We start from the raw sequence: 141612 nt of genomic DNA on the forward strand, positions 1-141612 counted from the left end.
ACGGATGTATTGATGCACTGCCCATTTGGAGCACTTCCACAGATTTAAAGTCCCTTTTTTTCACCCACAAAGCACTTGTTATATTCCTACAGGAAAGCTGGGGAGGGATTCTGGATCAGGGAGTGGAGTGATAGGTCGAGGGATAACAGTTTTAAACTGGAAGAGGGGAGATTTAGGTTAGTTATTAGGAAGAAATTTTTCCCTCTGAGGGTGGTGAGCCCCTGGCCCAGGTTGCCCAGAGAAGCTGTGGCTGCCCCATCCCTGGAGGGGTTCAAGGCCAGGTTGGATGGGGCTTGGAGCAACCTGGGCTGGTGGGAGGTGTCCCTGCCCAGGGCAGGGGGTGGCACTGGGTGGGCTTTAAGGTCCCTTCCCACCCAAACCGTTCTGTGATTCTGTGATTATCGTTTAGAAAATTATTCTCTCACCCAATGACACCTCCCCCCCGAGGAAGGAGAATTGGGAAAAAACAAAGAAACCTGAGGGTTGAAATATAATCAGGTTTCATAGAATAAGGCTAGATAATTAACCTTAGTAACACCAAAGAACCAATACTGATGCCGATACCGATATAAAATAAACAAGGGTTATACTCAGCCCATTCCATCCCAGGAAGCCGTGCGCTCCCAGCAGTGACAGCCAATGTGGGGCTTCGGGAGGAGGGGAAGGGCTCGTGGCTCCTGCGTTCTCTGGATCCCAGCCACCAAGGGGGAGAGAGAACTCCTCAGCAGACATCCTAATCTATACTGTGACGGTCATGCTACAAAATAACCCTGTTGGCAGCTTGGGGCAAGTGCCCAGGCCAGCTCCTCCACAGCCCTCCACCTGGAAGGCTTGAAAACACCGAGACCTTGAAAGCCACATGCCAGAGCTGGCTGTAAAGTAAATATTTTCACACATTCAGACACTAGAGCCTTCTAAGAGCGCGGTTTTCCCACGCATTAGAAGAGACCTTACTGAAAAGTAAATTGCTGACAGAGGAATCAGCCCCGTGCGGCTCAAGCCAGGGCAGCACCGCAAACCCGCTCACCGGAGGCTGTGCGGGGGCCCGGCGGCGTGAGGGTCTCCCGGCCCTGAGGGGCCCGTGCTGCTGGCAGGGCCCTGCCCAGGGCTCGTCCCCGCGCCCCGCTCACACCGCGGGGCTCAGCCCCGGCCTCCGCCCCTTCCCTCAGGGCAAACCCCGGCCCGCCCAGCCCGAGGCCGGTGCCCTCACGGCGCTACCAGAGGCCGGGATCGCCCCATCCGCAGCTCCCACCCGCCGTGAGGAGAACCGCGGCTCCGCCCACACCGCCCCGCGCGCCGCCCCACCGGCCAATCCCAATGCGCTCCCCGCTGACGTACCGCAGAACGCCCTCCCCCCCCGCTGCCAGGCCAATGGGCGGGCAGTGCCGGGAGGCGGTCGTCAGTGCCTGGGCGCGGTGAGCGGAACGGCCAATCCGGGGGCACCGGCCGTGCAGGGGGCAGGACCGCCCCGCCCCTCAGGGACCCGCTCCGCCCCTCCGCGGCGCCTGCGCTGCACCGCCCCCTGGCGGCGGCGGGGCGGGACCGTGGCTGCGGCGCGGCTGTCGGGCGGCGCGGCGCTGCGGGCCGGGTGCAGCGGCAAGATGGCGGGGCGGGTAAGTGGGAGGGGGGGACGGGGACCCGGACCCTTCCCGCCCTGCCGCTACCTCCCCCTCCGCTTCGGCTCCTCGCTGGGCGCTGGGGCGCTTCGGTGGCTTCTCGCAGCCCCGCTGACGGGGTGGTCGTTCAGCCCTGGGGGGGTGGGGGGTCCCCCCGTGGGTGCTGTGAGGCTGTGGCGACCCCCTCAGCGGTGTGGGGTCCCCTGAGGGTGCTGTGAGGCCGGGGAGGCCCCTCTCCCTGTGAGGCAGGAGTGTCGGGTCCCCCAGGGGTGGCGTGGGGCTGAGGTGATGTGGCGCATGGGGCAGGACTGCGGGGCTCCCTCAGGAGCACTATGAGGCCAGGGTGACCCCTCTCCCTCTGGGGCAGGATTTTAGGGTCCCCCAGGGATGCTGTGGGGCCGGGGTGGCCTCTTGGTGACGTGGGGTGTGGGGCAGGGCTGTGGGGTTCCCTCAGGAGCGCTGTGAGGCCGGGGTGAGCCCTCTCCCTGTGAGCGCGGGGCAGGATTAAGCGCTCACTAAGGGTGCTGTGAGGTTGCAGTGCCCCTGTGGGATGCAGGGCAGGATTTTAGGGTGCCCTAGGGGTGCTGCGAGCCTGGGGTCACCCCTCAGTGCTGTGGGGTGAGCTTCTAGGGCGCCCTCAGGAGCACCATGCGGCTGGGGTGACCCCTCTCCCCATGGGGTGTGGGGCAGGACCCTGGGGTCCCCTAAGGCTGCTATGAAGCCCTAGTGATCTTTGGGTGCTGCTGTGAGGATTTAGGGTGCCATAGGGGTGCTGTGAGGCTGTGGTGACCCCTCTCCCTGGGGGATGTGGAGCAGGGTCTTCTAAGGATGCTGTGAGAGTGGGGTGACCCCTTGGCGCTCTGGGATGTGGGGCAGGATTGTGGGATTCCCCGAGGGCCTCCATGAGGCTGGGGTGACTCCTGTCCCTGTGGGGTGTCTGTCAGGATTTGAGAGTCCCCTAAGGGTGCTATGAGGCTGTGGTGACCCCTCAGTGCTGTGGGATACGGGGCAGGTTTGTAGGGTTCTCTGAGGCCCTAGAGACTCCTCTGCCCCGTGGGCACCAGCCAGCCACCCTGCTGTGGTGTGGGTCCAAATGGTGTTGAGTTCAAACACACCTTAAGGGTTGTGCAGCGATTTTATTCTGTTATTTATTTAACAAATAAAAAAATCCCTTATCGGTGATTGCTTAGATAATATCAGCAAGTGTCCTAAAAGGCCTTAAACTGTGAAGGAACAGTCTTGTCTGTCAAATCACTTTTTGTAGTGCCTTGTATGTCTCCTCTGTTTTCAGGTGTCCATCTCCGAGTGCTGCAAGGTGCAGTTAAGATTGCTCTTCTCTTTGCCATCAGCTCAGTCATGCTTAGCTGGATAACAGCTTGTGAAAGTCACATTTTTCATTAATCTCTGCTTCAGGCTGAAATTTCTGTCTTGGTCAAACAATCCAGCGATTGAGATCTTGGGGACTGGATTCTTTTTTTCATAGTTTTTTGTGCTGTGGTTTGTCTGGTGGATGCATCGACAGATGGTGCAGTGGTGTGATGCAGAGCAGTGGAGGTTAGAGCAGTGGTGAGAAATTTGGCCCAGTGATAAGCTGTGTGTCACAGGTGAGCAGATCTGCTCGAGTGCCACCTCTAAAATGTGGCTGATTAATTGAGGAAAAAAAAAAATCACGTTTTGCAGTCTCTCTCTTGTTAAGAGCTTTTCTTTTGTCCCTGATCCAGATATGTGGTCTCTCTTTCTTTCTTGCACCTTTTTTTCTTCATCGCACCCTTTGCAGCCAACCCAGGAGAAATCTGTGTGTTTTGACTAGCTTTTTTGCAGCTTCCTGTTGCCAGAAACAGGAGCCCAGTGCTTTCATCAGTGGTAAGATCATTTTAGCCACAATCAACATCGTGCTGAGACTCCTTGTAGCCTAAACCAGTCTGGCTGCAGTGGTCTTGTCTTACACCCTGATCACTTGCTCCGCTGAGCCTTTTCAGCGTCGACAGAGAAAACTGTGTAGTTCCATGAGTTAATTTTCAGCTGCCCTCGTGTACTGGAAAGGCTCAGCAAAGGGCCTGAATGCTGGAGGTGGTGACAGGGGGTGTGGGGAGGAAGGAGAGGGGTGAGCCCGAACTTTTTCCTGCTGCTGGGAGCTTTTGTGCTACTAAACACCTGAAAAAATCTCCCTTTATTTGGCCAACTTGGAAGCCTGGCGGAGGAAAGAGGGGATTTATACAAATTTAAGAGAAAGACTGGAGCTTAATTGCCTCGTAATCTGGCAATTTGAGTGGGTGATGCTTTCCTTGGGTTATGAGGAAGCTTCCAGTGTTTTCATGATTTATCTACAAATATAATTATTGCAGAATTATCAGATTATTTAATACTGTGAAGAGAGTTCTTAAGCAAAGTGTTTAATACCGTTTTTCTGAGCTTGATCCAGTCTTGCAGTGTGTTGAATGCTGTTCACGTAAATTAACAAACGAGCTGCCTGCTCCCTCCAGCTTGCATGTGGGATAGCAGCAGCTCTGAAGAGGGCGCGGAGGTCAGGGTGAGCCAGCAGCAGCAGGCGTTCCGGATGTGACATTGGATCTATTGTGATCCTTGTCTGTATAAATAAGGAACAGTAGGTAGGAGGATGGAGGTGTGTGATATCGCTGGGTACAACAGGTGAGTCTGATCCTGGAACACTGATGCTGTTCTGTTGTCAGCATTTTTAAAAGGTGGTTAAAACTGGCGAATGGGTAGAGGAAGCTTCGGTGACTGTTTCTGGCCTGAAAAAATGTCCTGCAATGCAATTTGGAGCTTAGCCTTTTTATTAGACCCATGTGATTTGATTTGCGTATGTATTCTTTTACCGAGAGAAATGAATCACTTTTCTGATGTAGAAGAGAGACAAAACTTTTATACCTCTAGTTATGTTTTAAATAATTTAGACAAACGATAAGCCAAATCTTATTAATTGTCTAGTGCTGTTTCAGGTATATTACTCTGCTCCCTTTATTGCACTGGGGTTTCTCAATTGCAAGGAAGAGACAGTGATTAAAGGTGATTGAAATTTATAGGAAAAATATTTTATGATGATTAGAAATAATGGTTGTTTCTGTTATAATTTATTCTGCGTCTCTCTCTGCGCGGTAATCATTAGGCACGCAAACAGCGCTCTGAGTCTTGCCAAGACATCAGCCAGTATTTACTGCAGAAGCAGGAATGGCGTAAAGCTGTCTAGCTGTGTCCGTAGTTGGTTGTGGATCCCTTGTACTAAAACTGGACTTCTGGAAGTTAACTGGTGCTGTCTGTAGCTTCGAACCTCATTAGGAATTAGTTCTCAAAGGGATGTAGAAAGGCCAGATGATTTCTCTGCCTTGTTCCAGCCAGTGTCAAGCTGTTGATCCGGAACGGGCTGTGCCTGTACCAGATTGAAGAGCTACATAGAGAAATGGTGCAGGAGATGAAGCAGGTCTGTGTGACTGCAGCTTTTCTCTTGCAAGCTGGCAGGAGGTCTGTCTGTCTGTCTTCAGAGAGGAAATCGTGTGCTGAGTGGTGATTTGGTAACGTGGATGTTCGTGTCTCTCAGAGACACCAGTGTTTGTTTTTTTTTTTCTTTAAGGAATATTAAAGTCTTGTAATAGCTGCAGCTTGTATAACAGTTCATGATGATTAGAAATATTGGCTGGTTTATGTAGTGTGAATGGTATAACAACCTTAATTTTTCTTTATTTGCTATTTGGGACTCATTTGGAGTGGTATTGCCATTAGCCCAGTGGTCGGAGACACTCACCTGTTTGCTTCTTGGGAGAGATTCACATCTGTATTGGGTTGGAAATGGTATTGGTTTCACTCGGGCACCAGCCGATGTTGGTTTGCCTTACAGAACTGTGCCATAACTCATCCAGAAGAGCTTGTGCCTTGAGCAGAAGATGTATTGCTCTTGAAATCAACCGTCAAATTGAGAAGTGTAGCCATAATGGGAAGGGTGGTGAAGGACAGGCTGCATCACTCCGTGTTTTGTGATGCTGAAGGTATTGCTGGACTAACGTGTGCTCTCGTGTACTCCTTCCAGTCAATGCCGGGGCAGTTTTAGGTTGGATAGTTTGGTGGAAACTTTGAAATAATGGGGGCTGGATTTTATGTTTATGGGTTAAAGCTTTGAAGTCTGATTTCTGCTAACATATGGAAGCAGCCTTCATAGATGCAGGTGTCATCAGGCAACTAAAGAAACATTTATGAATCAACTTACTTCCTTCTTGCAGTGTGGTACTGATCCTTCTATCATCACTTATCTTTTTTTAGTGTTTCCTAATATGTAGTATGACGAAATAGGGTTTTAGCAATGTTTTAGGGAAATGGGGGAAAACTAAATCTGAATCTCTGAGATCACTTCTGCAGCTGCATACCTGTCGTGTGAAATCATCGCCAATAGACTCGTGCCCTTCTTGCAGGGCTTCTGCATTATAAAATCCGACGCTAAATTATCGAGAATAAAATTCTGACAACCCTGTGACCACGTGAGTGTGTTTGAGCATGGGATATCTGACCTTGTCATCTTTGATTAGTTTGTTGCTTGCCTTAGTTTTGCAGCAGCAGTGTGCCCAAAGCCATACGTAAAAAGACAACGCAATGGGGAGATGTCAGTGCTGCCACTCCATCTCCCGTTCTGGGGGTGCTGGTATGTCACACCTCTTATAGTGGACAGGCCAGAATGACTATGTTTTGTTATGAATTTTTCTTAGTAGGAAAAATCTGTAAAAATCGAAGAATCCTTTTAAGGATCATTTCAAGTGTGAATTTCTTAAATGTTACTTTTTTGAAAAATTTTATTCCCATAGCACAGCAAGGTCTTCTCTCTTCCTGTCCTCTGTTCTGTGTCCTGAACCTTAGAGCCCAGAGGTCATTCAGGAGAAGGCCTTGTGGTTTAGGAGATGTCTTCCCTGTAAATTTGGAGGGTGTTCTGTCATAAAATCAGCTCTGCTTGAGTCAGCAGAAAACCTGTCCTTAGAAAATAGTCGTACTTCTATTTTGCTAAATTGCTCCTCAGGCAGGACATACTTCTCAGTGAAATAAAGTTATGATTGATTTCTGACTTTACATGAAAATGTACCAAAAAATCTGAGAACTAAAAATAAGATCTTTGAGGCATGATTTGATCTTTTTTTTTTTGATCCAGGTGGGAGTTGGTGGATACTGCCCAAATGCATCCAGAAGCGTAAGAGAGGGGACAGGCTTTAGGAAGCCCCGGTGCAGTGACTGCTAGCAGACCCCCGAGCAGCATGACAGATAGCGATGATCTTAGTAACTGCGTTTTTTTTTGGAGGGACAAGGTTCAGAGCGTGGTCTCCACATGACACAGTCGTTCATATACCTGTCAGGATGCTGTCAAATCAGGGAAGTTCCCTGGCAGAGACCAGAGTTTTGTGACTCGATATCCATATTGGCCATCGTCAGAAGTTTGTTGGCCTCCAGGAATTGGAGAATTGTGTTGGAGAAGAGAAAAATTCAAGCAAGGAACACAATTGCTACAATTAATAGAAAAGCTTTCAACGCAGTATCCTATTACTCCATCTTTGCGCCAACTGAGGATACTACTGCTTGTTAAATCAAGGCTGAATATATAGTTCTTCGGGCGCTCTCTTGTCCTGCGCTTGCACTGGTGTGCTCTTCCCTGCCTATGTGTGTCAGATGCTCAGTTCAGGAAGGTCAAATGTTTGCAGTGTAAAAAGATTTAACGCGTTCGTCTAGTCTCCTGGGATGCAATAAAGCAGTGACCGTCTGTCAAGACGTCTGGAGTAATTTATGCCCTAGAGTTGTGTCAACTTGCGTGCTTTTTGTGTAGAAAATACAGAAATACTTGCATCTTAGACACAAACTGCTTATGACTGGGCAGCGTTTGGTACATTAGTGTTCTGGAGGAGTTTAGTGCCAGAACGCAGTGGGGTAAGCTGCAAGTATACAGGGATAGCAGCATCTCAGGCTTTCACGAGGGAAATCCCAAGTTTAAGGGGATATTTTTAGTCTTGTTCCTGTTGTTATTGGGTAACTTTTCAAAATAAATGGGAAGAAATTTGCGTCCATTGGGTGTCCTCACAGCTAATGTGTCAAAATCCCATGACTCGCATCCTAGGCTGGCAGCTTAGACCTGGTTGTGTGATGTTTCATTCCTTTAAGCGCTTTTAAAACAGGTTTAGATGAAACATGACAAGTAGCAATTCCCTGTAATTAAATTGTTGATCATCTTGACTTGCGGAAGAAACGTGAGGCAACATCCACTCCAAAAATGGATGTGTTAATTACAAATGCACCTATTCTGGGTCGTTATTGCTTAATTGGAAGGTGGAGCTGATGTTTGTGCTAAATTGTCAGGAAACAGCTTCCCAGTTTATGGCACAGCAGCCCAGGTACAGATGTATTCTCTGAAATCACTTTACTGATCACATTGTAAGGAACTGGTACGGAGAATGACATCTTTGGGCACAGCGACCTGTTCCAGTGGATTATAGATGCTGTGTGATATTAGTAGCTTGTAGAAGTTCTCCTTTAGCACCTTTCTTTCTCTTGCTCTTTTAGATCAGGCAAACCGTTCCGTCTTGGAACTGTAAATTGTATTTCTGACAACATTGCAAAATAATGGAAACTGTACGGCCAAATTCCCAAAGTTACATATGTCTTAACTGCCCTGGGTAAAGGAGTGTTGGAGTTACAAAGCTCCCGTTGCAGAATGGAATTCATTTGGCTGTAAACTTTGCAAACAAAGGGTAAGCAGCAGTCGCCACCCTCAAAACCAATATCCTCTCATTGCTAAGATAGGCACTTCCGCGCTAATAAAGTGGATTTCGTCTGCTAAGACGGAAGTAATTTCCAGATTACTGCCCAGGCCCACGGGGGGAGCGCATGTCTGCTATGAGATAAGGAAAACAGAAAATGTGTTAAGTGTATATTGCATATAAAGACCTGCCAGCGAAGACTAGTTGGTGTCTGTATTGCTGACCCCGCTGAGGGTTGGGCTTGACCTCCCTTGCTGGTGTAGGTAACTCTGTTATCAGATGAGGAGGAGAAAGCTACCTGTGGCGCAGGCATGGAACAGTGCAGGGGAAAACATTCCCTGTTTCCTTCCTGTCCCTGGGTGATTCAGGGGGTGATGCGAACTCTTCCCTCGCCCCTATTTTAAGCCGTTTGGGGTTCCGTGTCAGCAGCTGGTGTGTGTGGCACAGCCGTGGTGCCGCCGGAGCCAGCGCAGGGAGAGGATTCCTAGTGCTGGGGGTGCGGGAAGGAGGGTGCCGTCTCATCCCTTGCTCCTGTCCGGACGCCATGCTGAGGCTGTCTTGGTGTTGGTTGGCTCAGAGTTCCCTGGCTTTGGTGAAAATTTGAATGTTAATTCTGAGATTTTAACTTTCCTAATGTGCTCCTCTTTTAGTAGGAGAAGAAAATCAGAATTTGTGAGCGTGTTATCAAGAGAGAACGCAGGAGATAAAAGCTTCCAGGAAAGTAACCTAGAGGTCAGTTGGAGCAGATGGAAAGGCCGGTCCTGAGCAGCCAGGCAGGGCTGCCTGTCCCGGGGGACAGCGAGCTTAACCTGCCGGGCACAGCAGGGCGCTCTGACTCACTGGAGATCTGGAAAGGAAACCTGTCTTGCCACTCCTGCTGTTCCAAAAAGTTATTTGTAGGTGTTTGATCTCTTCTTGTAGCTGCAGAACTCTGGAAGCTTTATTCAAGTAATTTTTTTTTTTTTGAGGTGTCCAGAAAAACCTTCTGCAAACTTCCTTAACTTCCTTTTTGTCTCTCTTTGTTTTTTTGTTGTTTTTTTTGCTAATTTTAGAAACACAGCATTTGGGACATCTCCTGTTGCCGAGTCTGGTTCCTGTTGTAGGCATCATGTTGTTATTCCTTTCATAAATATTACTGAATGCCTTCTTCAGAGGAGTTTTGGTGTTGTCTTAACTGTTTCCCGCTATAGGCCATTACGGTGCCAGCTTCCTCTTCTGGTCAGGAACCCTGTCTTCACTGCTAGGCAGTAGCTGTGATAGCGTTGCTATTGTTTTATACCAATTTCTCCTGTCCTTTAGTGTGGAATTGTTTTTCCTCTCCATTTTCAGCTCCATGGTGTATGTGTATGTAGAGAGACAGTAGTCATAATCCTCCTCGGGCATTTCTTGCTGGGAGACCTTGATTTGTCTCCTTCTCCCAGGCTATTGCTGACCCAGCTCTGCTGCAGCTCATCTTTCTGCGTGCCAGTGTTTGTCATCTGTGTGCAGCTGGCTCCTGATGTTTGCGGTTTTAATGTTCATCTTGGATCCTGTTGTTACTTGGTCCATTGGATTTTTATATCGGGCAATGCTTCATGCATGTCTGCTTTCCGTCAGCAGCACAGTCCTGGACAGTGTAGGGTCTACATATCATCACCTCTGTTCCTTGTTTATCTTCAGAGCTCCTTTAGTATCATAATTCTTCCTTTCAGTATTCAAACTTAATTTTATTTGCAGCCTTTTAGTGGTGAATGAGTGTGTGACTTCAAACACCTTCGAGTCAGCCGTGCTGCCACGCAGCCACCAGGCAGGCACACGTCTGCTCGGTCCTCAGTAAATATGGACTAAACTTTCTTCCTAAGAATATCCGCTGTACAGGTTCCTTGTTGTCCTCTTGTCTGTGCGATGAAGCTCTGGGCTCGGAGGCGCTGTGGTGCCTCAGAGCTGTTACCAGAGAGGTTTTTGGAGTGGGGGATCCCCATTTCTGCGCAGCTGGCAATGGGCTCTCCAGAGGAAACAGAAATTTCAAGTATCCAGAGTTGTCGTGTTTCTTAACGCTTGTCTGCCAACATCAGCATGACAGAAATTATGTATCTGTACAGATGCATATACATGCATGCATATATTTATGTCTATATGTTTTACACAAAAGAAAATTTTAAACGTACAACACTAACTATTTGTCTTACAAACCCCGTAGAAACAGTGGACAGAACAAAACCTGCCTCGGCTTTAGAAGCTGTTCCATAATCTCGTGGGTGGGATCAGGAGATGAAAGGAGTTAAGCTGTTTCAAATGAAGAGCATCTCTGCCTTAGCATGTAATATTTTAGCTCTTCTATTCAGTAGCAGCTGACAGGTAGTAGTGCGCTTCTATTATCTACCACCAACTTATCTCCTGTGGGGTCTGAGTAATGGGAAACATGTTTTTCTTTAGCTTCCTCTATCATCAGCCTTAACAATTCCCAAATATTAGCTGCATTTTTGTACTATGTGCTCGCCCACGTAACAATGTAATACAGCGTACCAGCTGTAATATTCCAGAGATTTTTATTATTCATTCTTTTTCCCAGTCACATTTTAAACCAGCAGTTCTTTGCTTTTGCTTCAGGTGCTTGTTTTGAAATTTGGAAGGAGAAAAGGTGCGTTTCGTGTACGTATGCAAGTATCCAGATAACTTCGCATTGCTTTCTGGGCTGAGCTCTTATGAAATGCAAGGAAAACTCAGTTCTGTATTTTTGTGGAGGAAAACTGGAATCTCTGCAATCCATGCAAAAAAAAAAAAGATCTCCGAAAGATCCAATCTTATGGTGATTTTTCTATTATGAAGCTGTTTGCTCTTTGGGGCAACTTTAACTTTGCAAAAGTAAAATATGTCAGCATCAGTGAGCCTCCTGGCGCTGGGGTTTCACGGTTAGCATCAGCTCAGTGGCAGAGGAGTAGAGGCAACGTTACTGCTTTGTCATAAATCCAAAGGTGAGGTCCTTCACGTTTGCCTTTCAGTGTAAGATTTATCAGTGCATCATGTTGTCTCATTTTTTCTCTTGGTAAACAGAAGGAATATTGGAGTAGACCTCCGAGTAGACATGGATTTAATAGTGAATGCTGCATGACCGATGATGGATGCCTCTCGCTGAGGGTGCTTTAGAAAGAAGGTGCTGCCTCCCGTGTGGAGTCACCTCCCTACAACTTCGGTGTCCTTGGAGTCTCCTCCTTGCATGTTTATGTTTTTATGTTTATATGTAGGGGAAGGACTGGAGGCAGAGAAGACTTCTTCTATTTTAGGCCTAATCATGGAATGGTTTAGGTTTGAAGGGACCTTCAAGCCCACCCAGTGCCACCCCCTGCCCTGGGCAGGGACACCTCCCACCAGCCCAGGTTGCTCCAAGCCCCGTCCAACCTGGCCTTGAACCCCTCCAGGGATGGAGCAGCCACAGCTTCTCTGGGCAACCTGGGCCAGGGGCTCACCACCCTCAGAGTGAAACATTTCTTCCTGAGATCTAATCTAAATCTCCCCTCTTTCAGTTTGAAGCCATTCCCCCTCGTCCTATCACTATGTGCCCTTGTAAAAAGTCCCTCTCCAGCTTTTTCTTGTAGGCCCCCTTCAGATACTGGAAGGGGCTCTGAGGTCTCCGCAGAGCCTTCTCTTCCCCAGGCTGAACCCCCCCAGCTCTCTCAGCCTGTCCCCACAGCAGAGGGGCTCCAGCCCTCCCAGCATCTCCGGGGCCTCCTCTGGCCCCGCTCCAACAGCTCCGTGTCCTTCTGCTGTTGGTGCCCCAGAGCTGGAGGCAGCGCTGCAGGGGGGTCTCACAACACTTATAATATGTCTGTTGTGGACATGGGCATAACCGCAACCTGTGAAGATGTATATGGGTCACCTTCAAACTCGTCCCGACGGCAGTGTGACTGCAGCAGATGGCATTCCCTGTCACCTGCAAGATCTGCTCTGGTGGTTTGCTAGAGCTGAGCTTCCTGTTGCCGTGCCTAGTTGCCAGCAGTAACCTGCTAGTTAGCTTAAAATTAGCTTGTGTAAATATACTTGAAGATTCCTTAGAAACGCCCTTAACGGTTTTGCTTCCCCGGTTCTCCGACGCGTGCTGTGCCAGTGCAGGCAGTGAGCGGTGGGCGGCAGAGAGGGGAGAGGGTGCAGCGTTCCAGGAGTCCTTGTGCTGGTGTCCTGGGAAGCTGGAACCTGAAGTGCAAGTGTTCCTTGACAGTACTACCTCTGGGGTACGATGGCCCTCCGGCCGTAGCTCAGGTTACGGCTTTGGACTGCTGCATTTATGCCAGAAAAGCTTGCTCAGGAGCAGCCAATGCCAACGTCCTTGCTGCGACAGCAGCGAGGGGATCCCTGACAAGGATCCTCGTGAGCCGTCGTCTGGGGGTCGGAACACTGGGGTGAGGGGAGGCAAGAGAAAGCACCTGCAGTTCACTGCAGGGGTGTTCCTCCTTCTTGTCTGGGTGCTTTCCAGTTTCTTCATCTCTTCAGTGACCAGACTTCCTCAAATTGTCCTTTGTACGCTGGTGAAAACCTGCACCCATTGAGTGACGCCCGTGTCTTGCATGAGCTGTATTATGTTAAAAACACTTGTGTATATTGATGATGTATCGAAGTTCTGCAAAATGGTCTTGGAGCATGAGGAGGGCATATACCAGAGAGCTGAGAGTATGGCAGAGATTAGAGAAGCGGTCTGAAATGGTGGGCATTGCCAAGGGAGAAACGGGCTTCTGCCAGACTCCCTGGAAGCGGGATGTGCCAGGCTCTGGGGTGGCTGGCGGAGTCAGTCCTGGTGCTGCTGGTACGTTATTTCTTGTGTCGGGTACTCAAGGATGTTTTGCCACACGTCTATCGTGTTGTGGAGCTTGCATAAGGAGCACTCAGTGCTGGATTTCAAATGCATTCCTTTATATTTATGCATTTCCTTAAAGCAAAGCGTGCATGTTCCCAAAGGCAGACAGGAATAATGCAGAAGAACGGCAGCTTTGCCAGGCGCTTGCTGTCAACGAGTAGGAAGCAGTTTGTCAGCAAGGATTAAAAATGCAGTTGAGGACTAGTGCTGTAAAAAGGCTTAATCCAGGAGCTCTGTGTTCGGTTTTCTCCAGAAATATCCTACCTAATGCGTTTTATCGGGGCATGCCCTTCACAAAGTAGTCCCCTCGCAAATGGAAGGAGAAATGAGAAAATGGTGAATGCTTTTTTGTGCCAAGTGCCCAAAGATGGTGAGCCTTAACATGCAGGTTGTCAGAAGTCCACTGATATTCATGTATTTTTTTATTACAAGAATATTTGAGTCTCTTATTACGCTTGAGATTTATGTAGATAAATCTATTTCAAGGCTGAAAATGGAACCCTTTTCTGTTGTCACATCGGTCAAGGGCAGTTGAGCACTATTCAATAAAAATAATGAATTAGTTCTTCTCCAAATAGCAAGCACTTGAGAAGAGTGAAGTTCTGACATATAAAGTTGATTAGAGCTGTAGGGCAGGCTTGCTCCGGTCCACGTGGAGGTGAATTTTCTCTGATTCTTCTCTCAAATTGCCCAAAGGGGTTGGGGGAGAAAGGCTGAGCAGGACGGTAACTCAAGGGAAATTATCTGGATGTGTGCGTTAGGATCAGTGCGTTTGTGCTCTCGTTGCTGGGATTTAAGGATGCCTTACGAGAAAATCCGTTCTGAATTGCTTTTAGCAGTAGGTTGACACGGGCAGTTTCTGTTGCACTGCCTGCAAATTTGTATCTGACAAAGAAAATCGTGATTTGATTCTAAAAGTAACGTCCTGGGGGTCAAGTTTAGCTTTTCTCCAAGTTATTTTTTCAGTCTATAGCCAGTGTTAGAGACATCTTGCCTTCCCGTCCCTTTATCCACTTCTAGAGGCATTCTGAGCCCAATTTTCATCTTTCAGCCACTCTTTTGTGGAATAATTCTGCTGAAGCAGGTGAGGTTTTTAGGGATGTAGGAAAGGGCTGAGGTTTCTCTTTGGTTCTCCCCTGCTGCGCCCCCCCCGGATGCTGCCGTGGGATGGGATGGGGCAGCCCGGGCTGAGAGTGGTGGTGTTTGGTTATTTTAGCTTCTGATTCGTGAGTAATAGCAGAGGGGGGGGAAAAACTCAACAGATGCACTTGAAATAGGATCGCTCCTTTGACTTTAGAAAAAGGATGGGGGGACACCCCCACAAAATTTGTTGCAGGGATTTTTTTTTTTTTCTTTTTAATAGTGATAGGCTGAAACTGCCTGTTTAACTTAATTTTACTATCTGTGATGTTTTCTGTGGAGTAAGAAATACTGTTTGCATCGTGATGGTTTTTTGAGAAGTTTTATAGAGAGATTCTGTGGAGGTGGAGAGCAGCTGGCTGAGAGCGACACCTTCCCGCGGACTCTTGGTGCTGCCCTGTCCTGCCTTGTTTGAGTGTGTGTATCCGGAATGGATGTGCTCAAATCTCAGTTTTCTGAGTAAAGGGAGGGAAGAAGCAAGGTAATATCTTTATTCCACCCTCTTTTCCTCACATATTCTCTATAACTGGGAGATTGTCGGTCTCTTCTCCTGAGGAACAGGTGATAGGACAAGAGGAAACGGCCTCAAATTGCACCAGGGGAGGTTTGGGATGGATATTAGGAAGAATTTTTACACCGGAAGGGTTGTCAAGCATTGGAAGAGGTTGCCCAGGGCAGTGGTGGAGTCACCATCCCTGGAGGTCTCTAAAAGCCGGGCAGACGTGGTGCTGAGGGACATGGGTCAGTGGGGGTTTGGCAGTGTTGGGCTGATGGTGGGACTCCATGATCTGAAAGGTCCCGCCCAACCTGGATGATTCTCTGGTTGTAACCCAGCACAGCGTTACGGGATGGGGGTACCCAGGGTTGTAGTGGAACTGGTCCCTCTCTAGGCTGCTTTGCCGTACCAGCTTTCAAAATGTCCCAATGTCTTGTTCCTTGGCAAGAAATGCCTCCCAGTGAATGCTTTGGTTCCTGCTGGCAGGGTGCAGGGATCAGGGAGGTGACATGAACTCCAGGGTTCACTAGCAGGTTAACAGCATTGGCCTTGAAGGCTTTTTCTAGGTCATTTTTAGGTACTCTCCTAGGTATGATAGGAAATATAAGGTATATTAGACTCGCACAACATAGAGGTTTTGGCTACAAACATCTGTATTAAACAGAAGCATTTGGAGAAACCATGATGAGAGAGAGGAGTTCGTCAGGGCCAGTGGACGATGCTCAGAGTGTGTTAATACTCATGAGACCTATTTGTGTTTTATGGATTTCCAGAAGTTCTGAGGCTCGGCTTAGTAAAGGAAAAGTAAAATTTTATTTGATAGTTGTTTTTTTTTCCTCTCCCTCTTTCTCTCTTTTAGCCTATGCAAGCAGCAAGATGTCCCACCGACGAGCTGTCATTAACCAACTGTGCTGTGGTGAATGAGAAGGACTTCCAGTCTGGGCAGTAAGTGTGTGCTCTTGCTCTTTCAACTTCTAACCGAAAAGGAATTGTTTTCAAAATTTGGATGGAGGTGGAATGGAATTTCAGCTTTGTGAAGGTGAATACAGTAGGTTAATTAACAAAACCTCTGCGTCTTTAGAGACCAAAACTTCAAATGTTCGTCCTTCTCAGAACTGGAGATACTAAAAAAAGGATAAGTTTTTCTCTGAAGCATTTATTGCTAAGAAACTGGATCTGCTTAACTAATTATAATCACTATTTTAATGAAAGGCTTCAGGCCTTTTTTGATCTCTTCTTTTTTTTTTTTTTTTTTTGCTGTTGTTTCTGTTGCGTAGTTAGAATATTTGAGCTGTTTCAAGTAGGTTTTTATCATTTAATTGTGTTCCTAGGAGCATCTACTGGAGCGCTGAGCAGAGTCAGTAGCAGCTCTCTCCTGTTCTAGGGGTTTTCACGCACAAGACCAAAAGGGGAAGACAACCAGGGTGCGGGCACAACAACTGGGACTCTTTAATTACGGTTGTGTAGTGGCTGAGAGGAGCTGACTCTGGATTTTACTTTTGTGAGAAAGGGAGAAAACACGTTAATTTCTCAGTGCAACCCACACGGAAAGGATCTGTATTAAAAGAAGCCAATTTGGATAATTAGTTTCCCTGCTTTGCTGCAACTGTACTCTGCTCTCTGAAAGATTCCAATGTGTAGATTATAGACAGAAGTAATTAATTTCAGCAGAGAGAGCGTCACGTGCAGCAGAAGGCGGAAGAGCTTGGCTTTGAAAAACGGGAAGAAATGTTGAAAAAGATCCTGAATGATCCACGTAGGGCTTTGGCATAAAATACCTGGCCCAGCTCAATTCTGCTAAGGCTGGGGAGAATGGAGTGGCTCCGAACTGCGGGGAACAAGGGAGCGAGGTGATTTGAGGTCTGCCTCTTTTCGTGCTGTGAGTCTGCTGTGCCGCGGCCCCGCAGAGCTGTCCTGGCCCTTTAGCGATTGAGCTGTGATTTCATAAGCCCAACTTCAGTATAAAATGCCACAAACAAACAACGCGCCCCCCCCCCCCCCCCCCCCCCCAAAAAAAAAAAACAAACCCAAAACAACCCCACAAGCCAAACGAGCACAACGTTTAGAGTCAGAAGCAGGCAAAAGTATCTGCTGGGACAGGGCAGTGTCCTGGTCTCTTCAAATGATGGTTTTTCCCCCAGGTAGATTTTTTTTTTTCAAAGTAATTGACTTACAAAAATACCTGAACTGAGCATCGTACCTCATGCATTATAAAAATGTTAATTTCCTTAAATCGGAACGTCCCGGGGGGACCCAGCTTCCACACCTGCAGCAGCAGCTGCTTTCCTTTCACTCGCGGAACCCTCTTCCATCGCTTTTACGGAAGCGTGCGGGAAACAGTGTCCTGAGACTTGCCTGGTGAGCGCTGGCCGTGATTCTCGCTGTACTGATTCTCCCCGAGAGAGCTGTGTATTTCTAGAAATCGGGGCTCACAAAGAAAGCAGCATATGTTTGGTTGTGAGCAGATGCTATAAATCGCTTTGAAAAGCGTAAGGCTGGAGTGCAGAGAAGCATCACGATACTCAGCTGCTGCTGAAGGAGGTAGTCATTCTGCTGCATTGCAGATACACTGAGCACGGCCATCCCTACGATCTGCTGCAGTAGGTTGCACGCAGTCAGCAGGTTTGGGTTGTACCGTCCTATCCGTGACTGGCTGCACAGAATAATTTTGGTAACAGGGCCACGAAGGGCTTTGCTTTAACACTTCCATTTGGTGCTCCTGGTCTAGAGCTGGGAGTTTGACCTTGGATCACTGAGAGGATTTATCCCCAAGATGCTGCTGTAGATCTTTTTCATGCTTCATTTTCTGCATCCTGCGAGTTGGACAAGTGTGAGTCACCGCTCTGTGACGCAGGAGTTCATGGGATGCAATGCATTATTATAGCACTGTGTTGGTTTGATAACTTCTGCTGTCTTAAGTTCCGTTGACATACGTTGGGAGTCCTCAAGATGGAAGCATTTTGGAGAGAGAAACAAGTGCTGCAAACAGCTAGGCAGTGAAGGGGACAACAGTCTGGGAGGAAGCCGGGGCAGGTTATCTCAAGGGCAATTATTTTTTTTTTTAGGTTGAGAACGGACTAATTCTTACCTTTTAGTCCTGCCTTTGACATGGGAAGACCATCCCTCTTATCTCATGCCAGGTTAGTTATCTGAAGAGCCCTTGAGGAGCCCTGCTGAATGATTGACGTGGGTTTCCAAATGCGCACCAGAGGAATGTCTGCCCATACGGTTCAGACGCTTACTGGCACCTTTGCGTAGATGTGGAAATTAGCCTCTCTCTCAAAAAGAGCTATGCTCTTTCTTCACGAACGTAAAAACTAACAGACACACAGGTTAATATTATCTGTTACAGTTTCTGCTGGTTTGCCCAGCCCGGCCAGCAGCCATCCCAACCGCCAGGGTCCTGGGCCCGGTCTGGAGCCCTTCTTAAGAACCATCATCACAGCCATGGCTTGGTTCTGCTGGGTTCAGGCCAGGCGTTACCCGTGAGTGAGAGCAGCAGCTTCATCCGTTAGAGCTCTCGGGAGGTATCTGGGCCTGGTGATTCGTTGTTCCTTTTGTTCATTTACAAGCAGAAGCTGTTACGGAGGTTGAGATTTCCCCCGTGTGTCTCCATGAGCTCCCCAAGCTCCTTCCTGGTGAACATCAGTGTGGGGATATGCATTTAGTTTTCCCTGCTGTTGCCTTATTTTCAACGTTCTGAATACTTAGGTCGCTTACAGCCTGTTGGAAACTGCCTGCTCCTGCTGTCCTTGAGAAGAAACATGGTTGTTCTTGTGCCTTTTGCAGATTTTTCTCCAAGAACCTGTCAGGATTTGACCTTTCCTAATCTCACTTGGATGGAGATTTCTTTCAGGAAGCCAATCTCTTTTTTTTTTTTTTCTTTTTTTCCTTCCTTCCTTCCTGGCATCCCTTTGCCTGCTGGCAGGCTCTGCTATCTTTCTGGGGTGCTGGAAATGTTTTTGGGGGATGGTATGCTCCAATGTAGTAATTCTAATTTGTATCAAATCTTTGCAGATAAGCCCACCCCCCTGCAGTATTTTTCCTGTGTATCCTCATTTTCTTGCATTTCACTTCTTTGAAGTGAAACCCAACAGTGGTGGAGTTTGTTTCTTCCTGCAGAGATGCCGAGTCCATACACATTACAGTCACTGCTGTGTTTCGAGCCAAACTTAGTGCACTGCTCAGGATCCATCTCACTTTTAAGAAGCTTTAATCTTGCATCTTTTACTGTCTGATGAGCTGCTTCTGGTAGGGTGCTATTTGTCGTCAAGTGTATTTCTAGGTGAGGTATTCCGGTAGCATAGCTGGAACTTGTATTTTGCCTACCGGCATGTTTGTCTAACGCTCTGCAACATAATACCTTGCTTTCCAGTTGGTTGTGTATTGATATTGATTCGAATTACTCAGGCTGATACACTCTGTGCTGGAAACCTCCTGATTTCAGTCCTGTCTTCCTGGACAACTTCTCTCTTTTATCTACTACTCAATTTAAAATTAAACGCTCCTCGGAGCAACATTCAGTCTGGAAACATCATCTCCCTTGGCCTGATGTCAACGTTTTCCTAATACAGCCAGAGACGCTGTTGCCCATCTTTGCTGCAAGGGCACGTTGCTGACTCACGTTCAACTCGTTGTACACCAGGTCGTCTTCTGCAAAGCCAGTTTCCAGCCAGTTGGCCCCCAGCCTGTACCGGCGCGTGGGATTATTCCTTCCCAGGTGGAGGACTTTGCATTTTCCTTTATTGAACTTGGTGGGGTTTGTGTCAGCCCATACCTCCACCCTGTCGAAGTCCCTCTGAATGGCAGCACGCTCAGCAGGTGTGTCATCTGCAGACTGGCTAAGTGCGTGCTCTGTCCCATCACCCCGCTCAGGAATGCAGAGTTCAATTAGTTTTGGCCGTGTATGGACACCTGGGGTAGGTACCCCTCTGGTGAGCTGCCTGAAGCTGGACTTGGTGCTGCTCGTCACAGCCCGCGGAGCCCAGCGGCTCCGGCAGTTTTCAGTCCACCTGATTGTATTGGTCAGGCCTGATTTTCCTTTGTAAATCCATGCTGTCTGCTCCCAGTCACTGTCTTCTCCTGTAATATGTTTGGCTTCCAGGATTAGTTGCTCCATCGCTTTCCCAGGGACTGAAGTGGGTCTGAGCAGCCTGTGGTTCCTTGGATCCTCCTTCTTGCCCTTCCTGAAGATAGGAGTGACATCTGCTTTCTCCCAGTCCTTGGAAACCTTCCCCGATGACCATGAAGCACCTTTAAATGTCTTGCTCTCCCTCTGTAAGATTTATAGTGAAGAAAACCACCTGTAACAGGTTTATCCAGAAACCTGGGGCAGGAGGAGATGGGAAAGGAAGGGTGTGTGTCCCTACAGCTGGGCTTTTAGGCAGCTAAGGGGTGATTTAGGGCCAGAACCAGAGAAGAGTCGAATCCCTGGTCCACCTGCCAGAGAAGGTATGTATCGCTGTGTGGTAAGTTTAAAGTGTTTTCTTACCCTGCTGTGCCATCAAGCACTCCCAGTTCCTGGAAGGGTTTCGCAAGCTTCCCTGTCTGTCTGGGCTAAAGCTGGTGATAGTTTGGGTTAAAGTCTAGTGGTTTTGGGTGGGCAGGGCCCACATTTCCTCTGCTGTCAAAGGGCCATATGTTCTGTCCTACCGTGTGGCTGAAGCTGTTATACATACATGATGTAACCAACGTATACGTGTGCAGCAGATCTGCTTTTGGATGGCGCTGGATTCTCTGGGCATGTGCAAATGAAAATATACGGAGCGTATGTGGGTGGAACGCGTGCGCTGCCAGGGAGCGCGGATGGCCGGGAGCGCGGATGGCCGGGAGCGCGGATGGCCGGGAGCGCGGATGGCCGGGAGCGCGGATGGCCGGGAGCGCGGATGGCCGGGAGCGCGGATGGCCGGGAGCGCGGGCCTCGGCTGTTAGTTCATCTAGCCCTTAGTTTCGGGCCATGGATGAGAGGGTTGGTGAGAGGGGAACACCGTGAGTTGGTGGCCTCATGTACCCTGTGGGGGGTTAAAGTACAGGCCGTTGTGAAGGAGGTGATGAAGTGGAACCTGATTCCACCATCGCCCCTGCCACTGTTGCGCGCAAATCCCATCTTCCTTTTGTTTTGCTGTCTTATGCCAAAAAGGAGTCTGCCTGTCACACGATAAGAGCTACCAGGTGTAGCCTGGGGATAACTGTAAGCAGCTTTTGGCTGTCTTTGTTGCTGACAGCTTAGCTTCTGAGAGTGAGCGAGAGGCACATGCCACTGCTGCTGCGTCTGCTCCTGCCCGTTAGAATTGTTCTGTTTCTGTAACTGTTCCTGCTCTTCAGGTGCTCTCTGAGTTCAAGATCTGTTGGTCACCAGCAAACAGGAGCACCAGCCTCAGCCCCTGTGCGGTTTTACTCTTTGTGCAGGAATTCCTTCTGTTTTTTTTCTGCCATCAAACTTCTAAACGATGTACCAAGATCCTCATAGAGGCTTTGCGTCTAATCTTGTTGAAATCACAGCTTGTATGGGGGCAAAATATCGATGCTTTGGTGGTAGAGGCTCGAGACGTGAAACCGGTGTCGATTCTTAGATGTAGCAGCCTTGGTCTTTGTGGTTATGGTTTGGTTCTCTTGCATCTGGATAGTGCAGTTCCTGGAGTAAAGGGCTATTGGTGGGGGAGTGGAAGTAGTAATTATTAGTACGATGTCTTGCAGTTGGGCTTTGAGATCACCTGACGTCGCTGGAGGTGCTGGACTCCTGTGAGAGGCTGCTGCGTGCCTGCATCGCGGGGCAGCTCGCAAGCCTCGGTTTTCTCCTTTATAGGACCAGAGATAAGCTGGCTTGTTTCTTCTCAATTCTCACAGCACTGGGAGCAAGACAGAATCCTCCTGGGTATATGCTGGAGTAAAACACCGTTTCTTTTCTCTCTTCTAGACACGTTGTTGTGAAGACTTCTCCCAACCACAAATACATTTTCACGCTGAGAACCCATTCCTCAGTTGTTCCTGGCAGCATCGCGTTCAGCTTGCCCCAGGTACTGTATGGTTTGACTTAACCGCTCTGCGGTAGGGTAAGGAAAACCTCCTTTGAGAGCGGGACTGAAGATAACTGTTCTAATTGGAGGGAGACGTCTGCAGAAACGTGTGCTGCAAATTTGATTTCTGATAGCAAAAATTCAAGGAGGCTTTTGCTATAGCTGAAGCAAACTTGTTTAGATTACCTTGATCTATTCTTAGTGCACGGTGGAGTAAAAATACTAGAAAAGGTGTAATTTATCCTTGTAAAAAACCAGCAGAAACAAGCTATTTAAAAAAGAAAAGCTTAAGCAATGTCTGCTGTTCTTTGTGAATTTTTATTGTTCCCTGGTTTCTCTTGACTTTAAAGAGTTTTCCGTGCTGTGTTGCTCTTTTAAAGACCCGCAGAAAGTTTTATTGATTGTAGTCACTCAGTGTTTCTAGATGAAAAATGCAATGTAATGCATACAATAGATTTAACTTGTCTCTTCTTTCTTAATTAAGATCACATGTTAAATGATAGTTAGGATAAATAATTGATACAATTAACTTCTAAATAGGAAAAATGAATCTTGTAGCCTTTAACTGGCGTATACGGGGAGTCGCGTAACATGGAACTGCAACAACCGTGGTCACCGATTTAATGTTATCGTGTTTTCCTGGTCTAGAAGCTCAGTCTCTGTGCTGCAAACGCAAGATTATTTTTTTCCTCAACAGATGATTTGGCAGAGGCCCCAACGCTTCTTTTTGTGTTTTGATGTCTTGTTCAAATTCAGATTTGTCCGTGTGAGTGGGTGAAGAGGGCGTTATGTTAACCCTATGCCTAGTTATGATTTGTGATGCCCAAACTGAAGAACGGTTATCGGTGGAAGATATTTGTATTGCAGGGTTAAAGTAGATGCGTTCATGGTCCAGGGTTCGTTTTTGTAGATTCCAGTAGTTTCTGTAAAGCTGGGAGAGCTGCTCCTCTGCTAAGGAATGAGGTAGGTTGCTTAACCCTAAAAAGTGACTATGGTAGCAAGTGTAACGGCTGCTGGTAGAGGGATGTTTCATTTGAGCATTCCTGGTACTAGGATTTAATTTCCAGTATTTCCTGAAGCCTTGGATAACTGCAACCAGCGTTACGCAAAGTGTGTGTTTATCTCATGTATTCCCAGAGGGTCACGTAACGTGCACTTAAGCTCTGAGACCTCCGAGAAAGTCTCTTGTGCATTCGTTACACACATAAAGTTCTTGACCACCTTGATTCTGGAATAATCTGAACTCGGGCCTAAATACCGAAAGCCAGGAAAAATTTTGTGTACTGCAGAGCCCGAAAGAGGAAGGGCTGTGCAGCCACGACAGACTTCTTAGCACAAAGTACCCAAATGAACGTAGGAATTGAGCTACATCTCTTGTCACAGAGAAAATCGCAACTGATCTTTCTGGCTGAACTTGGGCAAAAATCTGGTGAGAGGCGTAACCTGGAGGGTTTCAGCAAAGCCCGGAGTTCGCAGGAGTACCAGCGTGCCTGCCTGCCGTTCTGGTACTGGTGGCCATCAGAGCCTGGTGCTGCGGGGGGAGGCGAGTTTAGGGCTTCTCTTGCAGAAGGATTGGAGTGTCAAGGGGAAGGGGGCGAATTCTTCCTGGCCTTGCATGTAGGCAGTGGAAGCTGTAAAGCATGAGGTGAAATATGGAAGCACGGTTTGTTTTCACCGTCTCGGGACTACCAGTAAGTACACATAAGACTTCCTGCTCTGAGCTTTGATTTATATCAGATTGATCCCTGTTGTGCCAAGGGGATTCTTTCCTTAAGCCTAACTTCTGTCTTGAACCACAAACATATTGGAGAGGGAGTATAGGGGGGGAATTTTCATTTTTTAAAAAAAGGTCATTGTATTCCTTCTCCCAGACTTGTTCCTTCCAGATAAAAAGCCAAACATAAATGACCATAAAGTACAACATTTCAAATGCGATCATACCAGAGCCTTGGGTAACGATACTTATATATTTTTTGTGATTCATGCCTCTCTGAGGCCTGGGTATTTGAGAGAGGGTGGATACTGCATCGCCTGAGATGTGGACTGTAAATACACACTAACCAGTCTGTAGCACAGAAGCCATTGGAAAAATACCATTTTTTGCAATTATCAAGCCAGAACTTTAGGCGTAGTTAAAGGTCATAGATTTTCGCGTCGCGTAATTATTGAACCGTTTCCCACCTCTGGTACAGTTCCGTGCTGCACAAATCTTTTAGAGGAATTTGAAGGGACCTAAAGGCTTTGTCGCTAGTTCTCTGAACTAGTTTTGTTTTAGGTAATTTTATAACTTAAGGCATGTTACAACAATTTCCTGCAACTGCTATATACGTGTAAGCTTTTAAAGTGATCGTGGGGTGTATGGCAGCCTTTCTTGCCTGCTGCACTACCTCCTGCCTGATCAGCACCCGAGCTTTGGTGGGAAATGAGCAGAATGACGACATCCCCACCCAGTACGGCCGCTTCTGCCTCTGTGACGGCGGGGGGGCGAGCAGTGGCATGAAGGAGGTTGGGCAGAACAACCTCCTGAGGTCAGAAAATAGAATTAGTAATAGAAATGATTCCGTGTTTTTGATTTGTTTCCTTTTAATTTGGGAGTCTTTGTAAGAACCCATTGTGCCGTTTTTTGCTGCTGCTTAAGGCTCTCACAGGGGAGCTGCGTTTCTGAAGGTGCTGGCTTTGAGTGAGCATTTGTTCTACTGAAGGACAGGCTTTCTGACGGCTTTGTCTTGTTTTTACAGAGAAAATGGGCTGGACTTTCCATCGGACAAGAAATAGACGGTAAGTCAGGTGGCAGTGTGATCACCACAAATGTTTATAAAAGCCGAAGTCCGTGTTTCCCTACTGAAGTGAAACCGAATTTGAAAATTTCAGATCTTCAGCCCTTCTTCAGGTAATGTGAGGCCCTCATTAGTGAAAGGGAGTTGCTCTCCTGTCTGCAGGCTTTCTGTCTCTTAATGTTTTCAAAACCTGGAGGACTGTTCTGACTGTTACCTTCAGAGCTCTGCTTGTCTGTCAGCATAGCTGTGTACGGGACATCCGTGTCCACGTGCAGGTGTGGACATTTAACGTGTCCTGGATACTCTGTTCTCATGGCTTTGGAGAACACTTCCCAGCTAACAGAAAACAGCTCTTGCCGTTGAGGGTATTCTTGGCATCTAAATTTGAGTATCGAGAATGGGGACGTTTTAGTGCCGAGAGTTGCCAAAGCCCAGCAGTGTGCTCTGGAGAGCTGGAGCGAAGAGCTTTGTGAGTGGCACCGATGTTTTCCCCAATAACTGACTAGAATATTCTGCAGTGCGATGAAGAGAAAGGGTTGCCATCTCGAGTTTCTGCAAATTGAAGATTTGTATTCCAATTTCGAGACTTAATTGAGCCTGACGAGCCTTTGCCAATGTTGAAAGAGGAGAATGACTTGCATCTCTCAGCTTGCACGCTCTGTCTGTCACTTATTCATGCTGGCTGTCACCGTCACCTCTGGTTTGTGAACGATCGGCGTCTCTGTCGGTTAAAGATGCTGCTGTTTAATCTCTCTGTAGCTTCTGGAGTATTGAGCAAACTCCTGGCAGCAGCTTGTTACAGGAGGGTCTCCGTGTTCTTCGCAAGAGCAGATCCAGGTAATGGATCACGTCTGTTCTTCTGGCCACCAGGGATTACCTGTGTGCTCCGGGGGCAGCTGTCTCATCCTTTTCTTTGGGAAGGCTGCTGTGATGAAGCCTGCTCTGATGGCTGGCTGGCTGACGGTCGTTGAGGCGGAGCAGACTGCGTTAAGTTTTGCCGTTTGAGGTGTTCACCGTGATTCCAGGGAATTCTCCTCGCGTTTGAGGGTTGTGGGCAGAGCTGATGACTCCATCCTGTGTCAAAAAGTGGGGAGGACCTAGAGGGAGAAGCAGTGCCGCTGTGGATGTGAGGTGCTGTGAGGGGACCTCGCTCCTTGGCCGTTTGTTTGCCCGGTCTCAGCAGGTCCCCGGGCGTGGATCGGTACTCGCATGTGAAGTCTGAGGCCTTTGTGGATCTCTCTGTCGTGACAAAGTGGGTCTGTGCCCCTCTGCACAACCGGGTGCCTCACAGATCTTGCTTGGAAGCCATTTCTTTTTGCTAGCTGATTTTGTTTGGTTTTTTAAACTGCACGATATCCTATAATGAGGGGGGGAGACCTATAAATTGTTTCTCACCCTTGTTTGGTTGCTGATCATGTGCCAGCTGGCTTACAGGTAAACGCTTTTTAGCACTAGAGTTATTTGGGGAAAAAACCACTAATATTCAGCATGATTAGCTGTTAGAGCAGATTTGCGATTGCACTTGTGCTAGACCTTGCTATAAACTTACCGACTACGTGGGAACATGGATTAAGAAAAATCATGCAGTAATTTTATGCAGAATGACTCAATGTCATCTGACTCCCCGCTGAATGCAAAGGATTTGTAACGCTATTCTACAGGCAGGGAGAAGTATTCATAAACCGAGTGATTTACCAGGGCGCTCTCTTTGTCTTGTTCCCTTAATAACGTGAAAACTATGATTTAAATGTCAGTTTTAAATGCAGTCCACTGCTTAGTGGCCCAGTGGAGCCGAGTGCTGTCAAGCCCCTAATGCAATGGTGGAGGCTTTCCCGGTGAGTGAATCCTGTGAGTTTGGGGAACGGCTGAGTGCCGTGAGTGGACACGGTGTTGTCTTGCCTTCAGCGTGGTTCAGCTTCCTCAGCGCCCGTGTTACCGCTGGAGATGCGAACCTGGAGCCGGGGGCTGCCTGCTTCAGCTGCACCCTCGACTCCGGGAGGTCGCTGCTCCCTCCTCAGCTGCCCCCTGTTCCTAGGACGTTGCAGGCTTTTGAAGCTGGTGCTGTGTGTTGCTCACTGGACTGTGTCCCCAGCGGTGTTTTACTCTTCTCCTCCTCCTCTCGTCCCCAGCATTCAGTCCTTGGTGCAAGGGCTACTCGTATTCAGTTGACACCTCGGTTCTGTGATGTGACCAGGGACCGATGCTGTCTCTGGAAGCTTTTGTTTGACAAAGCCCTGGGATAGGCAGGTAAAGGGAAATGGCTGCCCTGAAGTGGCCTGTAAGGTAAGAAGAACTCCTGTTGTGCCCTTGCAGGACCAAAGTCCCTCCTTCATTAGCCCTGACTTGTGATAACCCTGCGGCCATTCCCTTTCTGAAAGAGCTAGTTGATACAGTAGATGTGCCTCAGTTCAGGAATTGGCTTAGTGTTCCTTCTTTATCCTGATTTCCCGCAAGATCTTCCTTTGACAGCTCAGTTCCAGGTGGCTGTCATATTGTCATATATATTCCAAGAATATATATTCTTATACCAGGAAGGACGTTAAATGCGCATGCTGTGGTGACCCACGTGTTGTCTGGTAACAACTTACGCAGGAGGCAGGCTCTCTTTATTCCCTGAACTGGAGCGAATCCTGTGTCACATAGCATGCTGCGTGCTTGTTTAGACGTCGCATCTTCCCGGAGTCTGCAGGTTTGTTCTGGAACCATTCTGCTGCCGAGAGGCTCGATAGGAAATAGGAGGTTATGGGTGAAGTACGTTTCCCGTATTCACCTCCTGCTTCATCCTTAGCTGTGACCTCTGTGTCGGATGAGACTTCCTTCTCTAGCCTCAAAGCAAACCTCTAATGTTCCTCAGTCTTCTGCAGGCACATCCGCTTCTCTCCTTTGCAGTCCGGCTTGGGAATTATTAGGGCTATCTGCTTTGTGAGATCCCGTCCTTTGAGCAGTTGTGCTGAGGCAGTATCTCGTGGACCGTATTCTTTCCTTTCTGTCCTGTTTCCTCCAGCAGCAGCAGCCCTAAGTGGCCCCTTGCTATACCTGTGGGGTGTAGGGGCGGTTGACAGTGACTGTGAAGTACCTTCTGTGCCACTCTGCTTTCTGCCACCTTTCAAGTGCTATTCAGTTGATTCTGTATTACTGAAGGTAGCCCAGGGCACGTCAGGACGGGCCCACGTGCACCTTGGGGTCGGGGCTATTTCCCTGTGTCAGAGAGGAAGGGTGGGCGATGCTTCATTCTGGGCTGTAGAAGCCTGAGAGATTAAATCACTGAGCTTGAATGTGCAGGTAATCCAACTTTCTGCCACCCAGTCTGGAGAAGAACTGGTCAGTCTCTTGCTGCAGAAAACAAGTGATGACCTCTTGTCACTGCTTTTTTGGGCAAGACCACTCTCAATGTTTGCTTTTGGGCTTTCTCAAGACGTGTCCTCCAAACCCTTAGATATAGGTACAGCTATCGTGGAGCTACAGCACGTGTGAAGTTGCTGTCACTGTCCTCAGCCCCCAAAGCTCGTAAGGTGTTTGAGCTGTTTTAAAGGAGACTATTAGAGATTTTAAAGAAATGCAGGGATTTTCGGTGCAGTGGAGATACGTTTGCTGGGTTTTTGATCTTGTAGTAGAACATGGATGTAAGAGAAATAAGGGTCTCTATCAGAAATAATATATTCAGTTTTATTAAGTACTCATTCTGAATGGAAGAACACGTATTGCCAAAGTTACAGGAGGTTTAATATATTGTGGGAAGATCTTGCTGTTCTGAAATACGATCTTTCTCTTTTTTTTTTTTTTACCAGTTTCCTTATACACTTTCGACAAGGCTAAGCAGTGCATTGGCACAATGACAATTGAGATAGATTTTCTGCAGAAGAAGAACATCGACTCCAACCCCTACGACACAGACAAGATGGCTGCGGAATTCATCCAGCAGTTCAACAGCCAGGCCTTCTCAGTAGGCCAGCAGGTGCGGGGTTTGGTTTCTTTTTTAAAGCTAAAATGTTCTTAAGTCACATGCTCTTGCTCGTACTACAGTGATGTGAAATACTGAAGAGCGCCAGGGTGCTGGCTCTGTGCGCCGAAGGACAGCGGACAGGCAGAAAGCGTTTGTTGCGTCAATGGTCTCTTTGGGACAAGTTGAACCATCGTGACTTGCACTGAGGGAGTGGTTTAAAATCTGCCTCTTCCTTGTCCGAAGAAATCTATCTTTGTGAGGAAAATCCCAGGGCTTGGGAGAGCTGGGTTCTCTCTCTGTTGTGGCCTGCTCGGATGTAAGCTCCTGGAGTCTTTTGAGAAGTAACTTTTGTCTTTCGTCTGTGTAAGATCAAGTTTTAATTCATTGTCGGTGGCACCTTTCAAGTGCAGTGTATTGGAACGTTTATCGCTACTCTGCAGACTCCAGCAGTGAAATAGGTACGAAGCGTTTGACTTGGGGGTTTCTGGAAGCTGCTGTCCCTGTAACTGAGCCTCCTCAGCTCTGCAGCAGGTGGGCGTCTGCCCCGCCAACATCAGTGGTGGCCTCTGCTTTGCCACATTCTCAGGCCAGGGCGAGGTCTGTCTCCTAGTAGTTTGCGGCTTGCAGGGTCTGAATCTTGAGTCAGTTGCAAATGTAATCTTGGAGGAGAGGAATTGTGCAGAGACAACCCGCTGTGCTGTGGGCTCGACCCTACTTCTGATATTCATTCTGTCTCTCATTGGTGCTGGTTTTGGGGTATCCTTGTAAAACTGAAACGCGAAAGAACAAAAAGGTTTGGGCTGAATTGTTCTCCTTGCCTTGCGCCGGTATTTAAAGTGAGAGGAAGATTTCAAGAGGTGATACAGAACACTTAGCCAGGGAGAAAAGAGAGGGGAAAGAAAGTTTTCTTGGAAAGAGAATTTTTCTTTGAATTGTTCCATTTGACTTCATGTCCTGCTGCTTCTGATCTGTTACACTGAAGTGTGGGACGCGGAAAGGACACATCCAGTCCGCCAGACCTTTACAGGGTAAAAAACTACATGGGATTTGTTGGGTGGTAAGCTTAGTCTTTTAGCTTTTTAATGAGTTAAAATTCTCTTCTGTTTGTTTTTTTTTCCTTCCACAGCTTGTGTTCAGCTTTAATGACAAACTTTTTGGCCTGTTGGTAAAGGACATGGAAGCTATGGACCCCAGCATTCTCAAAGGAGAGTCTGGAGCAAGCAAAAAGCAGAAGGTAGGCTGGCAGGAATTTGCGTTCAGAGATTCGGGTACCGATCGGATCTTGCTGCAAGGAGGGATTTGTTACTTGCACTTGGAGAAGTTGCACATTTATTTCATTTGGCTGCGTCTCTCGCCTCAGAGAAGACAAGGAGCGTTGTTTTCAGTTTAATGCAGTCTCTCCTGTGCTTGTGTGGCTGGAGCTTGGAGCTGCACCCATTGAAGTGCACAGCTGGGGAAGGTACAAGGAATATCTTTTGGTCTTTATGTACTAATTCATGGAAAAATCCTCTTTTGAGCCTTTTTGTCTTTCAGATATGTCCGGTTTTGATTTTTAGTTTTCTTCCTTCTGTAGAAAGAACATGGTTTTATTTTCTTCTTTACTTGCTAGATCTTGCTGAAATAGAATAGTTGGTTTTGAATTAAAGAAATAGCTTTAAAAAGCTGACTTACTGTACCTGATGAGCTTCTGCATTCAATGATAGTTTTAGAGGAGGTGTTGGTATTTCGCGTTCTTCCAATGACTTTTCTAGTGGACCTTTTCCTGCTGTTTCTTGCCCTCTGAGATGCGCTTGGAGAGATGCCGAAGGAGCAATCTGTGGTTGAGCCTAATAGCTTAATGTAATTATTTGTTTCCTTCCCTTTTGCAGATTGAGGTTGGTTTGGTTCTTGGAAACAGTCAGGTTGCCTTTGAAAAAGCTGAGAACTCCTCCCTCAATCTGATCGGTAAGTCCCACTGTATCCAAAGAGATAAATAATGCTTGGAAGTTTGCTGCTTTTCAGGCCTCCGAGACTTGTGTGTCTCAAAGTTTGTTTTGCTGGTTACATCCCTTGACCTAATCCGTTGAAAGCCGCATCTCAAAATGTCTCCGAGGTGTCATTTAAACCAGCAGATGACTGGATTTGGTCCCTTAGGAACCTGTCACACCCTTTAGAAAGCCGTTTGTAGATGCTCAGGTGTCTCTGAAACCCACCGCACCGAGAGGACACTGTCCCTCCAGCAGACGTTGCTGCTTCTAAACAGGGGCTGTGTAAAAGTTACTGTCCCCCCCCCATATGGAGCTCCGCAACTGGGTGAGGTACTGGAGCAGTTCTGCGCATCTCTGTTACGTGCTTATTAGCACGGTGTGTCTAAAATACACAGACACAGAGCTAGGAGGAGAAGAGGTGAGTGTCCGACAGCAGCAAACGGGGTTAGATGTGTGGAGAAGTTATCCTCAGCGCTCCAGGCTCCTAGGCCGGGATTAGAAAGGCACCGTGGAACAGTAGCTTCAGCAAAAGTCAGCAACTATTTTAACTCTTTAAACATCAGAGTGTGATATTTTTCAGGGACACTAACAAGCCAACACCTCTTTAATTGAATTTAATTACAACAGCAGGGAAATAGGGAATTGAGAACTTTTTTGACTGTGTAGCCAAAATTTCGAAGCGAGTGCAAAACTTCGGAAAATCCCATCTCTAATGAGACCTCTTCTTCAAGCAGAGAGGTTGGCTTCTGAAGAGCACTTCAGGTTCCTTGGCTTCTGAAAGTCCTGCTCTTCAGAAGCTGGTGGCAGCTGCAAAACACAGCACAGAGGGCTGATTCCGTCTGTCTGTTTAACGGTTTGCACAGCGAGATCATTAACAAAACTGTGAACTTTTTAAAAAAGAGACAGTTCCTAAAACCTCAAGGAAACAAATCTTTCTGTACAGTTTCAGAGTTTACTGGCAAAGTAATTGGGGGATGATTGACGTGTCCTCCACACATCCATTTACAAAGAAACTGGTGTAGGGCTGGGGAGGAGTCTGGCGTGTTCCCACAGAGCCACCAGCTCGAGCGATGGGGACCTGGACCACAAAGCGGGTGGTGAGGGCCCTTCCCTGCCGTTGTGCCTGTGCCCTGGGACCGTGGTGGGTGTCCTGCAGAACAGATACACGCTCTGTCAGCCTGGCTGTTCCTTTCTCACCAGCATTACAAAGTGGACAAAGCTTCGCAAGCCTACGGTTGCAAGTACCTCCCTTGCTGGTAATACAGCTCTAGGCTTTCTTTTCTGGGTGTGATTCAAGTCCTGGACTCGGACACTCTTATTTTTCTTTTTTCTTCTTTTCCTTCCCTATTTTTTCCCTCTTCCACAAGCTAAGAAAACCGGTGCTTTTGCTGCTGCTGTTCCACAGATAAGAAGTGGCCGGTGGAGGCCACTGTGAGCCTGGCCAGCTCAGATGAGCATCAGTCGAGTGCTCAGTTGAGCTTTAATACTCATTATTTTTGCGGTAGGCTTCAAAGCACAGCTCTGCTTGACTGTGAACGCTCGGTAATTTGAGTATTTGGTACAGAAATAAAACATATGAGGGTAGTAGCCACTTGGGAACGAAGAATTCAACTCATTCGGCGTTGCAGAAGCTCGTGGCAGAGGCTGACTTTGATGCTGCCCTGAAACGTCTTCCCTCAGACGCGAGGCTGTGACTTCTTGTTCTGTAGTTGTCTGCTTCCCGTGCTGCCGTCACCCCAAAAATGGGGAGACGTGAGGCCGTTGTGTGACCACACGCCTCGCATCGTACCTGGACGTTTTTGTCTGAACGTACAGCCAGCCCTCTGTACCGAAAAGCACCCCAGCAGAGGTCCGTGGGCTGAGTTGGAGCTGACTGTAATTAAGCATATTAACAAGGATACAGGCTTTAAGAGCACCGAATAAAATTTGCATGGGCAATTAGTTCATAGCTGTGATTATGTGATTACAGCCTGTTTAGTTTTTACTGTGTTTTGATAGGACCCAGCTTGAGGTGAGTATTAACAAAAGGCAATTTATTGCTTTGGAGCAAGCAGTGATATTTTACCTGGTTAACATTCAGAGCTGCGTGATGACCTGTGCTCTCCCTGCTGGCACGCGGAGGGGTGAAGAGGGGTCCTGGGGGAGAGCGGATGGGTTGGAAATAGGGATCTTCCACTGTGACTCAATTTCATTACCTGCAGACAAGACAAAAGAGTTGCTTATGCCTCAATTTCCTTCTGTCAGATTGGTGCTTTATTTAATCTCCTCATTGATCTGAGGTAGAGCTACTTAATGTGCTTTGTTAGTCTCTGGAGAGTTGTAAAGTTGTGAATAATTAAATTCTGAGAGAGGAGATTAAAGTAAGTGTCACTGCGCACTGCCTTCAATAAAGGGCCTTTATTTTTTTCAATAGAAAAAATTGTGATCATTAAAAAAAAAAGCCAATTCTATTTCTTCTAGTTAGCATAAAATCGTGTGTTATAAAACTACTGGATGATGTTTCAATTCAATCTGCAGGATGCAGCCAGAAGGGGGGGGTGTAGGCTCAGCGCTGCAGGAGGAGCAGCCCTGGCTGAGCCGGCGGATCTGAGAGCAGTGGTGGGGCAGGGAGATGGGAAATGCGGAGGGATGGCAGGTCTGAGGACGGTGGTGGGGCAGGGAGACGAGAAATGCAGAGGGATGCCAGGTCTGAGAGCGGTGGTGGGGCAGGGAGATGGGAAATGCGGAGGGATGTCAGGTCTGAGAGCGGTGGTGGGGCAGGGAGACGGGAAATGCGGAGGGATGGCAGGTCTGAGGACGGTGGTGGGGCAGGGAGACGGGAAATGCGGAGGGATGGCAGCTCTGAGGACGGTGGTGGGGCGGGGAGACGGGAAATGCAGAGGGATGTCAGGTCTGAGGACGGTGGTGGGGCGGGGAGACGGGAAATGCGGAGGGATGTCAGGTCTGAGGACGGTGGTGGGGTGGGGAGACGGGAAATGCGGAGGGATGTCAGGTCTGAGGACGGTGGTGGGGTGGGGAGATGGGAAATGCAGCGGGATCAGTGAATGTGCTGCTCCCTGCTGCCCTCCCTGGCGCTGTGTGCTAGTCCTGCGTCTTACATATTCTACCATGTTGTCCCTCACCTGTCAGTTAGGGACATGTTCTTGTTTGGGTATTTTTTTTGCTGCTCTTGGAACTGAAGTGTTGATCCCAGCTGTGTTCAGGCCAAGATGAATAGCAGTCTCATTCAGCTAGCGCAGAACCTTTATTTAGTGTGTTCACTGGACATCGAGATGCTAACTCATCACCCGACTCAATTTCAAGTATCTCTAGAAGAGGTTATGGAGCGAATCGGCAAATGGCATGATTGCAGTTTGCCAGGGCTGGCTTTTTGGGGGGCTAGTGGTCCCCAGGGCCAATCCTGTAAATGTAAGAGAATACAAGACGTCCAGTTTCTGCATGAATGAAGGATAATCTTCAGTCTTTGCTTTCTCCCTGGGTTTGTGTATTACTGTTGGTTTCTCTGTAGCCGGGCAAAGGGATGTTGCGCAAAGCTATTTGGAAGCGTCGATCTAACTGGTGAGAGTGTCAGTGCTTGGCTCTAAATGCCCTCGGATAGAGTTAAGGTGAGGCTGCGTGGGTTTGACAGCATCTCAGCAGCGTTCTCCTGGGAGCGTTGGTGCTTACTGCCTACCTCCTGAACGCCCTGCGTACTTTAAGGCTTCTTTGGAAAGGGAGTAAGGAGCTCCGTAAGACTGAAACTCGTGTGGTTTGCCCAGAAAAGGGAAAGGAGAGCGGTTACGCCGTTGATGGAGACTGCAAAACCTGTGCCTGCGGGATCTGGCGGAGCTTGAAGTACCTCTAGAAAAGGTTGTGGAACCGACAGATAAAATGAACCCGGGTGGTTTGCCAAGACTGGCATTTATTCTTCTGAGATGTAAAGGCACTAGCTGACCTCCTAATTGTTCCGCGTAACCTTGCTTAAAATTGCTCTGGTGTCTGAGGACTGGAGGTGGCGAATGTGCTGTCTGGTTTTAAAAGGATCCCGGAGAACGTCTGGAGAGCTGCAGGTCTTTGAACCTGAAACCTGTGCAGGAAAAAATCAACAGAAACAGTAATAAAGAATCAAATTAGCGGGTACCTCTTTCGAGACGATGTGCTGGGCAGGGTCAGCCTGTCTTCCGTAAGGCAGCCCTGCTTCCCCCTCCCGCGGGAGCTGATCACGGCCGTCAAAATGCAGTGGGACAAGGGCGGGCAGAGCCTGCTGCTGCTGCAGAGCTCTTGCAGCAAAGTTCCTGATCGGAACGTCTTTAAAAGGGAACTAAAGAGAGCTCTGTGGAAGAGAGGGTCCTTGATGAGCAGACGAGTGACGAAAGGGTAGAAGTAAATAGCCGGTGGAGTTCAGCATGAATCTCTGTGGGGGCCTTGGCTTTTCATTATAATTATTGAATAAACTGGAAAAAAGACGGAGTAGTGAGGAGACGAAGCTTGCTCTTTGGGAGCTTGGTGATTAAGAAATAAAATGGCTGAGGAAATTCGATATAAATGAATATAAAATGATGCGTGGGAGGAAGAACGCTTCTAACTTTGGTTGAAACAGCGTTTTGGGCTGAGATCCCAGGAACGACAGCTTCAAGGAAATGCTGGACCCCTGCCGAGTAGCAGCCTGAGCCCTGTGAAGAATTATTAATCATGGTTGTTAAGAATTCTTACACATTATTAATAAAGGAATAGGAATGAAGCGGAGCATAATTTTGTACCTGTGTTTAAGATACAAACAAACGGCGGTTCTAGCCTGCCCGTCTGTTGAAGGAGGTAATAGCAACAGAGAGTACTGGGAGGAGAACAGGGGTGTGCGAGGGAGCAGCTGCTGCGAAAGGGAGGAAGGATGAGGGAGAGCTGCTCTGCCTGGAAGGGCACGGCTGAGGATACGGGAGAAGCCCAACATCACCCCAGGAAGCCTGGAAGAGAATGGACACTGATACTCGTTACTGTCTCTTCAGATATGACACCTGGGGGACATGGAGATGATCCGAGGGCTGGAGCCCCTCTGCTGTGGGGACAGGCTGAGAGAGCTGGGGGGGGTTCAGCCTGGGGAAGAGAAGGCTCCGGGGAGACCTTGGAGCCCCTTCCAGTCCCTAAAGGGGCTCCAGGAAAGCTGGGGAGGGACTCTGGATCAGGGAGGGGAGCCATGGGACGAGGGGGAAGGGTTTAAACTAGAGCAGGACAGGTTTAGATCAGCCATTAGGAAGAAGTTCTTGGCTGTGAGGGTGGTGAGACACTGGCCCAGGTTGCCCAGAGAGGGGGTGGAGGCCCCATCCCTGGAGACATTCAAGGCCAGGCTGGATGAGGCTCTGAGCGACCTGATCTAGTTGAAGATGTCCCTGCTCACTGCAGGGGGTTGGACGAGATGGCCTTTAGAGGTCCCTTCCAACCCAACACGTTCTGTGATTCCATGGAGTGCAGCAGGAGCTGGCTCGGGCAGAGGGACGGAGGCGCGTGGCTGTGCAGTGGCAGCAGACGTGCTGGGCTGAGTGCTGTAGGGTGCTCTGGGTCCAAGGGGGCTCAGGTACGTTTGTGGCAGAGAAATCTACTGAGGATTCTTAAACCCATAAGAGCAACACTTGGCCTGAGAAATCCCTGAACTGGATGGTTGGAAAGCTGGGAAAACATTTTCCCAAGTAAGCCGAGTCTCTGACTGCGCTTGTATCCTTGTCGTAGTGCGTCCTCCAGGCTGATGTTCGAAACCAAAAGTCGAATTGGTGGGACGTGGGTCTGACCTGGCAGAACCGTTCTGGTGTTTGTACTTCTGTTCGCTGTCATTCTGTTGGGCTGTGTGTTTGAAACGATTTTTTTTTTTTTTTCCCCCAGGTAAATCAAAGACCAAGGAGAACCGCCAGTCAATCATCAACCCGGACTGGAATTTTGAGAAAATGGGCATCGGGGGTCTTGACAAAGAATTCTCAGATATTTTCCGACGAGCTTTTGCTTCTCGAGTTTTTCCACCTGAAATTGTGGAGCAAATGGGTAAGTGTGATCCGGAGAAGTATGGCCGGGGTACAGGCCTGTTGCTGGTCTGCAAAGCCTGGACGTCAGCTCACGACCTTGTGGTGCTGTCACAGGGCCGTTGCTTCGGGACCTAATAGACTAACGAAGCCTTTTCTTCCCCTGTTGCTCCCAAATGTATTTTGTACTCTTGGTACTTGACTGGAGAGAGGGACAAATAAACAACAGGAATACTCAGCACTGTACGCGAAACGAATGAGATACGTGGTTTAGCTCAGTACTTTGCTGTTGCAGCTGAAACGCTCCCTGTTCTTTTGAATGTGTTGTTTATTCACCGTAGTGAGGCTAAATGCTCCTATTCCCGGCTTAAGAGTCCTGGCTAAACGTTCCTGTTCCTGACTTACTGGCAATGGGCTGTCCCTGTAGGTCAGAGGAAATTCTGTCTTAATCATCCGGCCTTACAGATTAAACGTCTGTCGTCCTGGCAGTTGCGCTATAAACCTGTGTCCCTCTCCCAGCGTTACCCCAAAAAACACAGTCTCTTGTGTCGTCTGTGCTTGGTCAGATTTGAAATGCTGGAGAGGATGCACAGGCCGTGGCACGCCTTGGAGTCTGTGAAATAAAAGCACAGATTCTAAATATAAATTTTGGGGGGGGTCCCATTACTTTGTAAACATGTGCTGGCAGGCGGATAAATGGTGCCGGTTTTAAGTTTTAGTAAGCAGTACGCAGCTGCAGGTGTCTTGTTTTGTCACGTAAAGTGGCTGCGGATGTTATAGCTGGTCCTCGTTCCCTGAATATAATCCCTGTGGGTTCATATTTAAACCTGGAATCCATAGCTGTGTAATTTCTGTGTATGTTTGTATTTCTTGATCCACCTTCCCTCTCCCCACAAAGGAAGCAATCAAGATTTTGATTACAAAACAGGTTTTCAGCAGAAGATACGTCCTCTTTGCGTGCGGCTGGGTGAAGCGTGTCCATTTCCAGCGCTTGTGGAATTGATGTTAAAGTAAACTTCCCACGAGGTGCGTTAGGTTTTTTTTCTTAGCGATTTGAACACTTAACGGAGAAACACTGAAGAAACGCTGTAGGCTAAATCCAATTAGTGCGTGATTTTTCTCTCTCTCCTGCCTTTTTGCTCCGTATCGATCTGATAGCCGAGGCCTTCTGGGGGCTGATCTTGGTTCTCTTGGCTTTTGTGGCTGTGAGCGACTCATAACTTCTCTGCCTGAGAATATCAGGTGCTTAAATTTGTTAAATATTTAGCTGCTCTGCCGAGAGAGGAAATGAGAGAAATGGCGTTGGCTGTGGAAAGAAAAGCGTTTACCCAGACACTCCGTTGTGCCCGGTTCAGAAGCGCTGCTGACAGCTGGCCTTTGGATGGACTGACATCCCTTAATTGAAGTATTTTTACCTTTTGAAGCAACTACGATATGTATTCATGGCTGCGGTGCAGAGTCCTTAGCTGCGGCCATATGCGAAGGTAGAAGATTTAGACTTTGCGAGTTCTCACGAGCGTCGCTGGGCTGTGATGAGAAATACGTTAGCAGGCTGGAGATAATTAGAGCTTGTTTTCATTTTGCTGTAGCTTCACCTGTCCGACTTCCCCGGCCGCCTGCAGCCTGGCAGCATGTTCAGCAGTCCTGGGTCACAGGATTACATTCCCTTGGTGTTATCGTTAGCTGAATTAACCTGGTGCCTGGGCGCTCTGTGGTAACGAAGGGCAGCAGGTAACTTTGCCATGGAGGACCCACGTATCCGTCACGTCCCCATCGGGAAGCTCTGGAGAAGGTCGGGGGCCTTGCTGGCTGCGGGCTGAGGTCGTGGAGCCGCTTTGCGGGGCGTGCTGCTCGGGTGGCTCCTCTTGCTAATTGCTATTGCTTAATGCAGGAAGAAGAAGCTTCTCTGAAGGACCACTAGTATTTTGATTACCCTGGGCAATGAATTAAAGGTGTGCCATATTATTTATATAAATACATATACCCTTACTTGTGCGTGTTTACACACATACTACACAAAGAAACGTTTTTCTGGTAAGAAGTTAGTCTCCAAACAGAGCTCTCGAGCTCTGATCAACCCTAGGGCTAAAGAGCTTATCTGAAATTTGAAAAAACAAAACTTTCTGACATTCATTTTCTTTGCCTTAGTTATAACTTGCTCTTAACTATATTTCAGATCTGAAATGTCAGTGTGACAGCTGTTCACCTTTGTGTATAATTTATTGGGAAAGGAAAAGAAAGAATTTGCTTGCTATCTGGTGCTCCGGTGCTCACCCGTTTCTGTGTTTTGCCCAGTGCTCACAGGCTGCAACTTCCATGCCAAATGCAATAAATATTTCTGTCCCGTAACTACAGAGAGGGTGTATAGACCCTTCAAAAATCGCTCGCAATTTGTGTGTGGTTTACCTAACTTCCAAGGAATGTTCTGCGCTTGGAGCATATAAATCAATATGAGTTAACCATATCATCCAAGGGTGTAAATACTTCTCTGATGCTACGGTCTTTGGTTTATCCAAGAAAGGAAATCTTGGATCAGCTTCAGCTGGTCATTAGACCTTGCTGTAGCTCCCTGCTGCCCTGGGAAGGGGCAGTTTGCTTTTCCCGTACGCGTACCTGCCACCTCTGTGGTAGCTTTGGGCTTGTATGGCTCTGTAGAGAGCTAATACAATTGGAAGTAAAAAAAAAAATACAAGTACTAAAGATAAATGTATAGGGTTAGCATTGAAGTGGATCAGCTCGCTGTTGGCTTGATGTGACGTCGCTACACGATGCCAGGGCAGCGGGCGGAAGGCAGTGGGCAGCGGGGGTAATGTCACTTCGGAACCACAATGGGGCCTTCATTAACATAAGCTGATTGCTTTTATGGCTACAGTTCACTGGAGATGGTTTAGCATTCCAAACATTGGTGATGCCGTTGTCTGTCACCTAATGCTTGATGCTCCATCCCTGGAGGGGTTCAAGGCCAGGTTGGACGGGGCTTGGAGCAACCTGGGCTGGTGGGAGGTGTCCCTGCCCAGGGCAGGGGGTGGCACTGGGTGGGCTTGAAGGTCCCTTCCCACCCAAACCAGTCTGTGATTCTGTGACTGCCAAACGGAAATAAATCCTCATCTGGATGAGGATTGAGGAAGGTGTCCTGAAACAAAAAGGGCGCTCCTTTAGTGCCGTCCGTGTCCATGAGGCCTCACTGTCCTGCCAACGGTACTGCCAGGGAAGGAACTTTGCCCTCCCAGGGCGCTGCCGGAGGTAAGGTAGCAGTCGCTTTCTGAAGGACAGCCCTACAAAAGCCATGTTTCTAGGGAATCGCCTTCCTTCGTAAGCCCTTTCTGATCTCCTGATGTCCAGCTCGTAATAAAGCTGTGCAGCTTCGTGCTGAACTGCAGGCTGGGTTTGGTGACTCTCTGTTGCAGTTCAAAGCGTCCTCTTGCTCAAGCTAAAGCACCTCCTTTTATTTGATAAATATTATATTTTTCTAAACCGTTCCTGCAGATAAGCCTTTTCTTCACATCCGTGGTCAATGCTGTTTTTTCTGCTGAGACTTTAAATTCAGCTCATTCGATGGCTCGTGTCATGGGAGCTGTGAACTTCAACAAAACTGAAAAGCGTTTTTTCAGACCTGGAAAGAAAACGCTGGTACTGACTCTTGTCTTTCTAAAGAACACTCTAGTGTCTCCGTGCATCGAAACGCAGTCTCGGCTTTCAGCAGGGAAGTGATTTTTCTGACTTAATGTGGCACATGAGTCCTTGTGGAGGCTGCTGAAAAAGCAGATTCTGTATGTACATGTTGGTGTTATGGTTTAATAACAGGTATAGAAATGTTTGTTGTTACAGATCGTGTTCCTTTTAAGGGACCGAAATGGAACCCAAATTTCCCATCTTCTCCTGTTACTGCCCATAAGTGCCTTAAATAGGACTTTTCCAAGGTGATTTCTATTTCCTGGTGACCATCTTAACTTGGCCTCTTGGAGTCGGTTGGTTTCAGAGCTCTGTGTTTTTGAAATACAGCTCACTGTATAAAAGCGAAATATTAACAAAACACGAGATGAATGTTCAAATTAGGAGATACTCGAATATTATCTTCTGTCTTGGATTCTGCCTGTGAAGTGGAGGCTTGTCTTTTAAGCTGTCTTAAAAATTAATACATGAATGTTCTTGAAGTACTCAGATACGGGAAGAGAAGAATAATAATGGAAAGGATCTCATCGACTCTGTTCTTAAAATAGGATAATTTAATGAAAAATCAGGGTCAGACATGTCTAACGTGTAACTGAGGTGTCAGCAGTGCCAGAACATCCCAAGGCAGCTCATTCTCCTGCTTAGAGCATCTTCACTGTCAGAATTTTTTGAGTGTTTATTCTCCGACTTGCAGCAGTTCATCGTATATTGTTCATGTCTTTTATGTTCTCGGATGAGGCTTTTACATACTTGTCTGTTCGTGTTTCTCTCCGGCGTTCTCAAGGCTGGATCTCAGATTCTTAAACCATTTCTCATAACCTCTAGATCTCTCCGATTGTCATCGTTTCTCTTCCCTCGGTCATTCTTCAGTGCTTAGGAGTGGGGTGACCACAACGGGGCACGGTAACGAAGGCGCTAGTCAGTTCCAGGGTGGTTGGCAGGTTTTGGCTGTGCCGGGGTGTACGTGCCTCTTCATAATCCTCAACACCATGATTTTTTTTATTTTGCAACATGCAGTTGATTATTCCTACCCCAATTTAGAAACCTGTGCCTCACGTTACATTGGTTTTGAATGAATTGAATCCTGCCCGTCGGTGTATTTGTAGATCTTGGCTTTGTAATGTGCAGATTGAGTAGGTGCGTTCTGTTCCATCTTCCAGGCTGTTAATAAAAGCACCGTATACCAGTAAATTCAGGAACTGTTCTCATGTGCTTTAAAGTTTGTGGGCTTTTTTTCCATCCACTTTTCATCTACCTTTAACTTTATCAGCCTGTGTTTTTCCTACATGTTTATGAAGATGTGTAAGATCTTACACATAAGATCTTAAGATCTTACAAAAAGCTTGGGGCAGAGTGGCTGGAAAGCTGCCCGGCAGAAAAGGACCTGGGGGCGCTGGTGGACGGCCAGCTTCACATGAGCCAGCAGTGTGCCCAGGTGGCCAAGAAGGCCAACAGCATTCTGGCTTGTATCAGGAATAGCGTGGCCAGCAGGAGCAGGGAAGTGATGGTGCCTCTGTACTGGGCACTGGTGAGGCCTCACCTCGAGTGCTGTGTTCAGTTCTGGGCCCCTCTGTACAAGAGGGACATTGAGGTGCTGGAGCGTGTCCAGAGGAGAGCTACCAGGCTGGTGAGGGCTCTGGAGACCAGGGCATATGAGGAGAGGCTGAGGGAGCTGGGCATGTTTAGCTTGGAGAAGAGGAGGCTGAGGGGAGACCTCATTGCCCTCTACAACTCCCTGAAAGGAGGGTGGAGAGAGGTGGGTGTTGGCCTCTTCTCCCAGGTGAAGAATGACAGGACCAGAGGAAATGGTCTGAAGCTGCAGCAGGGGAGGTTTAGGTTAGATATTAGGAAGAATGACTTTACTGAAAGAGTGGTCAGGCACTGGACCAGCCTGCGCAGGGCGGTGGTGGAGTCACCATCCCTAGAGGTGTTTAAGAAACGTCTAGATGTGGCACTTCAGGGCATGCACTAGTGGCAGAGATTGTAGGGTTTTTTTGGGGGGGGGGATTTGGGGTGTTTTTTTGGTTTTTGGTGTGTGTATGGTTGGACTCGATGATCTCAAAGGGTGCTTTCCAACCATGAAGATTCTGTGATTCTGAGATCTGTTTATATCTTTATGAATGTCTAAATCTCCTCTATTGCTGTATTTGTTTTTTCAAGCCCTCTGTGTGTGACCTGCCACCCTGTCCTAGAGGGAAGTTGTCTCAGGCTGATCTAATAAATTCCTTTTGGCTCTTTCTTGTATCCTTGTTCTCTTCTACGTACTTCAAAAGACATTGTGCCAGAATTTTCCAGGAATTAAGTTAGTGATAGGTCTATACCACACAATCAGAAAACAGTTGAGGTGGAGAGGGATCTCTGGAGATTTAGTCCAACCCTGTGGCTCCCTTCCATTTCCTGTTACAACCTTCACGTTTTCCCCCCCGGTGTCTCACCCACCCTGTCCAAGTTCTCTGTGACTCTGAGATGATTCCACCCGCTCTGAGCGCTCTTGGGTGAAGTTCATGTCCAGGTGGTCTGCAAATACCTAATACTCTCGTGGGTCGTCTCTTTGTTCTTTTCCTACTCCTATTTCCTATTCTTGCCCTTTTGTCACTGATATTAATATTAGCTGCCACGTTACACATGTAGTCTTCATTTATGTGTAAAAAAAAAAAAGTATTTACTAGTTTGAACTTGACATTTTCTGTTGTTAGCTTTTCTTCTTTATTGAGAAATGGACCAATGCTTTGCTGTGTCTTCTCCTGCTGTGACTAGAACATGAAGTGCTCTACTCACCCTGAAGCACATGGTTCTCTGTGGCCAGTGAGGCTCAATCTGGTCACTTAGCTCTTCCTCCACATATCTAAAAAGACCTCTGTGTGCACTTTCTTTGGGGAGGACGGTTCTTAAGAACTCCCTTGACTCCCTCTCTGGGCAATCTGATCTAGTTGAAGATGTCCCTGCTCACTGCAGGGGGTTGGACTAGATGGCCTTTAGAGGTCCCTTCCAACCCAACACATTCTATGATTCTATATCTGTCTTTTCCCTCACCTTCTTAAAACCACAGAGATTGACTTCAGACCACCCAAGCTTCCCCCTTATAATAGAAACTCGAAGGAAGAGAAGAAGCTAGTAACGTGAGGAGCGGTTCATGTGTGACTGGGTAAATGGTTGATAAACAATTGTAGGAATAGCGGGTCCGCAGTCACGGTGAAGGAGAGTTGCAGAGTTCTCCACTGTTTTGCATGTTCATGGGTGACTTGGGAAAGGAGGCTGTTGAAACGAATCTAAACTGAAGACTGAATTGCAGTTGGGGTCTGATGGGTGCACCCACGAGTGCTGTGGAAGCTGGCCCATGTCATTGCAAGGCCACTCTCAATTTTCTTTGAAAGATTATTGCAACTGGGAGATGTTCTTGAGGACTGGAAGAAAGCAAGTGTCACTATCTCCAAGCAGGGCAAGAAGGATGAGCTGGGTCCTACAGGCCTGTCTGCCTCAGCCTCTGAGAACGTGATGGAGCAGCTGAGTATGGAGACCATTTTCAGACAAACGAAGGATGAGAAGGTGATCATGAGTGGTCAGCACGGTTTTATGAAGTAGATGTTGTGTTTAATGAACATGGTAGCGTTCTACAAGGAAATGACCAGCTCGTGGGATGAGGGGAGAGCCGTGGATGTTGGTCTCAAATGTATTAAGGCTCTCAACACTGTCTCGCATAACAGCCTTGTAGAAGATCTGGTGGAAGACGCACTAGGTAAGTGGGCAGCACAGTGGACTGAAAACTGGCTCATCTGCTGGACTCGAAGAGTTGTGATCAGCAGCGCAAAGCCCATATGGAGGCCAGTCACTACTGGTGCATGCCGTGTATTCATACTGGGACCAGTGGTGTTTAACCTCTTCATTAATGACCTGGGTGATTTGATGGAGTGCACCCTTAGCAAGGCTGCAGATGACACAAAACTGGGAAGACTGGCTGTAGGAGGCCTGCTGTAGCTGAACCCGCTCTGCACAGCGGGGTTGGACAAGATGATCTTCAGAGGTCCCTTCCAATCCCTTCCAACCTCAACTGTTCTGTGGTTCTGCAGAAGGACTTGCCAAGACTGAGTGACTCGGCAATAAAACAACAAATGAAGCCTGATGTTGAGCAGTGAAAAATGATGTGCATGAAAATCACAACTTGTAAGACGCTGGCTGTGCTGATTTTCCCCTCAACCAAAATTTTGCGGCTATTGTAGATCTACAAAAACAATTGCTGAAAGGCGCGGTAGAGGTCAGTCAATTCCTACTTGAATTTGGTAATTATTAAGAAGAATTAAATAAAACCCCACAAAATAGAACATAATTATGCCACTGTATAAACTGTATTTTCTTCACATATTGAATTGCTGGATACAGTCTTGGTCTTTGTATCAGAAAGGATGCAGTAAAGCTGGAAAAACTTTGGAGGAGGGCACCAGGATGTTCGGATCAGAAGAGCTGCCGTACACGGAGTGAATTGGTTTGAAGATCTTCAGCCTTGGAAAGAGACCAGTGGGAGGGGTGTGAGACAGAGGGCTTAAAAAATTCTCCATGGCCAGGAGAGAAAAATGTTCTGTCTTTCAATGCAGGAACGTGGAAATGTGAAGTGAAGGTCGCAGGTGGCTTGAAAGGAAGGGAAGGAAGGGGCCTTACACCAAAAGTGTGCTGCAAGGGATTTCTGCATTTCTGTGTTGATGGCCATAGTCCTCACCAGATACGGAGAGGACTTTTGCTCTCGCTTGACGTGGCTGTGGGTGAGATGTTGGTTAGGAGCCATCGCCACCACGGCTTGGCAACCACGGTTTCTCTCTAGCTGGAAACCAGGTCTTGAGACATCCCGGTGACCCCGTTATGTCGATACTTGTTGACTCTCTAATGCTCTGCGGGGAAGTGTTCCATAAGGCGTCTACAAATTACATCATGTTGACTTTCTAAGTAGACAGAAATGATCCAGCTTTAGTCCAAAAAGTAGAAAATGCTGATGAGATTTATGGCTATTACCAGCCAGGTGGGATAAGGCTGAACATCAGCTGCTGTGTTCAGCAATCCCTCCAACCGCTCTGCATAATCTCCGGCTTAAATTAGCTACATTTTTGTAGCTCCTCTATTAAGAGCAGAGGCATTTACTTTTTTTTTTCTTTTTTTTTTTTTTTTTTTTTTTTGCTGAAGTGATGACTTCTTTTAAAGAGTGGTTTGTTTTGTATATACTCTTATCAAAATCCGTATTTTTTTCAGTCATGGCTGTGTTTGTGTAGCCAAAGGCATTCCGTTGGAAGCTTCCCTAAAGCTGATTTATTTTCATTTTTATCACATTCCATCAGAAATTGATAAATGTCCTGCCATTGCCGTAAATCTAGTTATTCCCTCCGTATGCGTGCATGCATTAAACCTCTCACCGGCAAACAAGGTACGATGAGAAAGCTGTTTTCAAAGGTCTGGGAAGAACTTAGTGATGTGGTTGTCCTCTCTTCACCGGTGACCTGATAGAGGCAACAAACCTGGCTATCGAGGGTCCACTTCAAATAAAACCTTCTGTTTCAAGTGTCGCCCTTGGCCTGTCCCAGCTTTGAATTAAAAGCGGAAATGAGTTACTTCAGTCTCGCTACTTGTCGGCAGAACCTGAATCCTGCAGGAGGATTAACGGGAGGCAGTGGTGGAGGCTGGGATGATGCTGGGCGCACGGGCTGCGAGGAGGGGAAATTCCACCCGGCTGCATTTTGGGGGAAGTGTTGTCTGTGTGGCAGGTGAAGTCTGGAAGCCCTGATCTTCCCCTAACCTGCTTGAAGATTAATGGGCCGAGATAAGCATCTCTCCCTCATGTGTTCGGGATCGGTGCTTTGCCATCGGTGGAGCTTCCCGATAGGTGCATCTGAATGATACAATCACACCAGAATGCTTTGATTTTAATTAAAAAGGGGAATTACGCACCCAAGTAGAAAATCCCTATTATAGTAAAAACATCTCTTCTGATCTTTCAAAAAAAAAAAAAGAAAAGTGAATAGTGAGAGTCGAACAAATAAACTTCATGTTGTCTTTGGGTAAGTGACATTCTGGTTCAAAACAGCGTTTGATTTCTCTTGGTAACACTAATAACTCTCCCATTCTTACCAGTCTTTATGATTTTTTCCCTAATATTTAGTGTAGAACGTTTCCCATATTGATATATTTTAGTTCCCGTTAACGTACCTATTCAGCCTCTAACTGTATGTCATTAAATCGCATAATTAAGTATCACGTTACAGGAATGACCTTTGTTTTGGCGTCCTAATGGTAAGCTTAATGAGTTAGCGATGTCTGCACTGTTAATAATTTGTGTTTATAAGATTCTCATAACAGTATTGACATTTGGGCTGCATTGGCGAAATCAGCACAGGGGAGATAAACTTAATCAAAATTCCTGTGTGGCGCACAGGATCCCGCTGCGATTTGAGACCTAACATTTGGAGTTTGTCATCACCTGTCTATTTTAATAAAGTCCCGCTTGTGTTTAAAACTTCAGTTTTCGCCAGGTGAAGGGAGCCGTACAGGGAAATCTCTACTGGCGTAGCTCGTGGCAATTTTATTTAAAGAGGAACTAATTGCTTTGCTTTCAGGAATGTTCTTCCACCTGGCTAAGGCGCAGCTCTTAATGTTCCCTGTTCAGTGGCAACCAGGTATTGACAGGCTGAGAGAGCTGGGGGGGTTCAGCCTGGAGAAGAGAAGGCTCCAGGGAGACCTTGGAGCCCCTTCCAGTCCCTGAAGGGGGCTCCAGGAAAGCTGCGGGGGGCTGTTTGCAAGGGCATGTAGCCATAGGACGAGGGGCAATGGTTTAAACTAGAGCAGGGCAGGTTTAGATCAGCCATTAGGAAGAAGTTCTTTACACTGAGGGTGGTGAGACACTGGCCCAGGTTGCCCAGAGAGGGGGTGGAGGCCCCATCCCAAGGCCAGGCTGGATGTGGCTCTGAGCGACCTGATCTAGTTGAAGATGTCCCTGCTCACTGCAGGGGGTTGGACGAGATGGCCTTGAGAGGTCCCTTCCAACCCAACGCGTTCTGTGATTCTGTGCTCAGTGGTGGCTTTGATGTTGGGACGTGAGGAGCCCACGTGTGGGGTGTTACTTGCTAATGCCCCAGCGTGGGCTCCCCAGCAGCGGCTGAGCTTGTCTGGGTAAGGTTTGGTAGTTGTCGCGTTGTCTCTGGGAACCCGCTGTGCCCCAGAGCTGGTAGTTTTGCTCTGGAGGGGTCTCTGCTCTTATTCAGAGGGTCCCAAAGTCCTGTTTCCCTGGGGGCACCCGGCTGTAACCCTGCCGGTTTGCCTCTTGCTTTCCATTATGCGCCCGCTCTGGGCGGTGAGAGCTCAGGTGCAGTGTGGGAGCCTTTTGCTAATGCAGAGGAGGGGAATATTTGGGCTTTTCAAGAATTTCCTTTTTCTTTGGGCTGCAGAAGAGAAGCTTCCAGTGGCTGTAACGAGGTTGTACCCCCTTGGTGGCGGGGGGGAGGGAATAAATCGGGCTCTGTATTTGTATCTCGTTTTTGATGGGGTGCTGGAGAAAAACGATACTCTACAGTGCAATTTTCCTGCCTCTTTCAGGATGCTCCGGGGCCTCTTTGCGTTCCCGTGCCCTGACTTGCCCGCAGCCTTGGCGAGCCTCTCGCTGGAGCGCCGCGGGGCTGCCCGAGCATCGCTTTGCTCGGGATTTCCCTTCAAAGCATCACTCATCGGCGAAATCCTGCGTCGTGCTGTTCGGCTACATCGGCGATCGTGTTCCTCCACAAGCACGCGAACAATACCTTTCGTGACACTGATTTGACAGCAATAGCTTTTAATTTATTTATGCCTCATTCGTTCCTGTGTGAAATTTGTCTTTACTGACAAGTGAATATTGTTTATTTTTTTTTTGACTCGTAGATGCCTGAAAGTTGACTAATGAATTCTTCTTAGCGAGATCTCTTGATTTTTGTAGTAAATTTTTTTTTTTTTTATCTGCAGAGAAGCCCCGAATAATCTTTCAGCTTTATTTCCGGGCTTATTCAGCGCAGCGCTCTTGCTCTCCAGGGTTTTGGGAGGCATCAGGTGCTCCTCGTAGTGACGTTCTCCTGAAACTTCATTTCAAGAGTGTGAACAACCTGGAGGAGAGCGAGAGCGGTGCGTGTGGATAATGGGAATTATTTTGTATCGAGCGGTTATTCAGATTGAGATTAATTGTCTATCGCTGTAACGTGTGGGAGTAAATGAAGTGACAGTTGAGTATCGGGAGGTTAATAAAAGAGAAAAGCGCTTGTTTAAAGGCAGGATGTTGCTGTGAGGACTCTGGTGATTGGGGTGGACTTACACAGAGCTGAGACAGGCCGGCAACCAGGAGGGGAGCCATCCCAGGGGTGACAAACAACTCTGTGCCCGAACTCGTTAAACCCTTGATGATGGTAGAAGCTGAACTGGGGTCCTCTAGGTCTGAGCTCTGTGCCATCACTTTGCTGCTTTTTGGGGGTTTTGCCTTTAATGTGGATCTTCAGCACTGCAGGGCTCTTGGTGGGTGGTTTGTGTCCGTAAAATAGTCAAACTGCAAGAATGTAGTCTAAAGCGAATGCGTTATGAATGTCAAGTACAGCATGGAACACTTTTCACTAATTAATGTGTTGCTTTTTTCCTCAAACCATCAGTACTTCAAGAATTCTTAGGTTTTAGCTAAATTTTCTTGAAACGAAACATAGGGTTGTTTTTGATCTTCAACTATAGCGATATCTTCTGTTCCTCACTTGCTGTCCGGAGCACGGGTGGGGGATTCTGTGCAGAACTTCATAGAACATGCTGGGTTGGAAGGGACCTCTGAAGGCCATCTAGTCCAACCCCCTGCAGTGAGCAGGGACATCTTCAACTAGATCAGGTCGCTCAGAGCCTCATCCAGCCTGGCCTTGGGTGTCTCCAGGGATGGGGCCTCCACCCCCTCTCTGGGCAGCCTGGGCCAGTGTCTCACCACCCTCAGTGTCAAGAACTTCTTCCTAATGGCTGATCTAACCCGCCCTGCTGTAGTTTAAACCATTGCCCCCCGTCCTATCGCGACCTGCCCTTGTGAACTTGGAGCAAGAGACAAGGAGAAGGTGCTACTGAATTCCCTGCCTCTCTAGTTGTGTTTGAAGTCGAGGTGTTTGTTGAGGCAGGTTTCGAAGGTGCTGTTTGCCCATGGGCTGCAGCGATTTCAGCTTCCCCAAGGTCTCCTTCCCCGGGATGTCCCCGCCATCCGGCGGGTGAGGATGGCGGTACCCTGAGGTCATTGTTACTCTGGAGGAAGGGCAGCAGATGAAGGACTCGTTGGTGTTGTGTGTGGCCAGGATGGTCTCAACCATGAGAAGGACATCCGGAGTCTGCGTGGGCCGCGTGCGGTGCTGTCTGCACACCTGTCTCTTCGCTTTGCCCATGGAAAAGAAGCAGTGAGGAACTAATGCTTCTTACTGCGTTTGAAATTGTGTAGCGAGAAATAAATTACTGAAATACTCGCTGTGTCCTAAAGGTTGAAAATGTATTTGTTTACTCGTAGGTTTGTGTTTGCTCTTTGGTCTTCAATATCACCTGGAAAATGGGAAAAGGTGGTCTGCTAGAAATACAAGGATTTAGACAAAATAAGTTATATTATTTCTATCTTCTACTTCCTCACCACTTTGTGACCAGACGATATCCGAACTGGCTCTGCTCCTGAATCTGTCTCGTACGTGTCATTTAAATTGGGCGGTGTATAGCCCCCGTGTCTGTCTTCTCCAGGGAACTTGCATTTTCCTTCGCTGTTTTGCAGTCAGACACCTCTGCGACCAAACTACGGCTTTCTACTTCTCCGAGGCTATCCCTGGTGCTCAGTGTTGGTGCTGAGACGTGGTCTCTGCTCTCTGATTTCCGGGCTGTCCAACACCAGCCCCTCCGCATTGCTCCTGGGAAAAAGCTTTTGTCTTGATGCAGTTACTTTTTCTGCCTGGCTCGATCTTGTCTAGGTGCTGATAGTCCCATTAAATAAATAAAATAAGCTTCATCGTAGACACGTGCGGTACCGTGACCTCTCAGCGTAGCGTGAGGCAGAGCATGAAGCATTCGTGTGTAAGGATATTCAGACAGTTGATAAAATACACCTGGGGCTCACAAGCTGTGTAACCAACACCCCACACAACCTTTCTTGTGCGCCGGGGAACCCCTGTCAGGAGTTGTGGGTGCTTGGGGAACTCGTGCCTGTTGCTGACGGGGACGTGTCCGACGTTAGTCCGCAACCGTGGTGTCCTCTGTTTCCCTAGGGGAGGGAATCGAAACGCCAGTGCTCACGCGCAGGGATCAAAGTCCTGTTATTGGAATAAATTAGAGGGTTTCACGTCGTTCTGACTTACAGGTCACCCTGTTTGAGCCTCTCGTTCTAGTGGTTCTTAGAAGACTTTTTTAGTTTTCTCGATATTTGCCCTATAAACTTGGAATCAGAAGTAGAGGTATTATATGGGACTCATTAAAGCCCAATACAGGGGTAAAAAGTTAAGCATTATTACACAATATTCCTCGTTTTGTCTTTCAAAAATCAGATTAATGTGTTTGACCTATGTCGACGCTGGGCGCTCACCGTCAGTTGAGTAACTTTGAGGGACCGATGCTTCGTTGTCCTTACGCGCCTGGAAACTAAGCTCAGTTGCAACCCCTCTGCGGAGGCGGGCTGCCTTTGTAGGCACCGTGTGTCCCCCCCGGGAGAAGGGAGAGACGAACCAGACGCAGCACGTGCTTGTCCCAAGTGGCTGGTACATCTCGGCGTGGTGCTCGGGGCGTACGGGGATGGAGGAGCACCTGCAGCCCCTCACTGCCTGGGGGTGCTCGGCATCCCTGGGACCTGCTCCTTTCGGGCTTAAGTCCTTAAGGCTTAAATTCCAGGCTTTTCAGTCCTCAGCTGGTACCTCAGCGTGCCCGATGCGTGGGGGAGCATTTGTGCTGCTCGATGGACTCTTTTTCTTGGCTGTTACCGGATCAATGGAACGACTCCGATCCAGCCTGGCAATTCCGGGTTTGAATGTCGCTGCTAACGGCAGGGAGCGGAGCTAAGGCCGGTGCCCACCTCTGCCAGGCCCCTGGAAATCTCCCCTGCTCGAAGCGGCAATTCCCGCTTTGCTGTTTCCGTCCCACGCCTGCTTTCTGAACTCCTTCTCTCTTGTTCTAGGCTGCAAGCATGTGAAAGGCATTCTCTTGTACGGACCTCCGGGCTGCGGTAAGACGCTTATGGCGAGACAGATTGGCAAGATGCTGAATGCCAGAGAACCAAAGGTGGTCAACGGTCCAGAAATCCTCAATAAATATGTGGGCGAATCCGAGGCCAACATCCGCAAGCTGTTTGCTGATGCAGAAGAAGAACAAAGGAGGGTAATGCAAACATAGATAAACAGCGTGGTCAGCGTGAATGTGCCTGAAGAATGACCGGAAAGGAGGTTTATAATCAGAAAATTGCTGCTTGCATTAAAAGGCTGAGTCACTGCTCAGCTTGTGCTTCTAGTTACTCCTTGCAAGCCACTGAATATTAGTGTTCTGCAGATTCACACGATGTCAGTGGGGAAGAATGCTCTTAGAACCTGAAGAGGTAGTTGGTCTCCTGGCCAGCGCTGCTGCAGGCGGGCAGTTTGTTTAAATTCCACGCGGAGTTATTTTACAGGGATCCAGCGGGGCCCGTCCCGCTGTGCGTTGTGTGCCGGGTGTGTCACCCTCTCAAAGGGCTTAAAAGCAGCATTGCAAAAACTTTGCTCTGTTTTCTCTTTTTTTTTTTTTTTTTTTTGTGGGGGAGGCATAATTAATCTATTTGGATTTTTGCTACTAAAGACAGGTGGCACGTAACGTAGGATAGATTTCAAATAAGCTTTCACGTTTCATGCTTTTGCGTTACAGGATTATTATTATAATCCTTGAAGTGTTATAATTGATGCATCATTAATTTTTCTCTGCAGAAGACTCCTGGGTGAGAGTAGTGTCTTGAAACTAGAGATGGCAGATCTTTGAAACTGGAAGTGGAGATAAAAGATTCTGTTTGGAAAAAACTTGTTTTTTTTCTTTTTAATCCATGACTTTAGCTGGCTATCAGAAGCCCGGTCTCCAGTTTGAAGGTGTAAATACTTATTTCATGTGTGCTACGGTAATCTTTTTCTGCCGTGGATCACTTAATCTTGATAAGATTTTCTGGTAAAGAAAATACAGTTTCAGGCAAGTCACAGTTAAATGTAGGGAGATCTTTTCAGAAGACATTAGCAAAGGACGTTGTCTCCTTTAATTTTATTTACGCCTAACAAGGCTGCAGATTTTGCCGGTGGCTTGAAATCGTTTAATTTTCTTCTGCAAAAGATTTATTAATCAATAAGTCGGCTTTGCATGGTAACGCGTACAGATGTAAACAATCCCCTCCTCTCTGGTTGTTGCAATATTACTGAAAGCCGTGAGCTGCTTTTCCTTCGCAATAACACACCTGTTAAAATAGACTTTATGTTGGCTGCAGGGGATGGTCCTGATGACAAGTTGCGAGATTAAAAAGGTCTCGGAAAGGTTGGTATTGTAAGGACTTGTGTCTGGGGCAGATTGCCAGGGACAGCACATTTACCCGGTGTTAACGTGGTCTCCACAGTCCACAAAAGATGTTTTAGAGGTGGAATTTGAAGGGAAAGAGCTTCATAATACGGTCACAAAAAGTATCCTGTTCTCTTACCAGCTGCAATGGCTTCACCTTTGAGTGAACCTGGAAATAAGCAGTTCTGTTCCTGATCGGCACTGAACGAACGGGCTCCTGTGAAGTATGAAGGCTGGAGCTACTCAGGCCAGCTGTGTGTTTGCCAGCATTAGCACGACCTGGGGTATTGCCCGCAGTGGGCGCATCCCTCCGCAGCCGTGCCTTGTGCTCCCTCTCCCCGGCGGAGGGCTTTCCCCACACCCAGAGCTCTGCCGCCCTTTGAGCTGCCTGTTCCGGCCCCGGGCTGCTGCTTTCCTCGTTCACTCGCGACGTCTTCCTCGAAACGCTCCTGCTCTTACCCCCCTCAGTGACGTCCTGTGTTTGGGCAAAGCCCGCCGTCCGCCCCACTTTGGAGGATGGCAAGGTGTTACTGCGGAAGGGGGTCTGATACGTGCCTAGTGTGCTGCTAAACCCACCGGGACGTATCAGTGTTCTGCGTCTCTGGGGCTGAGCTTGTTGAGAAGTGACTGTTCTGTTTGGATGGCTTTGGGCGATGACATGTGGCATTCCTGACGTGTTTTTCTCTCCAATAGCTCGGAGCAAACAGCGGCGTGCATATCATCATTTTTGATGAGATCGATGCGATCTGCAAGCAGAGAGGCAGCATGGCGGGGAGCACTGGAGTCCACGACACCGTTGTAAACCAGTTGCTGTCTAAAATCGATGGAGTAGAGCAGCTCAATAACATCCTAGTGATTGGTACGATGGTGCTGGCTTTCTCTTGTGGGGTCTGGTTGAAAACTGCTGACGTTTTGCTCGCTGCAGGTCAGCTAAATCGTCATTACTGGGACGGGATCTGTTTGCGCTAATCCAGACTGAGTGACTGTGTTTAACAAGCATTGGGAGCAGATTTGCAGGGAGACGGGGCCGTAACAGGCGGATATTCTGCTTTCAACAATTTCCTCCTTTAGCTTGTGATAACAAGTGTTTTGTAGTTTAAGAACACTTGCAAGGAATGATATACACGGATGTACGGGCATACGGAGGGAGGCTTCTCTAGCTGTGAGTCTCATTGTTTTGCTGCCCGGAGCCCTGCAGGTACAGTCACGGACACAGGTGTGATCCCTCTTGCCCTGACTCAACCTCGGGCATGACTTTTCCGATATTTCTGGAGATTGGTATCTTCTGTCTATTTTCTTGAGGCTCCCCGAGGTGTCTTCTTAGCAATATGGGCTGCGTTCAGGAGCCGGACACCCACTTAGTAAGCTCAGATAACGCTTATTTTGTTTTTAACTTTGAATTCAGGGATGACCAACAGACCTGACCTGATTGATGAGGCTCTGCTGAGACCAGGGAGACTGGAGGTGAAAATGGAGATCGGTAAGCAAGCTGGCGTGTCGCAATACGTAAGCCCACGTAGCAAATGCATATCATAACGTGAACAATCAAGCAGGATGGCGTAGGTGCTAAACTTCATGCAGCTCCCTCTATAAGATCCCAGGTAGATTGAATCATCCAATTAAAATAACATTTTAGGCATATCTACTGGTAAGCCCTTGACCTGGTATCAGTTTCTGACCAGCAGAATGGGTAGGTCCAGGCAGGCAGGACCCTGAGTCTCCTGCATGAAAGAAAGGAGCCAAGTGGTGGCACCAGACCGTTCCTGGGTGGTAAGTGGGGAGCTGTTGAACTCCTCAAGCAGGCAAGTACAGCCTGTGAGCCATTCGTGACCCGGGGGAAGTGCAGATCACAGAATGATAGGGGCTGGAAGGGACCGCTTTATTTGCATGGGGTGGTAACGGTGACTTTCACTGCAGGAACTCACATGTTGAGCAGCGTTGGCTGTTGGCTTCGGAAATCAGCAGGGCCAGATTAATTGCCTCAACAGGACTGAAAGCAGGCTGAGGAGCTCGGTTAGCCGTTTATTCTAGTGAGCTGGAAAAGAACACGATCTGTCAGGAACTTAAGAGACTTTTGTAATTATACACATCTGGCTGACACCAGTGCAAATTAAATAATGGAATATCTGATAACGTAGGATTTATTAAGAAATTAAGCCCAGATCATCTGGGATTCGTGAAACCAAGTCTCTGACTTTGCCTCTGAGATCAGAAGTTGGATCAGTAAAGATCACGGTGGAGTCTGGAGGAGGAGCAGGCTGCAGTGCTCAGTGCTGAGCTTCAGAACAAAGCTTGAATGCTCAGAGAACAGCCTGGGACTGAGTAAAACCTCAATGGTCCTGTCTTGCAGGGAGAAGCCCAAATTGGTTGAGATCCGTGGTTAATTTAAAGATTGGAAATGCAGTTTCAGGTGTGTCGTTCGGAATAGCTCATAAAACGTTTTCCCCTGACCTTCCACAGACATCCCAAGATCACAAAATATTCCCTGTGCTCCAAGCTAGGCACGGTGACAATTGCAAAGGTAAAAATTCCCAAACTGTAGTGAGTCACAGAAAAGGAACAGGTGAGGCCGTGAGCATTAATACGGTCTTTTTCTTTCAATTGCAGAAAATTAGATGAAAATGTCCATACATAGTGTACTGGAGCGGCAGGCAGGATTGTAATGGTCTGTGCTGTGGGGGAACTCGTGAAATCCGATTGATCAATGTAGCCTTAAGAGCTCACGAGGGGTTTTTCCTCTGGTCGTTAAAGGGTAACGTCACTCTCTGAAAGAGCCAGAAACAGGAAAGGGCTCCGTGTTTTAGGGACGGAGAAGCGTAGCCACAACGGCAGTCGCCTTTGAACAATCTCATACTTGAAAATGAATTCCTAATAGCAACTGTTATTAGTAAACAGGGGGGAGATGGATTGCGTTGCAGGTGTTGTACCTGCATCTTTAGTTGACAAAAGTTAATTAAATTAAATAAATTCCAGGGGCTGAGCGAGGCATCCCTAGAATAAATTATCAGGTAATAAGGACTGAACACCCCTTGGGACTGTGCGCATTTTAAAATGTCTTTTCGCATACCCTCAGCACAAATAGTAATCGGAGCAAATTGTCCGATCCTTGTAATAAAGGCTGTGAAGGCAGGTTGGAGAGTGAGCTGAGGAACGGCAGGGTTTTACCAAGAGGATGATGCGCCGGACTGACTTGTTACGCTTTCTTTTACAGAAAGGCTTTTGCGTCTCTTCCATTGTAGCCATTTCAGAAGGGACTCACTGAGGTGCAAACTGGGAAATTCTCACCTCAGTCGGGAGAAAATGAGCGTTGTATGAGAACGGTGTAGGCCAGGGGAAGAGTAAAGTCAAGACCCTGAATTTTAGGAGAGCGAACTTTCAGTTGATTAAGCAATTAGTGGATGGGACCCCCTGGGGAACTGCCCTCAGGGCTGAAGGAGCAGAACAGAGCTGGCAGCTCTTCAAGGACATTTTTCTTAGCACGCAAGAGCTTTTGATTCCCACAGGTAAGAAATCGGGCAGGGAAGGCAGGAGACCAGCATGGGTCAGTGAGGACCACCTGGTCAAACTGAAGTGTAAGAAGAAAACGCACAGGCAAGAGGAACCAGGGACATGTGTCCTGGGAAGAATTTGGGGACGCATAGGGATATGTAGGGGTGGGATGGGGAAAGCTAAGGCACAGCTGGAGCTGAATTTGGCAAAGGATGTGAAGAATAATAAAGACAGGCTTGTAAAGGTGCATTGGCCAGAAAAGGAAGGTGAAAGAAAACGTCCAGGCAGGAGAAATGTAAGGCAGGAGAACCAGTGGCAATGACATGGAGAAGGCCGAGGTTTCCAACAATTTTTTCCCCTCATTTTTTACTGGTAATCCCTCTTCCCACATCTCCCAAGTCCCTGAACCTCAAGGCAGGGACTAGGGAAACAAAGTCCCTCCCATCCTAAGAGAAGATCAGTTTTGAGACAGCCTGAGGAACCTGAACATGCACAAGTCCATGGGACCCAACAACAGGCATCTCAGGGTCCTGGGGGAGTTGGCTGGTGTAGTCGCTGAGCTACTCTCCATCATAGTTGAAAAGTCATTGCAGTCAGGTAAAGTCCACATCGACTGGAGAAAAGGGAGTATCACACCCTTGAAAAAGAGTAATAAAGTGCCCCCTGGGACCTACTGACCAGTTTAGCTTCACCTCAGTGCCCAGTCATGAAACAGATGCCCAGCTGGGCAGGGCACTGGGCCGTCTTGCCTAGACTGTGCTTTTGCCAGGAAAGATTGGACCAGGTGATCCTCGAGTTCCTTTCCAGCCTGGTATTCTGTGATACGTAGACACATGCGGATGATAGGGAGGCAATTAGAGACTGCCAACGTGGCTTCACAAGGGGCAAATTGTGCCTGACTAATCTAGTGGCCTTCTGTGGTGGAGTGACTGTGATGGTGGATACGGGGATGAGCTACAGATCTCATTGGCTTCTGTAGGGCGTTTGATAAAGTCCCCCAGAACACTCTTGCTGCTAAATTGGAGAGATAGGAGTTTGATGGATGGACTGTTAGATGGATAAGGAATTGGCTGGATGGACGTGTCTAAGGAGTTACACTCCGTGGCTCAATGTCAGGGCAATCCCTAAGGCTGGGGCTGGAGGGATGGAGAGCAGCCCTGAGGGGAAGGACTTGGGGGTGTTGGTGGGTGAGAAGCTCAACACACCCCAGCAACGTGCGCTGGCAGCCCAGAAACCCCCCGCAGCCTGGGCTGCATCCCCAGCAGCGTGGGCAGCAGGGCGAGGGGGGGATTCTGCCCCTCTGCTCCCCTCGGGGGAGACCCCCCTGCAGCGCTGCCTCCAGCTCTGGGGCACCAACAGCAGAAGGACACGGAGCTGTTGGAGCGGGGCCAGAGGAGGCCCCGGAGATGCTGGGAGGGCTGGAGCCCCTCTGCTGTGGGGACAGGCTGAGAGAGCTGGGGGGGTTCAGCCTGGGGAAGAGAAGGCTCCGGGGAGACCTTGGAGCCCCTTCCAGTCCCTAAAGGGGCTCCAGGAAAGCTGGGGAGGGACTCTGGATCAGGGAGGGGAGCCATGGGACGAGGGGGAATGACTTTAAACTGAAAGAGGGGAGATTTAGGTTAGAGATTAGGAAGAAATTTTTCCCTCTGAGTGTGGTGAGCCCCTGGCCCAGGTTGCCCAGAGAAGCTGTGGCTGCCCCATCCCTGGAGGGGTTCAAGGCCAGGTTGGACAGGGCTTGGAGCAACTGGATTTAGCGATAGATGTCCCTGCCCGTGGCAGCGGAGGAGGGACTAAATCTTTAAAGTTCCCTTCCAACCCAAACTATCCGATCATTTTACAATTTTATAATTGCAAGGTGGCAACTGGGTTTAGGGATGCCGAGGGAGTGACCAGATTGCCTTTGCATAGGGTGAAGTCCGGGTATGGAAGCCTGAGAGCAACCACCTTGGAGGAACCCTGAGGAAAGAAACTAAACATTACACTTCTTGTCTCTAGTTTGGTGACGCTAATGGTGATTAGTGATGCGAATTAATTTGCCGAGGGCAGTTAGTAGTTGAATTTTCTCAAACAAAAAGCATTGTGAAATATTCTACTTGTAAGAATGAATTGCTTGTGGTGAGAAGAGCCTTTGGAGGTGGGAGCACTGAGGAGAGGGGAGGGCTCTGCTGCGGTTGCTGTGCCGAGGCACGGAATGACATGTGTCCTCTTTAAAATCTCAGGTTTGCCAGACGAGAAGGGCCGATTTCAGATTCTTCACATCCACACAGTGCGGATGCGGGAGCACCAGCTGCTGGCTGAAGACGTGGACATTGCAGAGCTGGCAGTTGAGACTAAAAACTTCAGTGGTGCCGAATTAGAAGGTTTAGTTCGAGCTGCTCAGTCTACCGCGATGAACAGGCACATTAAGGTCAGTCCTGTCGTCTCTCACTGGGGCAAAAAAAAAGGGAAAATAATTGTTTGAATTCTTTTCTTGAATGTTTACTTCCAAATGGGTAGTGGCATCTCAGCGTACCGTAGGAGATGAAATTCATACGGACGCCACCTTTCCACTGTGCCTCTACGTGGTTCTGAGTTACTGTTCTCATCTCCTGACCTTCAAGCAGCTCCCGAGTAGCTCAGTGCAAGGGAAGGTGGTCGCTTGTCGGTGTATTTTGATCAAAACTGAAAGGAAAGTCTTGAACCTCAGTTTATGGATAGGACCCAGGAGAAAAGAGCTGGCAGTGAGAACAGCCAGTCGTACGGGAGGGATCTCTGCTGCAGCCTGTGCAGCTCGACGTGTTCATAAATGATCTGCAGAGAGGGAGGAAAAGGGAAGTTACAAGCTCAGAGCTGTTTTGTGGTCGTAAAGGTGAAGGCCACCTATGGAAAACTGCAGGAGGCCTTTGAAATAAGGCGAGCGCACAAGATGTAGTCAGTGAATTTGAGTGTGCGCTGGGGAGAGGAAGTTCCAAAAGGTGGAGGCAGCGATGGGGGCTGAGCCGAGCGTTACTGGAGTGACGATGATCTGGAAATAGCAGCTCAGGCCTTATCAGCGAAAAAAGCAAATGCAACATTAGAATTTACTAGGAGAGGTACACAGAGCCAGTGAGGCTGTGATTGTGTCCTGGATGAAATCCCTGGGGTATTTGAGTCTGTGCAGCCCTGGGGCACCCGCCTTGAGAAGGTTATGGTGGGACAAGGATGTGGAAAGGCAGTGGGGAAGGTCAGAGGAACGGGAGGGTCTTCATGGGAAGGATGGCTAGACTGGCATTTCTCAGCGGAAGAAAACATGGAGAAGGGTTGTGAAAAGTGTGTGTAATCACGAGTGGCCCGGAATCGGTGAACGGGGAACAACTGTTTATTCGTTCCTAATGCAAGAACTCGGAGAGCAGCAGATAATACCAGCGGGGCCGTGCTCAAAGCAAAGGAAAGGACATGTGTGTTGTGTGGACAAGTATTTAAGCAGTGGAAGGAATCTTTGGCTCCAAGACGTCACTGATGCTAAAATCTTGGTGGAATTCCAACGGGGCTTGTACAACGTCTTCTGTTCCAAATAAGAACTCGTTGGTGATCGTCTCGGTGTGCGTAGAGACTCGTCGTGTCCTCGGCTCCCTCCGTTGTAGAGGAGCGCTGCCCTGCTTTCCCAACGACTGCTGGCTGGGGGAGGTGAGGGTGTCTTTAAAGGAGTTAAGGACCACGAAATGTCAGGTTATATTAATCGAGATGCAAAACACCGTATTTGCTGGTGGTGAAATACAAGATGATTAGTTTGTGAAGAAGGAGGTTGAAGACGCAGCCCCTTTGCTCTGCTGGCCAAGAACTGGTGGGAATTGCTGCAGAGAAAAGCCTTGGACATCAGCTCCAGTGTATTTTTAAGTAAAAAGTCCGTTCAGCCTCGAATATGAAGAAAACAAATTATATTTAATCATAAATCATTTGGTCGCTTAGATATTTATATCTGTTGGAAACACTCTTTCTGAAGGAAAAATGGCTCTTTCTGATGATTTTTCTTTTCTAGCCATAATACATAAAAAGTTATTAATTGTTTCCCATAGCAAAAAAATGCAGACATCAACAGTTTCTAATTTTCCTGCGTTGTCTCAAAAAAAAAAAAAAAAGAAATAATGAAAAAAAATCAGCACCTCTGGAGTTATCTTCATCCCTTCGCAAGCAAAACATTTTCCTTCAATAATTAATTTCGGTTATCGTTGATGTTTTTTTCAATGCTTGAATTTCGGGTGAGTTTGGGGACTGTTAGTGGTTTGATATATTCCCTGTTGTGCCAAAATGTCACGGCAGGAGAAGAGAAAATGGCAATGCATAAATGGAAAAGAGCAGCCAGTCCCCTCCTTGAGGTTGGTACGTGATTGACATCTTAATAATATATGTGTGTGTATGCCAAATGGGAAGCGGCCACGCTTTGTTTTTCTTTTCAAACGCTTTGACGTAGTATTTTTGGATAATCTTGTTTATTCTGAAGATGTCTTCAGCCAAATGATGCACTAAGGCATTTTATTCTCTCCTACCAGTACTGCAAAATTTAAAATATACATCATAGCCCTGACCTAGTTTTCAGAAGCCCCTGCGAGAAGCGAGAGCACAAATTGAAAATCGAGGGGCATTATTCTTCTGAATCATTTAAGCTCTTCTGATAATCTCTCAAAGTGTGTGGGTTTAAAAATTAAAGCGCATAACCTATTAAAGGCTAGGAAAGAAAGCGATCCCCCTGTTTTTAAGCGTACGCACAACTTCAGGAATATACTAATAGTGAGTCGAGTACCTTCACTTCCCTCTGCAAAGCAGAAGAGGGATCAACCTGTACTAAATCAATAAAATAAATTTGGCGTTTCTGTATTTCCACATGGTGCCTGAGAAGGGGCTCGGTCATTTCAGGCGTCGCCGGGCGATGGGTGTTTGCTCGGCACGGTGGCGTGGGCCGCTCTGGGTTCCTGAGGCTGCTGATCAGAGGCTGCGTTTGCTGCTCTACAAGACAAGCATAATGGGATTATTTTTGATTTTTTTTTTTTTTTCTTCCCGTGCGCTACGTGTTCTTGTAGGTCATCCTGGTCAGGAGAGGGTCTCTGAGGGCACGTCTCTGAGGGCACGTCTTTGAGGGTCCGAGTTATTCGACTCGTCCGTCACCTTGGTCTTAGGCAAAGGTGGCAGAGGTTGCTGTGCCTTCCAAGAAAAACTCCTTGTAATCCCAAATTTTTACCTCCTGATCACGTGGGGCCATTGTACTCTCGGGTAGAAGCAGGTGGCATTGTAAGATGCGGGTAACTTTCAATGAAAAATGATACTTGTTTTGGAATCCAGAGAAATTTGTTATGATATAATTGGGAAATCCCGAAATTATCCAGAAAGCCTTCCAAGGCTGCGCTTCAGTGGGGAAGAATGAAGGTCTTTTGCCTCATCTTTGTGCTACTTAAAAATAGGTTTCTGCCGTACCACTTAGCGGTTAGATGAATTGATTTTCACAGATCAGCTTCTGCCCCCTCTTGTGACTAATCCTTTTGCCACTATCTCTAGCTCCACTCGGGATCCTCAGCAAGGCTGCGCCCGTAGGATTAGTACGTGAGAGCCAGTGTCCGTATGCTGTTGAGTGGAAAAGTTGCTTCAAATCCATTTAATTCCTGATGGCTGCCCAAGGCAATCAATATACTTGCAGGTCTGCCAATAATCCTTGTAAATGGAGCCGCGGCCGTACTCGGTAACACAGCCGCAGCTGGCTTTAGAGTCTACGGACGTCTGAATAAGGTCTCCAGTCCTTAAAGGCTGCTCTCAAGTTGGTTGCAAGAATTACAAACCTCTCCGGGCTCCAGTGGGAGCAGCTTTGGGCCACCTCCCGGTGGCGCCTCTGGTTGTGATGGAGACAGGAGTTTGCGGTGGTTCGTGCTGTCTCGACTGCGTATTTCCTTCCTGTCATGAGCTTTTAAATGTTGCTGGGCGGTTTGGGACTGGCAGACGGGGAAAAAGGTGACGGTGTTCATTTGGGAAGGTGCACGCCGGGAGCTGAGCTCGCTGCAGCTTATTCGTTCCAAGTGCCACCGCGGGTGCTGCCGTGGGAGGTTCGTGCCTTTGGTTGAACTGAAGCAAACAAAGCAGAAAGAAATCTAACACGTACCGATCCCCTTAAAGTCTTTCTTGTACAGAGAGGAAAGTGCGTGGTTCGAGTAGGAAACCAAAGCCTGAAATAGAGGGGTGTGAATAATTCTTATTTTTTGGCTTAGTTGCCAAAGATGGCATGGGTAGGTTCAGAGGTGGGTTAAAACCAAGCTTTAATTTGTCTTTCTGAAAAAAGTCATGCAATGAAGGAGGCCTCACCCCCTTCCTGCCCAGCACCCAAAAGGAGTAACGAAGAATTTTTTCTACAGCCTCTAAAACGGAAAGAATAGTTCCCTACTCTAAAGCGAACCTACATATCTCCTGTAACTTTTAGAAATTCAAACTTAGGTGAGATCAGACTGGTGTCCAGAGCGGGACTGAGCGTCGCTGACCCGTGGTTTATGTAGTCAAGGTAGCGCAGCAGCACGAAGGATGCTGCGGAGCTGCCTTCCTGCTCTTAGCTGGGGGGTGTCTCTGAAACGTGGGGTCATGGCCATGCTCTTCAGCTTTCCACCCAGTGGAGTGCAACAACTGGTCCTGAATGACTTCGTGGGGCTGGCGTGTGGATGTGGCTCTGTGAAGATGATGATTGCTCCAGTGGTATCCAGCATATGCCCAACAAATGTCTCGTTAAGAAGCATTTTCCTTATTGATGCAGGTCAGCTGCAGGGTTGGGTCCGTGGATGGAAGTCGATAAGGGGTCCTGTGGGGTCCTGCTGTACTTCAGTGTCTTTTATTGCCTTTATTAGGCCAGCAACAAAGTGGAAGTGGATATGGAGAAGGCAGAGAGCTTGCGCGTGACAAGAGGAGACTTCTTTGCGTCTTTGGAGAATGATATCAAACCAGTAAGTAGGCACTACGTGACTCCTGTAATAGCCTCCCAGTAGAGTAATGCATGAGGTACCAGCTTCCTTCTGGGATGCAGTGGTGCACCCTGGGCTGACTACCGTGTCCTGCGTGGTGGGAGTGAAAGCAGGGAGCCCCTTTCTGCCTGCAGTACCAAGGCGCTGTCTTCGTACCTTCTGGTGCATGCGGGAATCATAAGGACTAGAACAAAGAGAGCGATTTGGAGTGTCTTCTCCTTGTCCTCTCCCATTTGGGGGGTGGACATCCCTACCTCAGTTAGTGGATGACAGCTTCGATATGGACTGGAGTAGGAGGTTTAAACCTAATTTTTGAGAATTGTCTTTAAATGGCGTGGATTCAGAACCCACTGGCAACTTGCACTGATTAGAATTTATTTTGGGGGTATATGAAAAGATGCTTCTAAATGTTGCACAGTCTCCAACAGCGTTCTGTCCTTCGAACTGGAACGTTGTGTGTCACCAATGGCCGTGACTGTGTCACTTAAGCATCTTCCAGAGTCTTGGTCACTTTGGTGATGTTCAACTTTTCATGTTTTTCTGATGTGATGCAAAATTTCTCAGGAAAATAAATGTTCCCTCTCTTAATCCAGGCGTTTGGAACCAACCAGGAGGACTATGCAAGCTACATCATGAACGGTATTATTAAGTGGGGCGATCCAGTAACAAGGGTGTTGGATGATGGGGAGCTGCTTGTTCAACAGACGAAGAACAGTGACCGTACTCCTTTGGTTAGCGTTCTTCTAGAAGGTAAATTTCAGAAAGAAATATATATAAAAAGCCCCCGAGTGACTTCTGTGAGCTATTCCATCAGTTGCCCAGGCGGTCGTATGTTAGATCCTGCAAATGTATGTAAAAAACACGTGGGAGGAAAAACAGAATTGGTCTCTTCCAGTTTAGTCAGGTGGAATTGCTTTTGATATTAAAACTGGCTTCTCAGCCTGAGAGAAGGAAAAATGTTCTCGGAACAACGTTCGCGGAACAACGGAGAAGTGAGTGTCCCCAGTTAATAACCTAAACGCGGAGGTTTTACAGCATGAACCTCTCTAGCCCGAGTTAGTTGTCTAAATCCTGAAGTGACCGGAGAGCTCATTGGTGTAATTAGCTGAGTTCAAACAACAGTTTGGCTGACCACACGTAGGTGTTGCTGTCAGACAGAGGTGGTTGCCCGCTATCTCGACCGTTATTGACTACGAAGAGCCGAGGAAACTAGTTCCAATATCTACGTTACAGGTATTGCAGTTAGAATCTGTTATTTAGCGCTTCCCTCTTTCTTTTCCTGAAGTCAACGAATGTGGATAACCGCTATTGCTGAGCGGTCGGTCGCTTCAAAATTAACCTTGAATAGATCCCCTGAATAATTCTGGGTGCTTGTGGCCGGCGTATCGCTCGTCTGCAGCACCTTCTTGCACTGCAGGTTGATTTGCATGGGGGGGATGGAGGAGGATGCGGCTTTGGTCTCTGAATTATTCTGGTGTGAATTCAGGCAAATTACAAATTGTCTTTTGTCACTCGGTACCTGGCATTCACGCTGTTGACTTGTTTGCCACGGTACCTGCAGAAATCGTATTTAGAAGTGACGTGAACGTAGTTCAAGAAGACTTTCTGAAACACAAACGCGCCCTACTTCTGCTGCCGTCCCACCAAATGTGTAATGTCCCCTTCGGTGTTTATTTCGTGGCAAATCAGTCTGCGTGCGCTCAAATAGTTGCATTAATTTCCTTCGCCTGGAGGACTGGATTGCACTAGGAGTTAGTGCGTTCCTTCTGCGAGGAGAAGAAAAGGTCATTTGAAAATGCAGATACCTCCGAATGAGATCAGACACATGCTTAAAGCACCGGCCGTGCTGAGCCTTACCTGACCTGTTTTCTCCCGTGGTTTTTCATTACGTTTGCCCTTTGTTCCAGGTCCCCCCCACAGCGGGAAGACTGCCTTAGCGGCAAAAATAGCAGAAGAATCCAACTTTCCCTTTATCAAGATCTGTTCTCCTGATAAGATGATCGGATTTTCTGAAACGGCCAAGTGCCAGGCTATGAAGAAGGTACTCGCGTGTCCTACGCTTTTGCTCGATTACAGTCCAATTCTGTGTTCTCCAGGGGACGGAAAAGTCAATTACCTCGTGATTGTTTCCTGCTCTCTGCAGGTCCTAAATTCCTGTGCGTATATTTATTTATCGAGTTGAACGGGTGTTTTTGTGGCGCTGACGCTCAGTGACTCGGGGAAATGCCACGGCTCTGTCCCAGCTGGGTCCGACGCGGAACCGTGGCTGACAGTGGCACAGAACAGGAGCAGGTCTGCGGCTCTGTCTGCGGCGGCGAAGGCAGGAGGGGCTCTAGGGCCGCGCTTGGGAGGAGTAAATGCTCCCTGAGTGAGACTAGGAGCAGTTCTGGGCTGCTAAGGGTCAGTTGAATGAGTTTTAACAACTTGGGGAGCAGGGGGAACGCAAACACGCTGAACATCTTAAATCATTTCAAGTAGCCGGGTGGCAAGAAGGAGGTCACGCTTACCAACGCCAAGCGCTTACTCTTCTGGCTGAATGATACTGAATGAAGCACGTGAGTGAAGTGCCACTCTGCGATCAGTTTGTCGCCGGATTGTATAGTTTCTAAGAGAAGTGACGTGCTCGTAGCTGGAAGCCCAGTTTAAAATTTAGATTCAAAAAGGAGCCTTTTGGACTTCACCTGCGCCAGCCTGTGCTGGCGGTGGCCTGCAGTTCCACTGACGTCCTCAGTGCTGCTTACCATTCAAATCCAAAGCTTTGCAGGACCCTCACTTGCTGCTCTACAACGGGCGATGCGGAGACTCGGTCCGTACCTGAGCGTGGCTCTTCTCCCCGCACTGTGCTGTTAGGAAAAATAACCAATATCCCGCCTGGGTAGAGAAGCTTCATCATTGCGTTACAGCTGCGGGGCGTTTGTGTGTGTATTGGTATATTATCAGTATCGCCCCAGCTCCCAAAACCAGAGGAACGGTGTTCGGTTTTGCCCATTGCTTACGATGAAAGGCGGGGCAGATGGCTTTTTTGCAAAGCGGATGGGATGAATGAGCAGAACTGAGCTCTGAATTTGTTGACATGGCAGCGTTTTAATAAACGCAGATAAGAGCCTAGTCTCTTGGTGCTTATCTTTTTTCATTCCCTGTTTGTTCTTCTAAGTACTGCTGTGTTTAGCTGAAACCACGTCAACAGGTCCTATCATGACTGTTGCGGTTTTGTTGCTGAGATTTGACTGTGAGTCATTTTACTGTTTTTTCAGATCTTTGATGATGCGTACAAGTCCCAACTCAGCTGTGTTGTTGTGGACGACATTGAGAGACTCCTGGGTGAGTTCGGACCACGAGAGAGAGTTATGTTGTCTGCTGGCCAGAAACATCGAAATATTTGCAATATTGAAATCCTGCAAACTGGGAACGAGCTGGAGCCATTTGCTTCGGCAGCCTTGAACTGGTTTTGATACAGGGAAGTGGCTGAAACGTTCATAGCGGGTGTTAAAATGCATTTTCCCTTTCAGATTATGTCCCGATTGGACCGCGGTTCTCTAATCTGGTGTTGCAAGCCCTTCTCGTGCTGCTAAAGAAGGCCCCCCCTCAGGTAAGAGAGTGACCGAGGGGTGAGATGCTCCGTTCCTACAATAATTTCGATAGTGGAGGGCTTTGTGTCTCGCTGGTGGCTGCCGTGCCGCCAGTGGCGTTAGCGCTATTGTCTCCGATTCAGCCAAGCTAATCCCAGCCTGCTGCTCTCCAGGCAGAGAGGCAGTTCTGGGGTAACCACCGAGGGAGTCCGCTTTAATTATCTAATTACTTAAGGCTGCATCTTCTGCAGTTAGCCCTAGAAATACTGGCTAAGGAAACGAGTTTAACCTTCACCATGTAAAACGTAAACCTGCGAGCTGTCTGCTTCCTGATCGGCTCGGGAACTGCTCAGTCCGAATCCATCCCTGGCTCAGCCACGTGCTCCCTCCTCACCTGGGAATTGATTTCCAAGTACCGTATGATTGTGGATGTCAGGGGTTTAATTTGTTCTCGACTCGAAATTACCGGGTGTTAATTGCAGTGGGTGAGGAGACCCTAAGGTCTTACATCTCATGCTGATCCCATCTATTTGCACTTTCTGCCTTGATGAGATCTAAGAACATCGCAAGTGCTAACGTTCCCGGAACTCGCGCCCGGTGAGACAAACAGGCGGGGACGACTCTTTTTTTTGTTCGCCATTTTTCCTGCCGTTCGCTGGAATTCTGCTGTGTGTGCGTGAAAGTTATCTGCCTGAATAAATTACATACTAACAGGAAAACCTTGAAAGTTGGTGTCGGGGAAAAAGCAGAGAAGCACGGCCTGGATGAACTCCGGTTTTCTTTTTTTGTCATTTTTAACATCCTGGAAACAGCAACGTATGCGTGAGTATTGTTGTCATTAGAGAGTTCGGTGGAAAGACCTTTCAAATATAGAACTTTGAACTGAATTGTAATGCCACAGGCCCTGAAGTTCCTCTCGTGACTGTCAGACTGGGAGAACGAAGATTTTTTTATTTTTTTTTTTTCTTCCCCAGCGAGCTTTCTGTGCTGCGGGAAGTCTCTAACATAGAACTTGCATTCCGTTACCACCACCAAGAAAAACCTGTTACGCTGGAACAGAAAAGCTGCCCGTACGCAGCAGCGCAGCCGTTTGTGATCGGCGCAATCTCCTGTAATCATTGACCTATTGCTGGGTATTTCCACAGTACAGGAAACGATTGTTCCCCCAAACCAACAGGGGGAAAACAGAGAGCTTGCTTTGGTTCAGTTGTCGAAGGAACCGCAAATACTACGTTGTCCGTTTTAGCGTTGCGCCCTCCGAATGCGTTTTGCCGCTTCGATGCAGTTCTGCTGGCACCCGAGTCGCCCTGAAAGCAGGATGCGGGGCCTGAAGCTCGCAGATATTTGCCAAGTTTATGCATGTTGCTGGAGATTTGTACTTTGCAATGTTTGAAATGCCCTTGAGGCTGGAAGACTTTGGGTTGACAGCCAATATTATGGTGACTTAAGCCATAAATTGTTGGAGGGCAGAGAGAGTGTTTTCTGAGGAAATGTCACTGTTTGATTGATGATGTGGGTGGTTTAGTTTTTTTTTTTTCTTTTTTTTCCCCCCCAGAGTGTCCACTCTTGGCTGCTGTGGGAGTTGGGCCAGTGGGTTAGACGGCCCCTTCGGGCTGAGCCCCTTTGCCAGTTCTGGTAACACAGAGTTCTTCCCGGCGGGTTTGTTTCTTGCGAGTTCCCTGGGATAGTCGTGGCGCGTGGGGATTGTTGTCATTAAAAAAAACCCAACCCAACGGTGTCTGAGAGGTAGAGTCACGCAGGAAAAGGCCTTTTCCGCTGTGAACGTCTGCTGGGAAAAAGAGTCAGTTTGGGCATGGAGACTCTTGGGGATTTTAAGCTCAAGTGAGAAACCCACCAGGGAGAGAATACTGCCCTTCCGAGGTCCCTGCGGGATGACTCGTTCCTTTGGGGAGCAATTTATTTGGAAGTAATGGTTGGTTTCAGGGGTTTTGTTGTAATTTGAGATGCAGGTACGTGCTTCAAATGGACGCGAGTGGCATCAGTGGCACTAACCTGCTCCGCGAGGTCAAACCAACGCGAATCTCGGTGGGACTGGGACCATGGTTTACGTTGGTTCCTCGTAAAAAAGGAGCGTCCTGGGACGTGCCAGGCGCGTCCCCGTGCTGGGAGAAATCGTTCGCAGGATGCTGGGGAGACAATACCTGTTCTCCATTGCTGTCGGATGTGGTGTTTACCGTTTCAGTAGCCAGAAGGGCCCGAAATACAGAGCTGATCTGAAAAGCTGTAGAAAAGGGAAGGACGACGGGGTTGGAGCAGCACGGAAGCGGCGGGCGCGATGCAGCGGCGCAGCTCTGCGGCTCCCATCTTTGTGGCCCAGATTATGTATTCATGCGGTGTCGTCACGTCACTTGCAGAGAGTATTCTTAACGTGCAAGCGGCTTCCTACGATTCCTGTAGGCTACGTGTGTACGAGGAGCAGTTCTGGGCTGAAATCTTATTAATTATGCATTGAGGTGGGCGTCTCTGTTGAATTGGTTTGTGAAAGCTGCCTCCCCGACTCCCCTCTTCCTATATATCATTTTAACGTGGAGTGGGAAGGGGCGAATACTCGGAGCTTCTGGTTTTCTGGGCTTTCTGGCTTGTTTGTACTTTTGCAGAAGTTTTGAGAGTAAACATGTTAAAGGAACTAGAAACATCTCGTGAGTTTGCTTTAAATTCCTGGCTAGTTCCACTCCGCAACGCTTAAATAGTGGTATCTATTACTACTAGTTCAAGAAGCCTGAAAAACGTTACGTTTTGTTTAGCGTCTTTTTTTTTAAACCAATTTAAAAGCTTTTCTGAAATGGATTGAAGAGAAGAAAATAACCCATGTTCTCTTGGGTCTTTATTTCAATGGAGTTTCCCTGTGTTGTGCAGGAGAAGAGGCTGGGGGGGGATAGAAAGGCTGAAAGGGGCTGTCGCAGCAGGGAGCCGAGCGGGAGAAAAGGACTTCTCTGAGAACTAAGCAGCAGCAGCTCCGAAAGCCGGAGCTGCTTCATCTACATGCAGAGTCACACAAGGCATGGAGACACTCACCAGCCCCACAGAGGTTTCACATGTGCTTCCCTGCTGCTTCCCGTGAAAAGCTAACAATTGGCTCAAAGGGTGAAAGACCATCGCAGCATCCCGGCGCTAAGCTGGATGTACAATTTGTGCAGTGTTAGGAGATGGGCTGGCTTAGCGAGATGCTCTCCACCGCTCTTGGGGATGCCCTTCCACTGCTCCCAGAGGCCCCCAGCCCCTCGCCTCGCCGGGGTGCTGGAGGCTTTCACCGATTTACGAAAGTTGACAGGGGAGAGGGGGGAATAATCTCCGTGTTTGATAGAATCCCAGATGCATTCCTGATTCCACGTCAGTGGGTGTGAATTGGAAGCAACTCCAGTCAACGTTGACGTTCCGTTTATACTTGTAAGCCTGGGGAATTGTGTTTTCTCCTGTTACATGTGAATCACGGAATGGTTCATGTTGGAAGGGACCTTAGAGACCATTCATTGCCACCCCCTGCCCTGGGCAGGGACACCTCCCACCAGCCCAGGTTGCTCCAAGTCCTGTCCAACCTGGCCTTGAACCCCTCCAGGGATGGGGCAGCCACAGCTTCTCTGGGCACCCTGGGCCAGGGGCTCACCACACTCACAGCCAAGAATTTCTTCCTCAGATCTCATCTAAATCTCCCCTCTTTTGCTTTAAAACCGTTCCCCCTCATCCTATGGCTCCACTGTACTGAAGAACTGTTGCTACCCCAAAACACACATGGGAAAGTGTACAAGCGCCCCAGGTTGAGTGAAGAGCTGGTGGGCAACCAACAAAGGTCCACCAACACTTGGGTATAGCATAGTTCAAGCTCCCCTCGACCCCCCTTGCCTAGGGCTGGTGAGATTTGCTGAAAATTCCATAATTTGATGCTCCACTGAAATGTTGAGACTCCATTTGCTTGTAGCAGAGTCTACGTAATTCTTTTATGTTCTAGCCTGTCTTCGATAGTCGATGCAGTAACGTGGTGCCCATTAGGAAGCAAATACTGCGTTAGAGGTATCAATCTCATAATGGTTGAAAATGTAGTTGTTCTAAACTACTTCCTCTTTTGATCTTTGTATCCTGTAGTTCTCTGCGTGACTATATCCTTTATTTGGGTAAAATCCCTGTAGCAGAGAGGTGAAATCCGGGGTTGTCTCACTTCTAGGAGGCAGCGGGGCGAGACACACACCTCTGCTGGGCGTCCCCCGTCCGTACAGAGGGACCTCAGGCTCCCAACTGGGGCACTTTGCCTGAAAATGGGCGGGATGCCCCCAGAGTGAAGGGAGGTGCCCGTACCTCGTCTCCGGTGATGGAGGAACAGGGAGTGAAGCTGCCCGGTAACGAGCCTGACACCAAATCCCTTCAGCTGGTGAAAAGCCAAGTTCCTGCTTACTTAGTAGCTACTCTCTTGTTGCGCCTGATTTTTGGAAATTCAGCTTGAATCCTGCTCTGCCACGGACTGAGCACGCGGCCCGTTCCCCATGCGCTGGCTGCGGTGCAAATTAAAGATCAAAAATGTGAGGATTTCTAGAAAACGGGGGCGCTTTGGCAGTACGAGAGCCGGCGGAGCAGCTCTTCCGATGGGCCTGGATGCCTTCTCCCGCTGTTGTGGTAACGCCTGGGGCAAACCCTTCCTGGCTCGTGGGGGTTCCGCTTGTTTGCCGAGCGAGTTGCCTGAAACTTGGAAAAGTACAAGGGACTCCTGACGCTTCATTTTCTTTCAGGAATTGATACAGTGGAGATTACGCTCGTTTTACCAGAACTGGTTTTCCAGCCGGTCAAGTTTAAAGGTAGCAAGTCGCAGCGCACAGCTTCCTTTGGAGAAAGCAGGGAAAAAAAATCAGTATATTTTGGGTGGAACTGTTAAAAAAAACCTTTTAAGCGCTGTTTTGCAGAGCGGCCATCTGTTCGGAGGAGTTTTCAACCATCCATCTGTCAGTGCAGGGGCCGGAGCGTGGATCCTAACGGAGATACCTAAACGCTGCTGATGGATCCGATCCCTATTAACTTGTCTTATTGCTTTAGAACCCTGGTGGGCTTTTGCCGTTCTTAGCGTCCTGCTCGCTTGAGTTCAGCGGAACTCCATGGTGAAAGCAAACATCCTTTCGTTCGGCTTGAAACGGCTGCTTGGTCATTTCGTGTCGTGCTCCCGTGTTTTTATTTTGAGAAACAGCAGTTTTCCCCCTCGTCTCCTCTACGCCACCTCTCTGCCTACCCCCCGTCAACTTACCACGCGTCTATTTTGGGAAGTTATTCCATATTTCCGACCATCCCCGTTGTTTTTTTTCTCTGATTTTTCCAACTCGGTGATGTATTTGAAATTGTATGTGAAATGCGCGGTGTCTTAACGAGCACCCCGTATTCCTACGGTAGAATAATGACTTTTGTTTTACTCTTTTCCCATTCTAAAAATGTCTGGGTGTTTGCATTTTGAGTGAGGTTTAGGTCTGAGCTGGTGTTTTCACAGAACTTGCCACAATGACCGATTCCGGTGGCTTTTCTCAACGGTAGTAAGTATTTAGAGTCATTTTTGTGTGTGTAGTAATTGTCCGCTGGCCTGATTTACAGCGAGTTGGGGGTTTGTCTGACTAAATGTGGCTGTCAGCGGTTTGGGTTTCTACGAGTGAACCGGTCGTTTAGCAAATAGTTTGCTGTGTGAGTCCCAGTGTGGGCAGCGTTTCTGGGAGGGGGTACGTGTCCTCTGGGCTCCGGTAACGAGGAAGGAAACGCGGAGCATGAGATCACACGTGGACCTCGGAAGTTAGAGGTAAAACTCCCCTCGCTAATTCTGTTTCTGCGCTGCTGCATCCTTTCCTGGTGACACCTTTCAGTCTCTGATGAGACTAGACTCCATTTTTTATTATAATCAAACGCAGAGTTCAGTGGCGGTGAAGTTGCTCGCGTAGCATCCTCCAGGCCATTAGTTTGCAAATTGTTATTCCCTGGATTGGTGTTTTATCTGCTGCCCCGGGCTCTCTACACGTGCTGTTAGCTGGATTTTGGGAACAGATCACGGAATCCCAGCCTGGCCAGGGTTGGCAGGGCCCTCTGGAGATCATCCCCTCCAACCCCCGGCCAGAGCAGGGTCACCCACAGCAGGTGGCACAGGAACGCGGCCAGGCGGGGTTGGAATGTCTCCAGAGACGGAGACTCCCCCACCTCTCTGGGCAGCCTGTGCCAGGGCTCTGCCACCCTCACCCTTTTTACACACTCAGACCTTTTTCTGCTTGCTCTGTGCCACCAGCGGGCGAGTTTTGTCTGGTAATAAAGCATTCCCCGCTCCCACTGTGGTTTTAAACCTGGCATTTCTGTCGTCAGCTCAGGAATTTGCTGCTTTTCCCCATTTGGTTGCCCAGTGGGTTTCTGAGGCTTTTCCCCTCCCCAGAGGTGCCCGCGCTGGTGTGGTGGTGCCTCCTGAGGTGTCGGCAGTGACGAACCCGCAGGTTAACGAGCGCCGCGTTTCCCTGGCAGCCTTCGTGTGCAGCTGGGACCGGGGTGAGCTTTGGTTCCGACCTGCCGGCAGCGCGTCTGTGGGCCGTCTTGGGCTAAAAATGAACTCGAAGCGAGCACTGGAGTTTGTTACCAGTTCTGGTGTGCTCTCATCGTCCGTCACCCAACGCAGGGCTGTAATCTGAGCAAACACAACAAGTCGGGAAAAATAAACAAACGCTGAGAGGATGCATCATCTTCATGAAAGATGTATTAAGTTTAAAGAGGTTTTCATCCGTTGTCAAAGGAATGCGAAGCGCTTACGAAATGAATTCTGGCGGCTCGTTTGGTTTTTGGGTTTTTTTGTCTTTTTTTGTGATGATGGACAGAGTTTTGTGTCACGAATTTGAAATTCGGAACTGTAGCTGGTGCTCAGAGACAGTAGGCTTCTGTAGAGCAATGGAGGAGGATGCGTGGCCAGCCAGGCGCCCCCTGCGCCCCCGGGCTCCCCGTGAACTGAGCTGGAGCAGGGGCTGCTCCCAGCCCGTAATCCCGGCTGCTCCTTCCGTCAGCCAACGTTTATCGCTGTCGGCTCACTCCATGGTCAAATCCAAACGGCGCTGAAATGGCATTTGCGGGGTGAACTAGCAGAAGTTGGCTGTACTGGCCGTTGACGTTTGCCGTTCGTTGCTCTGTGATTTACAAACCCTGCCGTTGCTCGGGCCAGCCTGGGACTGGTGCGTGTGCTCTGTCGGTTTGAACTCGGAGGCTGCCAGACGTGGGACTGTCCTTTTACACAACCACACCGGCAGCGGGAAGTCGTAGGAGCTTACGGCAACCTCCGCTCTTAAAGCGTGAGCTGGAAAACCATTGGAATTGTCTGTACAGCGGCAGAGAAGTTGCCGTACCCACAGGATTTCTAAAGCCAGGCTGTTCCCCCGAGAAGTCATCTGTAATTCAGCTTTTGGGAGTGCTCGTGCTTTTAAATTTTAAATTTAATGACGATTCAAGTATTTGTAATGATGAATTTAAGGGGAACGGTAAGGTAGGAAAGCTGTGAGTACGCGTGGGTCTTCTGCGGACCATAATTTTTGAACGATGTTGGTGGCATTACTTTGACTTCTGGAATCTGATCCTAGTCTTGTATGGTTTGTGTTGAGTACTTCTACTGACAGATTTAATCCCATTAATTTCATTTTAAGTGGTATTTTTACACAGCCATTTTCTTTTTTCTTTGCAGTTAGCTGAAGCGTCACAATGCTGGTTCCTCTCTTGTGTTTTTTTTTCCTTTCTTGACACTTATTCCGTTGTGTGGACAGGGTCGCAAGCTTCTAATCATTGGAACCACCAGTCGCAAAGATGTCCTGCAGGAAATGGAAATGCTGAACGCTTTCAGCACGACCATCCACGTGCCCAACATCGCAACGGGGGAGCAGCTGATGGAGGCTTTGGAGGTGAGAAAAAGCTCAAGAATGACAAATAAGCTCAACATTTGCTGGAAATGAGCGATTTTGCAGTAAGTCTGCATTTGGGAACACTGTCCCACTTAACATTATGTCATAACGTAACAGTTCTAAGGCTTCTCCGCATTACTTTTTCATACAGTAAATTAAGGCGAAATGAGAGAACCGGTAGGTCTGGGGAAAAAGTTTGTGGAGTGGATTGAAAGATTCCGAGGGCATGGAAGTGGGTAATGAGTATAATCGGGGCACTTGAACAGAGTGTGCCTGGAGGGTTCCAAGCTCTCATTGACTGGAACAACATCAAATGAAGGTGTTTATAAGAGATTATAGGTTCTTTATGAATTTGTGCCCTTAATGGCTTCTTATTCCATGCCATAGTGGAAATTATAGTGAATATTGGAGGCTGATAAAATGAACTTAACAGGCAAATCTTTTGTGTGAACTTGCAAAATTGTCACCGTGATGACAGCCCCGAAGCCTGCAAGACGCAGATGCTCTTGCAGCCGTTTTGAAAACTCACTGTGGCATGAGCCACTGTGTTCCCTCTAGACTCCAATCTGGAGAAAACCTAGAATGGATCATAAAAGAGAATCAGTAACTGTTTGATTAGAGATGTTATGGAAAGGATATGGCATTCCATTATTCCATTACGGAATAAAAGAATGTCAGTGTTTTGCCTTGTTTAGATATATTGCAACAACTTTTCCTTCTAAGCTGGAAAATGCTTTCTAGCTTCTCATTCCCTTTTTCCTGAGTTCGGTAGCATTATTCTTACTGACAAGCTCCCGTTGTTGATTTTTAATGTTTTTTTTTTTTTCAACTTTTTTTTGTCCCCCCCGCCCCCAGCTCCTGGGTAACTTCAAAGACAAGGAACGCAGCACTATCGCACAGAATGTCAAAGGGAAGCCTGTCTGGATCGGTATCAAGAAGCTGCTGATGCTGATAGAAATGTCATTACAAGTAAGAATGTTTCTGGTCCAGGGAGGACTTGGGGTAAAGAGCGGTCTCAGGGGTTCCCGCTTCTCTGCGGACTCTCGCTCTGGCTGTGGGGTGGGAGCCTTAAAATCCGTGTAATTCAGAAAAGAGCTGCAGTGAGAAGAAATTTTCTGCACAAAGAAATCACCCGGTCTCGGTCCGCGGAGAGATCTTTAAAAACCACAGTGCCTGTGGGCTGTTCAGAGCTGCACCTCGGAGGAGAGCATCTGGCAACCAGGGGGATTGGATTAACTTACCTTTCATGAAATTTCTTCCCTACACCCGGCATGTTAAGATCGCAGATAGCAATCACTTAGGGTATTTTTTATTTTATTTTTTTTTTAAAGAAAAAGGTGCCTGTGCAGGTGTATGTGCTCTTTCCCTGAAGAAGATAAATCTGTCAGGCTGTTCAGCTGCTCTTCTCTCTATTTTCCACTTTCAGCACTTTAAAGAAAATAATTGCAGAGGGTAGAAATATGTAGCTCTTAACCCTCCCCCGCGCCCGTCCTCTGTGCCTGCGAGCCAGCCGTCAGGCTTGTGCTCGACAGGAGATGCACGCGGAAAATGAGAGGGTGTAGCGTGCGGCCCTAATCCTCCGCCGCTGACATTTCAGCGCCCTTCTGAGTCCTCCCCCCCCCGCCCCTCGCACACACTCTCTTTTCACATCAAATGGATTTAGTGCAGCTGAGTGAACTGTCCTTAGATCTTCCTAGGAGAGGCTGAGCATAAGCTGAGAGGCATGTAGTTTAGCAGCATATAAGTCATGTATCCCTCTGTTCGCTCTTCGCAATTCTGTTAAAACTTGCACAGCACTAAGGATGTGCTCTGACTGGATGTCACCTCGGGGAATAAAGCCATTTATCTAGATTACTTTTTCCTCTTCTTCCTTGGCTTTTAATTCCATACCTACAGGCAAGTCAGTAAGTCATTGCTCACATGTATTAAATGTGTTTAAGGGGTGCAGGCCTTCGGGGGCTGCCTGGCTCCGCTGCAGTCCGTTTCACTCAGCCTTGACAATGGATTCCTTCTTCTGACACAGGACGGATTCTTTTGCTGCTTTGACCTTAAGTTGTTGGTTCCTTTCAAAACTCGAGGTTATGTAGCTGACGGGCCGTTCTGAACCCGGAGCGTGGGTGGAAATGCTTACCCCGGCCTCGCTGACGGCATGGCCCCGTGGCCGCACGGCGGGATGCTGCGGGGAGGGAGCCCTGGGCTCTGCGGACAGCTAAACTCAGCTACGCTGCTCTTGTGCAGGTTTTTGTTTTAACCAGACCACCGTTTGGTAGATGAGGCCGTGACCGGTGAGGCAGAACCGTGACTCTTTGCCGTTTCTGACAGATTGAACTGGTGTAAAGTGAAGGGCTGCTGCCGCCGATAGAGGTGATTGATGATCTCCCTTTGCTGCTCTACAGGGGTGGTTGGGAGCAAGGCGACTTGTGCTATTACCCTCGATTCAGGTAATTGTGTAATAGCACAGGTAACAGCATGTGGAAGCTAAATATGTAGAAGTTCTGTTCCGAAAGGTCTTGAGGTATTTACATGACTCCATCTGCTGAACTGCTAAAAATACAGGAAAGCAATACAGGCTCTCGCTAAATGGAGAACGCTCCTATCTGAATGCGTCGAAAGACCACAGCGAAGAGCTGATTTTGGCTAGTTTTTACAGGAAAGCAGAATTTCACCAAACGAGAAGTCCAAGACTAGTTCCTTTTTTTTTCCACTGAGCCTGGACCACAGCTTTTTAGAAAGAGATTTGAATCGGAAATCCCTTAAAAATTGTAAGCGATGGATGAAGTTTCTCAAAATCGAGCTGATTAGATCCCACGGTGAATGGATTCTTTGCAAAAAAAGTGCACCTGGTTTCTTTCTGTGCGGTCACGGATTCTGTGGTTTTTGTTTTACTGGACTAGCAAACCCAATGGATGCACTATGTGGGTATTCTTAAGCTGCTCAGATGACTCTCAGTTTGTTTCAGGCTAAAGTCTTGCTGAACCGGTCTCTCAATGCCAAAATCCTTCCTTGGAGTACCGTGAACCACTGCGTTGCTCTGGTGTCTTGGGTTGCTTTGTTACCTTGTTTACGAGCCTTGTAAACCACACTTTTTGGCAGCTTAATTTCCCTCAAACTGTGTTTATTGCTATTCCTGGCCTCCTTTAATGTCAAACTACTCGTATTTAGTGTCACATACTTTGGCCATCTTGTGTACACTGGGTGTCCTGGAACGACGTTATGTTCTTGTTCAAAAGAAGCCTTTGATGAGTGGATCCGCTCACGATCTGCCACGTGAATCCAGAGAAGTTCCGAGGTGTCCTTGGCAGCCGTACGCGGAGCACCTCGCAGTGCTCTGGGGTTCCGCGCTGGCTTCGCCCTGCCCCGACGCTGTGACCCTGCCCCGGGGTGCTCCTGGATACCTGAGCTGCCTTTTTCCGTAGCTGGGGACTGGTTCCTTCTCTTATTTCGCCTGCCTGTCCTGCTGCTCTTGGCCCGCCCTGGCAACGCTCCCAAACCCCAGGTCTGTCTCCTTGGAGCAGGAACCCGACGGAGCTGGGCAGCTTTCCTGAAAGCCCCTTTTTGCACCTCCGGGGTTTCCTGATTTGGGAACTTCTGTTCCGTGTAAATAAAACTTAACTTAATCTAGGCGGTCTGTAATGTATTTTAGCTTACATGGGAACTTATTTTGAAAGGTCATCATATAATATGGCCTGTATTATTTTAAACTAAACGCTGTCTCTGGACATACTGAGAGTTTGGATTTTGTGGCGGTTTTACAGGAGTACTCTGTGACCCAAGGGCACGCACGTCTCGGTGGAGGATCTCCTCTTCTCTGGCCTGAAGATTAACAAAGTCTCTTCAGTTGCCTTTTTTCGAAAGGGCTCCCAAGCTGTGTCCTGAGGACCTAGAAGGGAACAGTCATTTTCTTGCCACCCATCTGAGCCGCGTCACAGAGTCAGTCTCCGTGCTGCCGTTCTAGAAAATCTTCCACCCAGTTTGACAGCAGCGTCTCTCCTTTCGCTGGGCACGAGAGGGTCTGTTCAAGAGTCCCGAAGCTGCTTCCTCTTTGTGCTCTGTTGACACCAACTTCTGCTCCTTCCAGGGCAGATCAACCTTCTGCTTTTGCGTCTGCATTTTTCAATAAGCAAAATTCGATCAGGTTTGCCTCTTTGTTGCCTTTCAGCTTCCTGCCTCAGTCTTTCGGACAAGATATTGTGTCTGCAGATAAATGCTCTTCCTCCTCCAAAGACTCTGTAGAAGCTGTGTCAGCACCGGTTATGGCCACAGTGTCTTACCATGGCCACTTTCTTACATCTAAGTGAAAAGGGACGGGGAGGCAGCATCTTCGATTTGGGAAGTGGAACACTGGCACTGGAGTTTGAATTTCAGCTGGTGGCATTAGGACCGATTTTCTAGGAATGACAAGAGGAGATTTGTTTGTGTGTATCCATCTCAGATCATGTAGGTTTGTTTTTTGTTTTTTTTTTTTAACAGAACTATCTGATTCATCCTTTGTTGTTGTTTCCTGATTGTGACGATATTTCCATGGTTTCACCAAGGTCCTGGCAACAGGACCATCACTTTGCAGGTAGATAATCCTCGTGGTCCCTGTGCCAGTCAGTGAGATAAGTCAGCTTAGAATAAGCCAGGCGCTTTGACTGTTCCGTGTGACGTTCTCTTTCGATCAGCTTTGGGCTTCCTGGCGGTGGCCAGAAATCATGCCTTGTTCATGGTTCCTTGGGTCAATCTGAGGTGTGAAAGACTGGCTCTTCACTGCGTAAATTGCCGGTTTTTGTGGCCTCTGCAAAAAGTGTCTTGACTCTTCCCCCACTGTTTCATGCTGTCGGTATCGGTGTGCCTGGCAGCAGCAGAAACGTTGCCTGTGCTCGGATGGATTTTGGCGCTCAGCAGTGATTCCGTGTGGAGTGCGGGTACGTAAGTAGTGAGTTGCTGCTCCTCTGACCATCAAGCTGCCTTGCACTGGTTTTTGCCTGATTGGCAGAATGCCTAAGATCTTAGAACGACAGAATCATTCTCGTTGGAAAGGACCTCAGGATGTCATCTAATGCAATTCAGACCTTCAGAAAGCATGCATGTGGATGACTACAGACATCTCACCACCCTCTTTGACATCAGCATTAGATGGGAACCAGGCCTTCCCAGCTCCGACAGGAATGGATGAAGGTTGGATTTTGGACTGTTGTCATCAAGTGACTGTTGTCACTTCTTGGCAGTTCGTTTGCCCCACTCTTCTAGCTTTCTCATGGAGAATCTGTCTGTGAGTTTGGACCATAGATGAGAAGTCAAATTTGAGGACTTGGTGGGCTGCTACTTGAGTTACTCCTCTGAAGAAGTCCTTTCAGAAGTAGACGTCTTCACTGCCAGTATCTACAAAAATGCTGTTTGTCTTATCTGAGAAGGCCAGGGATCCCTTTCAGATGCACTTTTCTACTCATGGTCAAAGATTGAATGCATTTTGTCCTTTTCCTCAACCGCCTTTCTTCCATGGGCTGTCCGAAGCTTCTACTGGTAATTCTTTTTGCTTAAACTTGGCCCTGGCAGCTCTGGTTCCTGGGTTTGCTTTGGCTCTCCATATAACTTGAGGTTTCAGCCACTTTTGAACCTCCTGTCTAGGACTTGCAGTGAGCGCTTCATCTAGCTCACCGTACAGGTGGTATCTGGTTCTCTAGGGTAAACTGTTGGTGACCACCTTCTCTTTGGGTGAATGGTACGGAGAGCAGGAAGATACTGAACAGATACATTCTGCTGATTGCACCCATAGCGTTTTTTTCATCTTTTTCTAGTCCAACCCCCTGCTCTGACCAAGCACGATCTACTAGAACAAGTTGCTCAGGGCCGTGTCCGGTTGGGCCTTGAATATCTCCGAGGGTGGAGACTCCGTCACCTCCATGGGCAGTCCCTAGTGGTGTGTGATCACCTTTGCAATGAAAAGCTTTCTCTTCTGTTTACGTGGAACTACGTTTCAGTTTGTGCCTGTGACCTCCTGCCCTGCCAACGGGCACCACTCAGAAGAGTGTCTCTCTCTTCTTCTTTTCTCCTTCCCATCAGGTATTTACACACACTGGGAAGAGTCACCTTTCCCTCCCCAGTTCTGAGTCTTCTCCACTCCAGACTAAACAAAGGCTCTCACAGCCTCTCTTTGTGTGACAGATACTCAAGACATTTAATCATCCTTGTGACCCTTTGCCAGACTCTCTCTGGTACCCACTGTCTCTCTTGTACTGGGGAGCCCTGAACTGGAGACCGTCCTCCAGCTGTGGTGTCACTGAGAAGAGGGGAAGAATCATCCCCCTCGATCTGGTAGGAACGCTCCTCCTAACAAAGCCCAGGATGCTGTTGGCCATCTTTGTTGCAAGGGCCTGTTGCTGGTTCACGTTCAACTTGTCCTCCGGGACCCTCAGGTCCTTTTCTGCAAAGTCACTTTCCTGCCAGTTTTCTCCTGGCTTGTACTGGTGCCTGGGGTTATCCCTGCCTAGGTGGAAGACTTTGCATTTCCCTTTGTTGAACTGCATGAGATTTGTGTCGGTCGCTATCTCCATCCAGCTGAGGTCTCTCTGAATGACAGCACCATCATCAAGTGCATGAAACAACCTCCCAATTCTTTGTCATCCGCAAACTTGCTGAGGGTGCACTGTTGGCTCCCATCTGGACACCATCTGGCGCATACCGCTAGTGACTGGCCTCCAACTGGACTTCGTGCCACTGAGCACAACTTTTTGAGCCCAGCACTTTAACCAGTTTTCAGTCCATTGTGCTGTCCCAGTTATTTAGTCTGTGCTTACCTGTAAATGCCACTTTGTGTGGCCACCTGGAGTTGTGCTCACACCTTTATCAAGTACTAGCCATTCTGGAAACATCCAGGAGTATAGGAAGAGAGGTGGTTGAGTTGTCTTAGGAAATGAGGTCACAACGTACCTCAGGGTGTCATCTAGTCCAACCTCCTGCTTCAACAGGATCTGAGACCCTTTGCCAGGTGAGAGTCTCGTAGTGTGGATTCCACCTGTGGATCCCCTCAAAGAAAGGGGACTCGGAAGTAATCAGTGTTCAGGGTGCGTGGCCCGTGTGCGTGTACTCCTATCCCAATTGTCCTCAGCCTTTCTGATAGAGTCATAGAATCATTTAGGTTGGAACAGACCCTTAAGATCATCGCGTCCAACCATAAACCCAACACTGCCAAGCCCACCAAGAAGTCACGCCCGTAAGTGCCACATCTACGTGTGGAAGCAGGAGAACTGAGACAGCGACAGATGGGCTTTTCCCGTGGTGCCAAGTGTTGACTGGGAGAGACTGTGGAGAGGATTCAGGCTGGAGGGATACCACAGACACCATCTTTCTGGTCTCCAGTTACGTGGCACAACAGTCCCTCTCTTAGCACCCAGGTATTACACGTCTCAAACACCGCTCTAGGTGGTGGGGAAGCCATTCTTTTCTTCTGGGATCCCGACCATTGCCAGTATTCCTTTGTGTGTTAAAACCCCAACTTGAGCGCTCCGTGGTCCGCAGTGAGTTCTTCTAACTCATCCTGTTTTGTTGCGTTTATTTTTCTGATCTGACAATAGTTCAGGAGTTGGTATTGGGGCGTCGGCCTCGCTGCCGTATTTCAAAGTGACAGGAAGTGATACGTTTTTAGGCTTTTCTTAACACAAAGCAGAAATTGTCGTTGTCTGTTTCTTCCCTGTCTGCATCACTGGTAAAACTGCTGTTGGTTTAGGATTTATTTTCTTCCAAGCTGTTATTGAAGATATTTGTGTTGCCCTTGGTTGCGGTGGCCCTGGTTTTAAATAGATGGCTTCTTTGCAGCGAGAATTGGTGGAAATTTTCCTTTAGGAATATAAAATGTGGTGGAGGAGTTCTAAGAGCCCTTGTGCGGCCCCTTCGGTGGGAGGCCAGGGCACATGCTGAAAATCTGCTCCCCCCTCCAAGGACAAGTCCTAGTTTTATGTTTTGGTAGAGCACTTGGCTGCAAGTGGGTGACAGAGCTGGGAATCTTAGAACCAGTCAACTCCATAGTACCTTTTACTGAACGTTTGCAGGGTGAACCCACTGTATTTTCGGCAGCAAATAGTCTTCATCAACACAAAGAGGTGTTGATGAAGATTACAGAATGAGCAGAAGTTGGAGTTTCTAGGCCAAATGAATTGTTATGATACAACATAGAGGTACTTTGAGAACCAACGCTCTCCAATTTCCAAAAGTTTATAGTCCTAACGTGCTGTGTCTTGGTGTAGTAATGGCAATTTGCCTAGTCTTTCACGTTAGAGAGGGTCAACAAGCCCCGTGCATCAGCGCACAGAACTGATGCAGTTGTACGTCGTGTCTTCTGATGGCAGCCGGTGTCTCTGTCTCCTTGGCGGCCCTTCCTCCCGCTTCCCTGTTGGTGCTCTCTCATTGTGGGGGAAGAGGCAGGGCTGATCCCAAGGGGCTGTTCCTGGTTGATGGAGCCATACCACAAGTGACTTGGGGGTACTGGTGGATGAAAAGCTGGACGTGAGCCAACAATGTGCGCTTGCAGCCCAGAAGGCCAATCGCATCCTGGGCTTCATCAAAAGAAGCATGGCCAGCAGATCCAGAGAGTTGATTCTCCCCTTCTATTCTGCTCTGGTGAGACCCCACCTGGAGCACTGTGTCCAGCTCTGGAGCCCTCAGCACAAGGACATGGACCTGTTGGAGTGGGGCCAGAGGAGGCCACGGAGACGGTCAGAGGGCTGGAGCCCCTCTGCTGTGGGGACAGGCTGAGAGAGTTGGGGTTGTTCAGCCTGGAGAAGAGAAGGCCCCAGGGAGACCTTAGAGCCCCTTCCAGTCCCTGAAGGGGGCCTACAGGAGAGCTGGGGAGGGGCTGTTTGCAAGGGCAGGTAGCCATAGGCCGGGGGGCAGTGGTTTAAACTAGAGCAGGGCAGGGTTAGATCAGCCATTAGGAAGAAGTTCTTGGCTGTGAGGGTGGTGAGACACTGGCCCAGGTTGCCCAGAGAGGGGGTGGAGGCCCCATCCCTGGAGACATTCAAGGCCAGGCTGGATGCGGCTCTGAGCGACCTGATCTAGTTGAAGATGTCCCTGCTCACTGCAGGGGGTTGGACGAGACGGCCTTTAGAGGTCCCTTCCAACCCAACACGTTCTGTGACTGTATGTGGGTACTTCAAGTCCCGGAAGGCTGGTGCTGTGATCCAGCGTTCCCTGCTGTGCCAGCCCACTGCACGCGGCTCCTCTCCTCCGCTGCTGGAGCTGCAAGGGGTAAGGAGGACAGAGGAACACTGGGGACATCTTCGGTCCCTTCTGCTCCTGACTGTTTGCTTTGCTGCCGCAGCTCTGGGAAGGGGCAGAGGGAAGCAGACAGGGAGAGCCAGGCGAGCACTGAGCGTGGGAGGAAGCCAGTGTGCAGATCGCCACGAAAACAGAAGCACCTGATAGAAATGCTTGTGCGTGTTTCCAGTCTGGCTCATATCGCGGCTCTGAGAGCACATGGAGCTTGTGCTAATTAGCTTTTTCTCTTGGTGCAGCGCTGGATTGGTGCTATTTAGCTGCAGAGCTTCTGGACAGGCAGGGTGACCTCTGGCCAGGCCAATGCAAGGGCAAAGCAAGCACCCACGCGCCGCCCCCGTTGTCTTTGTGGCCTCGTTTTCCTGGTGGGCTCCTCGGCAGATTGTGTCACGTTAACGGCGATCTCTTTTGTTTGGTGTTTAGATGGACCCTGAGTATCGGGTGAAAAAATTCTTGGCTCTTCTGAGAGAAGAAGGAACGTAAGTACTTCTAATTTTAAAGCGTTGTTCAAAATTCCCTTCTCCTCAGAAACAAGCATCCCTTTGAGGAGAAACTGCAGTACCTGGTCTCATGGTTGGCCCCTCCGCCGTTTCCAGAATGGTGTATCAGACGGGTTCTCCTCACAGCCATACGCCACTTGTTTTGGGAGGGGGGAGGTCCTGAAGACTTTTTGAGCACCCGCATGCCTGAATTCTCTACTTTTCTTAATTTGCCTGAGACTTTAAAATCTAAACGAGCTATGGGGCCGCAGCTTAGCTTGCTTGAACTAAAGTAAGTCCAAAGAGATTCTGCTGGAGTTTAAATCCAGCTGTTTTATCTAAAATCTGGAACGTCGATTTCTTGTATTTCTCCTGTCTGAGAGAAGGATGTCCTACTCTTTCGCCTGTAGGTGTCACAGGGAGTAGTTGAGCCCAGTCTGGAGAGTGGCATCTCCTAGAAAATGACTTTCTAATACACGTAGGGCAGTACCTGTGCTGGGGCAGCTCCCCCCAGTGTCTCTCCTGGCTACCTGTGAGTGGGTTCCAGTGTGTGCTTGATGCTTTCGTACGTGTGCATGCTTTCTTGATGGATTTGGCTTCTTTTGCAAGAGTTCCTACCCTAGACTGAAGGTGGACCAAGTGCAAGATCTACAGCTGGAACAGTGACCAACCCGGAGAACGTACACTGGGATCTTTACTCTTCCGTGTTCAACACACTGGACAAAGTGAAACGCTCCCCTGTTTCCAAGAACCCAATGTGGAATCTGCATGTTTAGTGCAATACAGTATCTTTATTCTTCGTCTTCAATATACTGATGTCGTGTGGAAGTGTCTTCTAGAACACTGTGCTTCTGTCTCTGTGCAGGCGAGGCTGCGTTCTCATTTGATTTTAGCATGGGGGGAAATGTCCTGTAAGTTCTGACGCTAACGCTCACTTGTGTCCAGCATCCCGTTGCTACGATAGGAAAGAAATCCTGATTTCTAATAAAAACCTGCCGGTCCGTGGTGAAGGTATATTAAAGCACTGCTCTGCGTTATCCTGACCTGATGAATGCTTTCGTGTTCTGTCATCCTGTGCCTCACGGAGCATTGAGCCAGGCTGATCCCCTAAAGACACAATAATTCAGCTCCAGAATCGCCCCGATGCTAATTCCTGCTTCCTTTTACACCTGGGTGTTTTGTGGCCTGATGAGAGAGACTGGATAGTGGCATTAGGGACTGGGCGAAGGCAAGGAATTGTGTTGATCAGAGTAGAGGAAACTTCCAAATCCAGTGTTCAAGGCATCAGAGCTTGTTGTTAATTCGACAGCAGTTTTAGGGATGCCGATTCCGGCACGTGTGCGATGTAGATGGCAGCTTGGGCATTAGCCAGCCTCGTTATATCCCATTTTCCTGCCACGTTACCAAAGGTTGAAATTCCTCCTTAGAGGCAAGCGAGGAAGCCAGGCTCTGCGGGTGCACGAGATGCGTGTTGCCGTGTTTTTGCACTGAAATAAAGGAATGTATCAAACTTTACTATGTTGGTCCTTCCCCAAGAGTCACCTGGCGTCAAGGAGGTGCTGTCGACGATGGCTGCGTGAGGCGACTCCCCGCTGGTTCTCTGGCTCCACACGTTTAATAAGGTTCATGGCACATACCTCAGTTTCGTGGGGCATGAAATCAAAGCCATTTATGAGATCTTAGTCAGTGTCGCTTCCTAAACTTGACCAGACTCGCTGCGAAGGGCTAGCAGCTCGTGCCCAACGCCGCGTTCCCAGGCCGAGAGGGTGCTTCCCCTTCTGCCGGGCCCGAAGGTGGAGGTGCTGTGGTCCTTGGTGCGTACCTACAGCAGGCGGAGCATTTCAGTCACTCCTCTCTGGTTTCTTTTCCTTTGACAGTGCTGTTGTGTCGTGACGACATTGCGAGTCCCGGTGGTTATTATTCCCTCTCATTTTGTGTACGATCTTGTGAATTTATTTGTTCCTTTCTTTCCTCTGCTAGTCCACGTGACAGCAGCACACGTTAACTTATATTTCAGAGCAGATGATGTAAACCTTATCGTGTCTTTGTCCAGAACTATATTGATGAATAAATATCTGGTTTAATTGCACATTCAATGGATTCAATAAAAAGCACAACTACTTGTGATGACCTGGGAGCCATCTGCGTCTCTGGTGGTGGTGGAGCAGGGCTGTGTGTGTGCGCGGAGAGCTGGTGCGGGGCATGAAGGCAGCAAAGCTGTTCCCAGGCTGCCGGTGGTGGGGGGGATGCTCGGATGGTACCGACGCGTGGATGGATTCAGTCTGTCCCCAGCCTGGAGAGCTCGCCCGCAGGTAGCTGACTGAGGAGAACCTCTGGTGCAGCCCAGCCTAGAGTTTTCTGGACTTTGCAGTGCTGAAGAGGCCCCAGAGGTCTGCCTGTCTGTGTGTGAGTCAGGGGTATGGCGCTTGAAGGGAAAACCAGGGCAGAGTGTTGCGTGTGACATCCCACCCCTTCCAGCCTCCTCTGAGATCTCCCTCCAAGGTGTTCCCTGCAGGTGGCAGAAGAGAATGACTCCTGGCAGCGCCTTCCCACCGCCTTTTCTGTGACACACTGCCCGGGCCGGAGTGGCTTTATGGTGAGAACTACGTTGCTTTAAACAGTAAGGGCCAAATTCTCCATCCCCTTCCTTACCCTGTTGCTGCTTTTTTCTTCAGCTTTCTCTAAAATTGTGGTGTTAACTGAAGCCAAATGTATTTCATAGAATCACAGAATGGTTTGGGTTGGAAGGGACGTAAAAGACCACCAGATTACGAATGCATTTGGTAAATAGTTTAAAAATAACCTCTAGAGAAGAATACTAAAACATCCAGAAAATCACAGAATCGTGGAATGGTTTGGGTGGGAAGGGACCTTAAAGCCCACCCAGTGCCACCCCCTGCCCTGGGCAGGGACACCTCCCACCAGCCCAGGTTGCTCCAAGCCCCGTCCAACCTGGCCTTGAACCCCTCCAGGGATGGGGCAGCCACAGCTTCTCTGGGCAACCTGGGCCAGGGGCTCACCACCCTCAGAGGGAAACATTTCTGCCTCAGATCTCATCCCAATCTCCCCTCTTCCAGTGTAAAACCCTTCCCCCTCGTCCCATGGCTCCCCTCCCTCATCCAGAGTCCCTCCTCATCATTTCAAAGTGTTGGGATGGGTTTTGAGGGGACGCAGTGTGGTGGATGGGGTGATGGGCAGGCGTAGGGATGGCTTCACTCATAAAGCCATTAAGCTCAAAACACTCCTTGAGGCTGGACTTGTTGGCCGTGGGGTTCGTTAGCAGCCCATCGTTGGTGTTTGGGTGACGTGGGAGGCACCGCTGCTGCCGTCCAGCAGGAGATGGCCCTGGCAGAGGGATGCTGGCTGCAACGCGGTGCCCTGGGACGGAGCTGGGCATCCTTCCTGCACGAGAAGCACGGTGTCTCAGGCAGCGCTCCGCAAGAGTCAAATTAATTGTTTCGTCCTTAAATTGGGGATCGGTGTAGGAATATAGAATTTTATTTATTTACTTATTACCCTTCAGATAGGTCTGTTTGAGGCCAGCGCTCTGGAAAATTGTCTGCACTAAAAAACATCATTAATGTACGGGAGATGTTGCAGAAACGCCCAGAAAATTAACCATGGACAGGAGAAGATGTTTTTATAGGAGAAAATTTGGATCTTGGTCTGTCCAGACCGTCAAAAGGCGGTTCAGTGACAGCCCGCAAGGACGTCGGTGGGGGGAGGACGTGAAGGCTGAAGCCTCTGGTGATCTCCTGTTGTACGCGCGCTGTGCCACGGCACGCTATAAATAAAACTCCTAGCGTTCAGCTGTAAAATCTCCTGGATTTGCCGTGTTTTACCGTCGTCGAATTGCATCCGTATGAGCATCACTGCGCGTAAGCAGCCGGATGCCGAAGCACCGCTCCCGAAGACGTCGTTCAAGCAGGACATAAAGGACCTTCGGAGGCAAGTGCGTGTTTTTGGTTTTTTTACCTTCTCTTTAATGATGTACCACAAGAAAAAAATGCAAGTTGAAATATATTTTTCTCCAAATATATATATTTATATAATATATAATCTTAGTTAACTCAAGTATATACATTGTATAATAAATAATGCTTATAAAAAGAGAAATTTTCTGAATATAAAATAAAAAAAAATCGACCTCTACAACTTTATACAAAACTTTGGATACAGCAGATTGATGGAAAGAGATCTTCCATTCAGTGCTAGAATACCTGGCTACAGTAAAATAATTACAAGGCAATAAATGTTCTATTTAATATTAAATACCTTTTCTTGATTAAAAAAAACCAAACAACAAATGAGGGATTTTTTTTTTTTTTTTTTTTTTTTTTTGTTTGAAGTCAGGTACTTGGGGTCTGGCCAGACACAGAATTTAATATATGCTTTTAAATAGAACGCGTATCACAAGACGGCTGATTTCTGCGCCGGGGAGGTTTCGTGGCGCTCTCCTGTGCTTTTTTCCTTTTGGGAATTTGCCGCTGCTGGGGCTGCGCGACGCCGGGAGCTGCTCGTCCAGCTCTGCAGGGGAGGGACGGCCGGCCGTGCTCTGGTTCTCTCCAGGCTCGAGTGACAGGGCCCCGCTCTCCCGTTCTATTGCTCTTGGCGGGACCGTGTGCTGCTCTTTGCCAGGGACAAAGGAGGGAGTGGAGCAGAAGACACAGCTTTAACGGTGTAGGCGTATTTCTGTGTTGAATCGCTGATGCGGGAGAAGTGGTATTGGAACGTGGTTATTCGTCCTCACCGTTTGTGGAGGCGCCCACCAGGACAGAGATAATACTTACTGTTTTAATGTCAAGGGTCAATACGCCGTGAAAACGTAAGCCCAAAGTGAGGGGGATGTGGCCAAGGGAGGGGGATGTGGCCTGGGGAGCAGACGGAGGGGCGAGCGCTGATTCTTCTGCACCGAGATGGGGCGTGGGATGTGTGTGGTCACACCTGGAGCCAAAGCCCTGCTAACGGTACGGAGCTTCGGTGCTTGATGTGGACACTCAGGAACGAATTTCTGGTAACTCAAGAAACCCTGTGGGAAGGAAAGGGTCTGCCTGGGGTTGTGCTGTCGGATCAAGGTCTCCCTTCCCCATCTGCCCTTGCCTTTCTTTTGCTGGATGAACAGGCTGCCCAGGGAAGGGGTGGAATCACCATCCCTGGAGGTATCTAAAAGCCGGGCAGACGTGGTGCTGAGGGACATGGGTCAGTGGGGGTTTGGGCAGTGTTGGGTTGATGGTTGGACTTGATGATCTTAAAGATCCCTTCCAACCTCGACCATTCTATGATTCTCTGCAGTGGTTTGAGCAAGTCTGTCTCTGCCTTGGCGAGAAAGCTCGGACAGAAATTTCTTCTTGCCATGGCTTCTGTCGCCCCGTCCGTTACTGATGCTCAGAGCAGGATGCTCAGCACCCTGGTGGGTGCCCTGTCCCCAGGGAGACGCTGTGAACTCGCCCTGGGACATAAAGTCATATTAGGGAATGCTTAGTAGGTAGGTGCATCAACTGGGTGGATCTGCCCAGGTCCTCAAAAATCTCCCCTGGGCGGCTGCATGGCGAGGAGGCTGCTGGAGCGGCGACGTGTCCCCGTGCGAGAGGTGGCAGCTTCACCGCATGCCCTCTGCTCCCACCCTGGGCCAAACGCCAGAGGGTCAGCTCTGGGCTCCGGTTTCCCACCGCCCTCCTCAGGGGGATCGTTTGAGATGATTCGGGGCTGTGGGGAGCAGAGAGGGCAAAGGGGCGGTGGAAGGCGGGACTGGCTGAAGGGCTCTGTTCACCTGCTCGAACAGGTTTGTTTCTCCAATGTCACCTCCTTGGAGCAGGAAGGAAGGAGCCTGGCTCCTTTCCTCCTCCTCACCACATCTGCTGAGACCAGGATGGCTGTGCCAGCAGGCAGGGGAGCCCGTATTTGCTCAGATTTCGCTGTGTAAAATTCATTTCCACCTGAACCCCCCATATTGGCATCTATGTGGGCCAGGCCTCCGGAGGAGGACAGAGCTGGAAGCTCTCTGCAGGCTGTGAGCAGCACATGGACTGGTGTGGCTGAGCCTCGCTGGGACCTCTGCTGTCCGTCTGCTTCTCCCAGACAGTCACCGTGCCAGACAGCCCCAGAGAAGTCAGCAAATTGGGGATGTAACATGTCTGCAGCTCCAGGTTGAGCCTTGGACCTGGGTGAGCCTTGCGTGGGTGAGATGCCGAGAACCTTCCCTGCAGCGCTGGTGGGAGGCTGTCTGCCCTGACCAAGGGCTCTGGGATTGTTTTAATGCCATCCTCTGAAGCGTGAGGCCACCATGGGGGAGCTGCTTGCAGGGTTGATGGACCCCTTGGCCCTGCTCTGGAGCAGCCTCCCATCAGTTGGAGACCTACCGACGTTTACTTGCAGGTGTGGACATCATAGACGCGTATGCACTCCTGGCAGCTGACGTAGCAGCACCAGTGGAAGATGCAGTGACACTTCTCCTTCCTTTTCTCAGTCCTGGTGTTGTGGCCACGACCACAGCACAGCAGGTCGCAGCCGTCGATCCCGTGGGAGGTGACGTTGCATGTTCTGTCCCTCGTCCCAAAGGAGCCCGTCTCTGGGTTGGGCTCGCAAAAATTGGGGGAGTTCTCATAGTAGACCAGATCCCGCTCCGTCGGCGGCTTGAAAAGAGCGTACTTGGCCCTAAGAGTTTCTACCCATCCCCGAGATTCTCGGTGCTTTTCGACCACCATCTCGGAGGCGCTGTCATATTTATCCTTCAGGTAGTCACCGATCGCCCGGAAATCAGGCTGGGCCCACCAGCAGGTCTTGACCTCGCAGCTTCCCGAGAGACCGTGGCACTTGCACTTCAGGTGCATGTGATCCAGGATGGTCTGTCCAGGGAGAGAAAACAAGGTGGTCAGCAGAAGCTTACGGTGCCCGGCATTTGCTTTCAATCACCTGCCTTTGCTACCTGGGTCTAAACACCTGATCTGAGCTTGGTCTGGGAAGCGTTGGCCTGGGTGGTGCATGAGACCTTGGGTGTGTGGCAGAAGCATCTCCAGACAGAGATGACGCACCAGAGAAGCATGGTGAGATGGGCATCTGCTCTAATCATCTATCCAATCCCATCCAGTCCAATCCAATCTAATCCCAAGGTCCGATCCTTTCAGTGGGGTCCTCCCTGTTGTGTCTGTGTGGACAGTCAGAGCCCAGAGAAGTTGAGGGTTGAGAATGTCTCGGACACACGTGGATGTAGACCGACCCCTGTGTCCCAGCTTTGCTACCAACCCTTCGTTTTATGCCCCAAGTCTGACAGTTCGCACTAGGAGGTAAATGAAATTGTGAATCTCAGGACAGGATGTTCTCTCTTCCCCAGAAACCTCCTCTGTGTGGAGCAAAATAATCACTGGGTTTTGTTAAAATTACTAGAGTTTGGTGTTTCTTTTTTTACAGGAAGCTGTCAGTCATTAACACAAGTTAGAGGTTCAAGCTTCTACCCTTCCACCTGTGCCCGCGGTGGCACGGAAAAGCCATATCTAGTGTTTGCTTCAAGCACTGTTTGAAAGGTAACGTGGTTAAAGCGCGCTGGGTTTGCACATGACCTACAGCAGGTGGTGGCCCAGGGACCTGTGGACAGCGAGAAGAGAACAGAATATTTTGGTTGGAGGGTACAGACAGCCATCATCTAATCCAACGAATCCCCAGGTGGGACAATGCTATAGTGGGGAACATGCAGGAAGGAGCAGTTGGGAGGAAAGTCCTCTTCGCTGTTGACCTGAGGTCTTGGGCCGTTGAGTTGGGTTTCTACACGCTGCCTTGGGAGATCAAGGCAAATTTGCTGATGACACAAAACTGGGAGGGTTGGGTGACGCACCAGAAGGTTCTGCTGCCATTCAGCGAGACCTGGACAGGCTGGAGAGCTGGGCCCAGAGGAACCTCATGAAGTTCAAAAAGGGCAAGTGCGAGGTTGTGCACCTGGGGAGGAATAACCGCCTGCACTGGTACAGCTTGGGGGCTGACCTGCTGGAGAGCAGCTCTGCAGAGAGGGACCTGGAAGTCCTGGTGGGCAACAAGTTGCCCACAAGCCAGCAATGGGCCCTTGTGGCCAAGAAGGCCAATGGCATCCTGGGGGGCATTCAAAAGAGCGTGGCTGCAGGTGGAGGGAGGTTCATCCTCCCCCTCTGCTCTGCTCTGGGGAGGCCACAGCTGGAGCACTGCGGCCAGTGCTGGGCTCCCTGGTTCAAGGACAGGGAACTGCTGGAGAGGGGACAGTGGAGGCTACGGAGATGCTGAGGGGATGGAGCATCTCTGTACTGGGGAAAGGCTGAGGGACCTGGGGCTGTTCAGCTGGAGAAGAGCAGGCTGAGAGGGGATCTCATCAATGCTCAGCAAGAGCTACAGGGCTGGTGGCAAGAGGATGGGGCCAGGCTCTTCTCAGTGGTGCCCGGGGACAGGACAAGGGGTAACGGGCACAAGCTGGAACACGGGAAATTCCATCTCAACATGAGGAAGAACATTCCCTGTGAGGGTGGCAGAGCCCTGGCACAGGCTGCCCAGAGAGGTGGGGGAGTCTCCGTCTCTGGAGACATTCCAACCCCGCCTGGACGCGTTCCTGTGCCACCTGCTCTGGGTGACCCTGCTCTGGCCAGGGGTTGGAGGGGATGATCTCCAGAGGGCCCTTCCCACCCTGACCATTCTGTGATTCTCTGATTCTACGTTTGCTCTGGAAGCAAGGCGTGTTTTAGCTTTTCTTAATCCCCACCCATCGGTTTGGAGACAGAGGAAATGCTGTGCCCTGGAAAATAATCCTAGAAAGCTCCTGCCTGGGGTTGTTGTGGTTGATTTTCATCAGGAGGAGCCAAATTGGGCCATGCATGCTGGCATGGACAACCAGCTCTGGACCCGCTGGCCACTCACCGTCCTGCCGGCCTCGTTGTTGTGTCTGTTCATGGCCGAGCGGGCGTCTGGCCGGTTCTCTCGGGCATCTGCGAATTCCCGGGACACCAGCACGCCGAAGTCGGCATCCTCGCTGCATCCCCCCCATTTCCAGCCATCTCCTGGAGGTCCTTTGTGGTGGGAGTCACAGCCGCAGATCGTGGACGTGCCCTCAGCACAGGAGCGCGTCACGGCGAAGGCCACCCCTGCCGAGGCGATGGCATGGACAAAGGCGGACTCTCGCGTGGCTGGGAATAAACAGAGTCCACGGGATTATCAGTCAACGCCACACTTTTGTTTTCCTTCCCAACCTCCTTCAGCATCATCTAAATCTCATGAACAAGCAGGAAGTTATTTTATTAATTTTGTAATAAACGTTTTCTGAATTGGGTGCTGCTGGCACCACCTCTAGAAGCAGGCAGGAGTAGGTGGGAGAGATTTGTGACCCCAGCTCTGGGTGTCACAAGCATTTCCCCCAAATACAACAGGTGCGGGATTTGGTCCCACACGGGTGTCGATGGCTGCACAAAACATCAGTAAGAGCTTGAGGGGCCTCAGGAGAGAGTTACTGGAGTAATTCCTGGTCTGGAAACCCAGAGAGGGACTCCATGCCCGGAGTTAGCCCGAGGGGAGATGGAGAAGCTCCTGTTCAGATGATACAGGGCAGACAACGGCAGAACGAAGCCTAAGAGCTCATAATGACCCTTAACTGCATCTAGACTAACCAACGTGTGACTTTGCAGCAGTGGAGTAAAACCAGCCGAGGGTGTGAAGATAACCTTGAAGTTGCTCCTTAATTACTGAACAATCCTGGAGGAAATCACAGTAGACGAGACTCGAGCCTCCCTGACTCTGTGGGTGTTGGTGTGCTCCACAGCTGCTCTGAAAGAACTTCAGCAGGCCCAAAGGAGCAAAGCTGGAGAAAGTCCTGAAAGCATTGAATGCTGAAGAAAGGGTGAAATAAATTGCCCAGGATGCCTGGGTGGACTCGGAGCTGGGAACCGGAGCAGCTGCGGATCCTCCGTGCTAAGAGAGAAAAAATGTTTCATCAGAACAAAGACACCTGGCCAGGAGGTGGGGACAAAACAGAAGATCCGCATGCAGATGAAGGTGCAATGGGTTTGTTGAACTGGAGCATCTCTGAACATCACCTCTTCCACCTGTGACCGTGGCAGGGCCTTGGCCCTTGCCTTCCCTGGTTATTCCGTGGGGCCCTGACCTGCACTTTGGACAGCAGCAGCCAAAATGCACGTGGGTATGGGGAAGCCACCAGGAGCCATAAAGATGTTTACATTGGCTGGATGTTATAGTCACCTGGGTCTGAGAAGGACAACGAGACCAAGCAGGAGGGTGGGAAGCCAGACCAGAACTGTGCCTTCAGCCTCCCAGCTCACCTCGAGTGCCCGAAGCCAGGGAGCTGCCGTTCTTCATCATGAACCAAAACCTCTCCAGCAGCCCTGCACGCTGCCGTACCCTCTGCCGGAGCATTGTCGTGGCCCTTCCTTGCTCAGCGGTGGTTGCCGTAAACACAAAGAACATCTTACTCGGGGTGGGTTGTTCTGGATGGAAATGACCGAAGCCCAGCATTGAAGCGCACCCGTGAGATGGCACCGTGGGGCAGTTCTGAATAGCACACCCAGAGCAGCCGCTGGCATGGAGCCACCAAGACAGATTTTCTTGGCCTGCTACATCCAGAGGAAACGTCGGAGATATTAGAAGCGCTGAATAGCAGCGCTGTGAGAAGACCTAGATGACCTAGAAGACCTAGACCTAGCTTTTGAGGATGCAAAAGGAGATGACCTTGTTCACTTTGCATGGTGGCATTTTCCTGCCGTGGGGCCTGTGAGTTCAGTGTCATGGTTTTGGGAGTCTTGTGCTCTGTCCGTAAGTGGACAGCAGACTGTCAGATTGTAAGGGTATTTCTTGCGTTGCAAATCTGGGTAGGTTACTCTTCAGGAGGCCATTGTAGAAGCTGTGACATGCTCTGAACTCAGCTGCTCGTTTTGCTGGCGCTCTCTCTGGTGGCTCTTCCGGCAGGACCGTGGCTGACTGCTTTGAATTTTCAACCCAGACTAAAGCCCAGCCAATTCGTATCCTTTGCTCCTGTGCTCACATTGGCTTCCATCTTCAAGTAGCTTTTAATGGCCCCTGTATTCACTTCATGGTGCTTGCAGAGAGCAAGACTTCCGTTTTACTGTGTGCAAAGAGCCATATTTGTTAATTCTTTCCATAAAATGTTGTCCGTTAACACTCAGCAGCCTGGCTGCCCATCTCTGCATCTGCTCCTGGGCTTGATTCCTCTCTCCAGAGGATGAATGGACGCAAACGCTCCCTTCCAGCTGAGGACTGACGGGGGCTGCAGGAGAGCACGTCCCGCCGCAGCTCAGGACGGCTCAGGGAGATCTCCCGCGTTAGGACACAGACTGGCAAGTCCCCAGCGTGGTTCCCTGCTCAGCTCAGTGACGGGAACTTCGGTCCCTGGACTTGGTGTCTGGGTTCTTGCAGTGGCGACCCGGCTGCTCAGCTACGGAGCTCTGCTTGGGATGTTTTTAAGTCTTTCTTGATTTTTTTTTTGCTTGCTTGGTTGGCTGGTTGGGCTTTTTTTTGTTTGTTTGTTTTGTTGTGTTTTGGTTTGTTTTGAATTTTTTTACCTCAGCGTTGTACTATTTTTACTCATTTTGAAATCAACGGGAGTTTGGCCGTTGACTTCAATAACGCTGTACCAAATGCAGGCTTTTTCAAGCACAGTCAATATCTCAGTCAGCTTTATCCTTGGGGACGCCTTTTGGTTGAATCATAGAATCATAGAATCTTCATGGTTGGAAAGGATCTTTGAGATCATCGAGTCCAACCATACACACACCAAAACCAAAAAAAGCCAAAACACCCAAAAAAAACCCCACCAAAAAACCCCACAAACAACCAACCTACAATCTCTGCCACTAGAGCATGCCCTGAGGTGCCACATCTAGACGCTTCTTAAACACCTCTAGGGATGGTGACTCAACCCCCTCCCTGGGCAGGCTGTTCCAGTGCCTGACCACTCTTTCAGTAAATTAATTCCTCCTGATATCTAACCTAAACCTCCCCTGCTGCAGCTTCAGACCATTTCCTCTGGTCCTGTCATTATTCACTTGAGAGAAGAGGCCAACACCCACCTCTCTCCACCCTCCTTTCAGGGAGTTGTAGAGGGCAATGAGGTCTCCCCTCAGCCTCCTCTTCTCCAAGCTAAACATGCCCAGCTCCCTCAGCCTCTCCTCATATGCCCTGGTCTCCAGAGCCCTCACCAGCCTGGTAGCTCTCCTCTGGACACGCTCCAGCACCTCAATGTCCCTCTTGTACAGAGGGGACATTGAACCATGCTTCCCAGTCAGCCACAGTCCGCATAAGCACAGCCCCTGGTGGATGACCCTGGAGTGCTTTAACCCTACGTGCCGTCTTATAAAGATGGAGACTCTAGGTCTCTAAATCCAGAGTAGATGTTGGAGTCAATCCAGCCTCACGGCAGGAGACGGGGGGGTGCTGAAGGTAGTCGGGGGCCGTGGTGTCTGTGGTGCCATCGCTGGTGGACGGTGGCCTGGCTTCACTGCAGGAGGTGTTCCCAGCTGCCTCGTCGACCAAATGATCAGGACAATCGTCAGTGGTTGTAGGACAAAGCCAAGATTTTCTGCTGGCTCGGACCAACGATGACCCTGGAGACCATCCCCTCCTTCCAGAGCAGGAGCCACGAACCGTCTTCTCAGCTGCCCCGTGCATCCCTCATCTGCTCTTGCCTCGTGCCCAGGGAGGTCCTCGCTGCACCAGGTCTTGCTCCTTGGCCCACTCTTCTCCGCAGAGGTGGGGTCCAGCTTCCCAAAATCAGGCATCTCAAACTGAGCGAATTTCCCCCCCTGCAGGCGATCCAAGGGGCAGCTGGTGGGTATGTGCCAGCCGCGGAAACGCACATCTCTGCTCTGCTGCAGCGGGGGGAACTGGGATCTGGATGCCAAACGTGATCCTGAACCAGGGCTGCTCAGTCCCGTCTTCGCCGGTGGGACCGCGCTGTTCATTCCGCTTGCTTTTAAGTCAAATGCTTCCCTCCTTGCCCTTCCCACCTCCGACACGCCGGCAGAGATCCAGCCTCTACCTGCCGAGGTTTTCCTTCGATACCTATCACCAACCGCTTATATGGGGAGCACTGGGGGCCGTGGGCCGCAGGTTGGAGGTGACTGCTCCAACTGGAGTGTTTCAGCCTGACAAAGGCTATTTGGGTGGCCTGTGATCTAAAGCAGATGAGATTAGAGGAGCCAGCGAGCCCTTCTGGCCTCGGACCAGGACAGCTCGGGGGGCAGAGGGGGAGGACACGAGCCGCTGACGTCCCTTCGCTTTCCCCCCTGGGGGTGCGGGGTGCAAAAGCGATGGGCAGGGGATGGAGAGTGGCGGCGGGTGTCGTAGGTCCCTGCGCAGAGTGGGGACGCTGGGATGGGAGCCCAGCTGGGGCTGCCGCGGCCGCGCGGAGGGGTGATGCTCGCCGGCCCGGGGGGGCTGCGCCCCGCTGGCCCCCGGCACCCCCCGCCTCTGCCCGGCCGGGGGCTCTCCCCGCGACGCCGGGGCCAGGGGTGGGGAGCGAGCCGCGCACACAAACGCCTGGCCTTGAAATTCTCCCCTGGGTCTGGGCGAGGAGCCGGGAGAATTTCCCAGAGATGAAATGCGGGAGCAGCGTTCCCAGAACCAGGGGAGGGGCTGGCGAGGGAGGATTAGAGCCGCCTTGACAGTGCACCACTGCGACTGTCTCCCAGCCGGGCCCGTTACCTGCTGGGACACTCAATTTGCCATTGTTCCCGCGGTGTCACACTGTATTACCAGCATAATGCAGAATGTTTCCGCCGGCCAGCGTACCCACGGCACAGAGCACTGGCATTCCCCAGGAGCACCTCGTAGCAACGGGGCAATGTTCCCCTGTCCTGCCGTCACCCTCCAATCCCGCCAGCCCGGCTGGGAAATCCCTATTGATGGCTCTCCCCAGCCCCCCGCCACCGGATCAGAATGGCTAAAGGGCGTGTGAATGCTGCAGCGATTTGAAACGACTGCGGCGCTGGGATGGTATCGCTCGCCCTGCCTCACAGTAGGGGAGGAAGCTTAGCTCTTTCTCATCGGTATAAGCTTATTTTTCTCTCTCCCTCTCTCCTTTCCCTCCCCCTCCCTTTAAGCTGTTGAGTTTATATCAAGACGGCCCCTGATCCCACACACCCCTGTTTAGATGCAAATGACTGCGAGTGTCATGGCTGAGAAAAGCCATGGGTTATCTTGGTGCGGGTCTGCCTTTTCACAGCTCGTGTCAGGGGCTTAGCCGAGCACACAAGGACCCCCGAAGGCAGCCCGGGCCCAGCTGCCTTTTCTGCACCTGGCCCCGCCGCCGTCACGCTCCCCGCAGCCGTGCACGGCGCCATGCTGCCCCGGCGCTGCCGCCGAGAGGCCTGAGCCCCACCGGCGCCAAGGAGGATCCTCATGGAGAACCGGTGGCATCTTCCTGGAGAAGGAGAGGGAGGAACGGGTGGCCACGGGGGAAGAGCTGTTCTCCTGGCGCCCGAGATGAAAAGAGGGTGGCGAGCCCCTGGCCCAGGGTGCCCAGAGAAGCTGTGGCTGCCCCATCCCTGGAGGGGTTCAAGGCCAGGTTGGCCGGGGCTTGGAGCAACCTGGGCTGGTGGGAGGTGTCCCTGCCCAGGGCAGGGGGTGGCACTGGGTGGGCTTTAAGGTCCCTTCCCACCCAAACCAGTCTGTGATTCTGTGACTCCATGAAATGTATGAACTCGCCGAGGCTCCTGCCAAACTCACTCCCGCAGATCCCGTCCTGCCTGCGGCTCAGTCCCTCTTCTCCATCCCAGGAGTCGGTCTCCAGATGCCTGTGGGGTCTTCCTGCCTCATGCGCTCGCACCCAGCTCTTTCTGGGCTCTGCGCTTTAACCAAAATCGCAGACTTTATCACTAACCCGGAGAATGGCAACGGCTCGCCCTCCCAGCGTGGCAGCGAGTCCCCCGGCTGTTGGCTCACCCTTGGCTCTGGAGCAGGACTTGGCTGGGAGAGAGATTGTCTTTTAATAAAAACTGACCTTATTTTAAAAAGAAGAGGGAGGGAGAAGAGAGAGGGGGGGAAAGCGGGTTTTTCTTCCTTCTTCCCTCCTTGTCCCAGACTGCACACCTGCAGTATAAATCATCTCGGAGAATTTGCTTGTAAAAACATGATCTTACCCCATGTGCTGGGGTTGGTTATTTGGGTTTTTTTGGTTGTGTGTTTTTTTGTTGTTTTTTTTTTTTACAGCCCAGGTTAGAAAATAAGACACGCACAAAAGAGAACTGGCAGGGAGGTGATCGGTGGCCCTGGGAAAAAGAAGCATCGCCAGCTACGGCTGCCACGCGTTCTACGGCAAAAGCCTCGCGAGTCTGAGTTTCGAGTGGGAGACGTGGGAGGAAACGGGGCCGGCCAAAGCCATAGCCAGGGTGGGCGTTCAGCGGCCCCGAATGGGAGTTTCGCCGTGCTGTATTTGCTGTTTATTGCTTTGCTGCGGATTCAAAGCCGGGCAAGATCTCGTGACATGGACCTGTTGGAGCGAGGCCAGAGGAGGCCACGAAGATGATCCGAGGGCTGGAGCCCGTCTGCTGTGAGGACAGGCTGAGAGTGCTGGGATTGTTCAGCCTGGAGAAGAGAAGGCTCCGGGGAGACCTTGGAGCCCCTTCCAGTCCCTAAAGGGGCTCCAGGAAAGCTGGGGGGGGGCTGTTTGCAAGGGCATGTAGCCATAGGCCGGGGGGCAATGGTTTAAACTAGAGCAGGGCAGGGTTAGATCAGCCATTAGGAAGAAGTTCTTTCCACTGAGGGTGGTGAGACACTGGCCCAGGTTGCCCAGAGAGGGGGTGGAGGCCCCATCCCTGGAGACATTCAAGGCCAGGCTGGATGAGGCTCTGAGCGACCTGATCTAGTTGAAGATGTCCCTGCTCACTGCAGGGGGTTGGACTAGATGGCCTTTAGAGGTCCCTTCCCACCCAACGCGTTCTGTGATTCTGTGATTCTGAGGGACTGCGAAAGGAGAGATCGGAGTCGTAGGGTGAAGCTGGGAAGAGAAGTGAGATGGGGATGTGATGGGAGGCCGTGGGAAGGGCAGGAATCCCTGGGGCTGTTTCCATGGGGGATGTCCTGTGCTCCCGCGCTGCCACCAATGCTGGAAGCCTGGATGATGTGCCCAGAAGGAGCATCCGAAAATGGCTCGAACCTGTGTGCCACAGGAGGGTCTGCGCAGCCAAACCACCCCCCAACGGCTCCGTCGTTTTCCCACAGCACATTGCTCTTCGGACTAAGCTCTCCTTGAATGGTTGCTTCATGATTAGCATTTTTTTGCAGTGCCTTTAAAATGAAATTATCCTCAATTTCTGTTCAGGCTGTATTAGAAATGATTTTCCATCCCATTGTTGTGAGAGCTACGCCTTTGAAGTATTTTTTCCAAAATAGCGTCAATCTACCTAAGGGAGCAGTAGATGAGATTAAGCTAAATGTTGCTCTTTGATACTTAGCGGTGAGTTCATCCAGGTAGTTACCGTAGCTTAAATACTGGCTATTTTGGGCTTAGTATTTAATGCCTCTTGGCCTAATGCACAGTGCAAACAGCAGTGGTGGTTGTCGTCTTCGCCTCAGTCTTGCCGTTAATTAATGATTCTTAGTTTGTGGGGTTACATCCCTCCCGGCGTCCTGGAAGTCAACAAGAAGAGAACACGGCCCCTGCTCAGGGCTCATCCAGATGAAACACCCGCGATCTGTAAAAAATCACGGATCGCAGGTCTCAGTTCCAAGTTATGGGCTCAAAACTCTTGGTTTCTGTTCTTGCTGCATCCAGGGATAGACGGGACAACAGCCTGGGAGAACGCGATGCTTGAAGGCAATGGAAGAGTCCGGCAACCCTATCCCACCCTCGTCAGTGACGAGCTGTGCTGGTCCCCAGGTTCATCACAGCTAACGAGATCTCTCAGGGCAGGACAAAAGCCGTTTAATTGCCAACGTTATCTCTTCCTCCAGCCGAGAGAGCAGTGGCTGAAAAGGTGACGTTTTTCTCCGCCACTACTCATGCTGCCAGCTCCGGGAATCGCAAAGGCTTTCCTGGTGCCGCTCCCGGATGAAATGAGTCCCATCCCGTCTCCGCTCGTTCATTTTCAAGGTAGCAGTGAAAAGACATTAGCACATTTAAAAAATGTAAATAATAACCACAATCCAATGGGTTGGACTTTGATGTATCGTTATTTGCAGATGATGCTGTTTATTTTTAACTGTTCTACTTACAGGTTAGCGAGACACCCGAATAAATACATTTTTCAAGCTAATTGCCTGGCAGCGCTGTCTAGGAGACTGTTGGTGCGTCAGGGTTTGGTCAGGAAAGCTGTATAACAAATGTGCTCGATAATTTTTCTCCATCTGTCAGGCGGGTTTCAGAGCTACGGGTGATATTTTACTTTGTCAGCTTGGAGCGCGCGGAAATGTTGAGGCATGTCCGCACATGAGGTTGTGCTCTAGTCCCCGCAGCCGAAAGAATCTTAAAATACTCTTTGCAAATTCAAAGTTCAGTTCGCTCATTACGGGGAGGATGGTTCAAATCCAATTTTTAAGTGCTTTCACGCTGACAGGAATGGTGGCGAGAGATTTTCATGTGCCTGCATGCTGTAACAGCTCTTTCAAAACGTGTTTAAAATTTTTATGATTTTTTTTTATGATAGTTTTTAGGAAAAATTAAAACTTTCTTATCTTGTAAGTGCTGAAGTTTAGGACCTGCTTTTATTGGGCAGCAAGTTATAGCGCGGCAACCCTTGGTGACAACTTATTTGATAGTAAATACAACAAAAATTACCCCAAAACACATCCTGGCAGCACAGAGGGGAACTGAATCTCATGGTCCCTATTAGCACTAGTCCCTATTGTATGACTTTACAACCCTTTGATTTCTGCAGAGAATCACACTTTGACCCAAATGAGTCATTTCCACCGAAATACACCACGGATGTTGCAGGAAACTGTACCAGTGTCGGAAGGCTGAAGCTTGAAAAAAGTATCATGAACTGTTTATATGCAGAATATTACGGCTCTGTGAGAGAGGTTCGCCAGGAGACATGCACGCTCCAGGAGACTATTGGGAAACGTCCTAGCTTTCAACCCTAATTTCTCCAGTTTCCTAAAGGCTGTACCATAAGATTCCCGTTTCCAAAGTGTCACTGGAAAGATTAATTTCTTGGGATGGGATGGAGAGAAGGGGAGATTTTTATCCACCGAGTGGTTCAGTTTCGTGGGAATGCTTCTTTTTAATCTCAGGTCTTGGTTTGCTAACTGGCCATCTGAGACGTGGGGTAGGTGATCTGCCACCCAAGATAGCCATCACCCTCCTTTCAGGCCGTATTTGGCCGCAGGCTGGTGGTACAGGTCTCCAGCTGTTTTGGGGCCCAACATCTCACTTTTCTCAGTGTCGTGCCCAGGCTGTGACCTCATTGGGAATCCCAACTTTATCACACCTCATCAACGTGCTTCCAGTCTGCCCGGTCTGTGCCAGCGGGTCTAGAAAGGTGGCCTTCCAGGAGGATGGGATGAAGACGAGCAAGCACGTGTATTTGGAGAGAGGAGAGGGAAAATACATTTATTCCCTCTCTTTTTGTTCCTAGCCCTGACCAGTTTGGGCTCATCTGTGAAAAGATATGTTGAAATACCAAGTAAGCCTGGTCAGGACCATGGATCTCAACCACGGCTTCTCACTGGTGGGGAAACTTCTGCCCACTGGCCTCCTGGGGTAGACAGTGCACGCTTCGAAGGACCTGCCTTGACCCCAAGGAACCTGACCACGACCCCTCTTCTTGGCTTTTCCCCTGGGTCTGCTGGACCCTGTTGTTTGGAAGCGCTGCACACCCTGGGCAGGACGCATGGAGCCCACGATTCCAGAACGTGTGAGCATGGATGGGGCTAGACCTTCCCCTTCCTGTTCTTTATCCTACCTGGCCCTAGTGAGAGCTCCTGGAATGGGAACAGACCCTTCCCTTATTACCCTGTTCAGTGTAACGCACCAAAAAAAAATTAGAAAAAAGAAACTGGAGAAATTAGGGTTGAAAGCTAGGACATCAGACCCTTTCCCCAGTGTGTTCCCAGTAGGACATTCACGGCATGTCCCAAAGCCAAGATGTGACAGCTCTACCCACCCTGGCAAACGTGTTCCCCCACAACCCCCCGGCTTCGCTCTCTACCTTTGTCCAGGACCGGCCCAAAGATGGCCAGGCTGTCGTCGATGGTGGTGCAGTTCCAACGGCGTCCCCGGAACTGGTGCTGGCACTCCTGGATGCCCAACTTCACCCCCTCGGCCACGCTGGGCATGATCTCAATGTAGTTGCGGCAGAAGCGGAGCTGCTTGGGGACGAGGCCGGGGATGGAGCCGCAGAGGATGGGCTGGGACCCCAGGGAGCTGTACTGCTGACCGAGTGCAAGGGACCTGCAAGGGACAGAGGACGGCGTGAGGGTTGGGAAACCAGCTGGCACGAATGGTCCTGCCCCCACCACCATCCCCAGGGGGAATTTGATGAGCCGAGGCGAACCGATCATTCAGGGAGACAAAGTACTGAAAAGCAGGGATTTTTTAAGAAAACAAGAGACTTCCTACTGACGAGCTTTCACACCTGAAGACACTCTGGTCCTTTGTGGGCCCAGAGGGAAGGACTCAGCTCCTTGCATGGAGGCACCTGCAGCCGGTCAGTGTGCTCCCAAGTGTCTGAGACATCCCCATGGGGCTGGTGGATCTGACAAAGGACCTGCAAGGAGCTGTATCCAGGGGAGCAACACCTGGAGGCTGGGAAATACCCTGGTGTGTCTCAGCTGTCAGGAGACACTGATGTGAGAGCTTTTGAACTGTGGCCAAAGTGGGAAGTGTCCTGTCCAATGCTAAGTTCATCAGCAGAGGGATCGTGATTTACTGGAGAGGGGCTGCTCTGGGGTCAGGCACGTCAATGCCACACGTCCCAGGCTGTCTTGACACTTCTGCAGGTGGTCCCAGCAGAGACTGAACCACCACGGTTCCACCCTGGAGGCCTGGAGCACCTCTCCTATGAGGACAGACTGAGCGAGATGGGGTTGTTCAGTCTGGAGAAAAGAAGGCTCCGAGGAGACCTTCTAGTGGCTCTACCAGTATCTTAAGGGGGCTACAAGAAAGCTGGGGAGGGACTTTTTAGGATGTCGGGTAATGGTAGGACTAGAGGGAATGGATTAAAACTAGAGATGGGTCGATTCAGACTGGACGTTAGGAAGAAGTTCTTCACCATGAGGGTGGTGAGACACTGGAACGGGTTGCCCAGAGAGGTGGTGGAAGCCCCATCCCTGGAAGTTTTTAAGGCCAGGCTGGACGGGGCTCTGAGCAACCTGGTCTGGTGGGAGGTGTCCCTGCCCATGGCAGGGGGGGTTGGAGCTAGATGATCTTTAAGGTCCCTTCCAATCCTGACAATTCTGTGATTCTATGACCCTGATGGACATCAGCCTCTAGCTGCAGCCACGAGTCGGGCAGATGTGCTGGTGCATGGCAAAGGTGCATGGAGGGCAGATCTGAGAGGACCTTTTCCTACTGGTCCAAGGACCTGCCCAGCATTAAATATGTGGGTCAAATTCCTTATTTGGACAATAATTGTCACTGAAGGGTGAAGGCGCGCATTTGCTTAACTGAGATACCTGCTATTGTACACAAACAGGGACAGACCTACAGCTGCTGCCTTGCCTGGGATCCAGACCATCCTGCAGTGTCCCTCCAGAACACGTGCCAAATCTGTGAATGAGCAGCCGGTTCTGCAACAGAGCGGGTGTGAGGAACCCAATTTCTTCCAGTGCAGAAACCTCATAGTGCAGATACCAGCAGAGGCAAATACTAAAGAACTTTGACTTAGTATGTCCATATTTCTCTTGTACCAGGGAGTCGGCAGCTGGACACAGGGATCGAGGTGAGGTCTTACCAGTGCTAACTAGAGAGGAAGGATGTCCTCTCTCTACCTGCTGGCAATGCTTTTCCTCGTGCAGCCCTGTTCGCCTTCTTTGCTGCAGTGGCACATTGCTGCTTCATGTTCAAATTTTTGCCCACAAGCACCCCCCGGTCTTTTTCTGTTGCTGCTTTGTAGCTGGTGGCCCCCCAGCCTTTACGGGTGCATGGGGTTATTTCTCCCCGAGTTATTTCTCCCCAGGTCCCTTGGTTGAACTGTGAGATGCGCCTGTCTGCCCATTGCCCAGCCTTTAGAGGTGCCCTCAAATGGCAGCTCAACATCTGGGATATCAACCACTTCTCCCAGTTTTGTTGTGTTTTTCCCTAACTCACCTGCCCACACCTGGAGATTGTGTGTGAGCTAATCAGTCAATCATTTTGTAGTCCTTAGTTAATTCGGGTTGGAAGAGACCTCAGGAGGTCTTTAGTCCAACCACCTGCTCAGGAGAGCTCCAACTTCCACATTAGATTAGGTGGCCTTGTTCTTCTCCAATTTGAAAACCTCCAAGGACGGAGATGCCACCGCTTTATGAGACCTATGGTTGCCTGTCCTTGTCCTGAACTGATCATCCAGCCTGGGGTCTCAGGCTGGATGCTGAGCTGACACCAGTTGGTTCAATTAGTCACGTACTAATGATTTTAGGATGTAAAGGGAATCCCAGGGTACCTGCTCAGGAGAGACGTCTCTGCTGAAAACACTGAGCGGGAAGATCCGACTCCCACCCTGGCTGGGAAGCACATGCCTCTAATCCCTGCTCCAGCGCTGTCTTCTGCCACAGCTCCCTGCTCAACCATCTCTCGGCCCTGTTTCTCCTGCAACTCTCTGCCCACCTGCCCAGCAGTGGGGCAGCTGCCCGAGACTTCAGGACCGTAGCACAGCATGCGATGTTTTGACTCCATCTCCCACACCCTTGCATGGGACACACAGAAGAGGGGCAACCAGATATGGTTGGGAGGCAACACAGCGCAACGGGCAGCGCACCAGGGCTGGTTCCCAGAGCTGCCTTGTGCCTCCAGCTCCCACCGAGTGCAGTCTGACGGGGGATCTCAGCACTGCTGGGAAGACCGGTCAACTTCAGTTGTGAACAACATTGACTTCATTCTCCATCCAGCAAGGCTGGCAACGTGGGGAAGAGGCAGGAGAGCACGTTGCGTTTCTCCAGACACCCACTCTCGTAGACAGACTCCAGTCTCTGGGGGATAGCACGCTGCGAGACGCTATCTCCTGCGCGGGTTTGCACAGTGGTGGACGTGAAGTTCTTATTCAGTGTCAGAGTTTACAAGGGCCTGCCGGCAGCAGCAGTTTCTCGCAGCAGTTTCTCACAGCCATGGTGGTGCAGCCTTGGCCCGGTGTGCTGGCCATGAGCTCTACACCATGGCACACGGGTTAATTCTGCTGTAGCTCACCGGTGTAAAACCTGGCCCAATTTTTTCATCTGGATGAGTAGCTCAATCCCTCAGGGAACCTGCAGAAATGGCCTTGAAGGAGTCAGAGCTGGGAATTCCCACAAAGTTCTGGGGAACTCCTGGGAGGACCCATCCTCCCATTCAACCACAGACTTGGCCAAATCCCTTCTTTAAACTCCTGAGCCATCTCATGACAGACTTCCCTGCCTAGAAGGCTGGACTGGAGGTGTGCAGTCTGTTTTGAGGTTGGAGTTGCGATCTATTGTGTGATAGAGGCCCCTGGAGAAGGTGGAGGCGCTTCTTGGTTGTCCAGGTCACACACCCAGCTGGTGAAGTTGCTTACCCACATACAGGAATCCACCTGCTTTTGATGACCTGTTCCGAGATTACCCACTTTTTCCTTTTCTTCCTCTTTGCAAGGTCTCCATCATTCCTAAGTGTCTGCTTTTAATTTGCCTTGATGATGATTACTGAGAGCACCTTCTCTCCGGTCGTCACCTAATTTTCATTTTTGTTTTCATGTCAATGCACTTGTGTTCTCCCCACTGCTGATCCTTCTTAGACAGATATAAACCATCTCATTCCTCTTGGCCCATCATCCCCACCTCCCCAGAAGCCCTGGGAGGGCACACAGGGCAGGGCGCTGTGGCCAAGGTGCTGCAGCTTTGCCCTGACCTCCTGGGTCCCACGGACCGAAGATTTCTCTACATCGAGGCCGAGATGTGGAGATGAAACAAATCCTATTTGAAACCCAGATCGGAGATCCCAGGGGCACATCTTGGCTCTGTGTGGCTCTAACGCAGAAATCACAAGAGCTCACGGGGAGGAAGCAAATACGTGAGGAGAGGGAGTATCACAGGGGGAATTTGGGGTAGATGGAGGACGTGGACAGTTTTTAAAGCACAAACCGTAATTCCAAGGCTGGCAATTGCAGGAGCGACAGACCCCACACTTCCCTGTCTTTCTTCCAATGCTGATGTCCATCCTCGCTGCCTGAGCCTACATTTCTCTAGCTCCCACCGCGCCCAAGGGAAACAGCCGTTTCGTACCCCTGCTCCGCCGCCCCAGCTTCACCCGCGGAAGGCGATAGACGCATTTTCCCAGCATCGACTCGCAGCCCAGACGTTTTGCGCGCCCAAGGGCAGGAGCCGTAAGAGCCAGACAGCTCTGCTGGGCTGGGAGACTCCCCTTCAGCGCCGCGCGTACGAGTGTGAGCAGACGGATGTGTGCACAAACGTACACTTTTGTGTGCGTGTGTGTGAGTGCAGCGCACGACACAAGGAGCATGAGTGCCTATGGCAAACACATGGGAAATCCCCTTTCTCTTTCTCTGCTTAATCCCTTAAATCTCTCAGGAGTCCCGACACTGTCTGTCAGGCCAGTGACTCCTTTTGTTCCCATCCGATAGTGCTAGACGTAGCAGAGCCGTGGACCCAGCACTCTCCAGTTGACTCTCCGTGGTTCCCGTTGGTCTGGGACGAGCTTTCGAAGCCCCGGGAGTCAATGGTCTTGTGCGGATCCTCTTCCTGCAATTCCCGGTGGGCGCATCCTTGAAGAGGTGACTCGTGTCTTCGCATTGCCTCGGCGTGGAGGGTGCTGTGCCCACCCTCTCAACTTCATCCTCCCGGCAGAGATGGCCGGCAAACTCATCTTCTGTTTGGGCCACTGGTTGGAAAGACACGCGGCGTCAACAGAAATTAGACGTAGTAGTGGTTGAAACTAGCAGGATTTGGCCAGATTAAAGCTGTGCCAAAACATATGAGAAGTTTTTAGGGCGAACACTGAGAAAGGTTTCCTGCCAGCGAGAGCAAAAGCAGCTGGGACACTTCTTCTTCCCTCTCGGCGGGAGACTGCGGGCTGCGTTGCTCCGAGCACTGCACAGGGCGGCACAGGCTGCCCGTCCCAGCGGGGTTTTACCAGCCGGAGACAAACCTTGGGGAGTCTCTCTCCCTGTGGAGCGAGGGGATCGAAAGCTTCGCTGGGGGTGACGCCCTGTTTGGCTGCTGTCTGGCAAGAAAGGAACTTCTTGGAAAGAGGTTTGTCCACCCTCTGCTCTGTGTGCAGGGCACGGGGAGGGCTGACCCAAAGGGTTTGCTCACACGTGTCTCACGTTCCAGTTTCAGCCCCTCTGCTCCGCTCCGTGAGAACCCCCTGGAGCGCTGCCGCCAGCTCTGGGGCACCAACAGCAGAAGGACACGGAGGTGTTGGAGCGGGGCCAGAGGAGGCCCCGGAGATGCTGGGAGGGCTGGAGCCCCTCTGCTGTGGGGACAGGCTGAGAGAGCTGGGGGGGTTCAGCCTGGGGAAGAGAAGGCTCCGCGGAGACCTTGGAGCCCCTTCCAGTCCCTAAAGGGGCTCCGGGAAAGCTGGGGAGGGACTCTGGATCAGGGAGGGGAGCCATGGGACGAGGGGGAAGGGTTTTAAACTGGAAGAGGGGAGATTGAGATGAGATCTGAGGAGGAAATCCTTTGCTGTGAGGGTGGTGAGCCCCTGGCCCAGGTTGCCCAGAGAAGCTGTGGCTGCCCCATCCCTGGAGGGGTTCAAGGCCAGGTTGGACGGGGCTTGGAGCAACCTGGGCTGGTGGGAGGTGTCCCTGCCCAGGGCAGGGGGTGGCACTGGGTGGGCTTTTAGGTCCTTTCCAACCCAAACCATTCTATAATTCTATGATTCTATGAAAGCAGAGTGCCAGGAGGGGACCAGCTACCTGGCAAACAATCTGGTGTGGTTGCCCTTTCTCTTTCTTCTGCAATCCTATAAACCTGTTGCCATCTTTAATGAATTCTGTAAGCCCAGTTGGATGGGCAGGAACCTCTTTTTTTCCTGCCTCATCCCTGGAAAATATTGACATTTGTGTGAGGAGTGTGCTACAACCTCCAATGAGCTCCCAAGTGGGGCACATCTGTGCTTGCTGTGACTTTTTACTTGAAATGCAGGGAGAAAAATTCAGGGGTGTGTTGCTGAGGGAGTGTTTTCTAACTCAGCAGCCAAAAGCAGATGGATGAAGAGCAATTTTCCTTTTTTCCCACTATACCGAGGACACCACCAGCTGGGCAGGAAAGCTCTGGGTGTAGAGCTGCATGGCTCCAACGGAACGTCTCGTGCCATGGAGCTGGACACTCCCTGCATTGCAGCTCTTCCTTGCCTCTCCTGCGGGATCTCCCACGTAAATGTAGACATGCCGTAGGGATCCTCTGTGCCGTTTCCCTTGACAAAATTGTTATAAAGAACTTGTATTTTCATCCCTGGAGCCCCCAGCACGCCTGGAGATCTGTGCAGAAATACATGGCCGGGAGCATTGCCCGGAGGATGCTGCTGGTGGTGGTGACTCCAGGGATGGAGGGAGGTCACAGCGACTGCCGTGCCCGTGGGAGAGGTAGGTTGTAAGGACCCTGTGCTCACGGACTCAGCCTTCCTTTGGCTCCCTCCTGCCCGCAGACAGAGCAGAGCTGTGCAAAGCTCCTTCCAGGGCTCTGCCATGCGGGTGCCGGGGGGCCACGACACCGTCGCCTTCTCCCTTCGTCTCAGCATCCATTAAATAACAACTGCTCTTCCTAAATGCCCTGAGAGCCACGGCTGGTGGAGCTCCTTGAGGGCTCCTTGGTAGAAACGAGGCTCTTTTAAACCCAGATATTTCCTCCCGCAGCAGCTCAGGGCACTGCAGCGTAACGTCACAAGGCGAACATCCGTCCTGCCCGTGCCCTCTGACACCTTGTCGATGCCCCGTATTGATCCCTGAAATACTTATAACGCACCGGGCAAGCTGTGCACCAGCAGGAGGAAGCCAGGTCACAGCTCAGATCTGCCTGGGAGAAAGCCTTTCTCTGCCTGGAGGGTTTTTATTGTACTATTTTTAGACATATTTGGCATTTTCCATTTCTGGGCCATGTTCTGCTTAAGACGGACAGTTGTCCGGGCTGGCATCCCACTGTTTTACAGCGCTCAGCTGCCCAGGGGTGACACATTGAAATGCACGTTGGGAGCCAGGCGTTTTCATGCTGCTGCTTTTTATTCAGTGCTGTATCAGCCCTTCCCACCTCCCACCGATCTGTCCCTGGCAGAGGCATCCTCACGCACCTGCTGCTCAGGTAAGGAAAGGGCTGTGCAAAATCACTGCAAGCGGAGGTGCACGATGAGGGCAAACCTTTCAGGAGAGCCAGACCCTGTTCTTTTTGTTACGGTACATTTTGAACTCTCTGGCTCAGCCTAACGCAATGCTCGAAGTGTTTTTACCAAGTGGCAGACGTTCATTTTAATCTCCGGGATCACAAATCTCACCCCACCCCTGACAGCCGTGTCCTCGTACGCAAACAAGTGCCTCCAGCTGCTGACTCTGTTCTGCTGCCTGGCCTTTGAGGGGGTGTTATATCTGGTGTAATATTCATATCTCTCAGTACTCGTAATTTGCTGACTGCAGCCCTTTGTGAACAGGGTAAGACACAAATTCTTGGGTTTCTCTGAAGATCAAGAGCAGCAGGAGGGAAATTTTTGCAAGTCAAAGCATGCAATATATATGCACATACGAGCCTGAGAAATGCCAGGTCTTGACGGAATATGGAGAACAGACAAAAAGATGACAGAATTCAAATAAGGAACATCGCAGATCACCAGGGAACGGGATAGCTTTAATGAATCCCATTCCTTTGCTCATAAATCACCCACTATTTAATCTCTGCTGTACGTTTCTTGAGCTTTTCTGTAGAGTGGGCACTTGCGTCCCTGGTATGAGATATCCCCGGTCCCACAGACTCCACCGAACTTTGCAATCACTGGCGGGCTCTGCAAAACAGATGGGAACTTATTTTTTTTTTTTTTTTAAAAAAAGAGGTTCAACGCCTGAGCGTTAGAGGCTGATCCCCCGGACAAGGGCGAGTCCCGTGGGCATGAGCGCGGATGTAGGGTTTGATGTGTTACTGACCCGGAAAGTCTCTGTAGGCTTTACACACCACTGCGATGTGACCTCTGTCTGGAACAAGAAAGATTTTTTCCCAGTTGGTGTGTTTGAAAATTACCTCATTAAATAGTGTGCACGAATTGCATGGTCCGTACAAAATTCAGCAGCCCACAAGGCCACATTCCGTCCAGTTAAGATTCTCTTTTAATTTAGTCACACCTAAGGGCTAGAAGCCTTTCTGAAACCTTCACAAAGGCAAAAGTTCACCTGGGAATCACTCCCAGAGCTGTGGCTGCTTAGGGTTACGCATCCCTCTGAGAGCTCTCCCAGGGTACGGCTCAGGGTATTTCAAGTATTTTTGTGTATTGTCCACTCAACCCAGCGGCGCCTCCCTCTATGAGCCGTGTCCCACCTACGGCTGCAGAGCCCTCCTTCCAGCAGCCTCTTCGAGGAGGGCTTAATCCTTCCTCCGAGCACCGCAGGACAGAGAGATGTTGCCAGTGGTGGGGCAGTGCCCCATGGGAGGATCGTGCAAAGCCCAAGGGTGGTCAGCCTGCATTGTTCCAGGGCACGTAGCACCAGATGGTTAGAAATTTGGCAACCTGCTCCTTTTGAAGAGAAATCATAGGATCACGGAATGGGTCGGGTTGGAAGGGACCTTAAAGATCATCTAGTTCCAACCCCCCTGCCCTGGGCAGGGGCACCTCCCACCAGACCAGGTTGAGAAATGTTGATTATTTCCAGAAGCAAACAAGGAGAAAGCACTCAATGAAATGATCCTCCGATGTGTGTATGAGGGTTGGAGAGCGCGGACCCTGCCTATAACCCCAGGTGAAGGGAGAGGTGCCATGAAGGCTTGTGCTTTTATTTTGAGATATCAGAATGATGATTTCTCGGGTATTGCTAAATAATGAATGCTACAGAGAAATGCTAAAGAGGGGGCTGCTTAGGGTCTGAGGGATTACAGGGAGGGACTAGCGTCGTTTTACTTTAGCCTCCAACCAACACTGACGTTGAAGTAGTTATTGAAACACATCCCGGGCTATATCTACATTAAGTCAAATAAAAAGCCTCATATCTGCACACAGGGGAAGTTGTTCTTTGTAAACAAGGATTTTTTTCATGTTAGCTGGATACCAAACGGTCTGGTTATTCTGGAGGGATAATCTCATTTCCCTGTGACCTACCGCTCGACTGTACTGCAGGTAAGGAGGCAGCAAAGCTCAATAAAGCCCTTGTTAGACGCGATGGTTTAAGGGCCTCTCAAAGTGGGGCAAAGGATGACTATTTCACTCAAAAAGGAATTGCAAGCCCTCTGGCAGCTCACCGTGAGTCCTGCTGTGTGCAGCACGTGAGCAAGTTGGTGCTCAGGTCTGCAGCAGCGGATCCACCCTGAATTCACTCCTGAGAAGGTTTCCATCCTCCCCATCCTTGGAAACAGTGTCAAAATAATGAAATATCTTCTGCAAGAGGTGGTGGGATCAGGTCCTGCTAAGTATGAAGAACTGTCAGATCCCACGGTGAAGCGGTGACTCTCGTCTGCTGATGTTATGTTTGATGGGAAGCTGGAGCTGGGAAAGCCTGGGCTGCAGGACACCGGCGGAAGCCCCTGTGATCTGCTGGTGGAGACAGAGGGGGACAAACAAACTCTTCGCCCTGCTCTGGGTCCTGGGAGCTACTGCCACTTCTTGGGGAGTGCAGCAGTGCCTTAATGGATGGGACAGAGCGGTTGTCAGCAGCACTTGTGCCACAGAAATTGCCTCAAGGTCACCTGAGATGGGCGGTTCAAGCAGACAAGAAAAGAGCAGGACCGGGCAGGCAGCAGCCTCTGAAGAGAGATAGAGCGCGCGATTCCTCTGACCAGAGGTGGGGTCTGCCTGGCTGAAGGGGGCTGAATACTGGGTTTGATGGCAGACAGGCAAAGTCTGGGGAGAGCGAGCGCCCTGCGCTCCCCAGCCAGGGGATTTGCAGCTGCCGGCAGTGGTCGTGTGGCCACCTGGAAAGTCCTCGCTAAATTGTTTGCTCCTCAAATCTGCCGGAAAAATGAAGGAGGGAGGTCCTCCCAAAGGCCCTGCGTTGACCACTCAAAGTTGAATGGTGGATCTCAGCCCCATGGCCTCAATTCCCGATGCCGGTGCCAGGTCCAGGGCTGCCCCCCGGGAGCAGAGGGGCCAGTATCTCCCGAGGTCCCCAAGATGGGGGTCCCCAGCCGGTTCGTAAGGGCTCAACAAGCCTCGTCCCAGATTATTGCTAACTGGGCACTGAAGCAGGGTGGTGAGTCTGGCAGAGACACTGCGGCAGGAAAATGAAGTGCCGGCGAGTGGATGGGTGGCGGAGAAGGCGGGAAGAAGCTCGCCCTGCAGATGGACTGGCAGAGGCTGGATTACCGTAAACTCTGAGCATTTAATCCCAGGGAGACATGAGAGGGAAGGAGGTTAATGGGTGCAGTGATATGGCAAAAAGGGAAAGCCAGAGAAGCAAGAAGCCAGGATGACGCTCGAGGAAGCATGAAGAGGAGCGTTGGCTGGGAGGAAGGAGCTGGGGAGGAGCTTGCCCTGCTCAGTGCGGGTGGGCCTCCGTGGGTGTTTACACCCAGGGGTATATTAAGCATCATTTTATGTATTTCTCATTCTGGGATTTCAACCATTAAAAAAAATTGCCAGTGGACACCTAGTAACAAGAGAGCATCCCTCCTGCAGAGGACCATCCTGTTTGTGTTTTATCTTCTTCCTCCACTCTAAAAAAAAAGTCACTGTTGTCAGTGGGACATGGTTTCCCTCATTCCCCTTACAAAGTGCACCCAAATTCTGCAGTTTTAATTAATCTTAGGGCCATAGAGAGGTGTAGGGGAGATGCATCACTCAAAATCCAAACATTCATTCGGGGTTTGTATCACGAGATGGTTCCTTAGCTGAAAACAGGAGATACACATGGATGGTGTGGTCAGTTTATTCAACGTCTAAACCCCAAACGTGTTTTCTTCAATCTCCCACTGACCTACCAAATAATCTGTGTCATATTTACCATCTCAAATGCCTGAATTTTGCAGATAATGTCTGCTGCTACTCAGATGGTAGGAAGGTGCTAATCCCTGGATTCTGTCTGCTGGACTGATTCTCACGGGCGGTCACAGGGTGCCCGCACCGGCACCGGGCTGAGCCCACGTGTGTTGAGCAGCCACAGGATCCTCTTCCATTGAGCACATTTGGGTTGGGATGAGCACATGGGCACATAGAATCATAGAATCTTCATGGTTGGAAAGGACCTTTGAGATCATCGAGTCCAACCATACACACACAAAAAAACCCCCTACAATCTCTGCCACTAGAGCATGCCCTGAAGTGCCACATCTAGACGCTTCTTAAACACCTCTAGGGATGGTGACTCCACCATCTCCCTGGGCAGGCTCTTCCAGTGCCTGGCCACTCTTTCAGTAAAGTAATTCTTCCTAATATCTAACCTAAACCTCCCCTGCCGCAGCTTCAGACCATTTCCTCTGGTCCTGTCATTATTCACTTGAGAGAAGAGGCCAACACCCACCTCTCTCCACCCTCCTTTCAGGGAGTTGTAGAGGGCAATGAGGTCTCCCCTCAGCCTCCTCTTCTCCAAGCTAAACATGCCCAGCTCCCTCAGCCTCTCCTCATATGCCCTGGTCTCCAGAGCCCTCACCAGCCTGGTAGCTCTCCTCTGGACACGCTCCAGCACCTCAATGTCCCTCTTGTACAGAGGGGCCCAGAACTGAACACAGCACTCGAGGTGAGGCCTCACCAGTGCCCAGTGCAGAGGCACCATCACTTCCCTGCTCCTGCTGGCCACGCTATTCCTGATACAAGCCGGAATGCTGTTGGCCTTCTTGGCCACCTGGGCACACTGCTGGCTCATGTTAAGCTGGCCATCCATCAGCACCCCCAGGTCCTTTTCTGCTGGGCAGCTTTCCAGCCACTCTTCGCCAAGCCTGTAGCGTTGCTGTGGGTTGTTGTGACCGAAATGCAGGACCCGGCACTTGGCCTTATTAACCCTCATACGGTTGGCCTTGGCCCATCGATCCAGCCTGTCCAGGTCCCTCTGTAGAGCCTTCCTACCCTCACGCAGATCAACACTCCCACCTAGTTTGGTGTCATCTGCAAACTTACTGAGGGTGCACTCAATCCCCTCATCCAGATCATCGATAAAGAAATTAAACAAAACTGGCCCCAAAACTGAGCCCTGAGGGACACCACTGGTGACCGGCCACCAAGAGGATTTCACCCCATTGATCACAACTCTCTGGGCATGGCCATCCAGCCAGTTTTTAACCCAGCAAAGGGTACACTTGTCTATGCCATGATTCACCAGCTTCTGCAGGAGAATGCCTGGCTGAATCCCACCTCTGCCAAGGAGATGAAAACTTTGGTGTCTGAGGATGATGTCCTTGTGGTGGGACAGTAAATGTGGGGCAGGACCATCTGCTTCTAAAGTTGCTTCCAAGCATGCAGGCTTTGGGAAGCAGGTGTTTTCCCCACTGAAGCCTGGTCTGCTCTACCTATGAGGTTAGGACTTTTGTTCACATTCATTTTCCCTCTCTCAGGCTAAGGAGCTATCTTCAGTAGGAGGAACTGACTTACTGCCACTCCATAATCTCCATCTAGATCACCTCCAAATCTGGGACTTGACCCTTGGTGACCACTGTCCTATGTGGCTCCTGGATATGATCACAGAATCACAGAATCGTTTGGGTTGGAAGGGACCTTAAAGATCATCTAGTTCCAACCCCCCTGCCCTGGGCAGGGATGATGAACCAGTCCCCCTTGGTCTGGCCTGAACAAAAGGTGTTGTAGGAAGCCCTGTGCTCTGAAGCTGCTGAAAGAGGCACAGAGGGAGTTCACTGACCTCCATGATGCACAGCACCCCAGGGAGCCCCTCTCTGGCGGGTACAGAAGGACGTGATGGCCTGTAATCAATCAGAGCAGGTGCAGAGAGTGGTTGAGCTCTTGCTCAAAGATTCAATGAGTTTTGGGGTTGAGAAGGAGAAGAACAAGAGCAGAAAAGAAGCCAAAGGTGTCCAGCTGCAAAGAGTTCTTCATCACTGTGGTGAAAATGATTCAGCTCTTCCAGGATTAAAAACCCTCACATTTACTGCTGTTTCTGATCCCACAACCATTCCTGATCCACAGGTCTCCAAAACCATCAGGTTTCCATGCTGATCTGACCCTACCCAAGAAGATTGTGGTACCCTCCACCTGGCCGTGCTGAGCAATGCTCAGTGCAGCTTCTCCAGCACATCACCAACAAGATCTTCCCTGCTCCACAGAGCCCTAACCTCGCACCACTAAAATGTTCTTTTAAACTCTTGATTAAATGATGTGAAGATTTTTGAGGACATTTGTTTCCTAGTACAAGGTTCACTCATAGTTTCTAACAGTGAAATGGCTGAACTTGTCCAGTCTGAACCCAGATCAATGGTTGCTCTCAACATCAACAAGGCAAACCACCTACTGGACCAAGTCAGTGTGGGGTCAGCACATCAGGGGAAATTATTGTCCATTCTTCTTGGTGTTGGTGACGCTGTATTGGGAACTCTGCATCCAGTTTTAGGTCCACAAGTGAACAGGGATATGTGAACAGTGTCCAAGAGATGTGACCATGATGGTCGGGGGTCAAGAGGCTGTGGTGTGCCAGGAGAAACGGAGGGAGCTGGGCTGGTTTAGGATGCAGAACGGGAGGCTGAGGGGCATCTAACAACAACCTACAACTACTTGTGGGGCAGTGGCAAATGTGATGGAGCCCAAACTCTTCTCAGTTCTACCAGATGATATAACAAGAGACAAAAACTAGAAGCGAGGCTTGAGAGTTCAGGTTGGGTATTAGGAAAAATTCCCTTTCCCGGTGCCCAGCAAAGTGTGTGTGGGGTCTCCATCCACGGGACTTTGTGGGTTTCAGCTGGACAAAGCCCCTGCTGCCCTGGGATGGTGCTGGGGATGGCTCTGCTCTAGGGGAGGTGGGACAAGAGGCCCCCAGGGGTCCCTTTCCCACCACCTGCTGTAAGAGGCTCTGATTTTGAGGCAGAAGGGGAAGCGTCTGTCCCCTCGGTGGCAATGTCAGCTCCGGCAGCGATGCAGGAGTGTGCTGGCAGAGACTGCATGGAGGACAAGACACGACCTGGAACTGAGAAGGGGGATGACAGGAGAACACAGTTCCTGGAGAACGGCGAAGGCTGCAAAGCTCTGTACCTCAACAGTTATATGGACACAAGGACGAATAACGCCAAAATAATTACAGCATGATCATGCTTTGGGTCAGCATTTCAGGGATACCTGCCAAGGCAAACCATCAGACTGCATGGTGACAAGGAGAAAACAATCTCAGGCTTACACACGCACGAGAGCTGCTGCTGGTTGGACACAGCAAGTTCACACGCCAGCCTATTTGCGGAGACTTGTTCACCTCTTGTGCCCTCGGATGGGCTGGAGATGGCAACCCTCATCTGCGAGAAGCATCCTTCTTCAGACAGGACCACGGAAAATGAACACCCAGCTCTGAAATACGCAGGATGCTGCAATTAACCGGGGCGGGGCTGAATTTCAGTGCTGCCATTTGCGCACTGCGCGGTCTGCCTGGCGGGGACGGTGAGGTCTGTGGGCCCTGGGAGGGATAAGTGCCTCGCGGGGATTGCGACCGGGAGCGCTTAAGTTCTTTGATGTGAAAGATTTTAGGGAAATGCAGAAATTGCCAGTACAAACACGTCCAGACTAAGACCAGAAGTAGCATCAGCAGGTGAAGGTTCATCTGGGTGGTGAGATGGGCGCAAGGGCGAGGACATGTTGAGTGCTGTTACCCAGCATCGGAGTTTCAGAAAACGTCCATTTCTTTAGCTTTCCTCCTAACCTGAGTGTGGCTGCCCGCAGACTGATGGCACCTCCTGTTCTCCCTGTCACCGGGACCGGGTTCACTTCTCCACTTTAAACTCCAGGTGGCTGTACCCGGACTTTCTGATGGAGAAAGGCAGGCTCTGATGGGGCACAGTCAATCTAGTCCATGTGGAGTTGCTGTAGAGGAGCAGTATCACACTCCAGAAAAGCTCCATTGGCTCCACAGAGCTTCAGGGAAGGACTTCTGAACCTGCCCTTGAGTCCCAGAGGGTGCAACGCACGTGGGCTTTACTGGGTGAAGGCCAACTACAGAGAAGGATGTCCAAGGGCAGAACCCCATGGTTTGACCAAGGGCAGAAGGTCTGGGGTGAGATTTTTGCCACACGACTTGAATTTAATCTTGTTGGGTTATTCCTTTTTTTTTTTTTTCTTGTCTCCTTTTGTCCTGAGCTGCACTCCTATGTGTGGACTTGCCCCTCGTCACCCACATCCCTGCATCCGCTCTGCACCACCCAGCGCAGTTTTCACAGCACAGGCTGCAGCTGGGCTGGAATAACGTAAACTAAGATGTCGCACCTGCCCTCCTGACTGAAGACCCGGGTGTTCCCCCTGCCACTGACTCTAGTTTTGGTTTTGCTGAGTTAGCGTTCCAACGATTTAGCAAGTCGAATTGTTTTGGGCTTTGATCAAAAGAGGTGCCGGACCTGACACAAGTGAATGGGCGCGGGAGCGCTTGGCAGGGAGGACCAGGGGCTGGCAAAGGGGAGAGAGATGGAGCAGCAGGTCTGTCCCCATCTGAGAGGGGCGAATTGTTGGACTGACTTTGCTGCATCAGGTACCTTCTCTCTAGGTGGAAGTCAGCTGAATTTGGCTGGAGAAATGCAAAACCCCTAGAGGACACCAAATCTCAACTTCGGTATTCATCTCTTAGGTACTGCAATTGTATTTGGAACATGGGAAGCTCAGGAAGGCTATTGAAAAGGAAAAAGATAGTGGAGGATGCCGGAGGATAAAGTTCTTCAAGAATGACTGTATTGGTGGTCACCACCTGGCCGCGGCTGCCCAGCTACCTTCTGTGGCACCCCGCTTTCCCCTTGCCATGACAACACCTCTCTTTTCCCCCCGCACCGAGGCGGGAGTTAGGATGAACTGAGGTGGATGTGGCCAGCCCCAGGAGGAGTCGCGAGCAAGAAACGGGGTCTGAGGCATCACGACTGCCTGGCACTGAGCGGACCTGTGGGCAGCAGCCCCAGAGCAGCTTTCACAAAAGGACATCCTTTTTGATACATCTGTTGGTGTAAGAGCATCTACTCAAGACTGCAGCGTCAATGTACTATCGGGGCACATCAAAGCCCGATCAGAAACGTGACTTCTCTGACAGCAGACAGCTCACGCAGCAGCCGCACAGCTCTTTAATGAAGCTCGTGTAGGCTGTGAGTCATCGCCTTCTACAATGGTATCTCCATGAGAATGCAACCACCTCCTTTGACATTCAGCAACGTTAAATAAGACATCCAAGGGGGAAGAGGACAGTGTCATGTTTATGAAATTGGATTACTCAGCTCCCAGGCTCCGAGGGTTGCCTACAGCTTCCCTCCTGGACACGTTAAGGATGGCTTTGTGCTTCTGTTGCCTTCGTCGGGTTCTGGCCAAGTGTGTGCTGTCTTACCCAGTCAAGAGCACATGATGCTGCAGCCATTACTGCAGAAACTGGAGTGTTTTAAGCCTCCTCCCTGTTGTAAGTAGGATGTTAAACATGGAAAGGGGACAAAAGAGCAATAGCAGTGAGCTGAGGCAGTGGCTTATGTTGACAGTTTGATTAGTCTATTGGAAAGACTTCTGAGAGATTATTTAGTTACAGTGAGAAGAGGGGGAAGATTAAGACTTTCTGCCCAGCAGAAGAGGGCAAGACAATGGCTGGTGAGTGGGAATTCAGACCACCAAAATGCAAAGGCACAAGTTTCAAAGAAAAAGACAAATGTCCAACACTTGTTGCAGAGTCTCTGAACACTGAGTGTCTTCAAATCCAGCCTGCGCTTTTCTGAAAAGAACTGTTTGAGCTAATACAAACGAATTCCTCACCCTTAGGGTAAAGGCATGAATCTCAGTGGCTGCAGTACACAGCCCTGCCTGGCTTTGCAAGGAGGATTTTTTTTTTCCCTTCCCTGTCCCCTGGGTTCCTGAAGAGGGGCACCCCATATGGTCTGTGTCTTTCTGTGATTTGTGCCACAATGGTCGTCTGCACGTATCGACAGTGGCTGCACTGACAGAGGCAGCAAGAGGAGGAGGATGTGCCTGGGCAGCGCTAGAGGAGCTTGGATCCAGCTGTAGGGTAAGGGTGGGCTTCCTGGAAATCAGTATTCCTTATTCCCTGTCTACACAAATGTTAACTCCTCCATCAGTGTTTGGTAAGATGCCCTTAAATTATCAGGTGATATAAATGGAAGGACATAGGAGTACTGTATGTAACATGTTTAAGCCAACGCAGTAATTTGAAATAACATTATGATAACTGCAGACCACACACGAATCCCAGAGTCCCTGGTGCGGGGGACGGAGCAAGGATGCTGGGTTCCCCAGAATGGCCGTGCTGAGCACCCTCCCAGTGCAATGCCGTGTGATGCTGGAGCATTGCCCTTAAATTCAAAGAGCACTGAGGAAAGTTCCTCTGTCCCCTGCAGATTATTATTTTTTTTTTTGATCCTACATCCTCTGCTGGGTCTGCTCTATTCCTTTCTGACCCAAATGAGCTTTGTAAAGAAATTAGCTTTAAACACTTTTCAAGTGCTCTGCCTGCAGCTCATGATGCAGAAGCATCCACAGTCTGCAAACACCAGTGGAAACCCAGGAGCTGCTCCCACCACCCCAGGTGATGGGCTGCTTCCCTCCCATGCCCTGCAGTGTCGGTCGTCTTAGCGCCTTTTTCAGAGTCTCATCTGGATTTTGAGTCCTGATGGCTCAAGAGCAGACACAATCTCTGCTACAGGGCCCAGAGCAGTCCTGCGTGTCAAGCTGGGCCGGTAGCATCTTCAGCAACTCTAAGCGGGGTGTCCCTGGACCAAACCTGGATCAATTTACTGATCTGTCACAAGCTTCCTACATAGCCTTTGCCTCCCTCGGTTCCCCATCCTTACCAGGGATAAGTTCCTCTGGAGGCAGCACCCTTGTTAGGAATTTCCAAAACTCTATATCTGCTACTAGCATGGATCTTGCCCTGCACACCCTGTTTGCTCAGCTGCTTCCAAAGTTTTTCCCAGGTTGGCAAAGCCCTTTGTACAGGAGATTGATGTCTCTCAGATGAGGACTTTGGTTGTCTCTGCTCATGCGGACCGTCGTGGAGCACACGGCCAAGGCTGTGAGTTGCCTTGGATCGCGTAAGAGCAGAGCAGGCATCTGTGTGCGCTGGAACAACAGCTCATCGCTGATGTTGGTGTAGATCTGAGGAAGATTCTTGCTTTTTTTGGATCTCCTGCCAGAGAAGTAGGCATCTCTCACAAGAGGATGGAGAGTGCGGGGCACTGTGACTGAGAAAGGACTATGGGAAAATCACATCCTGGGCAGGAAGCCCTGCAGCTCGTACTAAATTCCAGTTGCATTTTGTGGAATGAGGAGAGTCCCAGGTAAAAGAAAATTAATTCCTGATCCTCGGGAATATTCCTCATTGTACAAATACAATCTTTTTCTCTAGTCACACAGAATTACTCAGTAGCCAACACCGCCCCAATTCTTCAAAAGCGTGTTGCTTCTTGCAGGGGCCCAGCACCAAGAAGCACGAGAAATGGTCTAAACGTGTTTGGAAATCTAAGTTGACCGTCAAAGTGCTGATAGTTAAAGAAATAATGAAATTCAGATGCTTGTGTCAAGCACAGAAGGAAGAGCCGGCGGGAAGATCGAGATATTGGCTGGTTGTTAAATGACTTGTGCACAGGAGTTTTAATCACACAGGGTAAGAAGAAGAAAATGCCCTCCTTGCCAGCAGCTCTTTTTAGAGGCAGAGTTAATGCGTTGCTGGACATCGCAGAGTCAGAAGAGGAGAGGAGGATGGGGAGTGAACTGGCAAAAGCAAGAAATACCAAGGCTGGAAGAAGGTGATATGAAACCACTCAGGCTGTCAACGTTCATTAGTAATTTCTCTGTGACAATGAGATATTGTAAGGTTGTACCTGTGTGTAAAGTAGGATTGTCAGATTATAAATGCATTTGGTAAATGGTTTAAAAATAACCTCTAGAGAAGAATACTAAAACATCCAGAAAATCATAGAATCATGGAATGGTTTGGGTGGGAAGGGACCTTCAAGCCCACCCAGTGCCACCCCCTGCCCTGGGCAGGGACACCTCCCACCAGCCCAGGTTGCTCCAAGCCCCGTCCAACCTGGCCTTGAACCCCTCCAGGGATGGGGCAGCCACAGCTTCTCTGGGCACCCTGGGCCAGGGGCTCACCCCCCTCACAGCAAAGAATTTCTTCCTCAGATCTCATCTAAATCTCCCCTCTTCCAGTTTGAAGCCATTCCCCCTTGTCTTATCGCTACATGACCTTGTAAAAAGTCCCTCTCCAGCTTTCTTGTAGAAATTCTTAATTAACAGATTAGAAAAAGCAATTGGAATGTGTAGTCTGACTGTTACCACGCAATTTAAGAACTTCCCATCCCCCCTCAGCTTGGGGTCTGTGATTTATATCTGGTTAAATTAACAAATAGGAATATTTCTTATATTAAAAGGTGGATGCAGGACAACTTGTCTTGGAGCAGGATAATCATCAACACTAGACAAGGCTGGCGATGGCTTTGACAAGTCAATTTTTTTAAACATCCAAGGGTGAAGATTGCCCACCTCCACAAGAACCTGTCCCAGGGCTGCGCCACCTCCTTGAGAAAAGCGTGTTTCCTAATGGCCAACCTCAATCTCTGAAATAATGTAAATTCAGTGCATTTCCTCGTCTTCTACTAATTGTCCAGCATTGGACATGTATATTCAAGGACATCTCAGCTGTCCTTTCATGGTTGCTTCCCATGTTCCTAAGGAATTTTATTGGGCACTGTTACAGCCTTTTTCTGCGTTAATGGACATTTCTATTTGGGAGTCCTCCTGCTCATCCACAGAAGCTTGTAGGACCCTTGAGAAACAGCACTTTTCAGTGCTGTTCTCTAGGTCTATGTTCACACTGCCAAATGCACTTCAATTGTTTTAGGTTTGCCACATTTCTGCTGGCCATGAGCAACCCCCTCTACAATGCAGCTGGCTCTGCGTTCTCCCACATGGCGTTCCAAAATATGATTAACATTGCACCTTGCAGGTGTGGAAAAAAACTGGCACACCGATAACATCAGCTTCAGCAGCTACATATGGGCAACCATACATTCATCTGTAGAAGGTAATGGAGAAAATCCTCTTGGAAGCCCTGCCCAGGCACATCAAGGACAAGAGGGTGATTGGGAACAGCCAGCATGGATTTACCAAAAGCAAATGTTGCCTGACTGATCTGATAGCTCTCTGTGATGAGGTGACTGGCCCTGCGGTGTGGGGACAGCATGTTATTTACCTCAGCTTTAGCAAGACCTTTGAGATTACCTACCATAGTATCTCTATGAAAGCACAGGTGAAATACATACCAGGCAGATGGACTCAAAGGTGGGTGGACCACTGGGCTGACAAGCAAGTGGTCAATGGCTCAAAGTCTATCTGGCAGCTGCTTATGCCAGGCTGGAGGGCAGGGCAGGTATTCAGAAAGAATATTCTCAACAGGGTAAGAAATGTTTTGATGGGAACTTCATGAACCCCAACAAAAGCAAACACAAAGTCCTGCGTCTGGGCTGGGACAGCCCCATGCACCAGGACAGGTTGGGGGCTGACTTACTAGAATGCAGCTTTGCAGAAAAAAGAGGATCCTGGAGCTCAAGAGGCTCCTGGTGGGCCATAACAGGAGACCCTTGTGTCCATGCAGGAAAAAAGGTCAACTGCATCCTGGGGCTGCATTAGCAAAACAGCAACTAGAACACCAAGGGATGTGATTCTTCCCACTCAGCACTTGTGAGACCACATGTAGAATCCCATGTCCAGTTTGGGGCTCCCTAGGACAGGCATGACATCAACGTACCGGTGGTCCAGTGGAGACCACCACAATGGTCAGGGGGCTGCTTTGAGTAGGCCCTCCAGATAAGAGGTCGACCGATGAGCCTTTCAACCTAAGTTATTCTATGATATGATGATTCAATGAGTACAGCAAAAGCCTGGTGTACTCACCCAGGCACACCTGGGTGTGAAGTTCATAGTGATGGATATTTTCTCCAAACTGTAGGTATCTGAAAGCTAATTGTCAAAATTGCAGCTGGATATGCTGGTTCCTCCTCCAGTCAATAGAGAAGAACAGGCACCTGTGGGAGGTTACTTTCCATCCAACTCTATGAAAAGTACCTGAGACTGGAGGTTGACCCACCTGCATTGATGCCTCATTGATCAATTTACACTGAAAAGATGGCTGGCTTAGGGAACTAACCTTTAGGTGTCCCCTTTATGGCCATCTCCACCTAAGTTAGTCCCTCAGGCTCCCTTCATAACAAATGGAGAAAATTATGCACTTTAGAACATGCTCCACTGGCCTGTTTTACCTGTTTGCCTCTGGATGAGGTTCTCTGGACGGCAGTCTAGACGTGTGGTCTAGACGCTTGGTTTTAAATTGTGCCTACACATCGTCTCAGGTGGCACATACTGACTTTCCATCCCCACCAGGGTTGGATGAGGCTGTGAGCACAAACCACGAAGGGAGCATTATCTTTTTAAAAGGTAAGCAGGAAAAACCAACATGTGGTAAACGCCTCAGAGAGGTTTCTCACACAAGCTAGCACAGAAACACGTACCTTACCCGCAGCAATGCCCTGTGAAAGCCAGAAGCCTGCCCACTACTTACAGAGCAATTCAGAACAGCTGTTTTGGAAGCCTGGAATGTCATGGACTGTGGTATTTATTTCTTGTTGCTCAGGGAGGGTTTGACTGTAACAGAAATAATGATGCTCAGTGAACGGACTCACCCAGGAGCGAGTTGGGTCCCATGGTTGGTGGTACCACTACCAGCACCACCGCAGTACCTCCACTTCTGCACACACAAATGCTTGTGCAGGTAAATTGCGTAGGTAAGTGAAGAGGCATTCAACCTTCTGGGCAACGAGCGACTTTTCTGTTACGATGAGAGAAGATTCAGAGGATGAGACGTGGAATGGATGGAGTTAAAGGAATCAAGCAGGTGAGCATTTAGCCCTGCCTTGCAACCCTAGACACGTGGGCAGGTAAGAGGACTAAAGACCATTTAAATAATCTCCTCATTGGCCTTCGCGGAGCTGTGAAACATCTGTACAGCTGATGGAGGAGCAAAGATGTTTAAAGATTGGAGCATCTGACATACAAGGAGAGGTTGTGAGAGCTGTGACTGTGTAGCCAGGAGAAAAGAAAGCCCTGGGGAGATCTTGTCAACGTGCGTAAATAACTGGTGGGAGAGAATAGAGACGATGCAGCCAGACCCCTCCGAGTGGTATGTAGCGACAGGAAAAGGGGCAATGAAAATGAACTGAAACACATGAAATTCTGTCTGAACATACGAAAACTCTTTTTGTTAGTGTGAGGGTGGCTGAACACTGGAAGAGGTTACCTGAAGAGCTTACCTTGGAGACACAGACCTGGGCAACCTGCTCTATTTGACCCTGTTTTGAGCAGGCTGGTTGAGCTAGATGATCTCCAGAGGTCACTTCCAACCTCAGCTATTCCTTGATTCTGTGACTAAATATTTAGCTCTTTGGCAACAAGCCATGGATTTAATGCTGAAGGACCAAAAGCATGGCTGTGGGGCTTTTGGGACAGATCTGACTGATATACATCTGGGATTCATCATGCTATGAGGGGAGGATGGAGAGACACATGGTGGGGTAGCCGGGGGAGAGCCAGGAAAGGGGAAAGTATGGTTTGAATGCCATTGCCACAAAGACAATGATTCTTGCAAACACTTCGATCCATTTGAGCTTTCTTAGACAGTTGGGAACTGGAATTGTCATCTGTCTGGCCAGAGCCAGCATACCTGCTAGGGCAGTTCTTCTTACCCTCCTCCCCGTCTCCCATTTCTCCTCTTTCCTTCCTGTGTCCTCCACGGTCAGTGCTGAGATGGGAACTGGCAAGCCAAAAACCTCAAATTTCCTAACCTTGGGCTTTTTTAACACCTGTCCTAGAAAGCCTCTTGTTTCCAATTTGGGTACTATTACTCAGCATCACCTGTTGAAAATCCAACTGTAAAAACCATTCTCCTTCTGATGGGAGAATGTCTCATCCCAAAAATATCTTCTGTTCACGCTCCTTTTGCTCAGTCACGGCTTCCTTCCTCCATAAACCTCCTATCCCTGGACATTCCTCCCTCTCTTTGATCTGTTACTCATTGCAACCCTCTTGCCTCCTACTGTAATCTTAACTGTCCCTCCTGTTCTCATGTCACTCACACCTCTGCTTTACTGTTCCCAGCCATCCCTTCCCCTCCTCCTCTGCCTCCGAGCCCTATTCCAGGTACTGGAAGGTTTCTCTTTCTACCTCCCGATCTTCATGCATCTCTTGCTGCTTGTGTCCTGACCCATCTCCCCTCCCTTTAAAGCTCCAAGTGTCCCCCCGGCTCCGTTTTTCTCTCCTGAGTCATTTGATGTACTTTATCGCAAGCTGTCCTGCCCATGTGCTTGAAGGGACAGCCTGGCCCCGCGTCCTTTGCTACTGTCAACCCTCTTTGCAGTCTCCATATTGACTTTGCTCCCTTGAAGCCAGTCTCTTTCTGCATGACCCTGACTGCCACATCCGTTCTGCTCGGTGCTTCCGCGCTAACGCATCACCAGCTACAATCTGTTCTTGTGGCCCTTTCTCCTCATTGTTGGGTGACCGCTGCTTCCTCCCCAGACCTACTTCTGCCTTCTGAGCTGGGCAAGTCTGAGCCTTGGCAAAGGCCAGTTCCAGCCCCACTGGTGGGACAATTGGCTTTCACCCCCTGCTTGACCATGGGGTGAGTGAGTGGGCAGCAGGAGGCACAATTAGCCCAACCCGAATCTTGTGTAACGTCCTGACGTTATTTCCTCAACTGACCCAATCAGCCGATGTTCCCATTTGCATATGTTTTTCATATTACCCCACTTACCAGGCTTTGGTGACGGTGACCACAGTGCCTGCCTGGCCCTAGAAGCACCTTCTGCGCTGCAGTGCGGGAGCAAGGCAGAGCAGGACAGGAGGGGTGTGCAGAGAGGGGTCATTGCCGCAGCTCTGTTGGCCTTGGAGCCTGCTGGTGACAGGAGTGATGGCTGGGGAGAGATCGGGGGCAGGACCTGAATGCTCCTCAGATCAGGCTGGGTGTGATGCACAGTCCAGCTGAGACCTCAGAGCCTCAAGTGGCCTCATGGAGAAGTCCCTCTCCCAGCCCAGACAGGGGAGGGATCTTTGTCGGATCCCGCTCTTGCTCGGTTTTGTGGGATTGCCCAGCCAGGGAGTGAGGAGAAGGGTCAGACCGGAGCCGTTCGCCTGCCCAGAGACCGGTTCCCTCCGATGTCAGGAGCCCTTTGCCAGTGGAGTCCCTGCGACAAAGGGCTTCAAAACGGAGTGAGCAGATCCCTCTAGTTTACTCTAATTTCCCCTTGTCTGAGCACAGCGTAGAGCAAACGAATCTGCTGTTGCATCCCGCACATTATCTCTCTGCCCACTGGCGTGTGGATTAGTGTTGCTGCAGCAACAGCACTTTTGTAAGAGGAGCCCATTCTGGGAGAGCTGCTCCAGTTTGGGTGACTCAGGGCTCTGTCATGGGCTTGAAAGTGATTTGGCATCTGCCTCCACCCCTTTGTCTTGGCATCGCACACGGTTGGGCTCTGACTTATTTGCCAGCAAATGCTGGAACGACTCGGGGTGGGGGGGGGGGCAGGGCTTGGGAGCTGGAGTCTGCTTCTCTTCCTAACGAACGCAGCCTGAATAAAGTTGCTGACAAGGGTGTGTGTCCAGGAACCGGGCTCCTTCATTGTTTCTTGTATCAGATATAAATGTTATGTTCAGTAATGCCTGGTCAAAGCAGTGTCACTCTCAGTTTAGAGAACACAATCAAGTGATTTGCCATGGGAGAGAACCTATTCTGCAGGGACTGTGATAATATTATTCGCCCACGAATTTACATAAATGCATATGATTTGCATATGCAAATGGAGGCTTCCAGGCTGTGACCGCGATAAACACAGCAAGGTTTTCAGCGCTGCAAAACCTTTCCTCCAAAGAGAGAGAGAGAGACGGAGGCTGAAATTTGTTTGGAGACTCGCTCGCTGCAAACCGGCGAGTCCTGGCGGGGCTGTGGGTTTGCATACGCACCCCGTGCGGCCAAGGCCGCCTCATTTGTGGGTGCTGCTGCCCCTTCGCCAACCCTCCCCATGCCCCTCCTGCCTGCAAGGCGTTCCCGGCAAAGGGATAGCCCACCGCATGTGTTCGCCCTCCTTTCCTGCCTCCTTCCCCAAGGCTGGGGCTGACGGACGGAGATATCTCCTACCAGGGAGGAGGTGACGGGACACTCAATCCAGAACGGAGCGTGGCAGAAACGGGGGGAAGGAAAAGAGACCTCTCCACCCAGGCCAGCAGGGATGCTCATCATCCCCCCTTGATCAGCCAAGCCCTCTCCACATGCCTCCAGTTTGGGGTGCCACTTTGGAGAGGCCTTGGTGGGGGCTAACACCACTAAGTGGTTAGTGCCAACTGTCTGGAAATCACCCACTGTGAGCTACCAACTTTGGCGCTGAAAAGCATCCGCCCAGTGCTCAGATGTTATGGGAGCATCCAGTTGAACACTGTGGGTGAGAACTACTACATCCGCCCAGCTGCTCCACAATTTGGGTCGTGATCTAAGGTGGGTGCCTGGGCTGACTCCCTTTGGGGAGTCCTCCACTGTGCCCTGAGACCAGGAATGAAGATAACAGGGGTGATTACTCTCCCATAAACATTCTGAGGTTACCCCCAAAGCCCCCAAAAGACATACCCTGTCTTAGGAGGAGTCAGCGCGTGCCATGGTCTTGCCCTGAGCATGGCTCTGCCCATCCTGAGCAGCAGAGCTGAGACTACGGCACCTAGTCCTGTCTCATGTGGATGAACTGGATCTTTAAGTGTTTGATGTCAGATACAACATGGAAAAGCTGAATTGAATCTTCTGGGAAACAAATCTAGAATTAGTCCTGGTGGTTTATGGTGGTGAAAAATTATGCCTCTGCCATCCTCTTTCCATGGAGAGATGAGCAGCACTCTTTGGAGAGAAGGGGTGCCGGGCTCTAGAAAGACGTGAGACACAAACTGCCATGGATATTGCAGAAAATATTGAAGCAGCTCACACACCGGGTCTGCTCCGGAGGCCAGGGTAGCCAGTGTTCTGCCTTCTTCACAAGTAATCTCAGCTGTGTAGGGAAACACCGTGAGAAACAAGGCAAGGGTGAAAGATGGCTTTGCCTGGTGTATGCAGGTTCCAGCAGTGATGGCATGTGGGATTTCCTGAGTGGAAGCTGAGCTCTGGGCTGTTATGCTGAAGGACTACTGATGGAGTCATTCTCAGCAGTTCTCTCCAATCCACTTCTCGCCCCATGGTGTATATAGCCTGCACATTGCTTCCTGGGGTCAAGTTCCACAATCTAATTACACACTCCTCTCGGTTAATTTTAAACCCAAGGGCCAATAATTTCACCGGGAGCAGCAATAAGCCTTTGAACAAATTGAACAGGAGATAGTTCTTGCGGTAGCCCTTGGGCCAGGCCAGACAGGACAAGATGTGAGCAGTGTGCTATACACCCTCCAAATGAGGTATTTAAGAAACGTCTAGATTTGGCACTTCAGGGCATGCTCTAGTGACAGAGACTGTAGGGGTTTTTTTTGTGTGCGTATGGTTGGACTCGACGATCTCAAAGGTCCTTTCCAACCATGAAGATTCTATGATTCTATGAAAAAGAGATATTAGTGGCATATGAAGGGGTTTGAGCCACTTCAGAAGTAGTTGGTACTGAAGCACAGCTTCTCTTGGCACCTCCATTGCTGGTGCTGGGCTGGACCTTCAAAGGGAGGGCACCATCTACGCATCATGCAACAGACACTAAATGGAGTAAGTGGATCACACTGATCACGGGCTTGAATGGGAAATGTGGATGACCCAGGAATCCTGGAAGTGCAAACTGAAGGAAGTTTCAAACTGAAGGAGGGCAGATTTAGGGGAGATATTGGGAAGAAATTCTTTGCGGTGAGGGTGGTGAGCCCCTGGCTCAGGTTGCCCAGAGAAGCTGTGGCTGCCCCATCCCTGGAGGGGTTCAAGGCCAGGTTGGACGCGGCTTGGAGCAACCTGGGCTGGTGGGAGGTGTCCCTGCCCAGGGCAGGGGGTGGCACTGGGTGGGCTTGAAGGTCCCTTCAAACCCAAACCATTCTGTGATTCTATGATCCTATGACTGGCCAGAAGGCAGAAATTTTGGAGCATCACCAGGAGAGGTGAGTCATATGGAAGAGGCCCCACTGTATCATGAAGTACCAACGAACCAAAAAGCTGGGGGGAGAAGGAGGAAGTGGGAGACGTTTGGAGTGATGGCATTTGTCTTCCCAACTAACCATGATGCATGATGAAGCCCTGCTTTCCTGGAAAAGGCTAAACATATGCCTGCTATGTGAAAGTATTGAATGAATTCCTTATTTTGCTTTCCTTGTGCGTGCGGCTTTTGGTTTATCTATTAAACTGTCTTTCTCTCAACACATGAGTTTTTAGAAAAACTTTTACCATTCCTATTCTGTCCCCATCCCGCTGGCAGGGACCGAGCGGCCGTGTGGTGCTCAGCTGCCTACCTGGGCTAACCCACAACAGGTTCTTGTGTGCTCAGAAATAAACATCTTTTCCTGGGCACACTCTTGTCATCATTCAGGATCTGCAAGATCTGTATTGTATTCACTCATAATTGCCTTTCTCCAAGCTGCAAATCCAAATACCATCTCCTCATCTGAAGGCATTCAGCCCTTCTGGTTCTTTGCTGCTGTTGTCTTGTTTGTGTGCTTTTCTCATTTTATGTAACAGTTTTGGGAAATGCAGTGATCAGATAGCAAACAGACCTCAGGAGGCAATAATAAAATAAATAATGGCTGAAATAATGACGTGCTGATATTTTCTGTTTGGAGAACAAATCCAGCAACAGCTCCTAACAGCCCTTTTCTATCACCTATTAACCAACATGATCCCAAAACTCTGGGCGAGGGAGGGAGCAGCAAGGTGCAAATCTTGTAGATGTTGTACAGTTCTACGTGTCGATTACTGAGCACTGAACTACCGACTGCAAAGAACTCTTCATGATAAAGTCCATTTCCAAGGCAGTTGTCATAGAAAGTCTAACCTTAAATTCACAATATTTAAATCCACATTAGAAAGCTGTTTTTCCAGTTTGTGGATGGTTTCCACCCACACAGCAAAAACAATGCAGACGTAAAAGCCAAGGTCTTGAGGCTCAAAGCAGAACTCAAGTGTTTTCTCCACCAAAACCCTACCCACGGACATGCCTCACCAGCTGTCACCAAGCCGTGTTTCACAATCCACGGATCCAATTTCTGGATGCCGGATTACAGGGCTGCTGGGCTGAACCGAATAACAGAGAAGCACAACTAAAACTCAGGCAGGGTTGGACACCAAAGACTCAAGACTCGTAGACCATTAAGACCATGGGTACTGTATTCATCATTTTGTTATGAATGTAACTACAATCCCTTGAGACAGGCCTTCTGGACTGGACTAAACTAAAGTCGTTATTGCAGTGCAGGTGAGTGGAGTAGCTTTAATTAGTGCTGGTGGAAGACGCCATGTCTGCCGCAGCTCTGGAAGCAGCTGTGCTAAATGGAGTAATGTAATTTCTGAACATCTGGGAAGACTCATCGGTGTCCTCTGGGTATAAAAGGCTGATTTTCAAGAGCTTCAAGAGCTAGACCATTTAGTGTGTAGGTGATAGCGCTATCACCAGTGTGTCTCCCTATTGTCTGGCTGTTTCTAATTCTCCTTGTAGTGACTTTGTGCAAGCTCTCATTTATCCGATCAAAGGTTGGATAAGGGTTGCCCCCAAGGTATGAGACCACTGTTCATGATAAGCCAGTGAAGACTGCTGGCAGGGCCCCAGCGGACATGGGGTGAGACTCCTTCAGGGCTTCTGGTGGAACTTAAGTCTCCAAAACTATGGTCCTGAACTTTGCTCCACTGTTGCCTTAGTTTGCGGCAAAGGCTCCCTTTTTGTAACATCAGCTGTGTATCAGCTCCCAGACTCTTTCAGCGTTCTCACTTCACTTAACCAAGCAGAAGCAACAGGCCTTGCGCCACAAAAGCCACAAAGGAGATCTCCATTTCTGGAGGTCTTAATTTTAGGAGATTTACAGGAAAAAAATGAGCAAACTGAAATGAAACATGAAAATATACAGGTAACCATAACTCAGTGTACTACATAGATGACTTGTCAAACAGAAATCAGATGGATTTCTTAAAAACTTACTAAAGGCGATTTGGTTGTTACCAAGCATAATGAGGCCAGAGCAATACTCATTTAGAATACAATTCAATAATCAGTTAGAATTCAAAAAGACAATGAAAATATTTCATAACAATGAAAACAAAAGAAACATGTAACTACTGAAACCATCAGCAATCATGGGAAGCACGTGTTAGGAAATCAGGTGAAAATAGATCAGTGATGAGGGAACTGCACAGCTGAGGCACGGGGTATCTGTGCTATTGGCTGAAACAGTAATTCCTACAAGAAAATAAATAATTTTGTGGGTTTGCAGATAAGTCTGGACCAAGCTTATTGCGCGTGCGGATGATGGGAATCATCTGATTCTATGATTCTATGATCTGATGGACTGCAGACATTTCAGCTGAGACCATTGTCCTGGTCGGCCACCATAGTCCAAGGAGCAAAACCGGCACTCATCTCATTTGAGACCTCTGCAAGTAAAACCCACGCTGCAAACATGCCATTGTCAGCAAGGCAACTGGCTAAGACGAAGCTGCCTGCGCTGCAGGTATCTCCAGTGGGTGGAGAGGAATAAGGAGTAAGGAGTTGAGTGGCCCTTGTTGGAGCTGCACTGGAGCTGTGACGGTTTTCAAGGATTGCTGCAAATTTCTTAATCATAATTCTTCACAATGGCTAGAAAGTAACTTCAGGAGAACTGGATGACTATGAGACATAGGAATGGGTCCATAATTTAAAAAAAAAAATAAAATCAAAAGTTTATCAGCTAACACTAACCCCTTCTGTTTTAAACTCAGAGGGTCTATTCCTGAAAAGGTGGAGGAAGATCTCCGGTGTCTGAGCCAATGCAATGCTAGAGCAGCTCAGGGAAAATGCTCCTCGTTCAAATATGAAAGATGTGAGTACTGGGAAAGGTGCCAGTTAGAGTTGATTAGATTTGTAAGATTAATTAAAACCATGCAGGTTCAGATAACTGAAAAAAACAAATTAGTAAATTAGCAAATCAGGAAACCTATCTTCAGAAAAGGAATGAGAAAGGGTTTGGCTCCTTTATCATCGCAAATTTGCTTATCAAAGCATAGTTCTTTCGTGTTTTCAAAGATGGCAAAGCAACTACACTAACGATCCTGGTGATCAACATTTTTTTGTTGTAACAGGGTAAACATTCCATTTTTTCAAGCCTGTGCATTAGCAGTAAGCCCTTTCAGCCGAGGATGACTCACAGTTTCTTTCTTAGGTGATGGTGGAGGTTTTCTTGACTAACCTGCATCAGCACGAGCCAATGTGTCTACTAAATAAGCTGGGTGGATGGACTGTCTGGAAACAGGCATCCTCTAGCTAGGGTAATGTGTTAGACAAGGGATGATGAGGTATGTTCGTAAAGAACCACTGTCTTACCCAGTGGTTTGCAAATACCTTCTGTTTTCAGGTTAGTTTGGAATTTTTAAGAAGTCCTGGCTACACTCCTAGGCAGCATAAATAGTAAGAAACGCAGTGCTGCTGGACTGGAAGAGGTGGGGACTCTCAAGATATGCCGAGTCCTGAGCTTTCTTTTCAGGTATTATCATAGGAAAAGCTGTAAATTCAGGAGGAGTCAATGCAGACACAGTGTTAAAAAGGCACTAAGTGTTAATAATAACACAACATTTCTCAGCCTGTGCCCTATGGTTGGTCCTGAGATCTGGTTTTTACCATGTCACACTCCTGATATGGTCTTTATCCTGAAACTTCCACTAAACAACCTTAAATAATATTGCCTGATACCCCTCCGCCCCCCCGTCAGAAGCTTTTCATTACAGTCAGTACTGCTATAATATTATCTCCAAACTTGAGTAATATTAAAACATACCTCCGAACTTAAGTAATATTAAAACACTTCTATTTGTATATATGAAAAGAACCTCAGATTTAATTTAAGGAACACAAGCAATAACTCTCTATATATGGGATATCTAAATTATGCAGTCAAGTTCCTGACAAATCCTTCCCATTTCAGGTCTTTTAGGGAAATCACTGATTGATCTACTGAGCGGTATTGGGAACTGAAGAAGAATGAGATTATGGCCACATGCAGGAGCTGGTGAACATCAGATTTCATAGAATCATAGAATCAATGTGTTGGGTTGGAAGGGACCTCTAAAAGCCATCTAGTCCAACCCCCTGCAGTGACCAGGGACATCTTCAACTAGATCAGGTTGCTCAGAGCCTCATCCAGCCTGGCCTTGAATGTCTCCAGGGATGGGGCCTCCACCCCCTCTCTGGGCAACCTGGGCCAGTGTCTCACCACCCTCACTGTAAAGAACTTCTTCCTAATGGCTGATCTAAACCTGCCCTGCTCTAGTTTAAACCATTGCCCCCCGGCCTATGGCTACATGCCCTTGCAAACAGCCCCTCCCCAGCTTTCCTGTAGGCCTTCTTGTCCCCTCCCAACAACAGCCAGTGGAAAACAGGTGTCTAGTCTTCAGGTATTGGGTGGCTCTGTCTACCAACAGAGGAAAGAGACCAGGTGATTTCATCCTTTCTAAGCTCAGATCTCTGATAGACCTTCTGGAGGTCTCCCTTATTGAGTGGTAGCGTCTTTCCCTCAGCAGCATTGTGTCTCGGAGGTTTGCGTACAGTAGGATCCTACCTTTCTGGGAGAGAAATGCCATCACAATTCTCTTGCCATAGATTATTATTTTGAGAAGTACCTTATAACCTTTTAAAGCTATGACAGGTTGGGCATGATTTCCATTACAAGCTCCATTTAGAGACATTGCCTTTAGGAAACCAAGAGTAAGAGTGTGCTTGAATAAAGAAGGAATGCCAGCCTACTGGATTTTTATTTCCAGGTTTGACCATACGTCCTGAGACATGAGCCTATCCATATGGACACAAATAAAATCCATGAATCCACCTTCAAAAAGCCTTTGGTATGAGCTTTATAATGTTATAAATATGATAATAGCTCCTCAGAAGTATTTCTTAGATGCACAAAGGCCTTGACTTTCATCGGGGACTTTGGGTGTGTCCACATTGCTGAATGGCTGGACCCTAAATCCAGAATTCTTTCTACTTTAGTGCTCAAAAATGTTCCATATTTGGTATGCTGTCACATATTAAAACCAGCCAAACAGCGGTCAGCAGGAAGACAGTAACTAGCAGCTGCTAAGACTCCTACTAGATGTGCCTAGGATGTTTCACTCAGGCCTGGCAAAAATTTCAAAACAGGCTCAATTTGAGCCAAATTGCCATAGATACTACTTTGGCTCAACACAAGTCATGCAAATGGGATCTACAAGGCTGAGAGAGTGTTAGCAGTGAGACATATCCAAACAAATGCCATTGCTAACCTGACTGACTACAATTTTTGTATGTTAAGCATGCATTGATCAAGGCAGCTTGGTGCTCATGGTCCAAGAGAGGCACTGCACTCTTCCTCACACTGAGATTTCTGTCGGCAGATGGACCAACAGCTTCTGTGCCTGAACAGTAGATGGGGCGCATTTCTGGATGGCTGGCCTATCTGCTGGTGAGCCTTAGAAATTGAGATTTGTAGCACACATCAGACGAAGACATTTTTCAGTTGCATACATGACAGAGGTAATTAAATGCTGTGTATTATATATCTGCATATTTTCACTACACAGCACAATTCTTTAATCTTTATTATTTCATATTTAAGGTTCCCTTTTCAGTTTTGTTTTTTGTTTTTTTTTTTTTTAAACTGGCTACTTGGATATTTTCCTGCCTCTCCATAAAAAAATCCAGCCACTAGTTTAGGTTGAACTGTTTGACTTGGCAGTGGAAAGGCCTGATGAGCATCACTGAGACCCTGTTGCTGATCTCAGGTGGAAGATAACCTTCTGCCTCCTGGCTACCAGCCCTGGTGAGTATGTGGGCAGCGTTCACTGGGCCCGCAGGGCAGCACTGGACATCAAGTTCCTTCAGAGTGTCAGCTAAATTATGGAAGTCTAAGTCAGAAGTGATTTATTGACCTTAGAGTCATGTCCTCTGACGGTTCAAACTGCCCAGGTCTGCACTGTGCCTACAGGGAGGGAGGAAGGGCTGAAGGCTTTCTTGCGTCTCTCCTTGGCTCACGCACCCAGCAGAGCAGTGACTGCAGTGCAGGAGCTGGAGACCAACAGAGACAAGAGGCACAGTGAGAAAGTGCTGGCTAAAGACCCGCCGTGACCTAGTTGGGGTGGCAATGACTCATATATGGGCACAGAAGACGTATGACATATAGCAGGGGTGACAGGGGTGACAGGAGTGACCATCGGGTTTCTCCTTGGCACGTGTTTTTTGGGCCATACGTTGCCATGGTAAACCTTGGGCTGTCGCATGGATGGGTGTTGCTTTGCTGTGTTCAGCATCCTAATGAAGGTCCCACTGCCTGTTAGACATACGCTGGAGACTGAGCAACCCAGGACCTGTCTCACACTTGGCATCTTTTGTAGTACTGCCGTTGGCCTCAGCAAAGGGTGTACCAGGGTCACAGAAACGATGGCTGAGAGATCGCTGGAGGTCTCTAGTCCAAGCACCTGCTCAGAGTAGGACACTCCCCAGCACCAGCCCAGGGTGGAGAGGGCTTCGTGCAGTTGAGTCCTGCAAATGTCCAAGGAGGGGGTCTCCTCTCCTCCACAGGCACCTGCCTCAGGGCCACACCACCCTCCGGAGCAAGGAGGGTCCCCCATGCAAGCATAAACCTCTAAAGTCATAGATTCATAGAATACTTTGGGTTGGAAGGGACCTTAAAGATCATCTTGTTCCAACCCCCAAGTCCTGGCTTGTGGCAATTGTCCTTTGCTATATTGTCTGGCCCTATAGAGAAAAGATTGGCTCCATCACATTTGTACGAGCCCTTCAAGAAGCAATAGGCTGCTATTGAACATCACTCAGTCTCCTCTGGCCAGACTAAATGAGCCCAGATTCCCACCACTTTTCCTGGTAGACCATGCATCCTGGATCCTTACCGTGTTGGAAGCATCCACTGGCCACTCTCCAGTTTCTCTACATCCCTCTTGAGCTGGGGAGGGGAGGAAGGGGACACTTCTCAACACAGAATTACAGGTGCCCCAAGTGCCAAGCAGAGGATGACAGCTCCTTGATCTGCTGCCCACACTCCCACCCGCAGTGTAGCCCAGCACACAGTGCATTTTGCTTGAGATGAGCCCAACTGTGGACTCATAGTCCCGCTGGTAACCATCGTCACCGTTTCCCCACCTGCGTACACACAACTCTGCCAGTGGGTGTGAAGTGTCTACCTGTCCACATCAAGGTGGGTGTTGACATCTAGCTGGGGAAGCAAGTCAGCATGTAGAGCAACTGGCATGGGAAGTCACCGGTTGATGGCCTCCAGCATCCCCAACACCCCACAACCAGACATGAGCTAAGAGTACCGGGTGGCCAGGAGTCCCTCCTAAATTTCCAGTGCATGGGGTCCCTTAGGCATGTACTTCACTTTGTCAAATGCTACTTTTAATCATAGAATCATAGGGTTGGAAGGAACCGTTGGAGATTATCTAGTCCAACCCCCCTGCCAGAGCAGGATCACCTAGAGCAGGTGACACAGGAATGCGTCCAGGCAGGTTTTGAATGTCTCCAGAGATGGAAACTCCACCACATGATCCACCACAATGAAGGATTCAACTGAAAAGCGATTGGTTTCCAATTAAACTGCCTCTTAAAAGCTCTTTGTGACCACTGAAATTTACTTCTGAATTTTGTTACAGGAATGGTAACAGAGATTTCTGGCTTAAGGGCAGAAACGCTTCTAAGTCTTTATCTGTGAGTCAGAGCCCTTCTCCCCATGTTCCTCTGGCTCCAGCTTGCATTGGCCCTGCGGGACAGGGTGTGCCTCTGGGGCTGGGACACTGCAGGAGGCGTGAGTGGTGAGTTTTCCAGGGAATGAGACTTCCTGGTTTGTAGGGAAATGCGTACATTTCTTATTGCTCTTCACTGCTGTGTTCTAGTAGCATTTTGAAGCTGTTACTGAACTCAGGACTCCACTGGTCCTGACGAGGTGCTACCTGGCCATGCTAACACTCTGCCAACACCTGGGGTCTGTTGAGGTTCACAAGGCTGTACATCCTCAGAAGATCTCCTCTGGCAATGTTTAGGGCCGCCCATGCATGTTTGCTCTACAGGACAGATGATGAATCTGAATTCCAGCTTGAAAAGCTCAAAGTAAGAGCTTTTCATGAAAGTAACATGGCCTGGACCAGCCACCCCATTTGTCAGGGTGGTGATATGGGTTCCCATGGGCCACGCCTGGCTGCGGAAAATGCTGAAGAAAACCTCTAAACCCACAAGATCCTGAACGCTTGTGGCCATTTAGTTATTGACAGCTGTTTTCACGAGCAGCCACCCATCACCCCAGCACCTCTCCTCACCGCCCCTGCCCTCACTGCAATCCCCAGGTAGCTGCACCCCCAGCTCTGGCAGACAAGCTTTGGCACGTGGAGGGGCAGTGGTCTGCGGCATCACCCACCAGCCACCAGCGGGTCTTAACACCCCTCCAGCAGTGTCAGCAGAAGGTGACGTGTGGTTTATGCGTCAGCTCTTCCAGTTCAGATCTTCGCGGCGCAGGCTGCGGGTGGAGGTGCTTTGGCTTCACGTGCCAGACCAGGAGCCAGAGCAGCACCTCGGGGCTTGCACGGTAAGTGCCGTCAGCTCTGTCACTGATGAACTCCGTCATTATCTTAGTCATTTTTCCCCAGAACTAGCTGCATCTTAAGCTGTAGGAAAATTATACATGGGGTCTTTTTCTTCCTTTGCAGTGCAGCTGGATTGGCACCAGGAAACCCACTCTTGCAGCCTGGTGCTGCACTGCAATTTTATTCTTTTCGAATAAAGCTTTAAGGGCCACATGCCTGTAACAAAACACAGACTGCAGGATATAAATGTTTTGAACCTTCAGAGAAGGAAGAAAACAAGACTGCCAAGAGAATGAAGTCTCCCGTTCATTACAGCAAGGGGAGACACTGAGAACTGAAGAAGACGAGTTACGTGTCACCTCAAACTGCATCCACATGTAAATGGTTTTCATATACAGGTTTTTCCTAATGAGGAAGCTACTGTGAGACCAGTGAGAACATGTTTTTAAGTTTCTGTCTACCTCTTCCTAGGGACCCATTGGGATCTTCAGCCAACTTCCAAAACCTCCAGCCTCCCTCTATTTCTGAGGGATAGAAATAAAATTTAATAACATATGACAGTCAAAGACACTCTTCCAGTTGCCCAGTCATCTGCTTAGAGGCCAACAAATTCTGGATGGGGATGCACTTGGTGAGAGTCACGTTTATGGGCAGTGATCTATTAATACTATGTCTCGAGGAAAAATGAGAGGAGTGGGGCTGCATTTTTTACTCCCTGTTTACGTCAATGACTCCAAATCTGCCTCCATTCTCCGGGCTAGTGACACACCAGAGGTTTTCAAGACTCCTTGGTGAATGATGCTCATGTAAGAGGAGAGTATTTGGTAGTTCTTCACAGTTCATGGGTGGAGTTGTAACCCTGGTTGCCTTATTGAGTCTCTGCACATGTATAAGCATCCAGGGAGGGGCTTCTAGTTGTTTCCTGGGCCACAATATCCCTGTTGGCCAGCACTGACACAGCTCTGGCTATGGGCTAGATTTTAATCTAAATCTCTCAGGACATTACCAGAAAGCCCTGGGCCCATCCATCAGTCTGTCTATACTGACATTGACCAATTTTTCATACCTTGACCAACCCGCCCAATCCCAATGACTGAGAAGTGTCCTGTTATCCATGTAAGGGTATTTGTGATTAAAAAAATGACTTCCAAGTGTGATCTGCTGGCACCTAAAAAGGGTGTTGGCATGACCCATGACTGCTGCCTGCGGGGCTGGGGTGCCATCCACGGCCCTGCTGCCCACTTTGCTTCCATCCATGCCATCCCTGAAGGGACAGGCATCCTGGGTCTCCATGGCCTCACTGCGTCTCTCCGTCTCTTCCCTCTCTGCCTCTCTTTTAGCAGCAGCAACCCGGACAGTATAAGTGTTGGACAAACATCTGAGGAAGATTTTGTTGGCCTCAGCTCCTCTTGTCAACACTCTTGCAGGCAGCATTTAGATGACCTTTTCCCATCTGTACCCCATTTGTTCCTTTTCACTGCTGTGATAGGATTGGACCCATAGCAAAACACCACCCCCACTCGCTGAAGGCTACATCCACAGTCTGCGCCATCCCTGGACCTTGCTCAGGCATTTCCTCGCTGGTTGAGGAGAAGACCACGTCAGGGAGGTGCTAGCAATCAAACAGGCTGGCCTGCAAACCCCCCCGCTTGGCTTTGCAGCCCAGGGGCTCTGCCATCCTGCTGCCACCAGCGAGCCTGGACAACTGCAGATCTGTATTTGCACCCCAAAGTCTTTCCCCTTGCACGCCGCCCGTCCAGCCTGCTCCCTGCCCCAAGGGCTGATGGCTTGAGCCTCACTGCCTTGCATATAGCGTGTCACCACTGAGGCCGAGGGCAGGATCCACCCTCCCACGTGATGGCATGCAAGCTGTTGAGTTATGCTCTCTCTAGATAACATAACCAGGTGGCCAGCATCCTTCCCCGGGCCCTCGGTAAAAATACAACTCAGTGCAAACCCTCAGCAGCTTCATCTTTTTGCTTTTATCCCTTCCACCGCACTGTCGTTGATGTCGTGCTTGCCGGCATTGTCTGACTGCACTGTGGAGCACACGGATTATTCCAGCCACCCCTACACCCATTTACAAGGTGCCG

General features: G+C 49.4%; 2 protein-coding genes across 5 annotated transcripts in view; one reads left to right on the forward strand and one right to left on the reverse strand.

The window, feature by feature from the left end:
* Positions 1-1459: 1459 nt before the first annotated feature.
* NSF (N-ethylmaleimide sensitive factor, vesicle fusing ATPase) lies at positions 1460-86477 on the forward strand. 4 transcript variants are annotated; one of them, XM_074562274.1, is made up of 21 exons: positions 1460-1613; positions 15680-15765; positions 21737-21836; positions 24575-24614; positions 28402-28568; positions 29683-29790; positions 30425-30500; positions 36374-36529; positions 51332-51531; positions 53410-53575; positions 54122-54196; positions 58422-58609; positions 63036-63131; positions 63743-63899; positions 65057-65190; positions 66404-66470; positions 66659-66738; positions 74482-74616; positions 75472-75585; positions 84292-84347; positions 84957-86477. In XM_074562274.1, exons 1-21 carry the CDS (start codon positions 1602-1604, stop codon positions 84973-84975), a joined length of 2232 nt encoding a protein of 743 aa, XP_074418375.1. In that variant the 5' UTR covers positions 1460-1601; the 3' UTR covers positions 84976-86477. The 4 variants fall into 4 exon arrangements, with proteins under 4 accessions (XP_074418375.1, XP_074418371.1, XP_074418372.1 ...); XM_074562270.1 differs by having other exon boundaries at positions 1481-1613; positions 84758-86477; XM_074562271.1 differs by lacking the exon at positions 1460-1613 and adding an exon at positions 4037-4265.
* A 4235-nt stretch (positions 86478-90712) lies between these two features.
* WNT3 (Wnt family member 3) overlaps positions 90713-141612 on the reverse strand; it is a 53832-nt gene continuing 2932 nt past the window's right edge. The window contains exons 2-4 of the mRNA XM_074562275.1: positions 103475-103716; positions 93219-93484; positions 90713-91192 (exon numbers count right to left, since the gene is read on the reverse strand). Of these exons, the coding sequence (XP_074418376.1) occupies positions 90713-91192; positions 93219-93484; positions 103475-103716 (988 nt within the window). The remainder of the gene's footprint in view (positions 91193-93218; positions 93485-103474; positions 103717-141612) is intronic.

The sequence above is a fragment of the Larus michahellis genome, chromosome 18 (genome assembly GCF_964199755.1).
Source record: "Larus michahellis chromosome 18, bLarMic1.1, whole genome shotgun sequence".
In the NCBI taxonomy this organism is placed as follows: domain Eukaryota; kingdom Metazoa; phylum Chordata; class Aves; order Charadriiformes; family Laridae; genus Larus; species Larus michahellis.

Bases quoted from the DNA above. Each gene is read 5' to 3' on its own strand.
- NSF (XM_074562274.1), top strand. The intron at 58,610-63,035 runs GTCAGTCCTGTC...TGCCTTTATTAG, and splicing joins CGATGAACAGGCACATTAAG to GCCAGCAACAAAGTGGAAGT. The intron at 63,900-65,056 runs GTAAATTTCAGA...CCTTTGTTCCAG, and splicing joins GGTTAGCGTTCTTCTAGAAG to GTCCCCCCCACAGCGGGAAG.